This window comes from Haliotis cracherodii, unplaced genomic scaffold (assembly GCF_022045235.1).
Source record: "Haliotis cracherodii isolate W230 unplaced genomic scaffold, xgHalCrac1.p SCAF_6, whole genome shotgun sequence".
Taxonomy (NCBI): domain Eukaryota; kingdom Metazoa; phylum Mollusca; class Gastropoda; order Lepetellida; family Haliotidae; genus Haliotis; species Haliotis cracherodii.
Genome location: NW_027266319.1, coordinates 1227687 through 1333963, shown reverse-complemented (window position 1 = coordinate 1333963; position 106277 = coordinate 1227687). Strand labels below are relative to the sequence as shown.

The following is a 106277-nucleotide window of genomic DNA, read 5'->3' as shown; positions in this document are numbered from 1 at the left end:
AAATATTTGGTACCAGGTTGTAAGGTAACTAGTATAGCCACTTGTAACTAGCATGATTGAATGTGAACTACGTATTGTCAGAAAGAAACGAATACATTAACATCAACTCGGAGCTTTCGTTTTATTTGAACACCACAAGAACACATATTACATTGACCAGCATAGTTTCTCGTCTAGCCTTGCTCAAAGGTTGTACTGAAAGAAAAATCAATGGATGTGTAGAAATTTTATCCTCCTAATAGGCAAGTCTAGATATATGGACAGTACATCTTAGGACTCTAGTCTCTTATAGGGGCAATTTGCTCTTATATTTACATAATCTAGAACTTATTATTTAAACTAATAATTATTGCCTTAGAGACTTGGACCCGCCCTTGTAAACTAAACAGAAGAAAAGATTTCAAGTCGGTTAACAGATCCTTGACATTGCCGATTCCGTTTTATTTACTGTGCAGGTTTTAGTAGAAAGTGCCACCTAGGCTTTGTTGACAACGAGGCTGTGGAGTCAGCTCAGGAAGTGAGCGAGGATTATCGTGTACCGGCGTTACAATCGGCTTCAATCTAGCAAAAGTACACGATGAGGACCCAAATCCTTCATTTGTTTTTGGTCTCAATATTCGTTTCTGTGCTGTGCAAAGTGAATCAGGACACTATCAATGCAGGAATTGTGAATAGCAAGGTTGAAAGGAAGATAGACATCGCAAGCCATTTAGTAAAAATTATTGCCACCGTGACGATAGAAAATAAGGGATCATCGTCCGTGTCATCTTTTGTATATGCAGTAGATTCAAGTTTGAAGAGCAAATTGTCTTTTATCGGTGCTGTGGTAAGTTTTTGCATTGACAATGAAATAGTTTCCTTGTTGACGACTTGACCCAAACAGGGGGTGTGGCCTAGTTTTGCATCCTCCACGTCACGGCTTTCTACTGGCTAGTTAGTTTTGAGTCTCATAGTACCTTACAAACATATTAAATATAATTGCTCCGAACATAAATATCTATTTGTTTTTGTTAGATGTTTTATTAAATCAAGAATACTGCCGAAGATCTATAGGCTAGTTCTGTTACGGAATGAAGTCAACGAACACGGAACAGGTGTCCAGTTGCCACGAATCATCCTTCCAGTTCCATGTTCTTGACTAGAGTCTAGAGACACAAAGTGACAACTGATAACGAATTTGTGAATTAATTCACCAGCATGACTCTCAGATATACCCGGTAGCAAGCTCAACACCTGTGTATACCTTTATGGTTTAACTATTAACTGACTCAGACTAGTTCTAAACTAAAAATGATTGTGATTATTGAAATTTTCCAACTTTCATAACATGCATAGACCCATACTTCATGGTTCCAAATACATGTAGTGCCATGTTATCCCTATTTGACAACCAGTTTTTCAAAGGAACACCTAAAGTCACTTTGATTTAACTAAAACCAGTTCACCGTCATGTGAAACAGGTCCTGCTTTCACCCAGGCTGATCGAGGATACAAATTGAGATCAGTGTGACACACTTTGTTTTCAGAAGGCGGCTCTGAATGTGTAGGTAGCACTGAAACTAGGGAATTTGTTCTTTCCTTGTATTCATTTCCAGGGTTACAAATCTTGATTCAGCATGTTAATCAGAATGAACTACGCCAGCCTTAGCATTTCGTAGGTTATTTTTCAAGACTAGTTCAGAGGACTCGTGTAAACGTTATTTCACTCATCCTCAGGTTGTAGATAGTCGTGCTTGAATGATACAAAAATTGACAATGTTTACTCTTTGTGTCAATTTATTCAGTTGTAATTTGTAGCAAAATTGAAGCATTGAGAACAAGTTAAGAATTGTAGCCCTCAAATACTTCTCATTCAATGAGGACTCCTCTAGTCCTGGGGGGCGGTCGGGTAGCCTAGTGGTTAAAGCGTTTGCTCGTCACGCCAAAGACCCAGGTTCGATTCCCGACATGGGTACAATGTGTGAAGCCCATTTCTGGTGTCCCCCTGCCGTGATATTGCTGAAATATTGCTAAAAGCGGCGTAAAACTATACTAACTAACTAACTCTAGTCCTGGATTAGTGCTTGTCTTCTCAGAATAACACAGCTGTTTTGGGCAAGTGGACAAGTGTGAATTTCGATGGCTTTACGCAAGTGGAATCTTGAATGTATCCTTACTTTCCTGACTTTCTTTGTGGTGCCAACTAGTATCAAGTCTCTGTGAGGCAAACATTCTCATCTGCTACAAATGTAAATATGCGAAACAATAGTTTGTGAGCAACTATTTCTGTTACACTGTCAAATATTGTTGGAATAATTACTTCCACTTTTGTCTGACTCAACCAATGTTAACATAACTTCAAGAGAGTTCAGTAGTTTTTCAATTCTAGAAATATATATATACTTAACAAATGACATGGTATATTATAATAGACTTAATAAGGTAGTGCTGTGCTGAGTTTCAGAAACATGTACATACAGGACTTGGTTAAACTTGCATCATTAATCATTTATCAGTAACAAACAGAAACAATAGAAATAACCTCTGTGAATAACAGTCAATTATATAGTAGGACACAAGCAGTGACTGACACATGATATTTTGCTGTACTCTGCAACACGTACTCATCAACTGTCAAACATTTGAACTTGCTAAATTCCAGATGTGTACTAAGTGTTACTATACTCCACACATCCATCAGAATTACTAATATCAGCAAGCAAATTGATTGCATATTTCATTACATGGCTCGATTTAGATATATAAAACATGAAACCAATCATGCACAATATTTTACACAATACAATTGCTCAGTTAAAGCATTCTGAGCTGGAAGTTGCCTCCCAAACTAGACCGGTCCACAGTAGAATCTGTTGTGGATGGTGTACTGACTTTCATTGTACATGTGTCTTTGTTACAGACAAGGGTGGATGACACCAAGGAAAGGCTCGCTGTATCTCAGACCACAGTGGCTGGCCAGGAGTGAGTATAGCTTCTATCTTGGGTACCCATTTCTTCCAAAGAAACCATAGATAAAGCAGATGTTATAAACATGATAAACAATGTTTGAAATAATTTTGAAACCCAACAAGACAGTTGGGCAGGTGAACCAAAATGAGTTGCCTGCCCATCTTCAAACTTACCCACCGCAGTCAGATATTATGAATACCAAACAATTGCAAAAAACACCAAATTGGCTCCTGATTCAGTTGAAAAGATGCCAACAATCACTGGAAAATCTACAAAGAGTTGTAATAAAACTGAAATTGTATGTAGTCTTCAAGTCCTCTACCGGACAGTCTGGTAGAGTAGACAGTCTGGACAGTAGAGGAAAATATCATGCAGCCCGATAGAAAAGTTACCAGTCACGGCCAGGCAGTTATTTCTATTGTGATGTGGGGCGGGTAGCCTAGTGGTTAAAGCGTTCGCTCGTCACGCCGAAGACCCGGGTTCGATTCCTGACATGGGTACAATGTGTGAAGCCCATTTCTGGTGTCCCCCGCCGTGATATTGCTGGAATATTGCTAAAAATGGCGTAAAACCATAATCACTCACTCACTCATTCTATTGTGATGTGAACCCTTGTACTTTTTGGCATTTTGTATCCTTGTCTAATACTCGCTTCATGAACTAGTTTTGTAGTCGTTGATATATTAAAAGTGATTACACTGTCCTTTGATGACTGTTAACTCACTCACTCCAACACACACACCACCTACTCCAACACACACACACACACACACACACACACACTTCCAACACACACACCACCCACTCCCAACACACACACACACACACACACACACACACACACACACACACACACACACACACACACACACACACACACACACACACACACCACCCACTCCCAACACACACACACACACACACACACACACCACCCACTCCCAACACACACACACACACACACACCACCCACTCCCAACACACACACCACCCACTCCCAACACACACACACACCACAAACACACACCACCCACGGCCACCCACTCCCAACACACACACACCACCCACTCCCAACACACACACCACCCACTCCCAACACACACACACACACCACCCACTCCCAACACACACACACACACACACACACCACCCACTCCCAACACGCACACACACACACACCACCCACTCCCAACACACACACACACACCACCCACTCCCAACACACACACACACACCACCCACTCCCAACACACACACACACACCACCCACTCCCAACCCACACACACACATACACACACACACACCACCCACTCCCAACACAAACACACACCACCCACTCCCAACACACACACACACACACACACACCACCCACTCCCAACACACACACACCACCCACTCCCAACACACACACACACACACCACCCACTCCCAACACACACACACACACACACACCACCCACTCCCAACACACACACACCACCCACTCCCAACACACACACCACCCACTCCCAACACACACACCACCCACTCCCAACACACACACCACCCACTCCCAACACACACACCACCCACTCCCAACACACACACACACCACCCACTCCCAGCACACACACACACACCACCAACTCCCAACACACACACACACACATACACCACCCACTCCCAACACACACAACACACACTCCCAACACACACACCACCCACTCCCAACACACACACACACACACACCACCCACTCCCAACACACACACACCACCCACTCCCAACACACACACCACCCACTCCCAACACACACACACACCCACCACCCACTCCCAACACACACACACACACCACCCACTCCCAACATACACACACCACCCACTCCCAACACACACACACACACACACCACCCACTCCTAACACACACACACCACCCACTCCCAACACACACACACACACCACCCACTCCCAACACACACACACACACACACACCACCCACTCCCAACACACACACCACCCACTCCCAACACACACACACACCACCCACTCCCAACACACACACACACACCACCCACTCCCAACACACACACACACACCACCCACTCCCAACACACACACCACCCACACCACCCACTCCCAACACACACACCACCCACTCCCAACACACACACACACACCACCCACTCCCAACACACACACCACCCACTCCCAACACACACACACACACACACACCACCCACTCCCAACACACACACACACACACACACACACACACACACACACACACACACACACACACACACACACACACACACACACACAACCAATATTCAAATACTTTGTTTCTTTGTTGTTTGCCACCGCAATCAGCAATATTCCAACTATATGATGGCGGTCTGTAAATAGTCAAGTCTGGATCAGACAATCCAGCGACTGATATCATGAGCATTGATCCATGCAATTGGGATACAATGACATGCATCAACCAAGTAAGGAAGCCTGACCACCCGATCCCATAAGTTGCCTCTTATGGCCAGCATGGGTTGCTGAAGACCTATTCTACCTGTGATGTTCACGGATCTAACACTGGTTTATGTAGCGTCTCTCTCATCTGTATTGCAGTGGCAAGTCTCTGTGGCGTGTGACGCTCGGCCAGGCCCTGGGTGCCGGCAAGAGTGTGACAGTGGAGGTTGAGACAGTGTTTGCTCACGCCCTGCGGGCCTACCCAGCTTTAATCACCCAGGCGGAGAAACAGCTGGTGGTCCTGGAGGCCAACGTGTTCTTCTACTCCCCTTACAAGACCTTGACCCAGACGACCACCGTGGTGACCACATCCTCCACCACGGAGTCCTACACCAAGAGCCCCAAGCCTGTGTCCCAAAGTGACAACGTCATCACATACGGCCCCTATGAAGAAAGAGAACCTTTTACAGAGGTGGGTGGAACTTTCCCCGAGTTCACTCAAAATAGAAGGAAGCAGAGCTACAGATAAGCTGCGCATTTGCGTAAAATACCCCCTTAAAATGTCCAAAACCCAATTACTTTCAATGAACTTGCATACAGAAATATGATCAACTAAAAAATGTAAAAAAACAACCCACGTAAATTCCCAGTGAGGCCTTTTCAGCAGGTGTACAATGGAGCTAATTTCCAAAGCACAATTACGAGCTAATTTAGTTTCCAAGTCAAGCCTATAGTTAGAATGGTTATATACATCTGAAAAATTAATTTTTTAATTTTTTCAAATCTCAAAATGTTTACTCATTTTGGGAAAACCCCAATAGAGTGATGAATAGATAAGTGAAATAAATATTGGTTACTCAATGAAAAATGTAATAATCCAATTAAGATAGAAACCTTTGAGTAAAAACTCCATTGTTCCAAAAGGTATCTGGAGCTCTGAGGGAGGATACTTTTGTTTAGAAGTCATTTACCACTATAGCATGTGTATATACACACCGCCAAAAGAAACACAAACCATAGACACATATAGAGAAGTATGTACGTTAAGAAGAGATGTTTCCAATGTGTACCGGTTACTGACAAAACTAGCAATCCGTCAATGTTACCACAGAGTGTCTTTATTCTTATCACGATATGCTGCACATGTTTTCCAAACTTAAATACTAATCTACGCACAAGACAAATGGTGCATTTCGAGTCATGGAAATATGACGTGTGATGTCAATATACGATGTGTTGTCAATATACGATGTGTTGTCAATATATGGTGTGTTGTCAACATACAGTGTGTTGTCAATATACAATGTCATCCGTATTGTTTTGTGAGAAAAACTATAAAGATAATCTCATGTAGTCCTTCTGTAAATGGAATAATGCTAATTTTCCAGGCGGAACTGAAGGTCCATGAAGAAAACAATTCCCCATTCCTGACTGTGACAAGCATGGAGCGTATAGTTGAAGTGTCACACTGGGGCAACATCGCCGTGGAGGAGCACATAGACATGCTGCACTCAGGGGCTGTCCTCAAGGGGCCATTCTCCCGCTTCGACTACCAGAGGAATCAGGACGGAGTGTCCTCCATCAAGAGCTTCAAGGTTTGTTTGTTTGTTTGTTGTTTAATGCCGCTTTCAGCAATATTCCAGCTATATGACAGCGATCTGTAGATACTCAAATCTGGACCAGACGATCCAATGAAGCATCAATCCACACAATTGGGATCAAGAGCTTTAAGGTTTGTTATATAATTTGATGGGGTTTTGGTGGTTCAGTCTAAGACACAGCAGTTCTCTGTGCAGAGTTGCCTCCCTTAGGCACGCCAGAAACAAACGATCGTGACTTCGAATCACGATTCGCCTCATTATGTTGCCAGGTTTATCTGCTGTGTGCTTGTGGGTTTCACCGAAGTGGTAAACATCTATGACCTGTATCCCTTCAGGCTTTCCTCCCAATATAACTCGAACACTGTTGAAAGCGGTGTTAAATCCAACTCACTCACTACAAGATTGGATGACGATTGAGATCCAATGGATACAGTAGTTTTAACCACCTGAATCTGTATCCATCTCGTATATTGCCCTATGTTAATGTAACCTTGACATTGTGCCTGTTGTGTTGCAGACGTTCCTTCCAGCCGCTGCACGAGACGTCTACTACCGCGACGAGATTGGAAACATCTCCACCAGCAATGTCAGAGAATCTGATGAATTTGTTGAGTTTGAGATTCGTCCCCGATTCCCACTGTTTGGAGGCTGGAAGACTCACTACTACATCGGCTATAATGTTCCTAGCTATGAGTACCTCTACAATAAAGGTGGGTGAAGATCCGGGGTGGAATAGGCCTTCAGCCACCCATGCTTGCCGTCGTAAAAGGCAAATATACTTGTAAGAGGCAACTAACAGGATCGGGTGGTCAGGTTCCCTGACTTGGTTGATGCATGTCGTGATATAACTGGAAGACTGTTTAAAGCAGCGTTAAACCCAACTCTCTCGCCCTTGGTCTTATGTGATCATTTGTTTTATAAAAAGTAGGGATTCTCAGGAGTCTGGATGCCTGTAACATTTAGAGAACCGACTCCTGTCAGTCTGTTCCAGCAGTAGGACTCAGTTGCTGTGACGATGACTCATTTGTCTCATTAACTCTGTCCTCTACCTTGCAGGTGACAAGTATGCCTTAAAGATGCGTCTGGTTGACCATGTGTACGATGACATGATTGTAGATGAACTCACCGTCAGGATTATTCTGCCCGAGGGCGCCCAGTAAGTAGCCACCTGTTGGTCTGTGAGAGTTGTACCCTTGGTTCAGATTAGAGCTGGGTATCGCCTAGGCATGCTTGCACAAATCCGATCTTAGTGCTAAGATGATCGTAACTCCCATACTTTACCATAGTCTTACGATAGTCGTATCGCTCAGATTGCTTTTGGGCTATTGTATCTTTCGATAAGATTTGTGATACGGACTTACGATACAACATTTTACATCTCTAAAACCTCTTTCTTCGTACATTTGTTATTGTTATCTCAAAAACTTTAACAACAAAACCCCCAAGAACAAAACAGTTTTAAATGAAGGGATGGTTATTATGTGCAACAGATAGTCGGCATGTCCTTGTGCACAGCCCTGCTTGCAGTTGGTGCTATGCTACTTCTGCCATTATGGGAGGTAACTCTATTAGTTCCTGTTCTATTTATAGCATATCGCGATTTCACAAACTGACGAATCAAGTATCGTGTGTACCTAAGTGTCGATGATATCTTGGGTATCGGTGAATTGTTACAGCCCTCGTTCAGATGTATATACATTATATGAAATCAGGTTGTCTTACGTCAGTGTAGTGTAGACTATGCTTGTCATAAGAGGCTACTTATGTGATCGGGTGGTCAGGCTCACTGACTTCGTTGATGCATGTCTATGCATCCCAATTGCGTTGATTGGTGTTCATGATGTCAATCACTGGATTGCCTGGTCCAGACTCGATTATTCAGACCCCCATCATAAGGCTGGAATATTGCTGATTGCGGCATTAAACAACAAACCAAAACTGTGGTTGTGTACTCCATTCTCTGATGACACACTTGTGTTGCAGGAACATTGACTTGAAAACACCCTATGATGTCAAGAAGGGCAGCGAGGGTCTCCACTTCACATACCTGGACACGGTGGGCCGTCCTGTCATCGTCCTCCACAAGGACCGGCTCGTGGAGCAGCACATCCAGAACATGGAGGCAAGTTGTGCATTCACCATTTCACTGGAATGTGAGCCGGTGGTGAACGTGTCATTTCTATGTGACCTAGACTGTCACAATGTCTCTGTAAGTCAGTTATAGGCGCAAGTTTTTCAAGAAATATTGGTTACATCCACCAAAATTCCAGATGGAATCTGTGACTTAAAACTTAACTCACTCACTCACTCCAGATGGAATCAGTATGGAAACCTCTCTATAAGTAGGATTGTGTGTTGCAGGTACACTACACCTTCCAGAAGATGCGACTGCTTCAGGAGCCCCTGCTGGTGGTCGGAGCGTTCTACCTCCTCTTCCTTCTCGTCATTATCTACGTCAGACTGGATTTCTCCATCACCAAGGTAACAGGCAGATGAAATCTTGTTATTAAGCAAGCTGCATCATCAATAACTGTATGAGGATGGGGTGGCGACATGTGGCAACCCCCAACATGGTGCAGTGTCAGTGCCCATGCAGTGAAACTGGGGTTGTCTAATGTGCAGCTGTCGGTGTGCCGAGATGTCTAATGTGCAGCTGTCGGTGTGCAGAGATGTCTAATGTGCAGCTGTCAGTGTGCAGAGATGTCTAATGTGCAGCTGTCGGTGTGCAGAGATGTGTGCAGCTGTTGGTGTGCAGAGATGTCTAATGTGCAGCTGTCAGTGTGCAGAGATGTCTAATGTGCAGCTGTCGGTGTGCAGAGATGTCTAATGTGCAGCTGTCGGTGTGCAGATGTCTAATTGTCGCCCGACAGGATCCTATCTTAGGAGATTCGAATGCCTTATACATGATGATGATCCATCATTTGGGTTTCAACCCGACAGTTCCTCGAGCATGGGTCAGAGATAGATGGACACCAGCCTTTGTTCAAGAAGTACACTCACAGGGGAGATAACTCTTCACCACTATAGTACTATTGCTCCATGTGGCTTCACACTGTGTTCACCCACTCTCTCTCTCTGTGTATGGGATCCAGACTAAATTATTTACTGTGTTCACATAACATAAGTTACAAGTCCTTGAACCTTACATGATACAGGCATAATTGGCATTGGTTATTTGGGGTTAAAGTTCAGTTGTGTCAGTGAGAGTTACAATTGCAGGATGAAGCCAAGGAGAGCCGCATGCGAGTGGCCAGTCTGCTGGAGGAGGTCCAGAGTGCCCAGGACAAACGCAGCGCCCTCTATCAGAGCTATGATGATGCCATCAACAAGTTCAAGAGCAGCAAGGACAGCGGTGCATTCACCAGTAGCCGCAAGAAGATTGACGGCGACTACAAACAGCTGACGCAGCAGATTCAGAATCTTCAGACACAGTTGAAGAACGAGGGGTCTGAGGCCTCTGAAAAGGTGTGTATCACAGTTGCACTGTCTTCACTTGAGTGTTGTTCACTGTGCAGGGCCCCGTTCCACAAAGCAATCGTAGCTCTACGTTGTACAAAACAGACTAAGCGCTACGACTGTCGAAAGTCTATGTTAAGGTATTGGAGTTGTGATCACCTTAGCGCTAAGATCTATCTGTATTACCACAACCAAGGCTCCAAGCATGAGTTATGGCCCTTGCTTCATGCGTTTCAACTTTGTGCATACTGCGTGAAATGGGGACAAGTTTTCTCAGACACTAATTAAGTTACATAAATGAAAGGCTGCACGTTTATAAGAGATACTACAGCTAAAACAGTGGGTGTTTTAAGTTCTAAGTAAAATACCATGGATCAAGGGCCGTAACTGTATGTGACAGCCTGTTACAGTTACGGCCCTTGATCCATGGTATTTTACTCAGTGCACTGTGGCAACAATGGGGACAAGTTAACATAAATGAAACTTGCTTACCTAAGATTTTCTCATGACGAAGCCACCCTCAAGCCTATCTCTTCTCAAGGATATATATAGGACTCTTCTTTTGTTTGTTTCATTCTGTGATTTTGCTGGAAGATTGCTGAAAGTGGCGCAAAACAATACTCACTCACCCACTCTAAATAATTTTTGCCTGTACCAGACAATCCAGTGTTTGAGTTATGATGACACCCAAGTCACAGACCAGCCCATCAAGTTGGTGGCCTTTTATGTCAAGCATAGGTTGTTGGGCATCTATTGTCTTAAATGGTATCTCCATGGGTTATCTATGTTGCTAAAAGCGGTGTAGAACCTCACTCACTCACTCACTATGTTCCAGGTGGGGGAGCTGCAGCGACTTGACACCCAGTACAAGGAGCAGATCAATCTGGCCATCACCTACGCCGAACGTCTTGTTGCCAACAAGATCGGCCGCCAGCCGTACCTTGATGCCGAGTCCGGAACATCCTCCAAGAGAGATGACATTTACCAGAAAATGGAAAGCTTAAGGGCTAATCTGTAAAAGCTGGTGGCCTCGACTCAATGCAGCTTTTATTGACGGTGTTATTGATGGTCATCATTCATTTGTTCAACTTACATTTTGAGTATGTATTATCAACAATCATATTTAGGACGAATAAATTAATGTTGTAATAAATATTGTCTTGTGACCTTGTTAGGTGCTTTCCATGGGAACCACATTGAAACAGAACTGTTCATCGCTTGTGGTTAAATACTGCTGTACGGGGTTGTCTGGTTAAATTCTGCTGTACGGTGTCATCAAGTGAAGCAAGTTGCTAAATCCCATACAAGTATTAAGACTAATTTTATGAGATCAACTTCTTGAACTCAGCTCCACTACAACATGAACAAGCTAAACCCAACCATGTCAGCACTGGAAATGTCTTGCACAACTTGTGATGTTTACCATTGCACAAGTAGTTATGTCACAATCGACATGATTGTATTTTACAGATGCAAGCATGGAGTCATGTCATACTACAAGCATTTGGCAGATATGCTGCATTACATGTAGTGTGTTGCTGATGCCAGCATTACACTGCATGTGGAGTTTGACTAGAGTTACTCACTGCATGTTCTTGTTTAATGCCACACTCAGACCGCCGTCGTATCACTGGAATATTGCTATGTGGTGTTTGACTGAGTTACTCACTGCACCGTCGTATCACTGGAATATTGCTATGTGGTGTTTGACTGAGTTACTCACTGCACCGTCGTATCACTGGAATATTGCTATGTGGTGTTTGACTGAGTTACTCACTGCACCGTCGTATCACTGGAATATTGCTATGTGGTGTTTGACTGAGTTACTCACTGCACCGTCGTATCACTGGAATATTGCTATGTGGTGTTTGACTGAGTTACTCACTGCACCGTCGTATCACTGGAATATTGCTATGTGGTGTTTGACTGAGTTACTCACTGCACCGTCGTATCACTGGAATATTGCTATGTGGTGTTTGACTGAGTTACTCACTGCACCGTCGTATCACTGGAATATTGCTATGTGGTGTTTCACTGAGTTACTCACTGCACCGTCGTATCACTGGAATATTGCTATGTGGTGTTTGACTGAGTTACTCACTGCACCGTCGTATCACTGGAATATTGCTATGTGGTGTTTGACTGAGTTACTCACTGCACCGTCGTATCACTGGAATATTGCTATGTGGTGTTTGACTGAGTTACTCACTGCAACGTCGTATCACTGGAATATTGCTATGTGGTGTTTGACTGAGTTACTCACTGCAACGTCGTATCACTGGAATATTACTATGTGGTGTTTCACTGATGACAGTAAAAAACAAATAACCAAGGCAGAAGAAAACTGTGACATTTTACTGTCCCAATTATACATTTAAAGGCATCAACACTGAAACATTCTCTATTTTGATTTACAAAGCCAGTATGGCAGACGGGTAGGTAAAGTATCAAAGTGGTAGAAGATGCATGAAGGGAGTTATGCTGGTTTCCTGTGCACAAGCCTGACGAGGAGGAAGCACACACATTATGCCGCCATAAACACCACTCACATCTCATACAATATATACACAAACTTATATACAGAAGATGAATGACAACATGTATTATAAACAGCTTCAAGATGATTATGGACTTTTGGAAGCCTTGATTTTGCATATGAAATTGCAACATGAAGAAAGTGATATTAAACACTAATAAATAGCACACTTGTAGGATGACATGGAGGCATGTTCAACATGCATAATAACAGACTAGAAATATGCTGCCTTGACTCTTTCATAGTATGTACCAGTACATAGTTTATATACATGCCGCCCACTAGGGTACGTCAGCTCAGCATCCACACTGACTGACCAAGGCCTCGACAACCGTGATGGTCCATGATCGAAGGCCTTCTGTTCGACATCGCGACACCAGCACTACAGAGGAAGTCTGTGATGATGGACTGTCTGTTCGACATAGCGACCAGACACACAAAGAACAAATTGAATCGATTATTAGCTCCTCGTCAGTCAAGAATTTTTTACAAGACAATCATCAATACCTACACATGACCTTTACACACACAAACTGTTCAACATCTGGAAACTGTGACATATACCCGTCTAAAGCTAAAGTAGACGATTTGAAAAAGGACACAAATCTGAAAGACTAAATGCAAAGGAGTCTAATCTAGAATGGTGGAAAGAACAGTGTTCCACAAGCACAGGACTTGCCCAGCATTGGATGAATGTACAACAGTGATGGTGCCCACAGAAGTACAACACCATGGAACTACGTAAGGTTCTAATAGCACCAAAGACAGCATCAGTAACAACACTCTACAACTACCCATAGAAAATCATCACAATGCCAAATTGATTAGTAATAATGTTCATGTACAAGACCAAACTTTATGAATGTTTTTTATGAAATTATTACAAGATTCTCATGTGCCAGCCAGGGCCCTGATCGACAAGGCGATCGTAGCGTAACGACAGTCGTAAGTCTATGTTAAAGTATGGGAATTACGATAACAATGGCGCTACGACAGTTATAAGTCTATGATAAAGTATGGGAATTATGGTAACATTAGCGCTACGATAGCCTTGTGAAATGGACCCCTGAGCCCGATTCAGAATATGTCTCCACACTGGACTTGAGGTCTGGATATCTAAACATCAAACATGCCCAACAAATGCACTTGCCTCATAGATAAATTAAACAGATACTTGTGTGAATATCCAGCTACACTCCCTCTGCCTAGAAGAACTCTGTATTATGCAAACCACTTAAAGTGGAACACTGAACACAAAGATTGAGTTTCCACGTTCTGAACATCGGATGCTCTGGGTAGAATCACCATTAAGTAGGCTTAAGTTCCAAAGTGATTCCACAACTAGATGCTAACCCACAGTCCCCAGTCTTCATCTGCTCACATCCTACGTAGATGCTGACTCCCACAACTGATACTGTATTCTTGTGTTCATATAACAGAAACTGATTCATACAACTTGTGAATATTATGAGTCTCATGTAAATAAGAATTATCTGTTCTTCAGAACAAGTTGTTCCTGGCAGGAATATCTGGTCTGTTACAATCTGTAGTTGTCTCACTTGCTGCTGTCAACTTGTTGATCCAGCATACCCAAGTGTCTTACGAGATAAAAAATATCAGGACGAGTTGATAATAGTTACACATATCTAAGGCTTGCCAAGGATACTTTAATTCTTATCATGTCTCGATATATTTCAGCTTGGAAGACACAAGAGTAAGATTCTATTGATCATCAAAAATCATTCTGCCAACTTTTTCTGCTTGTAAACCGTCTTGAGAGTAAATAGTTTATTCAGTGGCAGAGAGATTTGTGATGTCATTTGATTGTGATGTCATGTTAACCAATGATATCACAATGGCCTGCAAAGTATAATCATTTCATTTCATTGCAGTGATATCTACCAGGAGATACTAGCGATATTTCCACTTGAAGCCAGGTTTGAATGATAAAGTGAAATAGTCACCAAATCACTAATTCAATTTAAGTAGATCATCAAATTCTCAAAACGATTCAATTCTTTCACATCACTCTACTGATTGAACATAAACTATTAGCACAAGAACCTCTCTAAAAAAGATTTTTAACAAGGTTAAACATGCATAAAATGTATTGGTGGTAGGTTTTATGTGAAGCATTCAACAAAATGTACAATTCTAAGACTGGTTTAACATGAATCTCAATTTGTTCTGTATTAATAAAATAGATACAAAGAAATCTAAAAATACATTCAAGTAATATTGATCCAGAATACCCCAAATACACACACCCCAAATACTACTACACTTTTTCGATTCAAAGATGACTTTCGAAAAGTAAACAAGGGAGATAACTGTCCATAAACAAGGGAGATAACTATGTCAGTGCTGCTTCTTGTCCCTTCGTGTCCGTGAGAATTGATATGCAAAGTTCTTCCGTTTGTTTATTGTCCACTTATGGTCAGTGCCTGTGGCTGCTGATTGTTGAATATGATCACTAGCGACTGGCGTGTGTACCGTGCGTTCACTGGACCCGTGCCTTGACCGCCGTGTGGTCACACCCTCCAGGATGGGGTCAACTCGAATCACCTGGACCCGGGGAGGGGGGTTGGTCTTGCTGTTGACCGGACGTTTGCGGTTGGAGTAGCCCATGTTCTTGGAGCTGCGCCGCACCATGGCCGGCATGTGGTTGGTGACTGGGATGGAACTTGTCCTGGATTTCTTGCTGGCCGGCTGATCTGCTGAGAGAGCCTTCGACTTGGCAGCCTTCCGCGTCAGGATCACAGAACTTCGTGTGACTTTCTGATTTAAATTTTCCTTACTGAGGGAGACAACTCTGACTGATTTATCTATGGCAGGTTTAGGGTCAGACTTTCTGCTAGCCTTGAGACTATCATTTGAGTCAGTGACAGAATCAGCATCTGGTGCTGGAACAACCATCACACTGGTCTTTGCATCCCCATCCTCCACAGGCAGTGTGTCACTCACAAACTCAACACTCTCCACAGAAGGGGAGCTCTCACCCGATGAAATTGTAACAACAGATCTTTTGGCATGTGGTTCCTGGCTCTCAATGTCCGTCACTTTCCTCTTACAAGAATTACTCGGGACAACACTGCTGACTCGGATACAGTTGATGCTGTCGATATTGTCCACCACCCTCCCTACAGCCTCGACATCATCCCCACCATCTTCGTCCACCTCTACATTCCAGGTCACCGTTGTGAGCGTTGCTTCACATTCAATACTGGCTTCCTTCTTCTCACTGTCGGAGCTGCCTCTGCTGTCCCGTGAGTCAGTGGACAGCTTCATGCTCCTCCGGGACCGGGTGTTCCGTGTGACACTGCAGGAGGACACGGGAGCAATTTGCACGTGCTCAATGTCTGTGATTACGTGGGCTCGCTCCTCTTCATCCAGATCCCAAGTGAAGGGTGCAATGCTCACCTGCTGCCTGAACGCTTTCAGAGATCTTTGATTCCGCTCAGCTAACTTCTGATCCTCCTCGTCATCAACATCCCAGGTAAAGGGTTCGGACTTGACCTTCTCTCTCAGGGACTTCACTCCTTTCAACTTGTCCTCCCTCTGAGGAGAGTTGTCTGCGGCGACATCAGATGTGACAGGTGCAGTAACATTATTTTTGTTTATAGCTTGATCGGGGACCTCCCCATTTTTCTTGTTATCTGTATGTGGAGTTGCATCAACCGAATTAGATGATGTTTTGTTCTCTGTTGGCACATCTATCGTGTTATCACAGGTTAGCTTGTCTTCAATGGCAGTGTCCTGTATCTCAGCCCCAGCTTCAGGCGGCTTGTGTCCAGCACTTCCTGCTTTCTGATCAGAACCCGCTGCTTCTGCTATCACAGTTGCATCTTGTTGTTCGTTTGCTTTTGCAGGTTTTTCGTCCTGAGATGTGTTTGATCCACTTGCCCCGAACTCCTCCAGGAGAATCACCTCATCTTCTTCCATGTCAGGACAGTCAGCCATGTCCACCTCACTCATGGCCTCAGTCTGTCTGCTGGCCACAGTCGGCTCATCCTCCTTCACACTCTCTGTGTAACTTGTGCAAACTTCTACTGTCTCATTCGGAGTTACTTGAACAGTGTCAGTGGGAATCATTGATGTCTCTGAAGGCCTAATCTCTGCCTCCAAAACTTTCAACTGTGGATCATACACAGCATCCTCTTCTTGTGTTCCTTGATAGTCTTCGGGAGTGGCGCTCTGACGCGAAGACTCTTCTGAACCCTCCTTGCTATCCTCTGATGCAGTATCTGCTTCGACCTGTTTCCCATCTCTCCCTTGTGTTTCTTCAATAGAGTTATCAGTCTCATTTTTCTGCTCTTGTCTTGCACATTTCTTTGTCAGCTTTTGCTTCTTGAAAGGATCATCATCATCTGAACGGGTATTGAGGTAGGACAAAAAGGAATCTAAGAATGATGGACTTGTTGGATTTTGTTTGGATGGAGGTGGTGATTTGGGGTCATCACATGACCCACTCCTGATGCCCAACGTTGATGGCGTCAACTCATCACATGATGCACGTCGCGGCAAAGCATCAGCTGGGGCGTTGACCAGCTCAGCACTTTTTCTTCTCACGGTCTCTGCTGACAAGTTGTTCAGACGAACCTCAAATGATTTTAGTCCAAATTCATTTTTTCTCTGAGTTCCTCTTGTCCTGCGAGACATATTGTGGTCAGGGTTAATAGTTTGTGATGCAGGAGCTGATTTGGGTCGATTGTCGTTTGAGTGAACCACTATTTGTCTCGTTAAGCTTCTGGTGACAAATTTAGCACTATGAGGTCTTTCTGGGGTTCGTTTTATGAGCACTTTGTTTTCTTCCTTCCTATTGCCTTGAGTCCTGTTTAGCCTACCAACAGATTGTCTACTCTGCGTCTTCATCACCGACAGTTTCTTGCTGCTGTGTAGCACATCCAGGATACTGCTCCTGGATGTCCGTGGTTTCATCTTCAGCGAACCTTTGTAGAACTGTTTAGCAGGAATTGTCTTCCTCAGCCTGTACACTCTGTCTGGCTGATTCATGACCCTCCTCTCAACTCTGGGCTCATCGCCTTTCATCTTTTCCCTCCTTGTGGAAACTCTATCTTGTTTGTTGCCACTGTCTCCAGAACTGAACTCTTTGTGTGCCATCTCAGGGTTAGATACTCGGTTCATGGTCTTTCTCAGACTTCTCTTGGGTTCAGTACCAGCTTCGACATCCTCCTCAAAATCCTGCCCATCAGAGCTCAGCAGGCCATCGCGATGTTCAACAGAAGGGACATCTTTCACTTCTTGACTTGCTGATACAGATTCTGATTTGGTTGCTTTTTTCAAGTCAGATTCATCTTGACCCACAAAGTCAGCTTTTCTGGGATTGCTTCTCAGATGTTTCACAATGGCTTTTAACTCTGAAGTAGTTTCCTGTTCTTCGGACTTAGAAGACTGGTCCTGTTCTTTCCGCAGATCAGTTCCTCTGGGTGAATCAGATCCTTTGGACTCATCTTTGGTTAAGGTCAACTTACATTCAGAAATGTCAGTCTTATCAGTAACAACAGGGCTTGAGATATCTGACTTGCTGCTGGTCAGGAATTCAGTATTTCTGGGGTGGCTTCTTAAATGTTTGACATTCACTTGGTTCTGATCTACTTGAACTTGCTGATCTGCGGAGACACTGTTGTCCTCTGCCAGGTTATCAGCAGGTCCGGCCATGCTCACACCAACCTCCTCACCTCCACCAGGGGCGGGAGTGTTGACACTACCTGTTGATGGACATGGCTCTCTTTCTGTCCCAGTATTACATAATTCTTGGGCAACAGTTTCTTGGCATTCCTCGGCAAAACTCTTTTTCTCTTCACAACTCTCCAGCTCAACGCCTGTAACGTGGTCATTAGGTTTAGCTTCTACAGAATCAACATTTGTCATGCCTTCTGCTTCAGTTTGAGGCATTTGGTCACCCAATTGAAGCACATCTACTGATTGAGTCTCACAAATCAAGTCTCTTTCTATATCTTCCTTACAAGTCACATTGGTCTCAGAAACCTGTTCCTGAGAAAGTGCAGCACTAGGTTCAACAGCAATGGTGGTTTCATTGATACTTTGATCAGGGAAACTTGGAACAACCACACTACTGGCAGCAGGTCCCGAGTCAGGACCTTGTTCCTGACAGACTTTAGAACTGATCACTGGAGCTACAGGCTGGAATGACGCTTGTTCTGAGATTCCGCTTGTAATGTCTGAATGAGGGGCTGGATCATTTATCATTCTTGCAAAAGCTGCAAGTTCATCAACGTTTTCTTTCGAAGGGTCAGGCAGAAATTCGTGGAGCGAGTCCAGGGACATGGAGGTCGGCAGCGCAGTCTGATGATCACCAGCTGCTGCACAAGGGGACAAGAGGTGAACATCGCCAACAGACTCGGGACGGAGCTTTAGACCATCATCTCCCTGCGTCTGCTGCTGGCGGATCTTCAGCATGTCGTTCAGGGCTTCCTGAATGTCAGGAAACGGAACATAATTTTCCTCTGATTCTTCCTTTTCTGGACTCTTCTCCACTTCGACTACATCACCTTTCTCTTCAATCAAAGCATCCATTCTTTCTAAAATGATCTCGGAGTGCTGAGGAGTATGGTTCAAGTAGGAGATGAAAGCTGGGAAGTGTTGTTGACAGAGATGGCACACAGTTGCCCCAGACTCCCCCTTGCGAGTGGAGTAAGGCTGTAAGTGTTTGATAACCAGGTGTTGGATGAGGTTCCTATGATTCCGGAACAGAGTTCCACATGGAGCACATCCGCAACCCCACTCCAAGCCAACAATGATGATCACCTGCCTTGTTTCCGACAGGATCTGTGGTTTAGGTCGGCCTTTACTTCTGGGAGATAATGGAACGCTCTTGCCATCACTCCTAACATCACATCTATCTTTCTTCCCACTCAGCAAACATTCCAGGCGGTCTTTCAGCATTTGTTTCACGTTCACATGCTTCTTCTTGGGGATTGGCTTGTTCCTCTTCTTTGGTGAAGTCTTGTCCCCGGGCAGCTTTGGTACAGTTTCAAACACATCATCAGTTGGAATTCTATCACTTTTCTTGGACTTCTTCTTCTTGGGAGCAGGAGTACCTTCAGTAGCACCACTGCCATCTCCAGCTGGTTTGATCTTTTTCTTTGGGGCTGCACTTCCCACGTCGCCCGTTGTCCCCTCGCTGTTGCCTTCCCCTGCAGCGATTGCTGCCTTCACTTTTTTCTTCTTCTTCGGTACCAGAGCTGCAGTGTTGTCACCAGTGGCTTGTAGTGTTGGGACATCACCGGCCCCAGCCATGATGATGCCTGCACTTCCCACGTCGCCCGTTGTCCCCTCGCTGTTGCCTTCACCTGCAGGGATTGCTGCCTTCACTTTTTTCTTCTTCTTCGGTACCAGAGCTGCAGTGTTGTCACCAGTGGCTTGTAGTGTTGGGACATCACCGGCCCCAGCCATGATGATGCCTGCACTTCCTAGAGGCAGGTCTCCCTGTGTCCCATCCATCACATCTGGACTCTCTGGAACATACTGCCCTGAAGAGTCTATCACAGACTGTATGGCATCTACATACCTAGCCAGCTCCCTACCGTCTATAGGCACAGGTGGTTGTTTGGGCTTACTTGGGCTTGACTTATTGGAATTTTTCTTGGATTTACTTTGCAAGCCAGATATACTCTTACTTATTTCCTTTGCATCTCGGTAGCTGGTTTCTGTTTCACCAGATTCTGCCACACCTGACATCCCATGTGCCATGGCAACAGGAACACCACCGTCTGAGAAAACAGGCAGCATCCCCGAGGTAGGTAGTTTTAGTTCAGACGCCTTCTTGGGTTTTCTGATAGGTCCATTCAGGTTGTAACACTCAGGCCAATGAGTGACTAAACTTTCCATTCGGCAAAATGTTTGTTTACACAAAAAGCACTTGAAAAAGGTATTCCCATTATGACAAAGCTCTTTGAACTTTGGATTTGGTGTTTTTTTAGGTTTTGTTGTTTTAGGTTTTGGTTTAGGTTTTGGTGCCTTAGATTTAGCTTCCATGGAGGGTAACGGTGTTTGTCCTGGTGGTGGTAGCATTGCTGCCATGGCAGCTGCTGGTGACTGGGTTGTTGATGTCGCTGTTGCGGATGATTGAGTAGTAGATGTCACTGTTGCGGATGCTGTTGTGGAGATTGTTTCTGTTGCTGCCTCTAACCTGTCGACTACACCAGACATAACTGACACTACAGCCTTAGGGATTTCCACTTTCTTATTCTTACTCTTCGGTTTGCATGGCGGCGCTTGAGCCTTCTCCTTCATCATCTCCTGTCGTTTGAAATGTTCAATGAATTTTTTCAGATCGTCTGTGTTTGTTAAATCCAGGGCTGCCAGATCTATAGCGGGTTCTGGTGGAGGAGGTGGAGCTGCGGCCGGCACAGGGGGGGTGCACGGTCCGCTGTAACCTTCCACTGCCGTGTTGGGATGTCCAGGAACTCCTTCAGTTGATGGCTGCTTCTCACATTTCTTTCGTGGTCTGCATCTGCTCTTCAGGCATCGTGTTCTGTGGTCAAGCACTTCTGGGTCTGTCTCGCAAAAAATCTTACACACAGGGCACTGGTATACCCTACACGCTTCCAGTGACTTGATGGTAAGTTTGGGGTTCAAATGTCCAGGCTTCACAGACAGGTCTGATGTTTCACCATTTGAATCAGACGGAGCAAACTCTTCTGCTCTGCATATAGACTGGATATGCTTCCGTAGATCATCCAGAGACAGCAACTGCTCTTGACATATTTTGCATCGATAAAAGACATTGAAGAGCTTCTTTGATGCCTTCTTTGGCTTGTCAGTTGAGGAGATTGGAGCAACAACATCATCCACTGGTGAAGATACTGTGGATGAGCAGGAAGAGGAGATGCTGGGGTTTGTTTCCACAGGACTTGGCTTCGTTTCAGTGGAGACGGCGCCTGAATCAGTCATTGGTGCAACTGAAGGGTCAGCTGTGTTCGGACAAGGTATAACTTGGGGCAGTGTCCCAGGCTTGGACACTGTGGACCCACTAGAGAGCAGGGGCTTTACACAGGTCAGACTCTGCTTGCCACATCCACCTAACAATGCTGTGTTTGTTGTTACTCTGGAGTTTATCATTGAGTTGGTAAATATTGTGGCCTTACTCTTAGGTTTGGGTTTTGGCTTGGTTAATGAGGACTTGAGAACAAAGGGCACATTACTGTCCATAGCAGGACTTGGAGCAGTAGCATCAGCAGGTATCATGGTCTTGCCAGTGATTTCTGATTTCTTCTTCACAATAGGAAAAACTGGACTCCTACTTTTCAGAGCAACATGAGGATGATTTGTACTTGTGTAAACAGCATTATCTACAGGAACTGATTTCTGTTCTGTGGTAGTAACAGTCTTTGAAGATAATTTGAGCATTTGTTGGAGATTAGCTGTAACAACAGAACTTGCTTTCATGTGATCAGTTTTCTGTACTCGATGTTGGTTAAGACCTGCCAGCTGTGGTTTCCCCTGGTGTTGTTGCTGTTGTTGCTGCTGCTGCTGCTGCTGCTGCTGCTGCTGCTGCTGCCTCTGAACCTGCGGCCTACCCGGACTGAAAGTTGTGGACATCGTGGTCTGTCCTAGGTGTTGGTTCACCACGGCAACCGGAACTTGGGACTGTACCAGCTGGGGCTGAGCTAGCTGAGCTGCAATAGAAGGTGCAATCTGAGCAACAGTTGATGTGGGTTGCACACCGAGATTCACCGATGGTGGAGAGGCCCGTTGGACCAGGGCAGACACAGGGTGGGTCACTGCACGAGTTCCAATGAGATTGACAGCAACAGGGCCATGTTGTTGCTGGGCCACCTGTTGCTGGACCACTTGTTGCTGAACCACTTGTTGCTGCACTGTCTGAGCAAGATTTGTGAAATACTGAGACTGAGGCATAGACAGGGAGGGCACCTGTCCCCCGGTGAATGCCACTGCCATTTGCTGACCTGGCAGTGACGTCCCCCTGGACTGGTCACTAAGGATGACAGCTTGCTCCTGGTGTGTCGGTACTGGCAACTGGGTGGTCTGTGGCTGTGAAGGAACACGTAAGAGGCCTGAGGTGATGTGAAATACAGCTGACCCCACTGATGATTTTGCGGATGAGGGGGGCTTCACAGCTCCTGAACTACCTGGCATGTGCTTGGTGTGTATGTGTCCTGATCGAGCCTGTGTGGATGGCGTGGACTGAAATGGTTGGCTGGTTGTTGCACATGCTGACACTAATTTCATTGCTATCTTGTTCGAAGCTTGTGGTTTGCAGTTTTTCAAGGTTTCAATCTTGGATAAAAGCTGTTGCTGTTGCAGCAGCTGCAGCTGTTGTAGCGTGTGCCCTGCGGACTGTGAGTGTTGAGGGACTGCCACAGCATCGTGTTGGGGGACTTCCTGTTCCGCGATGTTGAGTGACGAGAAGAGGGGATCAGCTGCCGACACAGGGGTGGTGTGCTTCATGTGGCCTGGCACCGGCACCGACATCTCCTCCCCGCCAGAACCATTGTTGTCGATGGTGATCTCCTGAAACGCCTCAGGCATGAGGTCAATGTTGCCCTGCTGCAGCAACTCATTCAGAGTATGTGTGTCGGGGAGGTCAGCCAGAGAGAGATCTTCTGTAGCAAAGAGCAACTGTCGGATGAGAGTATGCTTGTCTCCCAGCTCAGCATCCGACAGTTGTAGAGTTGGCTCAATACTCGCAATACTGCTGCTTGTGACATCTTGACTCTGGCCCTTGGCTGCCGACACAGCAGTGAATGGTTTGAGATGTTTCGACACCTGTGTGATTTGTTCCGTGTAGCCTGGCATGTTGGAATTGATGGGTCTGACGAGGTGCTGGTGGAGCAGGGTCCTCTGGGAGCTATGAGGACTCATCCCACTCTGGTCCAGCTCGGGGATGCTTCCCTCGCTCACAGAGCTACTGTCATTGATGAGATCTTCATTGGAGTAGTTCTGGGCGACTGCTTCCCTCTCTGCGAGATACTTGTCGCATGCAGGGCCCAGTGACAGCCAGTCGTGATCCGGGTTCAAGTAGTAGGGTCGGAGCATGTTCAGGAGCCTCTCCACTTCGAAGAACGTGGCTGGGTTGATCTTGCCACTTTTGCTGGGGTGATCACACTCTCCGGTTTTGTTGGTACAGTTGGAACAACACACCTTGCCCCTGTCTTTGACTAGAGACAGGCTCTGGTTGACGTAGAAGGACTTGACGGCGGCCAGAGTTGCCTGGTTGGGGTTGAGGGCGAAGGCAGTGACGGCAGAATACATGGCGGTTTTGGGGTTGCGGGTGGCATATATGAGAGACAGCTTCTCACACGTGGCTGCCATTGCTTGTTGTCTCTCCCGAAGTCCGTCCATGTCTCCCTCCTGCATGTGTTTCTCCAGGCAGCTCTTGTCGTAGTTGATGGCGAAGATGCAGAGGTCTGTGTACAGCTGAAGGAACATGTTGCCACACTGAAACATAAACACACATCATCAGACACTGAAACACATCATCAGACAATGAAAGACACATCAACAGACACTGAAACACACATCATCAGACAATGAAACACGAATCATCAGAAACTGAAACACACATCATCAGAAACTGAAACACACATCATCAGAAACTGAAACATAAACATCAGAAACTGAAACACACATCATCAGACACTGAAATACATCATCAGAAACACATATCATCAGAAACTGAAACATAAATATCAGACACTGAAACACACATTATCAGACACTGAAACACATCATCAGAAACACACATCATCAGACACTGGAATAAACACACATCAGAAACACACATCATCAGACACTGGAATAAACACACATCATCAGAAACTTAACACACATCATCAGACACTGAAACACACATCATCAGACCCTGAAACTCACATCATCAGACACTGAAACACACATCATCAGACACTGAAACACACATCATCAGACACTGAAACACACATCATCAGACACTGAAACCCAAACAAATAATCAAAAACAGAAACACACATCATCAGACACTGAAACACTAACAAATCATCAAACACTGAAACACACAGACACTCAAACACACATCATCAAACACTGAAACACACATCATCAGCCACTGAAACACAAACACACATCATCAGACACACATCAGATTTTGAAACACATCAGAAACTGAAACACACATCAAACACTGAAACACACACCATCAGACACTGAAACACAAACACACATCATCAGACACTGAAACACACACCATCAGACACTGAAACACAAACACACATCATCAGACACTGAAACACACATCAAACACTGAAACACACACCATCAGACACTGAAACACAAACACACATCATCAGACACTGAAACACACACCATCAGACACTGAAACACAAACACACATCATCAGACACTGAAACACACATCAGACACTGAAACACAGATCAAATTTTTAAACACAAACACACATCATCAGACACTGAAACACACATCAGACACTGAAACACACATCAGATTTTGAAACACAAACACACATCATCAGACACTGAAACACAAACACACATCACCATATTGGTTCTACAAATGTACTGACAATTTCTATGTAAGCTGATCACCGAGTGCCACAACCAACTCACCTCTTCTCTCACACCATCGATGATGAGACCGATCTGCTCGGTGGAGCGGGACAGTTTGGCCACGGCCCACACGCTGCTGAGGAACTTGTCCTGGTCGCTGTCTGCCAGATACTGGTGGCGGATCCACAACGTCAGCAGTTCCTGAAACATCGCAACATCAACAACATCATACGTCTGATGCACCAGCAAACTATTCATGACAATGTTTGTTTTCGTTTAACGCCGCACTCAGCAATATTCCAGCTATATGACGACAGTCTGTAAACAATGGAGTCTGGACCAGACAATCCAGCGTCTGACATCATGAGCATCGATACATGCAGTGGGGTACAATGAAATGCATCAGCCAAGTCAGTGAGACTGACCACCCGATCCCGTTAGTCGCGTCTTAAGACAAGCATAGTCACCGGTTGTTGAAGAGCATTCTACCCTAGATCTTCAAGTGTCCCTATATCAGAGCAACACGCTCGTCATATGATAGATTCTAGAAGGCAAGGTTTCCTAAAGGAGCAACAGACAGGGGGATTCGAGGCACTGGACCGGACTTGCGCTGAGTTTGGATGGGTTGCCTATCTGAAACAACTGACTGCATCCCTCCAACACTAATCTGTATTCAAGAACAGAGCACGTCTCTCAAGACATCAACAGTGACAATACCCTGACCATTCGTGAGTGCACTGATACATAGTGTAGCGTCTGTTACTTATTGCTGCGGCCACTGATTTCACCCCACTGCATTGTCTCCCAAGATAATTTGCTAATTATTCATTGATCTTGTGTTGTCACTTACTGATTTCACAATTTAGCTGTGTACGAACTGATTTCTGGTTTAAGCTCAGCCCTCTAAGTTCAATTTTTGTTAGGGAGCCAAGTAGCTCCTAAAATGAATATTTTAGGAGCCAACAGATATCTTAAAGAGATTATGTCACCAGTTATGTTTACTTTCAGGTAGCCAAGTGGCGAGCAGTAGATAAATTTAGGTCGCCAATCAAAGGTTTAAATCGCATTGGCCACCAAAATGGTCGCTACTTAGAGGGCTCAACCTTTGTGTGTGAACTTTGACACGACCTTGTGACCTACTGACCTTGCTGCTGCAGTGGTCCGAAGGTCGGATCCAGTCCTGGACGAGGAAGGTCTGTGCCAGCTCGGTACACAGCGATTTGTTGTTTTCCGTCTGCTGAAGCCTCGTAATGAGACGCACGCCATCATGGCAGGGGATCTTCTGACACTGCAACATACACAACAACACTCAACACAGTCTCTACCAGGTACTATCTTGCTGTCTAGCTACTGGTACTATCTGAGTACTATTTTGGAATCTGGCTACTATCTTGGAGTCCGGCTACTATCGTCCCGTTCAGCTACTCCTGATGCTATGTTGGAGTTGGGCTACAATAATCTGTCTGGCAAGTCCTACTATTATCTCGTTGTCCGGCTACTACACCAAATGGCTACTATACTACATATGACATAGAATTGTCAAACTACAACAAATATAACTTTTAACGAGTCAAAGTATGGCATTTATGATATATGTATCCATTCTCTGTCAATTAAAGTTTGCTACAAGGTGTCAGTAGCAGTAATCTGACCGTGGTTGCTGTTAATAACAGTGAGTTCTGCAATCTTCTGATCGCTTCTCACAGTATTTCGCCGAAATTAATTAAAACAATATTAAAAGGAATTTTGAATAAAATTAATGAAATAAGTAACAAACATAAGTCCAGATTACAATGAACACTTTTTATAACCAGACAGTGTGATTATAAGATTACATTGTGTACACCAGTTCGGATTTGTTGACATGGTATTTCCGGTGTTACGTGCTCACGGTAATGTCTTTGCGTTGGGGAAAAAACTCATCAAAACTCATTATGGCATGTATAATGCGCTCCTCCTTCTACACAGCTATGTTTTTTGGGGAAAAGTGTGCACTAAACTGAAGAAAATGCGGTATGTTGGTGACTTTCTACCATCTTGCGGTTCGGCTACTCACCTCCTCCTGAAGACGATCCTGCTGGTTCAGCTTGTGCAGCAGCATCAGTTGTGTCTGGCGAATGTCAAGGTCATCTGTCAGAGCGGGGTGTTTAAGGCACCATGAGCACAGGTTCAGTGCAAACTCCTCACAGTTCTCCTGAATCATGATCTCCACACGGATCTTCAGGATCACAGGGTCCTCTTGCTTGATGTAGTTCAAGCCTAGAAAAGAGCATAAGTATACTTTAAACATCATCATCATCATCATCATCATCATCAGAGTGAGTGAGTGAGTGAGTGAGTGGTTTTGTGCCGCTTTTAGCAATATTCCAGCAATAACACGGTGAGGGACATCTAAAAATGAGCTTCAGGCTTTGTACCCATGTGGGGAATCAAACCCGGGTCTTCGGCTTGATGAGCCAACGCCTTAACCACCAGGCTACCCCAGCAACCCTACAACATTAAAAACGAACTCAAGCCATGGGTTTGCACAAACAAATAATGACCGCATGTAGATAACCCATGGAGATACCATTTAAGACAATAGATGCCCAACAACCTATGCTTGACATAAAAGGCCACCAACTTCATGAGCTGGTCTGTGACTCTGGTGTCATCATCTCAATCATGAAGATCGATGTCATGATGTCAATCACTGGATTGTCTGGTACAGACTAGATTATTTACAGAGTAAGTGAGTCAGTATTGTTTTGCACCGCTTTTAGCAATATTCAAGCAATATCACGGCAGCGGACACCAGATTTTGGGCTTCTTCGGTGTGACGAGCAAACACTTTCGCCACTAGGCTACCCCACTGCTCCAGATTATTTACCAGGGTTAGAAACTAACAATTTTTGTCCATTAGTCCTTATAATGATAACATATAGCAAAACCCTTAAAATGGGCCAATTTCTACTAGTCCTTAGGATATCTTTACTATTGAGCAGTTTGGTAAGGACTACAGGACTCGTGCCAATTTCTAACGCTGTTTACAGACTGCCATTGTAAAAATGGAATATAATCTAGGGCTGTCTACACAGCTAAGGCAGGCAAACTCACATTCCTCTTCCTCGTTGTCGTCCTCTTCAGCCATGACTAGGCCCAGGGTCGGGTGGGTCCAGCCTGTCTGGATGAGGTCATGGATGAGGCTGAACCGTGTGTAATTGTGAGAGGACAGCTTGGTGTGGAACGTCTCCAGCGTGGTGTGGAAGTTCTGCTTGCTCTGGCTGTCATCGTCAAGTTGCTGCCACTGGATGTTCAACACAGTCCGTGCACAGTGCCTGAAATACACATTGCCCTTCATAAAAACACTGTGGCTTCTAACACAGATCAACACTTGATTAGTACAAAAGACCTTGACAGTCTTAGTAGAACATACTTGGACTATTTCAGTTGATAAATAATTATAATAACAATAATGATGACATCACAGTACTGTATGACATCATAGCACTGTATGACATCACATCACTCATTAACATCATCAAGGGAATGTCTCTACATGTCAGAAATTGAGGGAAATACATAAATGTGCATGTCTTTATCCATTTTCACGAACTGAAACAAAGATGATTTCTCATATTAACCATGTTAACGTTTTATCCATAAAAGTGCTCCCAGCTCAATAGAATGTATACCTATGTTAGAAACATTTACTTTGAAGACAGATCAGGGGCCAGTTCAAAAGTTCCATGGATAAAAATCTTAATTCCTTAAGTTTAGTGTCAGTGTGAGTGTGTGAATGGCCCAGCAAGTTTTCCATCAGACAAAATCAATTTACCAGACGTTTATATATACGTATTAACAAAGCTAAGCAAAAACTCTGATCCTATTTTTGGTCATATGCTGTTAGGAGTGGTCATTGACAAAAATGATTAAATATATCTGGGTGCCGTGGTACAAAACAACCTTAGCGCTAAGACTGTTGTAAGTCTATGTTAAAGTATGAGAGTAACAATCACCATAGCGCTACGACTGTCGTAAGTCTATGTTAAGGTATGGGAGTTACAATCACCATAGTGCTAAGATTGTCGTAAGTCTATGTTAAGGTATGGCAGTTACAATCACCATAGCGCTAAGATTGTCTTAAGTCTATGTTAAGGTATGAGAGTTACAATCACCATAGCGTTACGACTATCGTAAGTCTATGTTAAGGTATGAGAGTTACAATCACCATAGCGTTACGACTATCGTAAGTCTATGTTAAAGTATGGGAGTTACAATCACCATAGCGTTACGACTGTCGTAAGTTTATGTTAAGGTATGGGAGTTACAATTACCATAGCGTAACGACTGTCGTAAGTTTATGTTAAGGTATGGGAGCAATACGAGTTACAATCACCTTAGCGCTAAGATCGCTTTGTATAACATCACCCTGGTCTTTCCACAGGGTAGTGTTTTGTCGCCGCTGCCGGCACCCGTGATAAGTCCTTCTGACATGTCTAATGCAGTGCATAGTATAGAACATGTAGAATGACAGAGTTGATTAACAAAAACCCTACAGATGATTTTCAACACCTAATAAATGTCAGTGAATAAACGTTCTGAAAAAGAAGAGCAAAACACTAGAATGTGTGCCACTAAACTCTGGAGATCAACATTTTTAAAATTAAGTCGAGGGGGGAGCAAGGTGGAATCACTCAAGACTTAAGGAATAAAGATTTTTTATCCAACATTGAACTTTTGAACTGGTCCCTAGCATAAGCAATCTAAACAAACATGTCTGCCCCAGTGTTAGCAGTAAAAGTAGGAACTGTCTGTACAGGGAACCTACCGGAACAGTTTCTGGCACAGAGCATTTGTGACGGGTCCAGTTGTCAGTCGAGAGTACATCTCTCCGATGTAGCCCAGGATTATCCATAATCCGATCACCTTGTTCTCATAATCTTCCACATTCTCAAGCTTGTCAATTGTCTGCAACACAAATATACATAAAGCATGTGCACCACCAAGTCAGAGTCAACAGATATTTTCCAAATCTTTACATATTTTCAATCAAGGTGCTCACATGCTTTTATGCACTTTGCGATGTAAGACCCGTTTTATCACAATATAGATCTTGATTATTGATTAGATCAGATTTGTTTGAAGCAAATGCAAGTGATATAAGAGGCGGAATCTGATTGGTCAATAGGAGACACATAGAAGTGACACTGGTGGCACTATGATCGAGCCCAGAAATTCCAGCCAAGTTCGCCAAGGATGGAAGCTGAACTTTTATAGTCAGTTAACTCCCTTGCATGGTCCTGAGCATAGTGCACAGGTCACGGAGATTAGTTGGATGGACGACCGCTTTTGGCATGTTGATCTGCAGTAGTTTGTGTGAAAAGTCCATCATGGTGGTGACAGGTGATCTATAGTGTCTACTGTTTGTTTGAAGCAATATTCCAGCTATATGATGGTAGTCTGTAAATAATCAAGTATGGGCCTGGCATTGAGCATTGATCTACTCAAATTGGATACGATGACATGTATCAACCGAGTCAGTGAGCCTGACCACCCGATCCTGTTAGTCGCCTCTTACAACAAGCATAGACCCGATCTTCACGTGTCTACAGTGTTGTTTCTGACATATGGCGGTGAGGGTCGAGCTACAATTCGAGCAGTTTTAGGACGTGACAGTTTCTAAAGAGAGTTGGGTGTAAAGCTGTTTTGAACAGTATTTCAGGTTTATCACAGAATGCCAGCTTAATGTGGGGATAAAGCCTAAAGTGATGCAGGTCTCAGACGTTTACCGGAACCCACAAGCATGGGTATGGTTGTGACAAACCTAGAAACATAATCGAGGCAAACCAGGATAGGAAACCACAATCATGGATTTCTGGTGAGCCCAGGGGACATAACTCTGCATGTCGAACTACCGCACCTCAGACGACGGGGGCAACCATGCCCCTGACAGTTTCTATAAGGCTGGCTGTGCAAATAAGAAAGTGACAAGGGGGCAACTTGAGGCCTTTTACGACATGACTTGTGTCGTCTCCACTTGCCAAGTGCGGAATGGACTTTAAAAAACAAAGTCTGGAATGGAAGTCTCCAGTTTGAAACTTGTGCCGCAAAGATCAAGAAAGGTGCTTTATTAGTGGCTAATGTCGACTTCCTGTTAGTAATTTCATTGGTCGGTCATAGTCCACAAAAGGTCGTTCTGACGTGACCTGTAATGGGATGTCCTCAGTAGTAGCCAGAATTTGTATCTGATTTTAATGAGACTGAGGTAATCTAAGCATGTGATTAATCCTGTTTTGTTTATTTAAAGCATTAATTGTTTATTGTTAAGCTCGTCTATCTCGGCTGATGACCCAGCGTATTCTGATCACTGTGTCGGATCAACGAGACTGATTAATGAGTGATTTTGGCAATTTGTTCCAAATTAGGTGTGTCGGAGTCGGAATGCGAGACTGTTAGATTAACGGGTCGAAATAGCACTGATTTATCGGTTTCCATCATAAGTGTTTGAAAATCAATGTGTCACCAAATTTATGCGAGTCCTAAACTTTGTCATGAAATTAATGTGAGTAGACTTGCCTTTGAACAATAAAAACTTATCTCCCTTAGCAGTACACATAGATACAGTACACATGCACACTGACACCACACCTTACACACATACAACACACACTGACAGAACAGTACACATAGATACAGTACACATGCACACTGACACCACACCTTACACACATACAACACACACTGACAGAACAGTACACATAGATACAGTATACAGTACACATGCACACTGACACCACACCTTACACACATACAACACACACTGACAGAACAGTACACATAGATACAGTACACATGCACACTGACACCACACCTTACACACATACAACACACACTGACAGAACAGTACACATAGATACAGTACACATGCACACTGACACCACACCTTACACACATACAACACACACTGACAGAACAGTACACATAGATACAGTATACAGTACACATGCACACTGACACCACACCTTACACACATACAACACACACTGACAGAACAGTACACATAGATACAGTACACATGCACACTGACACCACACCTTACACACACACAAACACCTTACACAGCATGCACACACATTAACAGCACAGCATACACACACACACACATGCTGGCAGCACAGCATGCACACACATTAACAGCACAGCGTACACACATACACACAAACATGCTGGCAGCACAGTCAGTCTACACAATACTTCCTGGTTTTAACCCTCTTCAAGTATGTCACTGCTTCCAACATAAATAGCATCCGAATTAATGAAACCTCAGAAATCCCACTGCATAAAACAAGTTTCTACTAGAAAACCAAAATTATTAATGCATTTACCTAGCAACGGTATCAATATTATACTTAATAACATAGTTTATCAAAATGATAATTTTGATGTAAATGGACCTAAACACTAAAACCTGTATTTGTGTCAATAGCGCTGTCAGTAGGAGCATGATTATGACAAAAGGAGGTGTGGTTTTGCCAGAGGTAGGATGTCTCAAAATGACATTTAACATGCACAAATATCATTAGGGGAATGAACACTCATTATACTCTATTACGTGAGACTGACAAATCCTAAATTTATAACAAATAATCCAATTTTCGCCACCTAATCTAATTGCCACAAGGTCTCAGACAAACAAACACTACCAACTCACGCAGCTGAAAACCATGCACAGGGTTTTACCTGGACTTCCAGGGGACCCTAATTATTGACATTAGGGACCTTTAAAATAATGAAATGGTGTGGTGTACTGTATGTCTAGATATTACTTTAGCGGCTGAAATGAATAATTGATCATGTGGACAGTAGTCATGAAATAACAGACACCCACAGCTGCTGTAGGTACAATGAATATGATTTTTTTCCCTCGTACTCTCTACATTTGTGTGCACTGGCCGCATATTTGCGTGCTGCTAAAACCCTGATATACTATCATCCTTATTGATATCATCATTATCATACAGAGATATAGTTTCACAAACTGTTTTAATTATCTGCATAAATATTGCCATATGGTCTGTACACCGTGTAGTTTGACATGATAGTGTATTGCGCTTAGTGCTACAACGGCACACTGGTTTTATTAAAAGAAACATTTGACATCTAAACATGCTAAAAGAGAACTTAAAGCAAATCCCACCAAAATTTCTCCCCTTTGTCATATCAAACATTGAATACATTCAAGCAATTATCATGATTATGCTAAAAAATTGCACACATGACGATACTACAACATACTATTATTGATACTTCGTCTGAGCCCCTCGATAAACCAATATCCTGTATATTCTTTGTTTGGGTCAGTTCTACTTTAAGGGCAACAATTTACACAATATCAAATCCTTCCAGCAACACTAACAACGGAAAGGGCATCAGCTGGGAATTAGAGTTAATATTTTTTCATTTCTTTAATCATATCAAAATATATATGTTGAGCATGTTGAAATAATCAAAAAGTTAAAACAATGCAGCCAAATGATAATTATTATGTGCACTCTAAGTACAGTACTGGAATTGTGGAAAAATAAAAACAAACCCTACTATAAACAAGCTAAAGCCTAAAACCAAGTCTGAGAATAATCATTGAGCTAATATGCAAAATTAGGCTACATGTCTCTGAAATTATACATACTTTCCTGTCCCATAAAATAATTGATGAAACATACAAACAAAATTACAAAAGATCTGCAAATGCAAAACATGGCAAAACAACATAGCTCTATACAAAATAACAACATGAGCCTTGATCTTACACAATGAACTGTGTCATTATTAACATGTGTTTACAGTCTATGTCTGTAATTGATGCAATAACAGGAGCATTCAGTACTATCTACTTGTCCGGGAACCTTGCCTACATCTAGCATTTAGCCTATATTTTCTTCTCAAGTCTTAAATCTGTAAATATATCAACAAAGAAACATTGTTTACGGATAAGGGGTGAAAAATACAAAAGTGCTTTGTAATTCAGGAAGTAAAGGCGTGTTAAGCTATATGTTGGGGAATAGCCACCTGTCAATGTGTCCAAACACACAATACAAAGCCGATTTATTATTCATAATTCATGAAATCATAACTTATATTTTGCATAATCATAATTTTCATTACGATACATGTATTTCATATAATTAATATGAAAATATCGTTTAGACATCGTTTGTGTTTATATCCCTCGACAAGCGAGGCCTGTTCTTGTCATGCGCTGTAACCTACATCAGGAAGTCGCTTTGTTGATAAGAAATTAATGTCGGTTGATATTAGATGTTGTGGGGGTCAATCGGAGCGTAGTTTGCATGGGACTGCATTATAAAATGTTATATATCATTATGCACACGTAAATGCACCACTAGACTGCTTATTAAATTATATATAACCAGTTTAAAATGCGTGCGTGCGTATCGACACGCCATTAATGGCACTCCAAAATGAAAGACAAGTTGGCTTGACTTAGACCGGGGACTTGACAGCGCGGATCACTGACCTTGCACGCTGTTTCGCAGTAGGCAACGGTTGCAGCATATTTATCGGATATTTTCTGACAATATTGTTGAGCTGCATTCCTCAATTCTGCGAGTAAGAGGTTAAAATCCATAATTTACTGAGCTATGCATGTGCGCCATACGTAAACACACAGCTCAGCCTTATATGATGCCATCTAGCGACGCGGGTCAATGTCAAGGGCAGACAACTGCATTGTCTGCCATTATTGAAACCGGCTAGATTTTCTCAGGGCTCGATTTAATTGATTTCGAGAAGACGAAAAGAATAAAAGACCAATAACAAACATTTATTATATGTCGATTTACGTCACGGGTAGTAATAGCAACGTCATCGGTAATATGTTTAATTGTCATTTAATGGATACAATTAAGTAATTCAGAAAACCATTGACACGTTGCGGGAACACGAGAACTGGTTTCTAGGACCAAGTCATTTTGAACCGTGGACTCTACATCGATTGTTAACTGCAGTTTTGAAGCCAGTCGCTGTTTAGTCGATACAGACTGTCTTCATGTACCAAATGAGACTCAGTAAGCATCGTCGCCAGCTCTCGTGGTCTCTCAAAGTTTTTGCGAGAGTTTAGTCTTCAAATCCCCTCTAGAAGTACCTAACATCTGTTACCTGCGTTATCACCCAGACAACGATATAAATGCGTAGAGCACAAATCACGTGGTTACTATACTTCCTATTTTAATTCTTCCAATTATTTTTGTAGTAATTTACACAGTATTATATCCTTTTGATTGAGTTTATACTAAAGGAGTTTTCAAGCAAGTCTAGGCAGGACTGCGCGTCCTCAGTGTCCTGATGTGCAATGTGGCTATGTCTTTCTGTCAGAGAAATCCACCCGACCTGGGTCACTCTGTTCAAGATGTGGGGTGACAAGTCACCAATTGATTTAAACTTCATGTTTCCTGAAGCGTTCGAATTGACGTTGTTTATGTCAACAATCGATTATCTCCCTTTAAATATTCTTTGCACAAAGAGACATATATTGTGAAGGCAGTCTCGTCACCGGTGCGTCAGAAGAAACAAGAAATATTTTCTTCACTGCCAATATCTGGATCCTATCTGTTGTTTCCTATTTGTCAGCGACTTAGAGCAAGGAAAATGTCCTTCGTTTACCTTAATACTCATTGACCTATAAAGGTTGGAAGGTTAACTAACATTTCATAGATTATCGTATCTGGAACAGAAACGTTACCAAAATAACAGATATACGTTGCCATAACAACAGATACCTAACAACCATGTATTTGTCAAGCAATACAAGAGTTCATTCAAACAGTGGTATCTAGCCAAACTGAACTATTTATTGTCCTGTCATTATGATAATGTCATGTTTGCCCTTAAGATACGAAATCTGTGTGACTTAAAAACATACTAGAAACGTTAGTACTACCTTAACAGAAACGTGACCAACATAGTCTTTTGCCATCATCTTGAAACTTATTTCACTTTAATAAACAAACACCCCAGTATACAAGCATGGTACTGAGTATTGGATACAGCAATAGTTAATGTAAATGGTTACCAAGTTTCATTAAAACATCTGTCAATTCCCCTCTCTAGAATTAAGCTATCTGCTTCAACTTCCAAACAGAAAATGTCAAATGATGAAATTCCCGAAGACAATATAAATGTAATTTCTTAGAATTGTTTCCCACAAAGGGATATTTCGGTTATGTGTTACTCACACGAACGCCTATTGTAATTTTAGAAGGAAATCCTGATTTAGAGAAGCAATAATATGATTGTTACATGTTCTTTCCAACTATGACAACGACATAGTATGTTTATGTAAATACCCCATCACCTCACCCCCATCACCCACATCACCTCACCCCCACCCCCTTTATTTGCTTCGTAGATAAAACCAGGATATTCTTTTGAATCATTATCACTTTCCATAACCCTAGTGCCATTTGTTACCAAAAAATATCTATTGACATATAAAATTAATGTTTTGATTTTGTAATATATGAGATCCATGAATGATGACCAATGGGCAATGGCGTCTGTAGGAGGAGAATGTATGTACAGGCACATGATATAGCGTCTGTAGGAGGAGAATGTATGTACAGGCACATGATATAGCGTCTGTAGGAGGAGAATGTATGTACAGGCACATGATATAGCGCCTGTAGGAGGAGAATGTATGTACAGGCACATGATATAGCGTCTGTAGGAGGAGAATGTATGTACAGCCACATGATATAGCGTCTGTAGGAGGAGAATGTATGTACAGGCACATGATATAGCGTCTGTAGGAGGAGAATGTATGTACAGGCACATGATATAGCGTCTGTAGGAGGAGAATGTATGTACAGGCACATGATATAGCGCCTGTAGGAGGAGAATGTATGTACAGGCACATGATATAGCGTCTGTAGGAGGAGAATGTATGTACAGCCACATGATATAGCGTCTGTAGGAGGAGAATGTATGTACAGCCACATGATATAGCGCCTGTAGGATGAGAATGTATGTACAGGCACATGATATAGCGCCTGTAGGTGGAGAATGTATGTACAGGCACATGATATAGCGCCTGTAGGAGGAGAATGTATGTACAGGCACATGATATAGCGCCTGTAGGAGGAGAATGTATGTACAGGCACATGATATAGCGCCTGTAGGAGGAGAATGTATGTACAGGCACATGATATAGCGCCTGTAGGAGGAGAATGTATGTACAGGCACATGATATAGCGTCTGTAGGAGGAGAATGTATGTACAGCCACATGATATAGCGTCTGTAGGAGGAGAATGTATGTACAGCCACATGATATAGCGCCTGTAGGAGGAGAATGTATGTACAGGCACATGATATAGCGCCTGTAGGAGGAGAATGTATGTACAGGCACATGATATAGCGTCTGTAGGAGGAGAATGTATGTACAGCCACATGATATAGCGCCTGTAGGAGGAGAATGTATGTACAGGCACATGATATAGCGCCTGTAGGAGGAGAATGTATGTACAGGCACATGATATAGCGTCTGTAGGAGGAGAATGTATGTACAGGCACATGATATAGCGTCTGTAGGAGGAGAATGTATGTACAGCCACATGATATAACGCCTGTAGGAGGAGAATGTATGTACAGGCACATGATATAGCGCCTGTAGGAGGAGAATGTATGTACAGCCACATGATATAGCGCCTGTAGGAGGAGAATGTATGTACAGGCACATGATATAGCGTCTGTAGGAGGAGAATGTATGTACAGCCACATGATATAGCGCCTGTAGGAGGAGAATGTATGTACAGCCACATGATATAGCGCCTGTAGGAGGAGAATGTATGTACAGCCACATGATATAGCGCCTGTAGGAGGAGAATGTATGTACAGGCACATGATATAGCGTCTGTAGGAGGAGAATGTATGTACAGCCACATGATATAGCGCCTGTAGGAGGAGAATGTATGTACAGGCACATGATATAGCGCCTGTAGGAGGAGAATGTATGTACAGCCACATGATATAGCGCCTGTAGGAGGAGAATGTATGTACAGGCACATGATATAGCGCCGGTAGGAGGAGAATGTATGTACAGGCACATGATATAGCGCCTGTAGGAGGAGAATGTATGTACAGGCACATGATATAGCGCCTGTAGGAGGAGAATGTATGTACAGACACATGATATAGCGCCTGTAGGAGGAGAATGTATGTACAGCCACATGATATAGCGCCTGTAGGAGGAGAATGTATGTACAGGCACATGATATAGCGTCTGTAGGAGGAGAATGTATGTACAGGCACATGATATAGCGCCTGTAGGAGGAGAATGTATGTACAGCCACATGATATAGCGCCTGTAGGAGGAGAATGAATGTACAGGCACATGATATAGCGCCTGTAGGAGGAGAATGTATGTACAGGCACATGATATAGCGCCTGTAGGAGGAGAATGTATGTACAGACACATGATATAGCGCCTGTAGGAGGAGAATGAATGTACAGGCACATGATATAGCGCCTGTAGGAGGAGAATGTATGTACAGGCACATGATATAGCGCCTGTAGGAGGAGAATGTATGTACAGGCACATGATATAGCGCCTGTAGGAGGAGAATGTATGTACAGGCACATGATATAACGCCTGTAGGAGGAGAATGTATGTACAGCCGCATGATATAGCGTCTGTAGGAGGAGAATGTATGTACAGGCACATGATATAGCGCCTGTAGGAGGAGAATGTATGTACAGGCACATGATATAGCGTCTGTAGGAGGAGAATGTATGTACAGCCACATGATATAGCGCCTGTAGGAGGAGAATGTATGTACAGGCACATGATATAGCGCCTGTAGGAGGAGAATGTATGTACAGGCACATGATATAGCGCCTGTAGGAGGAGAATGTATGTACAGCCACATGATATAGCGTCTGTTAACACCCCCAGCACTCGCACATCCCTGTCGACATCAACGAGTATTTAATCAGTTAACTCCTTTCTGCATTTAAACCAAAGACCGACCAGTGATGACCCTCGGCCGAACAGCGATGACCCTCGGCCGACACGTGATGACCCTCGGCCGACACGTGAAGACCAGTGATGACCCTCGGTCGACCAGCGATAACCCTCGGCCGAACAGTGATGACCCTCGGCCGAACAGCGATGACCCTCGGCCGAACAGCGATGACCCTCGGCCGAACAGTGATGACCCTCGACCGACCAGCGATGACCCTCTACCGACCAGCGATGACCCTCGGCCGACCAGTGATGACCCTCGACCGACCAGCGATGGCCCTCGGCCGACCAGCGATGACCCTTGGCCGACACGTGATGACTAGTGATGACCCTCTACCGACCAGTGATGACCATCGACCGACCAGCGATGACCCTCTACCGACCAGTGATGACCCTCGGCCGACCAGTGATGACCCTCGACTGACCAGCGATGACCCTCGGCCGACCAGCGATGACCCTCGGCCGACATGTGAAGACCAGTGATCGATGACACTCGGCCGATCAGTGATGACGACTGATGACCCTCGGCCGACCAGCGATGACCCTAGGCCGACACATGATGACCCTCGGCCGACCAGCGATGACCCTCGGCCCAATGACGTACGGAACCAAATTGTGAAATCAGTAAATAATCACACACGATCACTGAACAAACCCCTAACTGTATTGAAATACACAGGATTAGGTTCACAATCATAAAGGCCACACACCGGGGCACATACTGCCAGCAGCAGTAAAGAAAGTCAGTGCACCCATGGCCATGAGTGTCCAATATTTGTCACAGTTGAGTGTTGGAAGCAGGTAGACATGTCCGATAGTTGTCCGATATGTATGTCGTCTGCACTAGGCAAGGCAAGTAGATAGGTCAAAGGTCAAGTTGTAGATGGAAATGGACTCTCCCTCGTCTCCCTCTTATGTAGTTAAAGGCATCCCTCTGGACACTGCGACCTGGGAGTGTGAATTTAAGATCCGGGGTGGAACAGCTCTTCAGCAACCCAGGCTTGCCGCCGTAAAAGGCGAGCAAGCTTGTCGCAAGAGGCGACTAACGGGGTCGGGTGGTCAGGCTTGCTTGGTTGATACATGTCATCGTATCCCAATTTTGTGGATCGATGTTCATGATGTCAGTCACTGGATTGTCCGATCCATACTCGATTATTTACAGACCTACGTCATATAGTTGGAATATTGCTGAGTGTGGCGTTAAACAACAAACAAACAAACAAACAAACAAACCTGGAAGCGTCAATAAGTATGTATAGTTTGTGCCGGAAGTTGTCAAGAAGCCAGCATTTTATGAGCGCCTCATTGAACTGTCACTGACAATGAACACTAATGCTCATGTCACCCAAAGACTGGCTGCCGTAAACGTAAACTCATTACTGGTTATTCCCATTGACAAGACCTCAAACTAAAATAATCATCATATGCAAGCGACTCCACATTAATTGTTTGATCAAAGAATATAAAAGAAGTGACATATCAACTAATACGAGGAAGAAACCTGCCGAAACGACATGAGAGTAATATCGACTTGACTTTAAAACTTGAATACATATCCATTCCTCCATTCTATTGGATTTCGAAGGTCAGTAAAAATCCTTAGAAAGAGAGTTAATATTTCTGGGTCGAGCAAATGTGCTACCAACTCCGTCTCACACCACTACCCTTAATATAATCACGGAAGGACTTTCGTTATATTCACAGGAAGTATTTCAGACAGGTGGACTTAATACCATGTCAAAGGATTTGCATAAGTATTTGTACACCACTATCCTACGACTATCAAACCACTATCCCACCACTATCAAACCACTACCCCACCACTATCAAACCACTGTCCCTCCACTATCAAACCACTTTCCCACCACTGTCAAACCAGTATCCCATCACTATCAAACCACTGTCCCACCACTATCAAACCACTATCAAATCACTATCCCACCACTATTAAATCACTATCCCACCACTATCAAACCACTGTCCCACCACTATCAAACCACTGTCCCACCACTCTCAAACCACTGTCCCACCACTATCAAATCACTATCCCACCACTATCAAATCACTATCCCACTATTATGAAAATTTGAGTAACGTGAATCAACCGAGGTTACCATATTTCTGGCAAGCAGGGTTGACTAGAGTCAACCTGAGTCAACCAAGGATAATTGAGGGCAGTATTTAAACTATTTACTATTCGAACGAATTATTCACATATTACAATGTTATGAAATGTATGTAGGAGAAGGTGTCACTGGTGCCTAATCCATTTGATTTTCCGCAAAAAAAATGTTTTTAAATCAAAATATTCGCACTACCACCTTAGATTTAATAATGGTCGCCAGGAGACGGAGAAACACAACAACCATGTGCTACAACACATAAGAATGAGAAGCTTCATTGTGTTTCATTTCTTGACAAAGCTGTCAATGTTTTTTTTTTCAATTGAATGAGTGTAAAACAACAGGAGAGTTAAAAAATAACGGTTAGAACATCAAACGACATGCAACATCCTTATCAAAGTTGCATTAGTAATTCTCAAGTATTTATATTGACAATCAAATGTTAAATATACCTAGCGCATTTCCAAATTCACATGTACAATCGATACCTCGTTAATTATGTTCTTTAAATTTCTTCTATTCATGTCTGAATCAATAAAGGAAACTAATTTTCGTTACCGATGCCGTCACTTTGGGCTCGCTAACCAGGGTTTTCAACTGGAACACAAGTAGTGAAATCGTGACCTTTGGCAAGTGGAGAAACTTGTGGACTGTGCCGTCACCAAGGACTTGCAGATTGGTATTGGGTGCGGCGGTACAGGAACTTATAAATGAATCCTCTTACATAGCGATAATCTACTTTTCTATAATTTGTGATTTAAAAATGATGTTTAACTGTTGGTTTATTGGCATATTAATGGGTGGATCTGTGAGGATGGATTTTAAGTATCAAACCTAAGAGAGTGGTGTGTAAAATCCAGTGATTGACAACATGAGCATCGATCCACGCAATTGGGATACGATGAAATGTATCAACCGAGTCAGCGAGCCTGACCACCCGATCCCGTAAGTCACCTCTTACGACAAGCATAGTCGCCTTTTAAGGCAAGCATGGGTTGCTGAAGACCTATTCTATCCCGGATCTTCACGTGTATCAAAAAATATATGCCAGCGTGTTTGTTTGTTGTTTAACGCCGCACTCAGCAATATTCCAGCTATATGACGTCTGTCAATCCAGTGATTGACAGCATGAGCATCGATCAACGCAATTGGGATAAGATGACAAGCATCAACCAAGTCAGCGAATCTGACCACCCGATCCCGTTAGTCGCCTCTTACGACAAACATATATGCCAGCTTATTATTAATAATAAATCTAGTCATGCAGATACGTTCATTCTGCTGCTGTGGTTTATTGTAGTGATTGTTGTTTCAATGAAGTGTGTGTGTGTGTGTGTGTGCGTGCGCGCGAGTTCGAGCGAGCGCGTGTGTGTGTGTGTGTGTGTGTGTGTGTGTGTGTGTAAATAATATCCTTTCTAAAAATATCAGTCAGTTACAAAACAGAAAAAGTTGTCAGATTGTTGCCAAAGGTTTCACCAGATACGTTTAAAAGTTACTTCAATCAAAGTCAGGCATTAAAGTTAACATTTTCTACATGGGTTGTATCTCAAAGTGATGTCATTGTAGTTTGGTTCTATAATGGCTTCGTGGTATTCATTGAGACCTCCAAGAGAGACACGCCTTGTCTCGAAATTACAGATATGGTCACGAATGAGCCGACTGGCCAATGTGTCTCGAACACAGCCAGTAGTTCCTGATGAATATGCATGTGGCAACCATATAAGTTGAATTTTTATAACCGTTAGTTAATATTTATAGGAAATGGCATTCAAGTGTCATGGGCTGTTTTGAGGCGTATGTATGCTGTTGTTTGTGTTCAACGGCATGGTTGGCATATTGTTTGATTATAATTGCAAGGTTTTGAAACCGAAAAAGTTCAGCGGTAAAACTTGATTTCAGTTTGTTCAGTTTTAACCTCCTGTTACCCTTACTGGATAGCAACGTGCTGCGGTGGTCGCTAGCGAACGTGGAGTGACCAAGAACCTTTGTCAGTGGAAGCGACCCGTGAAGATCCGGGATAGAACAAGTCTTCAACAACCCCTGCCAGCCGTAAAAGGCGACTATGCTTGTCGTAAGAGGCAACTAACGGGTTCGGGTGGTCAGACTCACTGACTTGGTTGATACATGTCATCATATCCCAGTTGCGTGGATCGATGCTAACGATGTCAATCACTGAATTGTCTGGTCCAGATCTGATTACTTACCAACCGCCGTCATATACCTGGGATATTGCGGAGTGCGGCGTTAAACAACAAACAAACTGTGGAAGTTATTGCGTCGTGGCATGACGGGCACGTGTAAATTTTCGTTGAAGAGGACACATCCAGAGGTGGTGGCAGGATCTTGTGTTGACTTTTGTGTTAACAAGTTTGTGTGTTTGTCTCATATGAAATGTTCGTGGGCCCTACAAAAACAGTACGGTTGGCTCCATATGAGAACGATGAATTGCAAACTGACCCAAATCGGTAATAGTCTATTAAATGTCAATACGGTACACGGAATTGAATACCCTGTACCCAACAATATCTTCTTTTTTTATTCTCATCACAGGAAAACGTTGTGAAGAAACTGTCATGTGGTTATATGTACAAGTTGATATGAGTTGGAATGAGTGGTATTGTGCACGAATGACCCTGCGTGATCTGTGAATAAATATTCTGTTTTTTTAAACAGTAGACGGGTAGTCGTGAGTTCGTGCGTTGAGCAACCACTAAGTATTGGGTTCAAGGTCAGTCATCAACACAGACTACGGGTTGTGAGGCTGATGTCTGTCTATTCCCAATGTAATGGAAGACACTCTGTAGAAACAAGAAGTACACAATATATACTGAACAACAAAGTTCCTGTGACATTGAATAAGATTTAATGCAAAGTTATGTTTTTACCAAATCTGAAACAATTTCGGTTTGCAACATTTAAAGACTCCTGTAAGTGTTCAAATGGTTTAATTTGTCATACTGACTTCAGAAAATGCGTGATTTCATGAAAAAAAACCCATGAACATGCCAAAATGTCAATTTACAAATCAATAGCGTGTGTGTCCACCTCTGGTTGCGATGCAAGCAACACATCTTCGTCTCATGGAATGGACCAGGCGTCGCACAAAGTCCTGTGGGATATCTGTCCATATCTGCTGGAGCATCTTTCGAAGTTGTGGAACACGTGGTTGACGTAAAAGGCGCCGATCCATCTCATCCCACATGTGCTCGATTGGTGAGAGATCAGGGGATCGAGTCGGCCAGGGGATGACATTCACGTTGTTTTATTGAAGAGAATCCTGAACAAGTCGCGCAATATGAGGCCGGGCGTTGTCATGTTGAAAAGTAATACCAGGGCCATGACGACACAAAAACGGTAGAACAACAGGGCCGATCTCGTCGCGGTAGCGCTGTCCATTGAGATTTCCCTCTACCACTATCAAACGGGTCCTCTGTCTTGCTGTAATCCCACCACATACCATAACGCTGCCGCCCCCGAACCGATCTTCTTCCTTGACACAATGATTGACGTAACGTTCACCTCGACGTCGGTACACCCGAATCCGTCCATCGCTGTGGCTGAGATGAAAACGATTTTTGTGATTCGATTCCATACATGTACTACAATATTGAAAATCAACCTTTACTTGTTTGAAAACTACACTTAAATATTCAATTTGTTGAGTATACAAAAAAGCACGCGTAAAAACCCAATGAAGCTTTTTCAGCATGCGTACAAAGAAGCTAATTTCCGAGACACAATTCCCAGCTAATTTACTTTCCGAGTCCAGCCTATATATTTAGAACAATTATATACATCGAAAACATTTTCATTTTTTAAAAATCTTAAAATGTTCACTAGATTTCGGGAAAACCCAATAGAGTGATGAAGAGATGAGTGAAAGAAAATTGGTTACTTAATGAAAAATGTAATAACCCAATTGAAATAGAAACCCCAGAGTAAAAACTTAATTGCTCAAAATCTGTAGCTCTGTCCGAACTGGCCACTGTACGCTGACTTCTGCGAGTTTCCAGCCAATAGTCCGTCCACGCTCCGCGGGTTGCAGACGCCCCGTCACTAGTTCAGAACTGTATCTTAAGCAGAATCAATAATATTAACAGAAATAATGGACCAGAGAGATTAATCGACCCTCCTTGAAAGCTTAAAAGACAGGACTGACAACCCAGACGTGTATGTGGCGTTACTGTGAGGCACGAGCAAACTATAATATGTGTTTTGGTGTTGTGTTACAGACATGAACGTTATTACAAAGGATGTTTGTTGTCAACACTTATCAAATATTTGGTATTAACATTTATATTTCACGATATCCTACTGTCTTAAGAGTATATTTTAGCAATACCTGTGTATCAGCTTCCTATTCGAAATACCTTTATACCAGCTTTTTCCTGGCAATACATGGATATCAGCTCTATCCCATCTTCCCGAGGCAAGGGAGTTAACCGACTGTAAAAAAAGTCCAGTTTCTACCCTTGCCGAACGACATTGAAATTTCTGGGCTCGATCGTAGCGCACCAGTGGCTTTTATGAGTTATGCTCCTTCTATGCCCCTATGACCAATCAGATCCCACCTCTCATATCACTTGCATTTGCCTAAAACAAAATGACGTCGCCTAGTCAAGACGATCTGATCGATAATCAAAATCTTTATTTTGATAAAACTTCGCGAAGTGCATCAACTTCACGTGAGCACCTTGATTAAAAACATGAAACGATTGGGAAAATATCTCTTGACGCTGAGTTGGCGATACATATGCTTCGCAAATCTGCAGGGCCGGATGTCTATTTCGTTGCGCGATTTTGATTGGACAATGGATAGACTCGTTCGTCCAACCAAACTATAGCTCCATATTTCCAGCCTAGTTTAGGAAAGGTGGAAACTGGACTTTTATAGTCAGTTAATTTCATTCCCTCGCAAAGATGGTTTTATCCCAGTAATACGTACCTTTTTATACTGACTATACTTCTATGTCAGCCTTTATAGTGACTATACCTCTACATGTGTGGGGACCTAGTTAGCGTGTGGGGAGCTAGTTAGAGCGTCGGGACCTAGTTAGTGTGTGGGGACCTAGTTAGAGCGTCGGGACCTAGTTAGTGTGTGGGGACCTAGTTAGAGCGTCGGGACCTAGTTAGTGTGTGGGGACCTAGTTAGAGCATCGGGTCCTAGTTAGTGTGTGTGGACCAAGTTATAGCGTCGGGACCTAGTTAGAGTGTGGGGACCTAGTTAGTGTGTGTGGACCAAGTTAGAGCGTCGGGACCTAGTTAGTGTGTGTGGACCTAGTTAGTGTGTGTGGACCAAGTTATAGCGTCGGGACATAGTTAGTGTGTGGAGACCTAGTTAGAGCGTTGGGACCTAGTTAGAGCATCGGGGCCTAGTAAGTGTGTGGGGACCTAGTTAGTGTGTGTAGACCAAGTTATAGTGTCGGGACCTAGTTAGAGTGTTGGGACCTAGTTAGTGTGTGGGGACCTAGTTAGAGCGTCGGGACCTAGTTAGTATGTGGGGACCTAGTTATAGCGTCGGGACCTAGTTAGAGCGTCGGCACCTAGTTAGAGCGTCGGGACCTAGTTAGTGTGTGGGGACCTAGTTAGTGTGTGGGGACCTAGTTAGAGTGTGGTGTGTGGACCAAGTTATAGCGTCGGGACCTAGTTAGAGTGTTGGGACCTAGCTAGTGTGTGGGGACCTAGTTAGAGTGTGGTGTGTGGACCAAGTTATAGCGTCGGGACCTAGTTAGAGTGTTGGGACCTAGCTAGTGTGTGGGGACCTAGTTAGTGTGTTGGGACCTAGTTAGAGTGTGTGCGGGGACCAAGTTAGAGCGTCGGGACCTAGTTGGTGTGTGTGAGTGTGCCTAGTAGGATTGACGTGCTATAGCTGGATGTCATGGTGGAGGAATGACTCAACACTGGTTGATGATTGTAGGATTTTAACACATTTGTACATACTGCAAACACAGATGGCCCAACGAAGCCCAAATCGACCTTCCAAGATATTGAAGAATGCTAAGGGCATTAAACAACCTTCCATATCACAAATGTTCAAAACCGAGACACTGAAATGTCATCAAGTGTGAAGTTGAACACATCTCCAAGCTGGTCCAAGGAAACTCCTAGGGGTCTCTGGTTGTTGTCAATAAGAACAAGAACCTCACAGTAATGGCTGTACAATCTTCAAAGCCCTTCCTGGGTCTAGCCATATTTCATGTCCATGTCTTGGTTCAGGATCCACCTCAGTCTTATTTACATGTCCTCGTCCCTAGTTTCGATGCGGTTTAGACGTGCGTCATGCTACGTATCCTTGTCTTGTCCAGGTGCCGTCACCATGTGTATCAACACCTCGATTGACTTCTGAACTCCCAGTTTCTTCACCATTGTTGAGAACACCTCCGGTGTTTCAGCCAACGTGTCATCCTTGTCATAGTCAGCCACTGCAGCAGAAAATCCCCGAGTTGTCACCAATAAATACACGGTCGGCAATCAAGAATAACAGAGAATTGTGGCAACAAGTACAGAACACATTTTCATTACAATGAGTGAGGTTGATGTCACAGCTCGTAAGCTATCTCTGCCTTGGACAACACTGATGGAACTGACCCATGAAGAATAGCCCTTCAGCAACCCATGCGTGCCGTAAAAGGCGATTATGCTTGTCGTAAGGGGTAACTAATGGGATCGGGTAGTCAGACTCTCTGACTTGGTTGATGCTTGTCATTGTATCCCAGTTGTGTAGATTGATGCTCATGATATATATCATTGGATTGTCTGGTCCAGACTCGATTAAATACAGACCGCTGTCATATATTCAGCTAGAATATGTCTGAGTGCAGCAATAAACAACAAACAAACAAACTGATGCCAGGTGTCAACATAGTCAGTCTGCCATTGTGGTTATCAGAAGCCAGGCACCTCTCATCAGAAAGAAGTACAAAAGAACTAATTCTTCCATGTACTCAAGTTAAGGGTTTACAACGAAAACAGCAGCTCTTACTTTTCTGTGGCACCTTTACGGCAAGGGTGAGATGTCGATCAATGCGGTACAGCGGACTGGCCATGAACCCCCACTCCAACACACAGCTGGGTCTACAACACAAGGAACATGGTGTCACTCGGAGTAGATACACTAAAATAGTCACTGATAAGTGAGACTGGACTGGTCTCCTGTGGTGGTCCTGATTAGTGTGTCAACAGTGGTGGCTTTGACTGATTAATTTGACTGTCACCTGTTGTAGTCCTCACTGATTAGTTGGTCAGCTGTTATGTCCTGACTGATTAGTTAGTCACCTGTTGTGACCCTGACTGATTTGTTAGTCACCTGTTGTGTCCTGACTGATTAGTTAGTCACCTTTTGTGTCTTGACTGATTAGTTAGTCACCTGTTGTGTCCTGACTGATTAGTTAGTCACCTGTTGTGATACTGACTGATTTGTTAGTCACCTGTTGTGTCCTGACTGATTAGTTAGTCACCTGTTGTGTCCTGACTGATTAGTTAGTCTAGTCACCTGTTGTGATCCTGACTGATTAGTTAGTCACCTGTTGTGTCCTGACTGATCAGTTAGTCACCTGTTGTGTCCTGACTGATTAGTTAGTCACCTGTTGTGATACTGACTGATTTGTTAGTCACCTGTTGTGTCCTGACTGATTAGTTAGTCACCTGTTGTGGTCCTGACTGATTAGTTAGTCACCTGTTGTGTCCTGACTGCTTAGTTAGTCTAGTCACCTGTTGTGATCCTGACTGATTAGTTAGTCACCTGTTGTGTCCTGACTGATTAGTTAGTCACCTGTTGTGGTCCTGACTGATTAGTTAGTCTAGTCACCTGTTGTGTCCTGACTGATTAGTTAGTCACCTGTTGTGTCCTGACTGATTAGTTAGTCACCTGTTGTGTCTTGACTGATTAGTTAGTCACCTGTTGTGTCTTGACTGATTAGTTAGTCACCTGTTGTGTCCTGACTGATTAGTTAGTCACCTGTTGTGATACTGACTGATTTGTTAGTCACCTGTTGTGTCCTGACTGATTAGTTAGTCACCTGTTGTGGTCCTGACTGATTTGTTAGTCTAGTCACCTGTTGTGACCTGACTGATTAGTTAGTCACCTGTTGTGTCCTGACTGATTAGTTAGTCACCTGTTGTGGTCCTGACTGATTAGTTAGTCTAGTCACCTGTTGTGGTCCTGACTGATTAGTTAGTCACCTGTTGTGTTCTGACTGATTAGTTAGTCACCTGTTGTGGTCCTGACTGATTTGTTAGTCACCTGTTGTGTCCTGACTGATTAGTTAGTCACCTGTTGTGTCTTGACTGATTAGTTAGTCACCTGTTGTGTCTTGACTGATTAGTTAGTCACCTGTTGTGTCCTGACTGATTAGTTAGTCACCTGTTGTGATACTGACTGATTTGTTAGTCACCTGTTGTGTCCTGACTGATTAGTTAGTCACCTGTTGTGGTCCTGACTGATTTGTTAGTCTAGTCACCTGTTGTGACCTGACTGATTAGTTAGTCACCTGTTGTGTCCTGACTGATTAGTTAGTCACCTGTTGTGGTCCTGACTGATTAGTTAGTCTAGTCACCTGTTGTGGTCCTGACTGATTAGTTAGTCACCTGTTGTGTTCTGACTGATTAGTTAGTCACCTGTTGTGGTCCTGACTGATTTGTTAGTCACCTGTTGTGTCCTGACTGATTAGTTAGTCACCTGTTGTGGTTGTTGTCGTGGATGACCAGGCCGTGCAGCTGATCCTGGTGGATGCGGCGGACGTAGTCGGGGAACTTCTCCACACAGTTGCTCATCACCTCCTCCCGCTCCTCTCGCCATCGCAGGAAGGACACGAGGATTGTAAAGAATCCTGGGATTTCTCGGTCCTCTGTCAACCTACACAGAAATACATGATACAAAGACAGGTGGACTCCCTCCTGTAGCTGGGTTAGGTAAGGGTTACAATATAAGTAATCTTGAGGGGCATATGGTGTGATGTACCCTGTGTGTGAGCCTAAGTACACCAAGCCATCACATATGCCCTATGGGGTCGGTTGACAGTGAATTATCTTACCGACTTTCATTCATACAGACCCCTAATATATGTCTGAAGTTTCACTGAGTACAAATAACTTGTTACACTTGACTTGAGTTAAAACAACAACACAACCGATACTGAAGTAGGCAGCCAATTTCACAGCTAGCAGTGCTAGCCTAGCACACAAACATACCGAGTAACTTCCATTTACCAAGTGCAATCGGATAAACATCGGTTCATTTCAGCTCGACGATACTTATGTGAGAAAAGAAAGTTACCTTTGGTGTGTTCCGATTGATTTCTCTGTGGGCTACATGAGCATGCTATATGGAAAATAATTGCCCTTTCCTTAAACAATCAGGTGCAAGTATTTTAATATAAGGCGAGATAATGACAGTTGATATCAGATATCCTGTAGCTATGGTTAACAGTTAACGTCAGATGGACTCCTGTAGCTAGGGTTAACAGTTAACGTCAGATGGACTCCTGTAGCTAGGGTTATCAGTTAACCTCAGATGGACTCCTGTAGCTAGGGTTATCAGTTTACGTCAGACGGACTCCTGTAGCTAGGGTTATCAGTTTACGTCAGACGGACTCCTGTAGCTAGGGTTAACAGTTAACGTCAGACGGACTCACTGTTGGAGCTGCGTTCCTATAGTAGCCTCAATGTCATCCTCCACATACAGCGTGACCTCTGTGACTTTTGTACCTTGACTCTTGACACTCTGTTAAGAATACAGCATTACGTAAACAACAAGAGCTACCTCAGGATCCACGAGATGATACATTTCCTGGACCTGCTGTCATGTTTTACACAGCATGTTAACTCTCTGATTTCATACTCATGAAATACATAAACAAACATACAAACTCCTATTGTCGCCATCACCCTAACATGAGATGCACAGTCAAGCAGTGCAAAGTAAAGCACACGTAAAGGGAAGTAACTGCATGCTATTTTGGATCACATTGTTCTTAAGTATAAGGATTTTTTTTTTTCTTGAAAATGGCGATGTGGGCGGTGCCTGAGAACCAAGACTATCATTTTTTTAGGGTTTATATGATGCAGAAATGTGCATCCAGCCAGCACACATGTCCAAAATGGACGCGGAAACACAATACAGCGTCCCTCAGGATGCACAATATGTATTTACCAAATCCTTGACAAGAAATCTAAAGGCCCTGTAATTACGCTAATTATCAAATCTTACAGTACAGTACACTATATCATGTCATTACTTTACAGGAACCTAATATTGCTAAGAAGGACCTTTGATCTACATTACCTATCTACACAGTCCTTCTACATATATATTACCCTCGAGTCAGGACTTACAAAATCCTCCAGTATGTCGTACGTGAGTTGGAAGGGCGTCCCGTTGCAGAAGCCTTCAATGAAGTGCTGTCTGCTTAACACATCCTGGTCTGTAATACAAACAGTGAGAAACATCAGAACATACTGACAGACATACTGACAGACAGACAGATGGACGGACGGACGGACAGACAGACAGACATGTGACAGACAAACAGACATGTGACAGACAGACATGTGACAGACAAACAGACATGAGACAGACAGACATGTGACAGACAGACAATTGGTAATTGAACCTAGGCCTTATGCGTTACAAGCGATAGTGTTAACAACTAGGCTACAACACCGTACACTGTTTAGCATAGACCAGAGCTCCAGATAAGCTTTTGGTGTTGTGGGTATTTTACTCATGCATTTTAAAATCATTGGGTATCAGTAATTCTATCTGGGTATTCAAATTTCTGTTACCCACTAGTTTTTACACATGTGGGTATTTAAGTTAAATAAATAAAAACACTATACACTTCATCTTGTCCCTGCAAACTGTGGGTTCGAGAGCTTTATAGGACTCAAAAATACCGCGATACTTCCACAAGAGAGTGTGTGGCAAATGATCATGATGTAACTGTCATTGTGTAGTTTGGCAAGGTTGACGGAATGTCCGTATATAATTTCAAAATAAGTTTGATTTGCTAATCGAATACGCAGGGTTACTTCACAATATTTTGTTGATACGCACAAGTTTTATTTTTGTAACGTATCTGTAATGTTCATTGCGTATTTGATACGCTTGGATTTTGTCTCACTGCGTATTTCTGCATTTCTGATGCGTATTTTACGCAGATACGCAGCTTATCTGGAGCTCTGATAGACTCACCTTGTTCCAATGGGATCCAGTTAACAACTAGGCTACAACACCGTACACTGTTTAGCATAGACTCACCTTGTTCCAATGGGATCCAGTTAACAACTAGGCTACAACACCGTACACTGTTTAGCATAGACTCACCTTGTTCCAATGGGATCCAGTTAACAACTAGGCTACAACACCGTACACTGTTTAGCATAGACTCACCTTGTTCCAATGGGATCCAGTTAACAACTAGGCTACAACACCGTACACTGTGAAGCATAGACTCACCTTGTTCCAATGGGATCCAGTTAACAACTAGGCTACAACACCGTACACTGTGAAGCATAGACTCACCTTGTTCCAATGGGATCCAGTTAACAACTAGGCTACAACACCGTACACTGTTTAGCATAGACTCACCTTGTTCCAATGGGATCCAGTTAACAACTAGGCTACAACACCGTACACTGTGAAGCATAGACTCACCTTGTTCCAATGGGATCCAGTTAACAACTAGGCTACAACACCGTACACTGTGAAGCATAGACTCACCTTGTTCCAATGGGATCCAGTTAACAACTAGGCTACAACACCGTACACTGTGAAGCATAGACTCACCTTGTTCCAGTGGGATCCAGTTTGTGGTGTTGAACTGCAGCCCGGTCAGCTTCTGGTTCATGTCAAGCTGAGGAGGCCAAGAGCAGTGGACAGATGTGTAAAATACTCATGTTAGAACCGTCATATCTCTCAACATTTGACATCAGCTTCATTTCATGTTTTATGTGTAAACTGCGCAAATTTAACAACTTATACAAGTTCGTAATATGAAACATAATCATGTAATTAAGGTTAGTTCAAGAAAATTTATAAATGCAAGGAGGTATGCAAGTTACGAAGAGGAATGCATGTTAGGAGGTGTGCATGTAATTTGATGTGCATGTTAGGAGGAGGTGTGCATGTAACGAGGAGGTGTGCAAGTTACGAAGAGGAATGCATGTTACGAGGTGTGCATGTAATTAGATGTGCATGTAATGAGATGTGCATGTTTCGAGGAGGTGTTAATGTTAAGAGGTGTGCATGTTACGATGAGGTATGCATGTTATGAGGAGATGGGCATGTAACGAGGAGATGAGCATGTGACAAGGAGGTGTGCATGTTAGGAGGAGGTGTGCATGTTAGGAGGAGGTTTGCAAGTTACAAAGAGGAATGCATGTTACGAGGTGTGCATGTAATTATATGTGCATGTAATGTGGGGATGTGCATGTAATTATATGTGCATGTAATGTGGGGATGTGCATGTTACGAAGAGGTGTGAATGTTAGGAGGTGTGCATGTTACGAGGAAATGTGCATGTTACGAGGAGGTGTGCATGTTACGAGGAAATGTGCATGTTACAAGGTGTGCATGTAATGTGGGGATGTGCATGTTACGAAGAGGTGTGAATGTTAGGAGGAGGTGTGCATGTTACGAGGAGGTGTGCATGTTACGAGGATTTGTGCATCTAGTGAGGAGGTATGCATGTAATTAGGAGGTAAGCATTTTAGGAGGAGTGAAAGCATGTTAGGAGGAGGTGTGCATGTTACGAGGAGTGCATGTTACGAGGAGGTGTGCGTGTTACGAGGAGGTGTGTGGGGGACACCAGAAATGGGCTTCACACATAGTACCCATGTCGGGAATCGAACCCGGGTCTTGGGCGTGACGAGCAAACGCTTTTAACCACTACGCTACCCAACCGCCCTCATCTAGTTAGGAGGTATGCATGTAACGAGGAGGTAAGCATGTTAGGAGGAGGTGTGCATGTTACGAGGAGTTGTGCATCTACTGAGGAGGTATGCATGTAACGAGGAGGTAAGCATGTTAGCAGGAGGTAAGCATGTTAGGAGAAGGTGTGACTGTAACGAGGCGTGCATGTTACGAGGAGGTGTGCATGTTACGAGGAGGTGTCCCTACCATCTCCTCCAGCTTGTCAATCTCCTCCTGCACCTCTTCCAGGCTCAAAGCCGACACATCGGCATCTCTGCAACAGATCCAGCCATCAGACACAGTGGGGGTAGATACAACCTCAACCTCATTTCAGAAATTCTCTTTGCTGCTTTCATATTTTTATTAGCACTAGATATTTTATTCAAATTAGGCCAAGCTAGAGACATAATTTAGCAATTTTCTGTTAAGAGATGCTATCTCACTCTCAACACCATCTTGCAACTGTTCACCTCAACCAAGCTCGAAAATCTTCTTCCTTCCCAAATGATCTTTTCTTTTCAAGGTCAATCTTCACCTCAAGGTCAGAGATCTCTTGTTCAAGTTGTAGAACCTGTGTATGAAGCTGAGATCCGAGCCCTGTGAGTTCTCTCCCTTGGTCAAGTGATGATGCGTTGTCCATGTTGTCTGTGTGTCCCATGTCTGTGTGTCCAGTGATGTCCGTCTGCTGCTGCAGTACAGACATACCTGGCTCAGTGTCACTTGTGTCCATTCTGTGAAGAAAGACTTTCATTGTCAGCATAGGATATGCTTGACTGACATTTGATCTAAATTCCAAAAAGTTAAACACATCTTCCCGAGGCAAGGGAGGAAACTGACTAAACGTCCGGTTTCCACCCTCGCCAAACTTGGCTGGAATTTCTGGGCTTGATAGTAGCACCATCAGTGGCAATTATGAGTTATGTCCCTCCTATTGACTAATCAGATTCCACCTCTCATATCACTTGCATTTCCTTCAAACAAAATGGTGGCACCCAGTCTAGCCAATCTGATTGATAATCAAAATCTATGTTGTAATAAAACAGGTCTTACTTTGCGAAGTGCATCAAATCATGTGAGCACCTTGATTAAAGACATGAAAAGATTTGCAAAATATCTGTTGACAGCGAGCTGGCGGTACACATACTTTGCAAATCCTGCAATCCACCGAAATCTGCATTGCAGTTTACAATTCAGATGTTGATTTCGTTATGCAATTATGATTGGACTATGCATAGACTTGTTAGTCCAGCCAAAATATAACTCCATAGTTCCAGCCTAGTTTGACAAGGGTGGAAACTGGACTTTTATAGTCAGTTCCCTCTGTTGCCTCGGGAAGATGAACACTGAATAACATACCTGACAGCAATCGCACATGTACTCCATGAAAATGTCAAGTCATCAAGTCACCAAGTCAGTCATCAATCTATGAAACAATCTTCTGTCATTGTATCATGCAACAAAATCTCAAAAATGATGGTAAAAGTTTACGGTACTGAATTCTTGAGGTAGGTCAAACTGAGACATTGTCTCTGTGTACTTAGGGTCATCACTAACTGTTAGACTGATACAAATCATAAAACTGGAACTAACTGACTGACAAAGTGATGTTTGAGAATCTTCCCGAGGCAAGGGAGTTAACTGACTCCAATAGTCCAGTTTCCACCGTTCCCGAACAAGGCTGGAATTTCAGGGTTAGATCGTAGCGCCACCAGTGGCTATCACGAGTTATGTCCCTTCTATGTCCCTCCTATTGACCAGTCAGATTCCACCTCTCATATCACTTGCATTTGCTTCAAACAAACTGGCGGCACTCAGTGAAGACGATGGGATCGATTATCAGGATCTATATTGTAACAAAACAGGTCTTACTTCGAGAAGTGCATCAAATCACTTGACCACTTTGATTAAAAACATGAAAAGATTTGCAAAATATCTGTTGACGCTGAGTTTACAGTACACATCAATCAATCAAATGAAATCTGCACTGCATTTTATGAAACGGAAGTTGATTTTGTTACGCGATTTTGATTGGACTATGCATAGACTCGTTAAACGAGCCAAAATATAACTCCATAATACCAGCCTAGTTCGGCAAGGGTGGAAACTGGACTTTCATAGTCAGTTAACTCTCTTGCCTCGGGAAGATGTGTTAGGGGAAACTTGAACTACATTTGCTGGCACTGTCAAATAGACCAAACCTATAGTCCCCTTTTAATGCCTTTGTGGGGTTTTAGCTAAAACAGCACATCAGCAAAAGGTCACCATGCAAAAACAGCACCAACTGGAGAAAACAGAACCTTGTCCAAAGAAAAAAAGGGCTACCATTGTTGGACCAAAAAATGGCACCTATTTTTTTCTCTCTTCGCTTTAAAAACAAGATATAAATGAAAATAAATTCAGTGACAGGGGTAACCTCTTTGGTCATGTGGATAAGGCTTCCGATCTCAAATCAGGTCCGTGGTTCAGATCCCATCACGGTACTTGGACATTTTATGGCCTCTACTCCCATTTACTTGCTGACTTTGATCGGGAGGCACGTTGTGTCATTGTGAAAACATCACATACATGTACAGTAAACTACGGTTATAACGATCACGCGATATGAATAACTGACGGATATAACAAACTGGACGGATATAACGTACTGACGTATACAATGAACTGACGTATATAATGAACTGACGGATATGACAAACTGTGTTTTTAGGGCCTGGACATTTGCTGTACATTTTATCATATAAAATTGATGGATATAATGAACACACCATACTGAAATATTGGATATAGCGAACACACTTTGTGGTCCTGTTTGTTTATATTCATAAAGAACTAAATGTCTGAGCTGGTCACATGTCAGCAATCAGCCTATCAAGTGGTTAACTGGATGAAGTACCGATACCTCGCCCTCAATATACACCTCCAATGAATCATAGTGTCATCGAAACTGTCTGAAAACACTGATGACATTGTGACAACTGATCACAACAGATCACAATTCAAAATGTTGTATTGATGTGTGTCAGGGAATATCAGCATACTTTATCATGTGATGAAGATCACAATTCAAAATGTTGTATTGATGTGTGTCAGGGAATATCAGCATACTTTATCATGTGATGAAGATCACAATTCAAAATGTTGTATTGATGTGTGTCAGGGAATATCAGCATACTTTATCATGTGATGAAGATCACAATTCAAAATGTTGTATTGATGTGTGTCAGGGAATATCAGCATACTTTATCATGTGATGAAGATCACAATTCAAAATGTTGTATTGATGTGTGTCAGGGAATATCAGCATACTTTATCATGTGATGAAGATCACAATTCAAAATGTTGTATTGATGTGTGTCAGGGAATATCAGCATACTTTATCATGTGATGAAGATCACAATTCAAAATGTTGTATTGATGTGTGTCAGGGAATATCAGCATACTTTATCATGTGATGAAGATCACAATTCAAAATGTTGTATTGATTTGTGTCAGGGAATATCAGCATACTTTATCATGTGATGAATGTGACCAGTAGACACATCGTGTTTGTGGTGCTGGACTTGCTGTAGCTGGGTAGAAAGTATTGTGGCTTCGGTTTAGAAGATGAAGATGAACGAATAGTGCACTTTTTCAGATTTCAATTAGCGCCTTGTGGAGGATCGAACTCATGCTGCTTAGCCATGCTGATGAGGCATTATTAGGGCTGGGATGGGTAACTTGGATACTCAGGTCAGGTGGGTCCTGAGTAGGACCCGGGTACCCACAGGACTACCCGGACCCATGGTTAGTCACATGATATATTGTTTAATGACAAAAAGCTCAGTGGTTACACTACAATTCGCTAATGTTCGCATTTCTTTCTGATGATGCACACATTCCTTTTGACTTGAGTAGGTTTGAGTATAGATAAAGCTTTAGTCAACTTCAGTGAACACATGATCTGATCGTTTGACACATGTATCTAAATACTTTTGTCCAGGACTGCGGTAAAACAATTCCCAATCAGTTTGTTCCGAACTCTTATGACCTGCAGAGGGTACCTGGGTAGGGTCGTGTAATAGGGGGTCAGGTACCTGGGTAGTAAATTTGGACTCGTCCCAGCCTGAGGCACTATCACAATAATTACCAAGTGATCAGCCTTGGTTACCTTAATGTGCATGCACAGAAGCCATGTCTCCACTTTAAGGATTGTAAAGGGGTGTTTGATATGAAATGGGTACCTAACCCAAATGATTGTAAGGGGGCGTTTGATAGAGGGGGGATGAAGGGGCGAGGGGTAGAGTTGGGGGTCACCTACCCTACCACAAATATCTCTAAGGATCAAAAAGGCACGTGAGATCTGTGAAGTGAGAGCCACAGCCTGCAGGTTCTGCCAGTTAATGCTGTATAAGCTGCTCCCGGTAAAATCCATTGTTGCCGAAGATGACTATGCCATTATTATTTTAAAAGGATATAATCTTCGAGTTCTCTATTTTTGAACGATGCCTATTATTGAACAGCCATATCGATTGTGATTTATTGCGTTATAACGCTAAATCTGACCACTTGTGAGTGCACACATTCGGCCTGTCAACATTGGGTTCATGTGAAGTATTGTTATCTGTCAAAACCTTTGGTGCCCCTGTCATAGTGAAATTAAAGAGCAAAATAGTGTGACGATGCAATGGAGGTCACGTCTTTTATCTTGGAATTTTCCTTTCGGAATATAGTTGAATTCTATTTTTGAAGATACCACATTCTGGTACGAAGCAATGTTATCTTAAATGTTCGAAAATTGGGTACGTCAAATATTTATTAGTGGAAACCATGGTTCACTAAGCTAACATTCTTTTGTTCATGACGCGTTCGTTCATAGGTTTAAACGTCATCATATCAAACAACACTAACGTGACAAATTAATAATCCCTACTGGTCTATTTTTCGCTGTACCGAACTTGCGATGGTATCAATTTCCAAAGAACCCGCCATCTTCTTGTAGAATAAGGACCATTCATTGCTTTGTGACACACTGAAGATTTGAATGTGGTGAAGGCAAAAACGCATGGAGGTCATGTCTAATTACCATATGGACAATTATAAGAACGTGTCAATGATAATAACAAATACACTTACAGTCGGTTTTGACCTTTCTCATGTAAGTCAGATAGAACGCTCAATAATATAAAATGATACGTCCCGTCGTTGGACAAACCGATAATGACCGACATTCGTCCTATATTCTTTACAGTTCGTGCAAAAATGACACGTACCCCATCTTTATACTTTAGAGTCATTTATTCTATGATTGTCAGAACAAAGTGACATTCTTGCAAACATTAAAGCGGATTAAATGTACCTACTTTTCTTATCGAATTAGGGATTTTTGGAAGCGAATTACGATTTTAAAATAAGACATACGTCTTGAAACCATAGACAATATAAAGAACACTACAAAGATACTATTTGTTATTGAATAAAATACTTAACATATTGAAAAAATATATAAATTATATGTATATCCAGAATAATCTGTCCCAGTTAGTGTCGATGTTCTGGTTCATTTGGTTTCTAGTTTCAATGAAAACCCAAAATGGCAGCCTCCATGATAACAATGTGGTGAACATGAGCTAATCGTGTTGCTGGTTGTAAGTTGACGACATATCAGATCGCCGGTAGTTTGGCAAACAGAAATATAGCGACGGGTCAGAGGTAAATTTTCAAATGTTTAACAACTGAATGTAGCAAGAAGAGCAAAGGGTACATTATAGAATCAGAGCTCCAGATAAGCTTTTGGTGTTGTGGGTATTTTACCCATGCATTTTAAAATCATTGGCTATCAGTAATTCTATCTGGGTATTCAAATTTCTGTTACCCACTAGTTTTTATACATGTGGGTATTTAAGTTAAATATCTAAAAACACTATTCATCTAGTCCCTGCAAACTGGTGTCGTGTGGGTTCGAGAGCTTTATAGGACTAAAAAATACCACAATACTTCCACAAGAAAGTGTGATGGCAAATGATCAGGATATAACTGTCATCGTGGAGTTTGGCAAGGTTGACAGAATGCCCGTTTATAATTTCAAAATAAGTTGCTGATTTGCTAATCAAATACGCAGGGTTACTTCACAATATTTTGATGATACGTACCAGTTTTAATTTTGTAGCGTATCTGTAATGTTCGTTACGTATTTGATACGCTTGGATTTTACTTTACGGCTTATTTCTGCATTTCTGACGCGTATTTTACGCAGATACACAGCTTATCTGGAGCTCTGATAGAATACACACTGCAAATGAATGACATAACATAATAGGACCGACCCTGGTGATCAAAACAAGCCCCAGTCAAGATATTGTAACAAGTGACTAGTGTCAAACTAAGGCATTGTCAGCAATAGTGTAAGTGTACTCTGGACGAAACATTACTTCAGACTACAGTTATTTACGTATGCTTGCTGGTGAGACATTTCCATTTGAAGAATACTTCCCCCCATCTAACACCTTGACTTGTAAGGGAAACATATTGCCTTCATATTTAGTGGCAACAATGCAGTTTATTGGGCGCACCTTTGCTTTCTACCAACAGCTCAATTATTGTGCTATAGCTCTACCGCTGTCTAGTTATACCGTTAACGTGGCTCTCGCACTTGTATCAGGGAGCAGACAGGTCTTAGCGATCCAACACCCCTTTACGATCTTAGGGAGCTAATATGCCTTTCGGATCCAACACCCCTTTCCGATCCTTAGAGCTAGCCTGGTTAAGGCAAGGGTTAGCCATAAATTCTTACCTTTTTACAGTGTTTTCATTAAGGGTAATCCTATACTCTAATAGTCTGTTTTAACACGTTTTGTCGGTTGATTGGTTACTCATTTTGATGGACAATGGCAGACGTGGCTTCTTAAAAAAGGGGAATGGAGTGCGTGTGACGTGCAAATGACCTGTTAAACGAGCATGAATTAAAAGTGATGGTGATCTTGGTCCAGTGCTAGACCCGTGAAATTCCGGGGTAGAATAGGTCTTCAGCAACCCAAAGGTGACTTTGCTTGTTGCAAGAGGCCACTTACGGGATCTGTTGGTCATGCTCGCTGACTTGGTTGATGCATGTCATCGTATTCCATTTGTGTGGATCGATGCTCATAATGTCAATCACTGGATTGTCTGGTTCAGACTCGATTATTTACAGACCACTGTTGGACTATGCTCTATTTAGCCAAGCCGGTTAGCCCATTTGAGCCCCTACAGAGCTAATTAGATCTGAAAAAGTGCGTCCAGTAAAGTGCACTATTACCACTTAGTTTCCACATGATCCAGTATGGTGTGTCTTCATCTGTTCTAGAGATATTTATCTGCGGAGATGACTGCTGCCGAAGCCAAGCAGACCAGGAGAATCTACGTCGGGGGTCTCTTCCCCGAGATACTTCCTGACGACCTATGCAACAAGTTTGCCAGGTTTGGTTCTGTGGAGGATGTCCAGATCAAAGTTCGCAGGGATGAGCAAGGTAGGCTTCAGCATGTCTGCACTGTGTCTCTGCTAATTCAGTCTTGTGTCTGCACTGATTTAACTGTGTTAGATCGTCATCTGGTGCACATGTTGCCTGAAGTGTGTACAACACTGACTGATATCAGTACTCAGATGCTGTCGATGCGAAATGCTGTATGATCATCCCACCCTCTGTAGCTTGCTGATGAAGAGAAGATTCTTAACATTCAACTTGTATTGCCCTTTGTGGGTTTTTCAATGTTTTTTTCTTCAACGTTTTTACTTTTAAATTTTGCAGGTGAACCAGTGAAAACTTTTGCCTACCTCAACATAAATGGAACAAAGAAAGAACTTGACACATGTAAGTAATATGAACGACACACATAAGTAACATGAATAACACGTATATGAATGACACATATGAATGACACACGTCAGTAATATGAGCAACATGTAAATGTCAGTGACATGAACGACACGTATATGAATGACACACAAGTAATATGAACAACACGTATATGAACATGATGAATGACACATAAGTAATATGAACGACACGTATATGAATGACATAGAACAGTAATATGAACGACACACGTAAGTAATATGAACGACACGTATATGAATGACACACATGAGTAATATGAACGACACGTATATGAATGACACACATGAGTAATATGAACGACACACAAGTAATATGAACGACACACATAAGTAATATGAACGACACACATAAGTAATATGAACGACACATATATGAATGTCACACATGAGTAATATGAACGACATACGTAAGTAATATGAACAACGAATGTCAGTGAAAAGAATGACAAACATGAGTAATAAGAACGACACGTATATGAATGACTTCACTCTGTCTTTCGATGTGCTTTGTTCATGTCGTTCGTAGGTAGTGCTGACTTCACACTGTCTTGTACTAAATGCTTCGTTCGTAGGTAGTGTTGACTTCACACTGTCTTGTACTATATGCTTTGTTCCTAGGTAGTGCTGACTTCACACTGTCTTGTACTAAATGCTTCGTTCGTAGGTAGTGTTGACTTCACACTGTCTTGTACTATATGCTTTGTTCCTAGGTAGTGTTGACTTCACACTGTCTTGTACTATATGCTTTGTTCCTAGGTAGTGCTGATTTCACACTGTCTTGTACTAAATGCTTCGTTCGTAGGTAGTGTTGACTTCACACTGTCTTGTACTATATGCTTTGTTCCTAGGTAGTGCTGACTTCACAAGGTCTTGTACTAATTGCTTTGTTCGAAGGTAGTGCTGACTTCACACTGTCTTGTAATATATGCTTTGTTCGTAGGTAGTGTTGACTTCACACTGCCTTGTACTATATGCTTTGTTCCTAGGTAGTGTTGACTTCACACTGCCTTGTACTAAATGCTTCGTTCGTAGGTAGTGTTGACTTCACACTGTCTTGTACTATATGCTTTGTTCCTAGGTAGTGCTGACTTCACAAGGTCTTGTACTAATTGCTTTGTTCCTAGGTAGTGTTGACTTCACACTGCCTTGTACTATATGCTTTGTTCCTAGGTAGTGCTGACTTCACAAGGTCTTGTACTAATTGCTTTGTTCGTAGGTAGTGCTGACTTCACACTGCCTTGTACTATATGCTGTGATATGCGTAACTATTGTTGCTGTGTTGTTGCAGGTTTCAGCACGTTCTCCAGGGCTAAATGGAAGGGTTCGACTCTGGTCCTGCAAACAGCCAAAGAGAATTTTCTCACCAAGTAAGATACCCGTGACAAATAACAACCAGAAACATTTTCTCCTTGATCATTATGATGGTGATACAGAAGTACCAGGTTGTGAATTTAAATTCCAGCATAGGGGCTATTTCACAGCTTGCTGTAGTGTTGTGTTCCTAGGGAGGGGCTATTTCACAGCTTGCTGAAGTGTTGTGTTCCTAGGGAGGGGCTATTTCACAGCTTGCTGAAGTGTTGTGTTCCTAGGGAGGGGCTATTTCACAGCTTGCTGAAGTGTTGTGTTCCTAGGGAGGGGCTATTTCACAGCTTGCTGAAGTGTTGTGTTCCTAGGGAGGGGCTATTTCACAGCTTGCTGAAGTGTTGTGTTCCTAGGGAGGGGCTATTTCACAGCTCCCTGAAGTGTTGTGTTCCTTGGGAGGGACTATTTCACAGCTTGCTGAAGTGTTGTGTTCCTAGGGAGGGGCTATTTCACAGCTTGCTGAAGTGTGATGTTGTAAGTGAGGGGTTATTTCACAGCTTGCTGATGTGTGATGTTGTAAGGGAGGGGTTATTTCACAGCTTGCTGAAGTGTGATGTTGTAAGGGAGAGGTTATTTCACAGCTTGCTGAAGTGTGATGTTGTAAGGGAGGGGCTATTTCACAGCTTGCTGAAGTGTTGTGTTCCTAGGGAGGGGCTATTTCACAGCTTGCTGAAGTGTTGTGTTCCTTGGGAGGGACTATTTCACAGCTTGCTGAAGTGTTGTGTTCCTAGGGAGGGACTATTTCACAGCTTGTTGTAGTGTTGTGTTCCTAGGGAGGGGTTATTTCACAGCTTGCTGAAGTGTGATGTTGTAAGTGAGGGGTTATTTCACAGCCTGCTGAAGTCTTGTGCTCCTTGGGAGGGGTTATTTCACAGCTTGCTGAAATCTTGTGCTCCTCGGGAGGGGTTATTTCACAGCTTGCTGAAGTGTTGTGCTCCTCGGGAGGGGTTATTTCACAGCTTGCTGAAGTGTGATGTTATAAGTGAGGGGATATTTCACAGCTTGCTGAAGTGTGATGTTGTAAGTGAGGGGTTATTTCACAGCTTGCTGATGTGTGATGTTGTAAGGGAGGGGTTATTTCACAGCTTGCTGAAGTGTGATGTTGTAAGGGAGAGGTTATTTCACAGCTTGCTGAAGTGTGATGTTGTAAGGGAGTGGTTATTTCACAGCTTGCTGAAGTGTGATGTTGGAAGGGAGGGGTTATTTCACAGCTTACTGATGTGTGATGTTGTAAGTGAGGGGTTATTTCACAGCTTGCTGAAGTGTGATGTTGGAAGGGAGGGGTTATTTCGCAGCTTGCTGAAGTGTGATGTTGGAAGGGAGGGGTTATTTCGCAGCTTGCTGAAGTGTGATGTTGTAAGGGAGTGGTTATTTCGCAGCTTGCTGAAGTGTGATGTTGTAAGGGAGTGGTTATTTCACAGCTTACTGAAGTGTGATGTTGGAAGGGAGGGGTTATTTCACAGCTTACTGAAGTGGTATGTTGGAAGGGAGGGTTTATTTCACAGCTTACTGAAGTGTGATGTTGTAAGGGAGGGGTTATTTCACAGCTTGCTGAAGTGCTATGTAGTTGTGGAAGGGAGGGGTTATTTCACAGCTTGCTGAAGTGTGATGTTGTAAGTGAGGGGTTATTTCACAGCTTGCTGAAGTGTGATGTTGTAAGGGAGGGGTTATTTCACAGCTTGCTGAAGTGCGATGTTATAAGTGAGGGGTTATTTCACAGCTAACTGATGTGTGATGTTGTTAGGGAGGGGTTATTTCACAGCTTGCTGAAGTGTCATGTTGTAAGGGAGTGGTTATTTCACAGCTTGCTGAAGTGTGATGTTGTAAGGGAGTGGTTATTTCACAGCTTGCTGAAGTGTGATGTTGGAAGGGAGGGGTTATTTCGCAGCTTGCTGAAGTGTGATGTTGGAAGGGAGGGGTTATTTCGCAGCTTGCTGAAGTGTGATGTTGTTAGGGAGGGGTTATTTCGCAGCTTGCTGAAGTGTGATGTTGAAAGGGAGTGGTTATTTCACAGCTTGCTGAAGTGTGTTGTTGTAAGGGAGTGGTTATTTCACATCTTGCTGAAGTGTGATGTTGGAAGGGAGGGGTTATTTCTCAGCTTGCTGAAATGCCATGTAGTTGTGGAAGGGATGCTGTGACCCTATTGCAGTGTCCTCCTCCGTAGTAGCTCATCCCCACATTGTCTGCAGGCTGGAGAAGGAGCGAGGTGAGGCTGCCCTCCCCCAGGATGACGACAGGACTGCCCATCTACACGACCCCCTCGCTGAGGCGCCAGGGGTGCAGGACTTTGTTATGAGAGGAGCTGTCCCAGGCACCCCCATCCCCGGGGAGAAGGTCGGGTGCTTCAGTTGTTTGTTTGTTTGTTTGTTTAATGCCACAATCAGCAAAGATCCAGCTATATGACGGCGGTCTGTAAATAATCGAGTCTGGACCAGACAATCCAGTGATTGACAACCTGAGCATCGATCCACATAATTGGGATACGATGACATGCACCAACCAAGTCAGCGAGCATGACCACCCGATCCCGTTGCATAGTTGCCTTTTAGGCAAGCATGGGTTTCTGAAGACCTATTCCAACCCGGATCTTCAGGGGTTTGCCTGAGTTGTGTAGATGGCTACAGATAATTCCAGCCATGTAGGCTCACTAGTATGTATCATTGTATTGTTGACGAATACATGTGATTGTACTGTGGACTAAAGTACTGTCAGAAATGAAGAAAAATGCTTTTTGCCTGTTAAAGTGAAACAACACTCCAACTTTCAGCTGTCTAGCCGACCAAGTTTTAATTATTCCGCGTAATCACCAGATGCCATTTAGTGCCAGTGGTCTTTGGACCGACAAGGGGGTGATTGGAGACCTTGTTGACAGCGAGACGGAACTCCTTGAATTATCACATATGACTCAATGATGCTTACTGTAACTTTTCACCTTGCAAGTTCATCTGCGTGTGTAAATGTGGACGTACAAGTTTGTAATTTAATATACAACCATTACTATTCCCTTCTTGTCAGGACATAGAAGGGACAGAATCTGTAGTAGCCACTGGTAATAGCATTACTCAACAACAAAGTCAGTTTGGCTGGTGCTCTTCATTGTTTATTCTTTGTTATGATACACAGCTTCTCATTTTTAAATTCCCCCGATAAGTGTCACTTCACGCAGCGTATTGAGAATGGCGCCGAACAAAAGTCAAACCAGTCAAAATTATAGTCCATTATGAGCAAATTTTGATTTGTATTTGATAAATGATGCCAGAAAAGCATTTTTCTAGCATTTCTGACAGTACTTTAATAGATATATTTATATTGTGGACTAGTAGTAGACTAAGACTTAGCCTATGAAAACATTTCCTTAAAATAATTGTAATTTATTTTTTAAAAGATCTTTACCGCCTCTACTTCAAATCAAGTCAATGACTTGGTTTAGTTTGATCTAGACATGCCTAGGCTTTTTGGTAAAGAAATTATGTATATATAAATTCCACATTAACATGTTTATTGGCGTAAAACTAGACTAGTAGATATCAATGTACTGTCGACAAGTACATATGACTGGAATTATGTTTTCAGAATTGGGTAGTCGGCAAGTACGGCCGAGTCCTCCCCATCGTCAACCTCAAGAAGCAAAGCCAGCACAAGGTATCCATCAACACCCCTGGGTTTAACTTGCCAGTCACAGGCTGCCTCGTCCTCATGGCACCTTCATGTGGCTTGGAAACATCCTAGAAGTTTCCAGCTTCAAAATACAACTCACCCCAACACATCCCATGCATCAGTACCATCATCACGGTGTTCAGGGGTCACGCACCACTTCCGTCCCAGGGGATGCGATCCCCAGCCATCCGATCATCTATTGTTCCCTACACCCTCATTCTCTTTCCTATTGCCTGGAGAATAGGATGTTCTAAAGAAGCGAGAATACATTTTCTTTTCTTTTTTACGGAGCACAGTCAATTCTCTCTATCGTTTCCAACTGCTACGAAGTTATATACATGACATGAGTCAGTGGAGCCGTCACGCCCTCTCTGTAAGGAATGTAAGGGATGTTATTCCCTTCATGACCCCCATACTGTGTGTTGTGATTGTCGTGGTGTCTGTGGTACTGATAATAGATGTAAAAAAATGTTGTAACCTTTTTGGGATCGGAATTAAGACGGTTATAGTTTTTCCCTCGTCTTCTGGCAAGACCGCTTCCACGACCATTCCGTCGTCAATTGAAGAGGACGTACTCTCAGATTCTTTTCTTACTGCTGACTTACACGCTTTGACGAACACAACGCTCAGTGCATGTGACAGGTCCCAGTCCCCTTCAGATGCAGGTAGGTGTCTCAGGAAGTTGCTCAGTTGCAAGTTTCTGCTGATCTCCTCAAAGGTCCATGGGGATGCTTTTGTCTGACATGGTCCTTGCCTCTCATTACCTTGATGTCTCGGTCGCCGATGTCCACGGCCTGCATCACTTTGGTCCTCTTGTGTTGGCCCTCTAAGCCTGCAGCGCAGATGAGGATACTCGTGTGCTAAAGTCCCACGCCTCGTCTCCTGTATATATGACAAGAAATTCTTGAAGTTATTATCCTCCGCCACAAAGTTGAAGGGGGATACAGGAATGGGTGCTGTCTGTCCTTCTGCCTGTCATGTTTCATTTCCGGAGCAGAACTCAAAAACCATGAGAAATATCTTAAACAAACTTAAACAAACTTGGCACATAGATAGGTCCATTTTGATAGTTTGGGATTTTTAAAAAAAATTTTTTTCGAGTTTCCATTGCAACGACTTTGACTTTGACTGAAAGTGGCGGTAGTGCTCGTTTCTGGAGCAGATATTGGCGGGGGATATGAGTATTTCATGCTTGTTTACTTGTTCTTCTCATTTATTTGGGTTTCCAGTCAAGTTCCCGGGTGGAGCATACATATGTCTGTCTGTTGAGACTCCGGTCTACCTTATAGAAGACTTTGGTTTACCTTATAGAAGTCACCGGTTTACCTTATAGAAGTCACCGGTCTACCTTATAGAAGTCACCGGTCTACCTTATAGAAGTCACCAGTCTACCTTATAGAAGTCACTGGTCTACCTTATAGAAGACTCCGGTCTACCTTATAGAAGTCACCGGTCTACCTTATAGAAGACTCCGGTCTACCTTATAGAAGTCACAGGTCTACCGGTCTACCTTATAGAAGTCACCGGTCTACCTTATAGAAGACTCCGGTCTACCTTATAGAAGGCACCGGTCTACCTTATAGAAGTCACCGGTCTACCTTATAGAAGTCACCGGTCTACCTTATAGAAGTCACCGGTCTACCGGTCTACCTTATAGAAGTCACCGGTCTACCGGTCTACCTTATAGAAGTCACCGGTCTACCTTATAGAAGACTCCGGTCTACCTTATAGAAGTCACCGGTCTACCTTATAGAAGTCACCGGTCTACCTTATAGAAGTCACCAGTCTACCTAATAGAAGTCACCGGTCTGCCTTATTGAAGTCACCGGTCTACCGGTCTACCTTATAGAAGTCACCGGTCTACCTTATAGAAGACTCCGGTCTACCTTATAGAAGTCACCGGTCTACCTTATAGAAGTCACCGGTCTATCTTATAGAAGTCACCGGTCTACCTTATAGAAGACTCCGGTCTACCTTATAGAAGTCACCGGTCTACCTTATAGAAGACTCCACTCTACCTTAGAGAAGACTCCGGTCTACCTTAATGAAGACTCCTGTCTACCTTATAGAAGTCACCGGTCTACCTTATAGAAGTCACCGGTCTACCTTATAGAAGACTCCGGTCTACCTTATAGAAGTCACCGGTCTACCTTATAGAAGTCACCGGTCTACCTTATAGAAGACTCCGGTCTACCTTATGGAAGACTCCTGTCTACCTTATGGAAGACTCCGGTCTACCTTATAGAAGTCACCGGTCTACCTTATAGAAGTCACCGGTCTACCTTATAGAAGACTCCGGTCTACCTTATAGAAGACTCCGGTCTACCTTATAGAAGTCACCGGTCTACCTTATAGAAGACTCCGGTCTACCTTATAGAAGACTCCGGTCTACCTTATGGAAGACTCCGGTCTACCTTATAGAAGTCACCGGTCTACCTTATAGAAGTCACAGGTCTACCTTATAGAAGTCACCGGTCTACCTTATAGAAGACTTCGGTTTACCTTATAGAAGACTCCGGTCTACCTTATAGAAGACTCCGGTCTACCTTATAGAAGTCACCGGTCTACCTTATAGAAGTCACCGGTCTACCTCATAGAAGACTCCGGTCTACCTTATAGAAGTCACCGGTCTACCTTATAGAAGTCACCGGTCTACCTTATAGAAGTCACCGGTCTACCTTATAGAAGACTTCGGTTTACCTTATAGAAGACTCCGGTCTACCTTATAGAAGACTCCGGTTTACCTTATAGAAGTCACCGGTCTACCTTATAGAAGTCACCGGTCTACCTTATAGAAGACTCCGGTCTACCTTATAGAAGTCACCGGTCTACCTTATAGAAGTCATCATCCGATCCAGCCATTTGTTTAAACGGTGTCCCAATCTTCTAACTGCTCACCTCTGTCTTGTGATGTCTCAATAGTTGGTTGTAGACCTGCCTGGGTGTTGTCCATTTCTCATTCTCAGTCTACTCAATCTCTGTGCTTGTGATTGATAGCTGTGATGAAGTGAATAAAATAGATACCAAGCTGATCCACTTTATGTCCATTGGTGGGTATGTGTGAGACCTTTCTTGTTTATATGTTTATTGGTGTTTGTAACAGAACACCTCCTTTTATATGGGGTGAGGTTAAGTCGTGGCTGAGTAGGTTCAGGGTTACGTGATCGTTTTTTGGATCGACGTCCTGTGTGAAACCACGGAATTATTACCCGAGTCCATGCTGTCAAAGAGGGTGCCTGAAGCAATCCTTACCTGAGTTCTTCTGCATCAAGACTTGGGGACAATTCTTGGATCAAGGTTAGAAACCGCTCCCTCGTGTACATCACATGATTGAGGTCCTGTTACAGACTAGGATATTTGCGTCCCATTTCCAACCATGGGATAAATGCGACCATGGGATGGTGTGAGATAGGATGAATTTATGAATTTGAAAATTTATGATAAATTGTATATTTGTCTACATATCCTCTCTCACACCCAACAATCCCCGTATCATGGTCACACAAGACTGTACGCCCCAGAAAGTCGAATGAGGGTGTAGGGAATAGCTCGTGATCGGATCGCTAGGGGGTCACATCACACAAGATCTCATCGCACAGGATTGCATCCCATGGTTTGGCAGTGGTGTGTGACCCATAAATACAGTGTTGATAGAAGTGATGTATGCATTTTGAAGCTTGAAACTTGGTTCTAGGACGTTTCCATGCCAGGATGGAAGAGTACAGAGGAATGCATATTGTGAGATAGGATAAGTATATAAATAAAAGATTTCTTGTAAATTATCAAAAGTGGTAATATCCTTTGAAAGCACAACTGTGTACATTTAGGTCAATTGTTTTATCTGTTAACCACAGTGTCTGATCATGACACGTATATGATTGTCAGATTGTCCGTGTTGACCCGTCCAAGCTCTGTCACAACCTGAAGAAGCTGAAGGATGATGGCCTTGCAGAGAAAGGTCGGGTCAGCCTCACATGGACTATTGGTGACCAGGACTCGGACATCACGCGGAAGCGGAAAGGGGAATTCCCTGTGGAGCACAAGAAAAGCAAGAGGGCCGCAAGCCAGATGGTGATGGACTTCCTGACTCAGCAGAAACACAGACTCGCTAAAGTTGTGAAAGAAGCCAACAACTTCGAGATTCTGCTCCGAGACGGGACGGTGAAGAACAACTCAAGTCAACAAAATGGTGGCAGCAGAGGTAAAGGCTCCTTGGACAAGGTGATGGCTCCAGAGAAAGGCTCCTCCGATCAGGAGTCTGCTGATACTGATGAAATCATCGCTGCTACAAAGTCAAAGACAGCTGGCAAGAAGAAGACAAACGCTGTTCGTCAGCCAAGTAAAAGGTTCCAGGAACACTACACCAGTTCTGACAGTGAGAGTGAGACCGGCGATGTCCAGTCTGAGTCATTTGTGTATGTCGCAGGGAAGAAAGGAGCAAAGCCAGGATCTCATGTTAAGAAATTTGCATCTAAGACACCCAGTAAATTAAACTTGAAGTCATCAGCTTCAGACTCCTCCAGTGGAGACAGCAGTGGTGGGAAGAAGGAAGGAGCATCCCAGGAGAAGGGAAGTGGCAGACCAACTGATTGTTCTAACAGGGAGTCGAGTGAGTCGGAATCTGCGTCGGACAGTTCCAGTGATAATGAGTCCTCCATGGAACTTGAGGATGGACAGCTTGGAAGCTCAGGCAGCTCCAAGTACGATAAGGACTCCGACCCTGACTCCGACTCTGACCCTGACTCCGACTCTGACCCCGACTCCGAATCTGACTCTGACCCCCAGTCCGACTCCGACTCCAACTCCGACTCCGACCCTGACCCCGACTCCGACTCTGGCAGAAATCAGCCTCAGTCTCGAAGGAAGTCTGGGATTCCAGAGTTCCGAGGGAGAGCTGTGTTGGATCAGGGGGATGTCTCCGGCACATCTCCTCCAGGGAAAGTTGCAAAAAAGTCCAAAGACCAAAAACCAGGAGGAGTCAATGACAGCAAGAAACCAGATAGACATAGCATGGATGCTGAAGACAGTGACTCCTGTGGGTCAGCAGACACTGATGAGATTCTGGCCAGCTTCAGAAAGTCTTCAAGGACCACAGTCCCACCTGCTGGCCAAAGCAAGATGACGTCTGCTCCGTCGTCTGCCCCGTCGTCTGCTGGTCTGTCCAGGGCAGTGGATGAGTTCTCCTGTGGCTTTTCTGTAGATAGGGGCAGGATTGTGTATCCACAACGAGTGATCGACAGCGGAGAGGAGAGTGACAGTTCTCAGGTATATCGACCTTCAAAAAAGCAGAAAAAGTCCCTGAAAGAGGAATCTGGGATTAGAGGTGAGAGGTCTGCCAATCAGAAGACAAAACTGGACCCTGGTGCTGAGAAGATGGTGATAGAGTCTGTGGACAGACAGGCCAGGAAGTCGGAGGAGGGTCAGCGGGGTAAAGATGTTTTAAAATCTTCAGATAAAAGTAGAACTGATTTCAACAACACAGGCAGAGAGAAGCTGAGTCAGGCGGAGAAGCACATGGATGACAACCGGCGCCGTCTGGAGACGATACGAGAGAGGAAGAGAGAGGTACAGAGTCGCAAAGCTGCAGTGCGTGATGCTCTAGCTCATGTGGTAAGTCTCGTCCTCACTCAGTCTGATAGCTCTAACTTAAATGTTTAACTTCAAACTCTGGTGTTCTTTGAAATGTGGTAACAGTTATAAACAACAATATTCATTGTGAAATGTGGTAAAAAGTAATAACTTTTTAATTTGAAGTTTACATGATTTACAGCTTTTCAATTGGACGAGAGGTCGGTCACCTGACCGTGAAATTGACGTTCTTGAAATGACGGAAACACGACGGACTACTTCCACATTCCTGGGGAAACACCTGGGAAATCCCTAGCATGAATACATACAGAAGCGTTCTTTCTGATCATTAAGACCATTTAATCTTGAACTCAGCATTTTAGTATACACTGAGAAACGTCAGAGTTTGACTGCATGATCGTTCATGAATATCCTCGTACGACCCATCCTGGGTCCATCCTGAACATCCTGAACAAAACTTAGAAATGCACATCATAGACTGATGGCCAAACTGTATGAACGTTGTCGCAAGCTCCTACGTTCATACCGTTTGGCCCTCACTCTATGAAGGTTCATACTCCAATAAACTCACACAGTGAAGTCAGTTCTTAATTAACCACAGTATTCATCATAATATAACAAGTATTGACAACAGTATTCATCATATACTACTCAAAAGAAGTTAAGGATCACCTAATTACTTTCTAAGTATTGACAACTGTATTCATCATAATATAACAAGTATTAACAACAGTATTCATCATAATATAACAAATATTAACAACAGTATTCATCATCATATAACAAGTATTGACAACAGTATTCATCATAATATAACAAGTATTAACAACAGTATTCATAATATAACAAGTAATAACAACAGTATTCATCATAATATAACAAGTAACAATGTAACACATGGTAGCAGGACACATGGTAGCAGGACACATGGTAGCAGGACACATGGTAGCAGGACACATGGTAACAGGACACATGGTAGCAGGACACATGATAGCAGGACACATGATAACAGGACACATGGTAGCAGGACACATGGTAACAGGACACATGGTAGCAGGACACATGATAGCAGGACACATGATAACAGGACACATGGTAACAGGACACATGGTAGCAGGACACATGGTAACAGGACACATGGTAACAGGACACATGATAGCAGGACACATGGTAACAGGACACATGGTAGCAGGACACATGGTAGCAGGACACATGGTAGCAGGACACATGATAGCAGGACACATGGTAGCAGGACACATGGTAGCAGGACACATGGTAGCAGGACACATGATAACAGGACACATGATAACAGGACACATGATAACAGGACACATGGTAACAGGACACATGGTAGCAGGACACATGGTAGCAGGACACATGATAGCAGGACACATGGTAGCAGGACACATGGTAGCAGGACACATGGTAGCAGGACACATGATAACAGGACACATGATAACAGGACACATGGTAGCAGGACACATGGTAACAGGACACATGGTAGCAGGACACATGGTAACAGGACACATGGTAGCAGGACACATGATAGCAGGACACATGGTAGCAGGACACATGGTAGCAGGACACATGGTAGCAGGACACATGATAGCAGGACACATGGTAGCAGGACACATGGTAGCAGGACACATGGTAGCAGGACACATGATAACAGGACACATGATAACAGGACACATGGTAGCAGGACACATGGTAGCAGGACACATGATAGCAGGACACATGGTAGCAGGACACATGATAGCAGGACACATGATAACAGGACACATGGTAGCAGGACACATGATAGCAGGACACATGATAACAGGACACATGGTAACAGGACACATGGTAGCAGGACACATGGTAACAGGACACATGGTAGCAGGACACATGGTAACAGGACACATGGTAGCAGGACACATGATAGCAGGACACATGGTAGCAGGACACATGGTAGCAGGACACATGATAGCAGGACACATGATAACAGGACACATGGTAGCAGGACACATGGTAGCAGGACACATGGTAGCAGGACACATGGTAGCAGGACACATGATAGCAGGACACATGATAACAGGACACATGGTAGCAGGACACATGGTAGCAGGACACATGGTAGCAGGACACATGGTAGCAGGACACATGGTAGCAGGACACATGGTAGCAGGACACATGATAGCAGGACACATGATAGCAGGACACATGATAGCAGGACACATGGTAGCAGGACACATGATAGCAGGACACATAATAGCAGGACACATGATAGCAGGACACATGATAACAGGACACATGGTAACAGGACACATGGTAGCAGGACACATGGTAACAGGACACATGGTAGCAGGACACATGGTAACAGGACACATGGTAGCAGGACACATGATAGCAGGACACATGGTAGCAGGACACATGGTAGCAGGACACATGATAGCAGGACACATGATAACAGGACACATGGTAGCAGGACACATGGTAGCAGGACACATGGTAGCAGGACACATGGTAGCAGGACACATGATAGCAGGACACATGATAACAGGACACATGGTAGCAGGACACATGGTAGCAGGACACATGGTAGCAGGACACATGGTAGCAGGACACATGGTAGCAGGACACATGGTAGCAGGACACATGGTAGCAGGACACATGATAGCAGGACACATGATAGCAGGACACATGATAGCAGGACACATGGTAGCAGGACACATGATAGCAGGACACATAATAGCAGGACACATGGTAACAGGACACATGGTAGCAGGACACATGGTAGCAGGACACATGGTAGCAGGACACATGATAACAGGACACATGATAACAGGACACATGGTAGCAGGACACATGATAACAGGACACATGGTAGCAGGACACATGGTAGCAGGACACATGGTAACAGGACACATGATAACAGGACACATGGTAGCAGGACACATGGTAGCAGGACACATGATAGCAGGACACATGGTAGCAGGACACATGATAACAGGACACATGGTAACAGGACACATGGTAACAGGACACATGATAACAGGACACATGGTAGCAGGACACATGGTAGCAGGACACATCATAGCAGGACACATGGTAGCAGGACACATGATAACAGGACACATGATAACAGGACACATGGTAGCAGGACACATGATAACAGGACACATGGTAGCAGGACACATGGTAGCAGGACACATGGTAGCAGGACACATGATAACAGGACACATGGTAGCAGGACACATGGTAACAGGACACATGGTAGCAGGACACATGGTAGCAGGACACATGATAACAGGACACATGGTAGCAGGACACATGATAACAGGACACATGGTAGCAGGACACATGGTAGCAGGACACATGGTAGCAGGACACATGGTAGCAGGACACATGGTAGCAGGACACATGATAACAGGACACATGGTAGCAGGACACATGGTAGCAGGACACATGATAACAGGACACATGATAACAGGACACATGGTAGCAGGACACATGATAACAGGACACATGGTAGCAGGACACATGATAACAGGACACATGGTAGCAGGACACATGATAACAGGACACATGGTAGCAGGACACATGGTAGCAGGACACATGGTAGCAGGACACATGGTAGCAGGACACATGATAACAGGACACATGGTAGCAGGACACATGGTAGCAGGACACATGATAACAGGACACATGGTAGCAGGACACATGGTAGCAGGACACATGGTAGCAGGACACATGGTAGCAGGACACATGGTAGCAGGACACATGGTAGCAGGACACATGATAACATGACACATGGTAGCAGGACACATGATAACAGGACACATGGTAGCAGGACACATGGTAGCAGGACACATGGTAACAGGACACATGGTAGCAGGACACATGGTAGCAGGACACATGATAACAGGACACATGATAACATGACACATAACAGGACACATGGTAGCAGGACACACGGTATTAGGACACATGATAACAGGACACATGATAACAGGACACATGGTAGCAGGACACATGGTAGCAGGACACATGATAGCAGGACACATGATAGCAGGACACATGATAACAGGACACATGATAACATGACACATGGTAGCAGGACACATGATAACAGGACACATGGTAACAGGACACATGGTAGCAGGACACATGATAGCAGGACACATGGTAGCAGGACACATGGTAGCAGGACACATGGTAGCAGGACACATGGTAGCAGGACACATGATAACAGGACACATGGTAGCAGGACACATGGTAGCAGGACACATGATAACAGGACACATGATAACAGGACACATAACAGGACACATGGTAGCAGGACACATGGTAGCAGGACACATGGTAGCAGGACACATGGTAGCAGGACACATGGTAGCAGGACACATGGTAGCAGGACACATGGTAGCAGGACACATGATAACAGGACACATGGTAGCAGGACACATGATAACAGGACACATGGTAGCAGGACACATGGTAGCAGGACACATGATAACAGGACACATGATAACAGGACACATGGTAGCAGGACACATGATAACAGGACACATGGTAGCAGGACACATGGTAGCAGGACACATGATAACAGGACACATGATAACATGACACATGGTAGCAGGACACATGATAACAGGACACATAACAGGACACATGGTAGCAGGACACATGGTAGCAGGACACATGATAACAGGACACATGATAACATGACACATGGTAGCAGGACACATGATAACAGGACACATGGTAACAGGACACATGATAACAGGACACATGATAACAGGACACATGGTAGCAGGACACATGATAACAGGACACATGGTAGCAGGACACATGGTAGCAGGACACATGATAACAGGACACATGATAACAGGACACATGGTAGCAGGACACATGATAACAGGACACATGGTAGCAGGACACATGGTAGCAGGACACATGATAACAGGACACATGGTAGCAGGACACATGATAACAGGACACATGGTAGCAGGACACATGGTAGCAGGACACATGGTAGCAGGACACATGATAACATGACATGGCAGCAGGACACATGGTAGCAGGACACATGGTAGCAGGACACATGATAACATGACATGGCAGCAGGACACATGGTAACAGGACACACGGTATTAGGACACATGATAACAGGACACATGATAACAGGACACATGGTAACAGGACACATGGTAGCAGGACACATGATAACAGGACACATGATAACAGGACACATGATAACAGGACACATGGTAGCAGGACACATGATAACAGGACACATGGTAGCAGGACACATGGTAGCAGGACACATGGTAGCAGGACACATGATAACAGGACACATGGTAGCAGGACACATGATAGCAGGACACATGGTAGCAGGACACATGATAACAGGACACATGGTAGCAGGACACATGGTAGCAGGACACATGATAGCAGGACACATGGTAGCAGGACACATGGTAGCAGGACACATGATAACAGGACACATGGTAGCAGGACACATGATAACAGGACACATGGTAGCAGGACACATGATAACAGGACACATGATAACAGGACACATGATAACAGGACACATGGTAGCAGGACACATGGTAGCAGGACACATGATAACAGGACACATGGTAGCAGGACACATGATAACAGGACACATGGTAGCAGGACACATGATAACAGGACACATGGTAGCAGGACACATGATAACAGGACACATGGTAGCAGGACACATGATAGCAGGACACATGGTAGCAGGACACATGATAACAGGACACATGGTAGCAGGACACATGGTAGCAGGACACATGATAGCAGGACACATGATAACAGGACACATGGTAACAGGACACATGGTAGCAGGACACATGGTAGCAGGACACATGATAGGACACATGGTAGCAGGACACATAACAGGACACATGATAACAGGACACATGATAACATGACACATGATAACAGGACACATGATAGCAGGACACATGATAACAGGACACATGATAACAGGACACACATGATAACAGGACACATGATAACAGGACACATGATAGCAGGACACATGGTAGCAGGACACATGATAGGACACATGGTAGCAGGACACATAACAGGACACATGATAACAGGACACATGATAACATGACACATGGTAGCAGGACACATGATAACAGGACACATGATAACAGGACACATGATAACAGGACACATGATAACAGGACACATGATAGCAGGACACATGGTAGCAGGACACATGGTAGCAGGACACATGATAACAGGACACATGATAGCAGGACACATGATAACAGGACACATGGTAGCAGGACACATGGTAGCAGGACACATGATAACAGGACACATGATAGCAGGACACATGATAACAGGACACATGATAGGACACATGGTAGCAGGACACATAACAGGACACATGGTAACAGGACACATGGTAGCAGGACACATGGTAGCAGGACACATGATAGGACACATGGTAGCAGGACACATGATAACATGACACATGATAGCAGGACACATGGTAGCAGGACACATGGTAGCAGGACACATGGTAGCAGGACACATAACAGGACACATGGTAGCAGGACACATGATAACATGACACATGATAGCAGGACACATGATAACAGGACACATGGTAGCAGGACACATGGTAGCAGGACACATGATAACAGGACACATGGTAGCAGGACACATGGTAGCAGGACACATGGTAGCAGGACACATAACAGGACACATGGTAGCAGGACACATGATAACATGACACATGATAGCAGGACACATGATAACAGGACACATGGTAGCAGGACACATGATAGCAGGACACATGATAGCAGGACACATGATAACAGGACACATGATAACAGGACACATGATAACAGGACACATGGTAGTAGGACACATGATAGCAGGACACATGATAGGACACATGGTAACAGGACACATGGTAACCAGACACATGGTAACAGGACACACGGTAATAGGACACATTGTTTCAGGACTCCGGCAGCAGACTCAACAAGAAGATCGTGTTTGACTCTGATGATGACAAGGAGGAAACACCAGCAGCAGCGGCATCAACATCAGTAACAGCTGTCAGCACCACGCTGTCGTCTCCTTCATCTGATGATGATGATGATGATGACAGTAGTGAGGACAGTAGCGAGGACAGTATTGAGGACAGGGATTCATCTCTGGTAAAGGTAGGTCAGTCTGTCTGTCACAGTCAATACGCAGTCAATAACCACTGGTCGTGCCACGATCGAACCTAGGAATTCCAGCCTAGTTCAGCAAAGGTGGAAACTGGACTTTTAGAGTCAGTTAACGAGGTGTGTCCTCTGTAACGTGTGTCTGCTGCAACTGGTATCTGCTGTAACGAGGTGTCTGCTGCTATGAGATGTGTCTGCTGTAACGAGGTATCTGCTGTAATAAGGTGTTTCTGCTGTAACGAGGTGTCTGCTGTAACAAGGTGTATCTGCTGTAAAAGGTGTGTCTGCTGTAAAAGGTGTGTCTGCTGTAACTAGGTTTGTCTGCTGTAATGAGATGTGCCTGCTGTAACGAGGTGTGTCTGGTGTAACAGGTGTGTGTTAATGTTTCAGAAGCGCATGCCCCTCTTTGGTAGCTCAGGATCATCGGAGGAGGAGGACGAGGATGAGATGTTCCGTGTCCGGCCTCAGTATGAAGGGGAGAAGGGCAGCAAGGTAGGGATCACAGGGATCAGGCTCCACTTGGTCTTCAGCTTCCCATGCTTGTCCCCGGGAAGATCTGGGTTAGAATTGGTCTTCAGCTTCCCATGCTTGTCCCCGGGAAGATCAGGCTCCACTTGGTCTTCAGCTTCCCATGCTTGTCCCCGGGAAGATCAGGCTCCACTTGGTCTTCAGCTTCCCATGCTTGTCCCCGGGAAGATCAGGCTCCACTTGGTCTTCAGCTACCCATGCTTGTCCCCGGGAAGATCAGGCTCCACTTGGTCTTCAGCTACCCATGCTTGTCCCCGGGAAGATCTGGGTTAGAATTGGTCTTCAGCTACCCATGCTTGTCCCCGGGAAGATCTGGGTTAGAATTGGTCTTCAGCTACCCATGCTTGTCCCCGGGAAGATCAGGCTCCACTTGGTCTTCAGCTTCCCATGCTTGTCCCCGGGAAGATCTGGGTTAGAATTGGTCTTCAGCTACCCATGCTTGTCCCCGGGAAGATCTGGGTTAGAATTGGTCTTCAGCTACCCATGCTTGTCCCCGGGAAGATCTGGGTTAGAATTGGTCTTCAGCTACCCATGCTTGTCCCCGGGAAGATCTGGGTTAGAATTGGTCTTCAGCTACCCATGCTTGTCCCCGGGAAGATCTGGGTTAGAATTGGTCTTCAGCTACCCATGCTTGTCCCCGGGAAGATCTGGGTTAGAATTGGTCTTCAGCTACCCATGCTTGTCCCCGGGAAGATCTGGGTTAGAATTGGTCTTCAGCTACCCATGCTTGTCCCCGGGAAGATCTGGGTTAGAATTGGTCTTCAGCTACCCATGCTTGTCCCCGGGAAGATCTGGGTTAGAATTAGTCTTCAGCTACCCATGCTTGTCCCCGGGAAGATCTGGGTTAGAATTGGTCTTCAGCTACCCATGCTTGTCCCCGGGAAGATCTGGGTTAGAATTGGTCTTCAGCTACCCATGCTTGTCCCCGGGAAGATCTGGGTTAGAATTGGTCTTCAGCTACCCATGCTTGTCCCCGGGAAGATCTGGGTTAGAATTGGTCTTCAGCTACCCATGCTTGTCCCCGGGAAGATCTGGGTTAGAATTGGTCTTCAGCTACCCATGCTTGTCCCCGGGAAGATCTGGGTTAGAATTGGTCTTCAGCTACCCATGCTTGTCCCCGGGAAGATCTGGGTTAGAATTGGTCTTCAGCTACCCATGCTTGTCCCCGGGAAGATCTGGGTTAGAATTGGTCTTCAGCTACCCATGCTTGTCCCCGGGAAGATCTGGGTTAGAATTGGTCTTCAGCTACCCATGCTTGTCCCCGGGAAGATCTGGGTTAGAATTGGTCTTCAGCTACCCATGCTTGTCCCCGGGAAGATCTGGGTTAGAATTGGTCTTCAGCTACCCATGCTTGTCCCCGGGAAGATCTGGGTTAGAATTGGTCTTCAGCTACCCATGCTTGTCCCCTGGAAGATCTGGGTTAGAATTGGTCTTCAGCTACCCATGCTTGTCCCCGGGAAGATCTGGGTTAGAATTGGTCTTCAGCTACCCATGCTTGTCCCCGGGAAGATCTGGGTTAGAATTGGTCTTCAGCTACCCATGCTTGTCCCCGGGAAGATCTGGGTTAGAATTGGTCTTCAGCTACCCATGCTTGTCCCCGGGAAGATCTGGGTTAGAATTGGTCTTCAGCTACCCATGCTTGTCCCCGGGAAGATCTGGGTTAGAATTGGTCTTCAGCTACCCATGCTTGTCCCCGGGAAGATCTGGGTTAGAATTGGTCTTCAGCTACCCATGCTTATCCCCGGGAAGATCTGGGTTAGAATTGGTCTTCAGCTACCCATGCTTGTCCCCGGGAAGATCTGGGTTAGAATTGGTCTTCAGCTACCCATGCTTGTCCCCGGGAAGATCTGGGTTAGAATTGGTCTTCAGCTACCCATGCTTGTCCCCTGGAAGATCTGGGTTAGAATTGGTCTTCAGCTACCCATGCTTATCCCCATGAAGATCCAAGCTCAGTTGGTCTTCAGCAACCCATCGTGTCGAAAGATTGTGTGGATCCATGCTCATATCAATCACTGGATGTCTGTTCAGACTTGAATATTTCCTGAACGGCGTCATATAGCTGGAAAATTGCTGTGGCGTTAAATAACAAACAAGCAAAGAAGTCTTGACACTTCTGTTTCAATGTTATTCAGGCGTACAGGAAACCCATAGTTCCTGTCTGTTTTATCTAGATGTGAAACGATACAGCAATGTCACGATACTATACGTATCACGATATGTTTGTTTACGTTAAATCACATGGAAATGTCTTGACTATAAATATTTCAGAGCAGGTTCAAAAGGAAAAGCTGGCTGTGGACACTTGTTCGTTACGGCTATTTTTAATAGTGAACAAAATAACAACACATTTTGTGATTTTTGACTGGGAGTCGTTAAATGAACAGTAATGTATTTTAGCAAGTGTATCGTCTTGAATTGATACAGACAAAAATGTATCATGTATCGTATTGGCGCATAAAAACTCCTGATGCACCGGTGCACCGATGTATTGTTTCGCGTCTAGTTTAATCCCTGTGTATTGTTTGTCTGAAGCCCATTTCTGGTGTCCCCCAGCGTGATATTGCTGGAATATCGCTAAAAGCGGAGTAAAACCCTACTCACTCACTCACTCATTGTATTGTTTGTCAGTTGATGCAGCTTCAGGCCCGTCTGGGAAGTGATCACCGGTTCCGTCTGGACGAGCGCTTCGTGGAGACCGATGAGGAACAGGAGAAAGGTAGGTCATTTGTGTGTGTGACGATTCGCTCTGCAGAGTTGCAGCCCTTGAGCACACCAGAAACCTATGATTGTGGGTTCGAATCCTGATTTTTTCAAGGTTGGTCAGCACCAGAGCCATGCTTGTGGGTTTGACAGAAGAGCTAAATGTCTGAGACCTGCATCACTTCGGGATTCATCCCAGATTAGGCTGACAATAAGAAGAATTCTGTTTTTGAAGGCATTTAGCGCAACTCACTGACGGTCACATCCTGAAGAAAAGTTTCATTCCTCAAAGTCTTTCATTAGAAAAAGTTTGCCACTTCAGTGACATTCCTGCAGAATTGTTTAAGTTGTACGACTAGTGACTAAAATCTGATAATATCAGAAGTAGATCATGGTGGCCATGTTTTTGTGGTTACTTTGTATTCAACCGAGGGATTTCAGTTGGTTTGTGTGTAGCCCATGGCAATGTTCTTCAGATACTTGTGACTGGAAATGAAGGTCACATTCACTCTCGAGGTCATACATGAAGAATCGAGAAGTGGTTAGATGTTTGGTGACCTTCATTACATGCCAAGGTCACTGGAATGGTCATTTGTGAAATGCTTCTGCATCTGTACTGAAGGCCAACGTCATTTAACAAGGGTAGATAACTCTCTTTAGCTAACCAGAGGCATGGGATGGTGTTTTAGAATATATTGAGGGATGTAACTGAAGACTGAAAATGCATTTTGGTCCCTCCTGACGCTAGCTGGAAGCAAGGCACTTGTTTTGTTTGAGATGGTGGTAGGCTTTTCGGTCTCCAAAATGAAGGTAAGGGTGTCAGTCTGGAAATATGTTGTGATATGTCATGATTTCGAGACCATGCAGTGAGATGACATGCGGTGAGGTAGAGAAACTGTTAGCAACAACTCCAATCCCCACTCACTCATTCACTCTCAAGATATCTTAGAGAAAGAAGGAAGTTTCCATCTGACTGTAGCTGTGTGGAATATGCACACAGCCCAGTCACAATTTGAGTTATGTTTGAGTCCATCTTTTCCTACACTGTATTGTGTAGTTATTCCTCATCGTCAACATCTGATGCTCATGTTTAGATGCTGATGTGGAGGGTATGTGTTGTTGTTGATGTGGAGGGTATATGTTGTTGCTGATGTGGAGGGTATATGTTGTTGCTGATGTGGAGGGTATGTGTTGTTGCTGATGTGGAGGGTATATGTTGTTGCTGATGTGGAGGGTATGTGTTGTTGCTGATGTGGAGGGTATGTGTTGTTGCTGATGTGGAGGGTATATGTTGTTGCTGATGTGGAGGGTATGTGTTGTTGCTGATGTGGAGGGTATGTGTTGTTGCAGAGGATGGTAACGTAGGGGATGCTGACATGGAGGGCGAGCGGGCGAGGGCGCTGCGGATCCTGGAGGAGGTGGTCGGGAGGCAGCCGATGGCGAGGATGCAGAGGCAGGAGAGTCAGAGGAAAACCTTCAAGTGAGTTTCATCGGGACCATGACACATCACTCTGGCCGACCTTTGAGAAAATACAGCAACATCATTCAAAGTTGTTTAAATTGCTAGCTCCATGAGAATGATATATCAAATCATTCTGATCCACTTATCTCTTCACTGAAGTCTTTCAACTTCACCACCATAATGATTACTTGGGTCTGGGTCTGGGTCTGGGGCTTGGGCTGGGTCTGGGGCTGGGCTGGGGCTGGTTCTGGGGCTGGTTCTGGGGCTGGTTCTGGTGCTGGGCTAGGCTGGGGCTGGGCTGGGCTGGGCTGGGCTGGGCTGGGCTGGGCTGGGCTGGGGCTGGGGCTGGGGCTGGGGCTGGGGCTGGGGCTGGGCCGGGCCGGGCCGGGGGGACACTTGTGTTATGCTGCCACTAATCGGAAGCGGTTTTCATTCATTGTGTGTCTGTCTCTCCCTAGGGATGTGAGCACACTCCACTTCGACCCAGCATGCGAGCAACACAGACAACTGGAGATGCAGACAACGCCAAAGGAAAAGATTCCAAAAAAGAAAGGCTCAAAAAAGAAGTAAGCTCAATATACATTGTACTTTAGTTGACATCAGTAATTATCCACAACCATACACTTGTCGCCATGTGTGCTGTTGACTGACAAGTGTTAGTGATGACCTGTGTTTCAGGTCATTTGCATGTGTGTCTGATGATCTGTCCTTGAGGACATTTGCTTGTATCTGATTACCCATCTTTGAGGTCATTTACTTGCGTGTCTGATGACCTATCTTTGAGGTCAGTTTCTTGTGTGTCTGATTACCTGTCTTTGAGGTCAGTTACTTGTGTGTCTAATGACCTGTCTTGGAGGTCATTTACTTGTGAGTCTGATGACCAGTGTTTCATGTCATTTGCATGTGTGTCTGATTATCTGTCCTTGAGGACATTTGCTTGTGTGTCTGATTACCCATCTTTGAGGTCATTTACTTGTGTTTCTGAGGACCCATCTTTGAGGTCATTTACTTGTGTGTCTGATGACCCGTCTTTGAGGACATTTGCTTGTGTGTCTGATGACCCATCTTTGAGTTCATTTACTTGTGTGTCTGATGACTTGTCTCTGAGGTCAGTTGCTTGTGTGTCTTTCAGCAAGGAGGCTGAGGCACCTGAGATCGTTGTGCCCGAGGTCAGCAAGGAGCGTTTTTTCGAGGTGAGCTCTGCAATCCAGGACGTGTTCAACAAGACGCATGATGACAAGGCGGCAGCATCAGGCTTCTCCCTCATGGCGGCCTTCGGGGGGCAGAGCCAGACAGACACCTGGTCTCAATCTGGGGGTGAGTTATTGGGCATGGCGGCCTTCGGGGGCAGAGCCAGACTGACACCCGGTGTCAATCTGCGGGTGAGTTATTGGGCATGGCAGCCTTAGGATTGGGGGAGGGGGTAAGGTGTGATTGTGTGATTGTGTGTGTGGCAGACGAACACCCGGCTTGTATTTGGGGGTGAGTTGATGGTAATGACCCCAAACACCTACGGGATTATGACTGGGGACAAGGTGATGGGGATGTCATAAAGGGAAAGGGGGGAAATTACTGAGAGTATGGGGAACCTTGAGGTTACCGTATACATCATAATAATTGACAAGGGGGATGTGTTTTTAAAATGTTAAATTTAAATATTTAAGTTTGTTTTCAGATAATGAGTGGTAGTTAAGAAACTTAGTTCAAACATAGCTTAGCTCTGTAATGTCCATAAGAAAATATGGGACTGTCTTGAAACTTTCAGTCTCAGTAGTTGATCCTTACAAAAATTACCTACAGGCTGATCTAGAAGTTGGAGTGCTTTCTGCAGCAGGGTGCAGCAGGGTGCTGAACACAGCGAATGTAGGGCTTTTCACTCTTGAAGTGTTCATCAGTTGTCACAAATCTGTAAAGTACTCTTGATATGTGTCAATTTGATTGATTTGTTTCCTCTTCCCAGAATACAGTGCTCCTGAGGTTAAGGCGCCCTCTGGTGCCATGAATCCTTGGCAGTCCAGGTTTTCGGTGGATGTCACTGACGACTCCAGTGACGACGATCAGGAGCAGCAGAGGTGAGTGTGGCCGTCATTGTGAGAGACTCCATACTTGTTGTCACGTCAGCACAGCTGTAATTAAATACTCACAAACAAGTCAATGTCTGTATGGAGAGGGGGGCATGGGTGGCCCAGTTGTCTAAGGCACCACCATTTGCTGTGCAGGGTTGCATCCCTTGGGCATGCCAGAAACCTATGATTGTGGTTTCGAATCCCAGTTCACCCCGATTATGTTTCTAGGTTTGTCAGCACCATACCCGTGCTCATGGGTTTCACCGAAGTGGTAAATGTCCGAGACCTGCATCACTTCAGGCTTTCCTCCCACATTAAGCTGACACGCCGCGATATAACTGTAATACTGTTAGAAACAGCGTTAAAACCGACTCACTCACTCACTGTATGGAGAGATTGTCTCCGTGGTCTAGTAGTAGAGTGTCCGCCCAGAGAGTGGAAGGCCAGCAGTTCGACCCCCAGCCTGTTTCATACCAAAAGACAGTAAAAGATGGTACTTGTTGATACCCTGTCTGGTGCTCGGCATCAAGGGACTAAAACAAGGACTGGTTGGCTCAGAGTCAGTATACTCTGTCTGGGTGGGGTATCAATGTTAAAACAGCGGCATGGTATCTCACATTAAAAATTGGCACACACACACACAGACACAGACACACACACACAGACACAGACACAAACACACACACACAGTGCAATATTCGATGCGACGTTAAACCCAATTTTACCTCATCTCACCAATACTCACAAACAAGTCAATGTCTGTATTGAGAGCCGTTCATTCCAATTCCAAGTGCCGACACTGGTACCATCTCACAGTTACTTCAACACTGGTGTCATTACAGCTCGGCGCCGTCAGCTCACGCAGACAGTGTTGTGTGTCCTGTCAGGAAGTTGACGTTTTTCTTCTCCGAGGATGACAACCGTCTTCAAGGTAAGCCACTCCACCAAGGAGTCACTGAGCTGTGGCCATGACCTGTTGGAAAATATTGCAGTCAGTTTGAATGTTTTAAGCCTAAATTTGTTTTAAGTCACTGCTCATCATGAGGTTTACAAGTGAACATGGTCCATTTGATGTACATTTCCTGGAGGTGCACTGGTTTAACTTACCTGTAAAATGACCAGGGAACAAAATGTGATAACCTATTAATTATTCAAGGAACTAAATGTGATAATCTATTAATCATTGAAGGAACAAAATGTGATAACCTATTAATTATTCAAGGAACTAAACGTGCCAACCTATTAATTATTGAAGGAACAAAATGTGATAACCTATTAATAATTCAAGGAACTAAATGTGATAACCTATTAATTATTCAAGGAACTAAATGTGATAATCTATAAATTATTCAAGGAACTAAACGTGCCAACCTATTAATTATTGAAGGAACAAAATGTGATAACCTATTAATAATTCAAGGAACTAAATGTGATAACCTATTAATAAACAATGGAAGATCTACAAGTAACTAAACATGATTCTCTTCATTATGTGACAAAAAGATGAATAAACTTCAATGAAAGAAACTAAATATCTTATGCTAATTGGCTTAGAGTATGGGTATGTCCCCCCCTACAGTAGTCTAACGCTAACTAACTGAGTGATGCCTGCTACCGTCTTATATCTGTCCACAACCATCGCATTTCACGTGCAGTTGCAGCCGTACGTTGCTGTGTTCCTGAGATGCGATCTTTATGCATCGGGTCCGTTTTGGAGAACAGCTCTATAATTAAAACCAACGTCTTCAGAACATCGAGTCCTTGGCTGTACAGTGAGTGAACACTTTACACTCTTGTTTTTTCAGAGGGTGTAGATTTCTTCAAGAAACCTCAGGACTTCGACTCGGTGGTTGAGAAATGGAGGGAACAGAGGCCGAAGCTGATTGAGGTTGGTAATGGAGGGGGTGGGCCGGTATGTCAGGGTGAACATGTAAACATATATATGGACATTTTTTGCCGCCAGTTATTAATTCATTATGTTTATTTTTGTGTTAGTCCTACCGGGAAAAGTGGAGGAAAGCTGTGAAAAACAAGAGGAAACTGCAGAAAACATCGACTTGGCACAGTGGCGGCCATCGCACACCAAGCAGACGGGCCAAGGTCAACAGAAGATCATTCTAATCATCTCCAGATATTGTTGACTTCAATAAATGTTTCATTGTTGATATTTGTTGTTCGGTTGTTGAGTGACCAGGAGGAGGTGTGTTGCACAAGGACTCCAGGAACAGGCAGGTGTGTTCATGTTGCCCTCCTGGGCAAGACTGTCCAGTGGCATATATGTGCAAAGTCAGGGGGCCTGACCACCAGATGTAGAATGGAAATCACTGCATGTTATTTTACTTTCATTTCACATCCTTGATTGTATTTTGACACTCCATCCTACTTCACTGCAAGAGTCAACTTCTACGTTATGTCAACAGCTCCAGCCTTTAGTGTCCTTTGAGGTACAATCGAGCATGCTCTTTCTATGAATATTATAAAGATCGTCATTCTACTCTTGCTCAAGAGATGTTAAACAAGGTTACAAGATTCAAGGCCTCAGTAAAGCTTTCTAAATGAATTATAGTAGACACGTGGAGGACATTTCCTAATTTGAATTATCAATAACCTAAATGATGTCTGATGCACTTCCCTGTTTTGACTTGTACCCTCTGTTACCATGTTTGGTGAGGTGAACAATTGACTTACCTTTGAAGAGATCAGCTGATGTAACTGCACATGGTACACAGGAAATCCAGTCAGTAACCACTGTCTAGGAGGGATGGTGCACTGAGTGCAGGCTTCATGTGGGAGGAGAGTCCAAAGTAATACATATATCACCTCCTTCAAACCCATGAGCAGCAGCGTAGTGCTGACAAAAAGTAGTAATCAGTGAAAATTTGGGATTCAATCCTATTATCATAGTATCCTGGGACACCTAAGGGATGCAACTCTGACCAGTTTTCCCTTTCACAAAAGAACAGTATGGCAGACTGTATAGGGATTGGTATATGGTCTCTGGTATGGACAATAAGTTACACTAAAGAAAATAATACATTGTGAGCTTCTATAAGGACCCGAAACTCTGGAATGTAACATGCTTTGTTTCACCGATGTTTAACATCAAAACTTTTTTTAATCTAATGTTAGTGCATGAATCCGACTGTGGCAATGGTGGGTATACCATCAGCTGCTGTTTGTGAGGCGGTGGTCAGTCGTAGTGATTTGGTTGATTGTCTGTGAATGATGCTCATAATGTCAATCTTTTTATTGTCTGGACCATGCTCGATTATTTGCTGTCGTCAGGTGGCTGGAATATTTCTGAGTGGGTCTACAACATCAAATATACAACGAGTATCCATCCACCGTTAATGTTCACATCTGCCTTGAAAAGTTCTGGCAACAAAGTTTATGTGATGTCAGTTTTTCACATTGTTTTGCGATCGCATGGCAGGTTCAAACTGGATGAAATTAACATAGCATACAAAAACATCTGGGTAAGTCAAAGGTGACACACAACATACCCAGACATCCGTGGAAGTCAAACCTGACACACAACGTACCCAGACATCCATGGAAGTCTAACATGATATACAACGTACCCAGACATCCGTGGAAGTCAAACCTGACACACAACGTACCCAGACATCCATGGAAGTCTAACATGATATACAACGTACCCAGACATCCGTGGAAGTCAAACCTGATATACAACGTACCCAGACATCCATGGAAGTCTAACATGATATACAACGTACCCAGACATCCTTGGAAGTCAAACATGATATACAACGTACCCAGACATCCTTGGAAGTCAAACCTGGCACACAACGTACCAAGACATCCGTGGAAGTCAAAGGTGACACACCACATACCAAGACATCCGTGGAAGGCAAACGTGACACACAACGTACCCAGACATCCGTGGAAGTCAAACGTGACACACAACGTACCCAGACATCCGTGGAAGTCAAACGTGACACACAACAAACCCAGACATCCGTGGAAGTCAAACCTGACACACAACGTACCCAGACATCCGTGGAAGTCAAACGTGACACAACGTACCCAGACATCCATGGAAGTCTAACATGATATACAACGTACCCAGACATCCTTGGAAGTCAAACATGATATACAACGTACCCAGACATCCTTAGAAGTCAAACCTGACACACAACGTACCAAGACATCCGTGAAAGTCAAAGGTGACACACAACGAACCAAGACATCCGTGGAAGTCAAACGTGACACACAACGAACCCAGACATCCGTGGAAGTCAAACGTGACAGACAACGAACCCTGACATCCGTGGAAGTCAAACCTGACACGCCACGTACCCAGACATCCGTGGAAGTCAAACATGATATACAACGTACCCAGACATCCGTGGAAGTCAAACCTGACACACAACGAACCAAGACATCCGTGGAAGTCAAACATGATATACAACGTACCCAGACATCCTTGGAAGTCAAACATGATATACAACGTACCCAGACATCCTTGGAAGTCAAACGTGACACACAACGAACCAAGACATCCGTGGAAGTCAAAGGTGACACACCACGTACCCTGGCATCCGTGGAAGTCAAACATGATATACAACGTACCCAGACATCCGTGGAAGTCAAACATGATATACAACGTACCCAGACATCCGTGGAAGTCAAAGGTGACACACAACTTCCCAAGACATCCGTGGAAGTCAAACGTGACACAGCCCGCCCAGACATCCGTGGAAGTCAAACGTGACACACAACGTACCAAGACATCCGTGGATGTCATGCGTGACACACAACGTACCCAGACATCCGTGGAAGTCAAACGTGACACACAACGTTCCAAGACATCCGTGAAAGTTAAACGTGACACACAACCCACCCAGACATCCGTGGAAGTCAAACGTGACACACAACGTTCCAAGACATCCGTGGAAGTCAAACCTGACACACAACCCACCCAGACATCCGTGGAAGTCATAGGTGACATACAACGTACCAAGACATCCGTGGAAGTCAAACGTGACATACAAAGTACCAAGACATCCGTGGACGGCGTTAAACAACAAACAAACAAAAGACAAACAAAACATCCGTGGAGGTCAAACATAACACACCAGACACAGACACAGACTACTATGATGTCGAACATGATTTGGTGCAAAATCTTACGTTTTATGGGATACACAGACAATTTGCGGAGCCGTCATATTCGACGTAATAAGCGCCCAGGGCGCTCTCAAAAAAAGAAATAGGGGGCTCTCATTGTATTATTATTTTGAAAGATACATTTCGTGGTTTATGCTGACGGCCTGAACTGTTTATATACGACAGATATATTTTTCCAGAATTTAATTATCTATAATTAAGGCTGCATATAACACACGAGTGCGTATTATACACGAATAAATAAGTCTTGTGTACATTGATCAATCGGAAGGAGTGCTAATCGGGATTGTTCACTTGCCAATATATTAGCAAATATCGCCGTGGGCGCTTATTAGAGCGGGGCGCTTATTACGTCGAATACGGTAGTTATTTTGCTAATTCAATAATCACGATGCTGTGCATATCCGACAAGGACCGTTGGAGAGTTATTGGAATGTTCAGAACATCACATCAGGAAGTGCAGAGAAACACAATCTGGAGTCTCCAGCTACATAGGTAACACACCACACAAGAGATCAGCCATTGAGCTACATTATTTACAATCCCCGACAGCTGGTATGTTCAGTAGACATGTCATGACTTGCCCGTCTGCTCATTTAGGAGATGAACGTACTATGTTTTGTCATTTGAGGTGAGATGGGGTTTAACGTCGCGTCCAAGATTATTGCACTTGTATAGCGACGTGCATGTACGTGTGTATGTGTGTGTTAAATGATTCTTTTTTGTTTTCAATAGCTTTTTTCGTGTTTTCAGAAAACCTCATGTTTGATATCGTTATTTTCGCCCCTCAGTATATTTCTATGTGTTTTTATCGGAATGTTGAAACATAACATTTATCATATGATAGTCGTGGTGTTCAGAGATAACGTCAGTATTGGTGAGAAGCGCCGTCTGGTTGTGTTTGATAAGATTTCAGTTCTCGCGAAATACAATGGCGTCTGACGGTGTTGGAAAATCTGTGACATTTCTGACCATCTTTGTTGTCCTCAACACCATCGCCCTCGTTGTCGTCTCCATCCTGCAGTGCAACAATATCGACAGCCTCGAGCTTCAAGATTCAGATCTTCAAAGTAGCCTTGAGTCACTACTGCAGAACGGTGATCATGGTTTTAGCCTCGTGTATGAACTGTCGTCTAGTGTGAAGCGTGATGTGGCGCAGTCCCTCGCCCGCAGCAGGAAATCAGGCCTTGAGGATGTCTTCCTGAGTCTCATGAAGACGGAAGAAGCTGTCATCGAGCGACATTGCAAGAACACCACCAAGGTGTGCAAGAAGGGTCAGAAGGGGGCGACGGGGACACCTGGACAGCAAGGGGTCAAGGGTGACCAGGGAGTATCCGGAGTGAAGGGGGACCGAGGATACCAAGGTCCAGAGGGAGGAAAGGGCAACGCGGGGCCGCCGGGGGAAGCAGGCGCTGTGGGGGCAACAGGTCCTATAGGATCCCCCGGGACTGCCGGGCTGCAGGGGGAGAAGGGGGACCCAGGCTTGAAGGGAGAGAGGGGACGGAAGGGAGAGGATGGAAGCCCGGGGGTGAAGGGAGACGCAGGGGAGAGGGGAGCACCAGGAGCAACGGGCCAGGCTGGCTCTAAAGGCGAGAGGGGACCGGCAGGAGTTGAAGGGTTCATGGGCGTGGTTGGTGTGAAAGGTGAGCCAGGGGACGTGGGTGCCAGGGGCGCGGACGCCGACAAGCTGAACCCAGGGTGCGAGTGCCTAAAAAAGCCAACTATCTCCGGACCTGCCAGTGAGACGCTTGTAGTTCCGTACGGCTCAGCAGCCACCCTCAACTGCAGCTCTAGCGGAATCCCCCCGCCAGCCATCTCTTGGGTGGGCAATGGAATCCGTGGTCCATCTTACACCATACCCATTACGACGTCATTCGACTATAAAACGTACCAGTGTGTCGCCTCGAATATTTTTGGTACGGACACGAAAAATATCACGGTTAGTCGCTCTTAATACTGACTTGTGAACCTAGCGATTGTAATAAAGAGTCTGATCAATGCGTCTGAAGTAGTATATTTCATGTTCCACAACAGATGATAACATGCAATGCCCTTGTGCAGCATCAGGATGTCCCGGCCCCTTGTGCTTCATCAGGATGACCTGGTTCCTTGTGCTTCATCAGGATGACCTGGCTCCTTGTGCTGCATCAGGATGTCCCGGCTCCTTGTGCTGCATCAGGAGGTCCCGGCCCCTTGTGGTGCATCAGGATGTCCCGGCTCCTTGTGCTCCATCAGGATGACCTGGCTCCTTGTACTGCATCAGGATGACCCGGCTCCTTGTGGTGCATCAGGATGTCCCGGCTCCTTGTGCTGCATCAGGAGGTCCCGGCCCCTTGTGGTGCATCAGGATGTCCCGGCTCCTTGTGCTCCATCAGGATGACCTGGCTCCTTGTGCTGCATAAGGATGTCCCGGCTCCTTGTGGTGCATCAGGATGTCCCGGCTCCTTGTGGTGCATCAGGATGTCCCGGCTCCTTGTGGTGCATCAGGATGTCCCGGCTCCTTGTGGTGCATCAGGATGTCCCGGCCCCTTTGGGTGCATCAGGATGTCCCGGCTCCTTGTGGTGCATCAGGATGACCTGGCTCCTTGTACTGCATCAGGATGACCCGGCTCCTTGTGGTGCATCAGGATGTCCCGGCTCCTTGTGGTGCATCAGGATGTCCCGGCTCCTTGTGGTGCATCAGGCTGACCTGGCCCCTTTGGGTGCATCAGGATGACCTGGCTCCATGTGGTGCATCAGGCTGACCTGGCTCCTTGTGCTGCATCAGGATGTCCCGGCTCCTTGTGCTGCATCAGGATGTCCAGTCTTCTTGTGCTGCATTAGGTTGTCCAGACTCCTTGTGTTTCATCAGGATGTCCCGGCTCCTTGTGGTGCATCAGGATGTCCCTGTACAGCAGCTGTGTCCCACGTGGCGGGACCGCCTCCGTGGTCTCGTGGTAGAGCGTCTGCCTAGAGAGCGGAAGGTTCGAGCATCGGCCGCGTCAAACCAAAATACTTTATAAAAAATGGAACTTGTTGTTACCCTGGCTGCAGCTTGGCATTAAGGGGCTAAAACAAGGACTGCTCGGCTCACAGACAGACAGACATACGGACAGACAGACACGCACACACACACACACACCGATACACACACAGACACAAATGCGCACATACACATATACACACAGACACAGACTCTAAAACAGACACACATGCAGACACACAGCCAGACATAAACACTGACAGACACACACATATATGTACATAATATAAGTTGTTGCAGGATCACTGAGTAGTAAACACACGTGCATACAACAGCTCCCCAATCTGCACACCCTCTCCCATCACTGAGTAGTGAACACACGTGCATACAACAGCTCCCCAATCTGTACACCCTCTTCCATCACTGAGTAGTAAACACACGTGCATACAACAGCTCCCCAATCTGTACACCCTCTCCCATCACTGAGTAGTAAACACACGTGCATATAACAGCTCCCCAATCTGTACACCCTCTCCCATCACTGAGTAGTAAACACACGTGCATATAACAGCTCCCCTATCTGTACACCCTCTCCCATCACTGAGTAGTAAACACACGTGCATATAACAGCTCCCCAATCTGTACACCCTCTCCCATCACTGAGTAGTAAACACACGTGCATATAACAGCTCCCCTATCTGTACACCCTCTCCCATCACTGAGTAGTAAACACACGTGCATATAACAGCTCCCCAATCTGTACACCCTCTCCCATCACTGAGCAGTAAACACACGTGCACACAACAGCTCCCCAATCCGTTCACCCTCTCCCTTCATTGAGTAGTAAACACACGTGCATACAAGAGCTCCCCAATCTGCATACCCTCTCCAATCATTGAGTAGTAAACACACGTGCATACAACAGCTCCCTATTCTGCATACCCTCTCCCATCACTGAGTAGTAAACACACGTGCATACAACAGCTCCCCAATCTGCATACCCTCTCCAATCATTGAGTAGTAAACACACGTGCATACAACAGTTCCCCAATCTGTACACCCTCTTCCATCACTGATTAATAAACACACGTGCACACAACAGTTCCTCAATCTGCACACCCTCTCCCATCACTGAGCAGTGAACACACGTGCATACAAGAGCTCCCCAATCTGCTCACCCTTTCCCATCACTGAGTAGTAAACACACGTGCATACAAGAGCTCTCCAATCTGCATACCCTTCCATCACTGAGTTGTAAACACACGTGCACACAACAGTTCCCCAAAGTGCACACCCTCTCCCATCTCTGAGTAGTAAACACACGTGCACACAACAGCTCCCCAAACTGCACACCCTCTCCCATCACTGAGCAGTAAACACACGTGCACACAACAGCTCCCCAAACTGCACACCCTCTCCCATCACCGAGTAGTAAACACACGTGCACACAACAGCTCCCCAATCTCTACACCCTCTCCCATCACTGAGTAGTAAACACACGTGCACACAACAGCTCCCCAATCTGTACACCCTCTCCCATCACCGAGTAGTAAACACACGTGCACACAACAGCTCCCCAATCTCTACACCCTCTCCCATCACTGAGTAGTAAACACACGTGCACACAACAGCTCCCCAATCTGTACACCCTCTCCCATCACCGAGTAGTAAACACACGTGCACACAACAGCTCCCCAATCTCTACACCCTCTCCCATCACTGAGTCGTAAACACACGTGCACATAACAGCTCCCCAAACTGCACACCCTCTCCCATCACTGAGTTGTAAACACACGTGCACACAACAGCTCCCCAATCTGTACACCCTCTTTCGTCACTCGTTTCTACTAACGACATTGTATAGAATACTGACAGTAAGCTTATTGGACGCCAGTTTATTTATTTACTTTCGGACACTGTTTTTTAGCCCCTGGATTTGTGATAATGATAATTGGCCGTTATTGTAAGCGTCATTGAAGGATGTTATTAGATATTCTCAAAGGCCATTCCAGAAACAAATGATAAATTCCGATGTATATCCCTCTGGCCCAGGACTGTTGTCATTGTAAAAGTCTTTAACAGCCTCCCTGTACCTCATCGTAGGTTAGCTCACCTTCCAACCACTGGGCTATTTCATTAAATAGTTTCAGAATATCATATTCTTTTTACAGCGACATGAGGTCTATTTTTGAAATATCATGTTTGGAGTATAGTTTCAAATCATAGACTTTTACTTCTTTAGTATATCATCTCGCGATTCAATCATTCTGCCATCCGCCTGTTCTTTTCTGTTGATGGATTAATTAAAATAATTTCCTGATTTCAAATTTTAAAAACAGTTGGCTTTTCCCCCTGCTCCATCCATTGTGGTTTTGTCCGTACCGTAAACCCTTTTGTTTTACGCGTTAGGTTTTTTTTGTAATTCTGTTTTGACTGTTTTGATCTTTGCTAGGATTTCCTCTTTCGTTGTTTGCTCTGGGGTTTCATCTGATTGTTTTGTCTAAAGATTTAACTTTTCTTGAGTATTTCTTTCCCGTTTATCTTGCTGTTTCTCTTTGAAGGATGAATATTGTATTGTCTTACCGTTTATCGTAAGAAGCAGTGCTTCCCCAAAACGTTTATTGCCTTTATTTAAACTCAGTTACTTTGATATTACCTTCATTTTTATACTGCCGTTTTGTTCCTTCAATGGTTGTCTTAACGAGTGTTACATACATTTGTGAGGCATACCCGAATACAGATGTAGATACATAGACAGTGAAAACGGTATTGTTAGAGTAAACATGTTCCAGGCTTTTGGTTCCAGTTAACCAAGTTGTGGTCAATGCATGAAATGAAGTAAAAACAAACATTAAAAACATTTAAACGGAGAGACATAACATTGCCAGCAATGAGAAGACCACGCCTCCCCACTGATTTTATCGATAATTACCATCTAGGAATTGTGCCGTTATAAGATTTGAAAAAAAGAATTGTACTCCAAAGGAACACCCACATGGACATCACGTCTCGTCACAGCACACCGAAAGAACAGGAAATAGGAGGTTGTTGAATGGAGAACGTCGACATGACGTCATGGTATGTACGCATACATATATAAGTGTATGAATAACAGTCACAAGAAAGAACGAAGACCAAGTGATAACACTGATTTGGTAGACTTTTGGCCCCTCTTTCAGGAACCATTGGGACTGCACAAAGTCAGATCAAGACTGTACTGTTGGTGATGGGTGGGTCGACGAGCAGTAAGAACCACAGTTTCCACTATAGACTTTTAGTCTTGATTGTTTGGCTAAACCAGAAACATATACCACATGTTCCTGAATTGTGAATTGATGCTTTACGAAAATAGTCACTGTACAAGCTCCTATGTTCGCACCGTTTGGCCCTCACTCTTATGAAGGTTCATACTCCAATGAACTCACACAAAGTGAAAGTCAATTCTTAAATACACATGGCGATCGTCACTGAAGTTAGTTGACGTCAAACGTCTTTATGACGTCAAAGCACAATTATATCCTAGCACCCATCCGTTCCTTTTTCTCCTGGTGGGTCACATACGATATCGATGACGTGACGTCATTATAAAACACGCGATTGTTGCATTTTGTCACATCGTGACAATAACACAATTTTCTACCAGAAATGGGCTTCACACATTGTACCCATGTAGGGAATCGAACCCAGGTCTTCGGCGTGACGAGCGGACGCTAATACCACTAGAATACCCAACCTCGCGCCGCTCGGAAGGAACACCCGCGGTTTGCATGTAACCCAGACCATCTCATGTTATTCCCTTGTGGAGACATCTTTCATCTGGAAGGTGTTGTGTCGAACAGTTGTCGAACAGTTGTCGAGCAGTGTCGATCAGGTGTCGATCAGGTGTCAAGCATGTGTCAAGCAGTGTCGATCAGGTGTCAAGCAGTGTCGAGCGGGTGTCAAGCAGTGTCGATCAGGTGTCGATCAGGTGTCAAGCATGTGTCAAGCAGTGTCGATCAGGTGTCAAGCAGTGTCGATCAGGTGTCAGGCAGTGTCGATCAGGTGTTCCTCGCGTGTATTTGTTGTGGTAATGTTGAAATCTTATGTATTAAATATTCCGAAACAGTGGTAACGATGTTGTCCTAAACCACCACCCCTCCACCTCACCACCACCCCCACCCCCACCCCCTCAGCCCCATCCTACCGCCCTTATCCCCTCATTCGGATGGAAAGTTAGACCCCTCCTGTCTTTAACACCCTCCCCCTTAAACATACCATGCATGCGCCTCTGATCTATGTAGCGACTACGCAGTGTGTTTGAGTATTTATTGAAAAATGCTTATAATTATGAATACCACCGCCTCTAGTCCAAATCAACAGTGGGACCTCAGTGATAAAAAATACCGTGACTGCAACATGCTGACTTTGGTCGATAGATCATTGTCTGACGCCATGTACTCAAGCGTACACCATGTTCATCTGGTATACACCTACCGCCGTGTTTTGAAGATTACCTATATCGATAATTGTTTATACAGGAAATTGAATCCAATCTATACACGTCCTATTAATGAAGAATGAACGAACCAGACGACTGGCAAGAAGTTACCATGACGACCACACGACCCTATCTTAAAAGTGTCGCCAGGACAAGAGGGTACATCCTCCACACGAGTGCTATGATTGACGACTGGGACACGTGACTATATGCACTATGTTTTAGAAGTATTAATGATAGGGTCAAACACACCAATCCCAGCGACAAGACCCGTTCCATATTCAAAAGAAATATCTGCCGAAAACGGAGTCGATTGTACGACTTCGACTTTTTCATGAACATGTGTTTTTGAATCACTATCAGATAACGATGATACCAGGTGTTCACGAAAAGGTGAGCGTATCCTGCTCCATCGGTGGCACCCGATACAAACACATGCAACGGCAAGTCAGTTGTTCACTTGAAAAAAACCATGAAAACATATCGAACAAGTCAAAATGGGAATTGCATCGGACATAATGTTTGTCAGTGATGGGTCAAATATGGAAGTGTCCTCACACGTCTACCATACAATGTTTGTCAGTGATGGGTCAAATATGGAAGTGTCCTCACACGTCTACCATACAATGTTTGTCAGTGATGGGTCAAATATGGAAGTGTCCTCACACGTCTACCACACAATGTTTGTCAGTGATGGGTCAAATATGGAAATGTCCTCACACATCTTCCATACAATGTTTGTCAGTGATGGGTCAAATATGGAAGTGTCCTCACACGTCTACCATACAATGTTTGTCAGTGATGGGTCAAATATGGAAATGTCCTCACACGTCTACCATACAATGTTTGTCAGTGATGGGTCAAATATGGAAGTGTCCTCACACGTCTACCATACAATGTTTGTCAGTGATGGGTCAAATATGGAAATGTCCTCACACGTCTACCACACAATGTTTGTCAGTGATGGGTCAAATATGGAAATGTCCTCACACATCTTCCATACAATGTTTGTCAGTGATGGGTCAAATATGGAAGTGTCCTCACACGTCTACCATACAATGTTTGAAAGATTTACTGAGGCCTTGGATGTTGCAACCTTGATCAAAGAACTTCTGAGCAAGAGTTGTATGACACTCTTGGTAGAAAGAGCATGTTTGCTGGTACCCCAAAAGTTGTGAAATGTAAACACCAAGGGCTGGAGCTGAATATTGCTCCACATGAAGGGAAAGTTGACGTTTTGAAAGTTGAAGTCATCCTTCTTGTCATACAGTCTTGTGGAGAGTGTCTTGTCTCTCTGAATCATTGTACATATATTTAGATATGGAACAGATGAAGCGGCCTCACTGGTCTCCTGTGTTTCCTGTTCAGGCGGGTAAATCAGTGGAAGGGACTTGGCTATTTGATTGTTACTGAACGATACCAGATCATCGATATACCCGAAGCTTAAGATAAACTTCTTGGCCAAATTATTTATCTTGGCTTTGCCAATCCGAACAGAAATTCTGATTCATATGCACAAAGAAACAGATAAGCAAGAAGGGGAGCACAATTGGTGGACATCGGGATGCTTTGTCTAACCCCCAAATTTTAAATAGATGTAAATAAAATGCTAATGACTGTTCGCGCTTTAATGTCGACTGACATCTTCAGTTAAGGTGAGCTACGCCGGGACACGTGTGTGTGCCCTGATCTCGCTGTTCTCTCCGCGCCAATCGATGATATCACCTACAGCGAAACATTAATTCACATCCACCTTCAGTTAAGGTGAGCTACGCCAGGCCACGCGTGTGTGTGTGCCCTCATCTCGCTGTTCTCTACGCGTCAATCGATGATGTTACAACAGAAGAACAATAAGTCAATCAGATGATTATAACGTGAAAGGCAATCACAACATCCTGGGATTTTTTAGCCTATTGAAGATGGATGAACTTCACAAACCATTGTTGGTTCTGCCCGCACTGAACACACGAACTGGTGCGACTATATGACGTGTGAAGTCGTTCGGACGCATTCTCAAGAAGTGCAACATTGTGACCACGATCTCACCAGAAGTGCAACATTGTGACCACGATCTCACCAGAAGTGTAACGTTGTGACCACAATCTCCAGAAGTGGAACATTGTGACCACGATCTTACCAGGAGTGAAACATTGTGACAAGGATCTCACCAGAAGTGTAACATTGTGGCAAGGATCTCACCAGAAGTGCAACATTGTGACAAGGATCTCACCAGAAGTGCAACATTGTGACAAGGATCTCACCAGAAGTGCAACATTGTGACAAGGATCTCACCAGAAGTGTAACATTGTGACAAGGATCTCACCAGAAGTGCAACATTATGACAAGGATCTCACCAGAAGTGTAACATTGTGACAAGGATCTCACCAGAAGTGCAACATTGTGACCACGATCTCACCAGAAGTGTAACGTTGTGACCACAATCTCCAGAAGTGAAACATTGTGACCACGATCTTACCAGAAGTGCAACATTGTGACAAGGATCTCACAGAAGTGCAACAGTGTGACAAGGATCTCACAGAAGTGCAATATTGTGACAACGATCTCACAGAAGTGCAACAGTGTGACAAGGATCTCACCAGAAGTGTAGCACTGTAAGAGAAAGTCGCCAGAAGTGGAATATCAATGACGTAATTGCAGCCTTGGACAGATTGTCGCACAATTGTGGAGATCGAAAGCACTGGGATTGTTCAGCTGAATAGCGTAACTGTGCGTCCTCCAAACGTCATGGCCCTGTCCTGGGTGATGTGTGTGTGGGGACATGCTGTCTCCTTGTACGTCATGGCCCTGGCAGTTCGTCAAGGACACTTCCTGCGTGTGTCTGACGTCTCCCCTCTGACGCCCCATATACATGAATACAGTTTGGGTTTGCCAAAGTGTGCAGCGCGGTGCCTAGAAACGCCACAATGTGAATCAATTGGAACAAAAACAGATGGAATGCTCTGTCGTCTTTATGACAGCTGCCCCCTCCGTCCCGGGTCCAACCACTCCGGCTGGAGGTTCTACTCCCCTTGTAAATGCAGAGGAGGTAAGATGTACTTATTGTTTCCACAGAACTAAGAACTGTGTTTTTGTGCATATATTTTGGTAAAGAACTGTAGTGACCTTGTCGAATAGATGACGTCCACACATCAGTTAAATACTTGTTTGTGTTTTGTTTGTATGTTGTTTTACGTCGCACTCAGCAATATTCCAGCTATATAAATCAGTCTGTAAATAATCGAGTCTGGACCAGCCAATCCAATCCAGTGATTGATATCATGCGTAATGATCTACACAATTGGGATACGATGACATGCATCAACCAAGCCACCGAGCCTGACCACCCCATACCGTTAGTCGCATCATAAGCATGGGTTGCTGAAGACCAATTCTGACCCGGATCATCACGGGACCAGTCAAATGTAACCACACCTACCTTCCCGCTGGATACCGATTTTTCTTTCTGACGCGCATTTTCCTAAGATCTAAAAAGTGAAGGTGGTGGGAGAATTGCGCTCACGCGGCACTGGCTCTACCTCCGGCTATAAAAATACGCAGAGATGTAGAATATTAAATGTCCTATCTGATGGTGTAAAATTAACTGCAAGTATTAAACAGGTGCGAATTCCGGTTTCGAATTCCGGGTCCCGAGCAACCTGACCTGACATAATGAACTTAATGGATCGCGTAGTCAGATATGATGACTTGGTTAAGAGCATACCAGGATCGTTTCCCGTAAAACCAGTCACTGGTTTGTCTGGTCCAGACTTGATTATTTACAGCGATACATCTGGGATATTGCTGAGATCGGCTTTTAACAACAAAACAAAATCAGCAAAAATAAATTCTATGGAATTATTTACTATTGTAACGTCACAATGTTGTAGTTGTAATGTGGACATGACGTAACTGCACTGGTAGTTGTGGAAATGACGTATCTGTACTGGTAGTTGTGGACATGACGTCACTCTACTTGTAGTTGTGGACATGACGTCACTGTACTGGTTATTATGGACATGACGTCACAGTACTGGTTGTTATGGACATGGCATCACAGTACTGGTAGTTGTGGACATGACGTCACTGTACTGGTTGTTGTGGACATGACGTCACAGTACTGGTTAAAATGGACATGGCATCACAGTACTGGTAGTTGTGGACATGACGTCACTGCACTGATAGTTGTGGACATGACGTCACAGTACTGGTTGTTATGGACATGACGTCACTGTACTGGTTGTTATGGACATGGCATCACAGTACTGGTAGTTGTGGACATGACGTCACTGTACTGGTTGTTATTGACATGGCGTCACTGTACTGGTAGTTATGGACATGGCACCACAGTACTGGTAGTTGTGGACATGACATCACTGTACTGGTTGTTATGGACATGGCATCACAGTACTGGTAGTTGTGGACATGACGTCACTGCACTGGTAGTTGTGGACAAGACGTCTCTACTGGTAGTTGTGGACATGACGTCACTCTACTTGTAGTTGTGGACATGACGTCACTGTACTGGTTGTTATGGACATGGCATCAAAGTAATGGTAGTTGTGGACATGACGTCACTGTACTGGTTGTTATGGACATGGCATCACAGTAATGGTAGTTGTGGACATGACGTCACTGTACTGGTTGTTGTGGACATGACGTCCACTGTACTGGTGGACATGACGTCACTGTACAGCAAGTTGTGGACATGTCATCACAGTACTGGTAGTTGTGGACATGACGCCACAGTACTGGTAGTTGTGGAAATGATGTCACTGTACTGGTAGTTGTGGACATGTTATCACAGTCCTGGAAGTTGTTGACATGACGTAACTGTACTGGTAGTTGTGGACATGACGTCACTGTACTGGTAGTTGTGGAAATGATGTCACTGTACTGGTAGTTGTGGACATGTTATCACAGTACTGGTAGTTGTGGACATGACGTCCACTGTACTGGTAGTTGTTGACATGACGTCACTGCACTGGTAGTTGTGGACATGACGTCACTGTACTGGTAGTGGTGGACATGACGTCACTCTACTGGTAGTTGTGGACATGACATCACAGTACTGGTAGTTGTGGACATTACATCACAGTACTGGTTGTTGTGGACATGACGTCACTGCACTGGTAGTTGTGGACATGACGTCACTGTACTGGTAGTGGTGGACATGACGTCATTCTACTGGTAGTTGTGGACATGACATCACAGTAGTGGTAGTTTTGGACATTACATCACAGTACTGGTTGTTGTGGACATAACGTCACTGTTCTGGTTGTTGTGGACATGACGTCATAGTACTGGTAGTTGTGGACATGACGTCCACTGTACTGGTAGTTGTGGACATGACGTCACTGTACTGGTAGTGGTGGACATGACGTCATTGTACTGTTAGTTGTGGACATGACGTCACTGTACTGGTAGTTGTGGACATGACGTCACAGCACTAGATGTTGTGGACATGACGTCATTGTACTGTTAGTTGTGGACAAACTCCGTCGCAGTGGTGACAGCATAACACCACTGCCACAGGCTAATTTGCATATCACATGACCGGACTTTTCTCGTTTGTAAACAAATGCGCTTTTTCAGAAATCAGTATAGAACGGACTAATGCAAGTATTTGGGGGCGCTTTACATATTGTTTTGCATAACTATATAGATATGCTACTACAACTGCGACAGTGAGTTGCATGACAATATATATTTATGCATCAAAGTGACCGTGTCGCTAGCTCTCCGTTGGGCTTCGATGACAGCACGTGGAGCTGTACAACCAATGTAAACATAGGATAACTACGCAAAAACAAGTAGATTTTTACGTATTTGCATACTTTCTCAATGAAAGTTAACCATTCTTTGACATTCGTTTATGGAAATGTGTAGACTTGTCAAACATGAAACGGATGAAAAGCATATGCAATATCTTGAATGGACTGTGAAAGATGTGACGAATCGTTACATGGCGCTGGCCTGTGGCAGAGGTACTATGCTAGCTGGCTGCCGGCCGCATGGAACTCTGAGTAGGAGAGTGAGTTGTGGACATTGTTGATATTGCCTGTCTTGGAAGTTTACGAACATTCAGAAGAACCTTTTGTTACTGTAGTGTGACGTCATCAGAGAATTATAAGTATTATACACACCCGTGACGTATTGACGTTGTCCATACAAGATGATAGAGTCTGATGTTGTGATTAATACGGAGTAAGTCCTTTCATATAACGGGCAAAAGAATAATTAGATAATCGATTATTCATAAAAACTGGAACGCCACAATCCAACCTTGATAGTATCGGAGTGATTATGGTTTTACGTCGCTTTTAGCATATTTTCAGCAATATCACGGCGGGGGATAGACGATATGGGGTTCACACATTGTACCTATGTGGGAAATACGAACCTGGGTCTTTGGCGTGACGAGCGAATGCTTTCACCACTGGGCTACCCCACCGCACCTTATACAATCAGAGACTTTTGTGAGATAAAACCGGTGGAGATCCGGGGTAGATCCGGTCTTCAGCAACCCATGCTTGCCGTAGGAGGCGACTATGCTTGCCGTAAGAGGCGACTAACGGGATTGGGTGGTCAGGCTCGGTGACTTGGTTAAGGCATGTCATCGTATCGATGCTAATGTCAATCACTGGACTGTCTGGTCCAGACTCGATTATTTA

At 44.2% G+C, this 106277-nt stretch overlaps 6 protein-coding genes across 6 annotated transcripts; 4 read left to right on the top strand and 2 right to left on the bottom strand.

Moving 5' to 3' along the window:
- The first annotated feature begins 480 nt into the window (after positions 1–480).
- Positions 481–11597, top strand: LOC139445871 (dolichyl-diphosphooligosaccharide--protein glycosyltransferase subunit 1-like). The gene is made up of 10 exons (XM_071227105.1): positions 481–826; positions 2900–2961; positions 5557–5869; positions 6786–6992; positions 7516–7708; positions 8055–8154; positions 8982–9120; positions 9360–9479; positions 10218–10463; positions 11290–11597. The coding sequence occupies exons 1-10, from the start codon at positions 578–580 to the stop codon at positions 11470–11472; spliced, it is 1812 nt and encodes a 603-aa protein (XP_071083206.1). The 5' UTR covers positions 481–577; the 3' UTR covers positions 11473–11597.
- Positions 11598–12820: 1223 nt separating this feature from the next.
- Positions 12821–35205, bottom strand: LOC139445868 (uncharacterized). The gene is made up of 7 exons (XM_071227102.1): positions 35059–35205; positions 30349–30488; positions 28635–28855; positions 27595–27797; positions 26683–26826; positions 25599–25739; positions 12821–24435 (listed from the first exon to the last, which is right to left on the bottom strand). Exons 1-7 carry the CDS (start codon positions 35167–35169, stop codon positions 15349–15351), a joined length of 10047 nt encoding a protein of 3348 aa, XP_071083203.1. The 5' UTR covers positions 35170–35205; the 3' UTR covers positions 12821–15348.
- A 4438-nt stretch (positions 35206–39643) lies between these two features.
- Positions 39644–40042, top strand: LOC139445373 (uncharacterized). Its single transcript, XM_071226508.1, has one exon. The coding sequence runs from the start codon at positions 39644–39646 to the stop codon at positions 40040–40042; it is 399 nt and encodes a 132-aa protein (XP_071082609.1).
- Positions 40043–47604: 7562 nt separating this feature from the next.
- On the bottom strand, positions 47605–59559 carry LOC139445872 (centromere protein P-like). Its single transcript, XM_071227106.1, has 9 exons — positions 59502–59559; positions 55063–55323; positions 54800–54866; positions 53468–53534; positions 52015–52103; positions 51315–51403; positions 50360–50536; positions 48665–48756; positions 47605–48104 (listed from the first exon to the last, which is right to left on the bottom strand). The coding sequence occupies exons 2-9, from the start codon at positions 55320–55322 to the stop codon at positions 47965–47967; spliced, it is 981 nt and encodes a 326-aa protein (XP_071083207.1). The 5' UTR covers position 55323; positions 59502–59559; the 3' UTR covers positions 47605–47964.
- Positions 59560–60168: 609 nt separating this feature from the next.
- Positions 60169–89179, top strand: LOC139445870 (nucleolar protein 8-like). Its single transcript, XM_071227104.1, has 17 exons — positions 60169–60280; positions 61911–62073; positions 62353–62415; positions 63730–63808; positions 65993–66137; positions 67377–67445; positions 71346–73070; positions 80051–80254; positions 80651–80752; positions 83417–83504; positions 84839–84968; positions 85409–85516; positions 86083–86267; positions 86911–87022; positions 87859–87947; positions 88822–88904; positions 89012–89179. Exons 2-17 carry the CDS (start codon positions 61929–61931, stop codon positions 89135–89137), a joined length of 3453 nt encoding a protein of 1150 aa, XP_071083205.1. The 5' UTR covers positions 60169–60280; positions 61911–61928; the 3' UTR covers positions 89138–89179.
- Positions 89180–93056: 3877 nt separating this feature from the next.
- LOC139445684 (collagen alpha-1(I) chain-like) lies at positions 93057–94161 on the top strand. The gene has a single exon (XM_071226873.1). It carries the CDS (start codon positions 93099–93101, stop codon positions 94119–94121), a length of 1023 nt encoding a protein of 340 aa, XP_071082974.1. The 5' UTR covers positions 93057–93098; the 3' UTR covers positions 94122–94161.
- The last annotated feature ends 12116 nt before the right edge of the window (positions 94162–106277 follow it).

Bases quoted from the DNA above. Each gene is read 5' to 3' on its own strand.
- LOC139445871 (XM_071227105.1), top strand. From the start codon at position 578: ATGAGGACCCAAATCCTTCATTTGTTTTTGGTCTCAATATTCGTTTCT. The intron at 2,962-5,556 runs GTGAGTATAGCT...TCTGTATTGCAG, and splicing joins ACCACAGTGGCTGGCCAGGA to TGGCAAGTCTCTGTGGCGTG. The intron at 5,870-6,785 runs GTGGGTGGAACT...CTAATTTTCCAG, and splicing joins AAAGAGAACCTTTTACAGAG to GCGGAACTGAAGGTCCATGA.
- LOC139445868 (XM_071227102.1), bottom strand. From the start codon at position 35,169: ATGGATTTTAACCTCTTACTCGCAGAATTGAGGAATGCAGCTCAACAA. The intron at 28,856-30,348 runs GTAGGTTCCCTG...TGTGTATTTCAG, and splicing joins CTGTGCCAGAAACTGTTCCG to GCACTGTGCACGGACTGTGT. The intron at 26,827-27,594 runs GTGAGTAGCCGA...TGTATGTTGCAG, and splicing joins AGGATCGTCTTCAGGAGGAG to TGTCAGAAGATCCCCTGCCA.
- LOC139445373 (XM_071226508.1), top strand. From the start codon at position 39,644: ATGACCCTCGGTCGACCAGCGATAACCCTCGGCCGAACAGTGATGACC.
- LOC139445872 (XM_071227106.1), bottom strand. From the start codon at position 55,322: ATGGACACAAGTGACACTGAGCCAGGTATGTCTGTACTGCAGCAGCAG. The intron at 51,404-52,014 runs GTAAGTCCTGAC...TATTCTTAACAG, and splicing joins ACGACATACTGGAGGATTTT to AGTGTCAAGAGTCAAGGTAC. The intron at 48,105-48,664 runs GTAAGAGCTGCT...TTTCTGCTGCAG, and splicing joins CGTAAAGGTGCCACAGAAAA to TGGCTGACTATGACAAGGAT.
- LOC139445870 (XM_071227104.1), top strand. From the start codon at position 61,929: ATGACTGCTGCCGAAGCCAAGCAGACCAGGAGAATCTACGTCGGGGGT. The intron at 62,416-63,729 runs GTAAGTAATATG...GTGTTGTTGCAG, and splicing joins AAAGAAAGAACTTGACACAT to GTTTCAGCACGTTCTCCAGG. The intron at 85,517-86,082 runs GTAAGCTCAATA...TGTGTCTTTCAG, and splicing joins AAGAAAGGCTCAAAAAAGAA to CAAGGAGGCTGAGGCACCTG.
- LOC139445684 (XM_071226873.1), top strand. From the start codon at position 93,099: ATGGCGTCTGACGGTGTTGGAAAATCTGTGACATTTCTGACCATCTTT.